We start from the raw sequence: 142,282 nt of genomic DNA, 5'->3' as shown, positions 1-142,282 counted from the left end.
AACTGCCACATGTGTACACACATACAATTAGGCGTTTTCATCTAGTAACCAAAATCAGCTCTGGATTATTATACACTTTTAGTTTTGGAAATTTACTTGTAATGATCCTAGCAAAAAATATTGGTGAGATGTAAGCTTTACAACATATTACACCAAGCAAATTAATTCAAACGAGGGTTTACAGGACCTTCACATATATAATTTCAGATTTAGAGAGGGATTCCTCCTTATCTGCTCCACTCACGTAGCTATGCAAACAAGGAGAGGGGTCCTTCTAAGTAACCAAATAAGAAATTCCCAGTTTCCAGGTAAAGCCAGCATCCTAAAAAAAAAAAAATCAGCCTAATTATTCATGAGATTAGAGGACAAGCCCATCAATTCCCCACATTTTATCTTGGCAGTGCCTAAGCATTATCAGTTTTCCTATAACACATTTACCCACCCAATATGAGCCGGCAATGTGCTCTTGCGGCCCAGAAGGCCAACCGCATCCTGGGCTGCATCAAGAGGAGCGTGGCCAGCAGGTCAAGGGAGGTGATTCTCCCCCTCTACTCTGCCCTCGTGAGACCTCACTTGGAGTACTGCGTCCAGTTCTGGAGTCCCCAACATAAGAAGGACATGGACCAGTTGGAGAGGGTCCAGAGGAGGGCCATGAAGATGATAAGAGGGCTGGAGCACCTTTCCTATGAGGACAGGCTGAAAGAGTTCAGCCTGGAGAAGAGGAGGCTCCAGGGTGACCTTATAGCGGTCTTCCAGTACCTCAAGGGGGCCTACAAGAAAGATGGGGAGAGGCTGTTCAGGAGGGCCAGTTGTGATAGGACAAGGGCTAATGGTTTTAAAATAGAGGGAGGTAGATTCAGATTGGATATTAGGAAAAAATTTTTCACCATGAGAGTTGTAGTACACTGGAACAGGTTGCCCAGAGAGGTGGTGGATGCTCCATCCCTGGAGACGTTCAAGGCCAGGTTGGACGAGGCCCTGAGCAACCTGATCTAGTTGGAGATATCCCTGTTCCTTGCAGGGGGGTTGGACTAGATGACCTTTGAAGGTCCCTTCCAGCCCTAACCATTCTATGATTCTAAGAATGGAAAACAAACAGCAAACCATAGCCTTGCTAGAAGTCTGATAATTGCCTTACATAGAATGGTTTGGGTTGGAAAGGACCTTAGAGATCAGCTAGTTCCAAGCCCCTTCCATAGGCAAGGACAACTGCCACTAGACCATGTCTACAGTTAAGCAAATTTTCCACCTGCACCAAAACCATGTTTCCTTTTCCAGCTATGATGAACTGTTAATGTTGGAAAGATTCTGACTGCATCCTTCAGGATATTATGCCACTAACAGTACCAATAACTTTAACTCCTTTGACTCCATCTGGATTTCCCCATATCAGCAAAGAGAGATTGCGGAAAAAGTTCCTGGAGCTTAAACTTTAAAACATACTTACATGGAGAAAGATCCCATAAAACCAGACAGAGACAGTCGTGTGAACCTTGAAGCTGGCCAAAAGACACAGCAGATGCTGCAGGAGAAGACCACATCCTCTACCATGGCTCATACTGGAGCCCACCCTGACAACACTGCAACTGGGCAGAGGTTACAGCCCCTTTCCCCTCTTGCTTGCCTTTTATTTGCTCACCAAGTGATTCTCACTGACAGAAGTCCTGAGTTCAATCAAAGGCAATATAGGTTTGCAAAGCAAAGAGGCATGATGACTAATTAAGCCTTTCTGCCTCTCTTAGTCATTCATTTTAATAATTATCCTTATCCCTAACACATGGAAACCATTAACAGCGTTGTTCGTTGGCTCTCGCTACGTGCTGGAACCAGAATTCGTTGCTTGCCAAGACCAGAAGAAGATGTTACTGGTTCCATTGGGTGCCAAATCAAGAGTCACTTGCAAAAATAAATTATTATAGAGAGTAAAACACTTACACAGCCACCTCTCTGGCATTACACTGCATTTGAAATCAGCAGAGAGCATATCAGGACATTCCCCTCCTATGTCTTCGGCCTCCGACGCCGAGAATTTTAAAGCTTTGGCTCTTCTTGAAGAAAATCACTTGCAGCATCTGCAGATTACAATGACCTGACAGCTCAAAAGCCTCATTCTCAGTGCTTAGGAATGTTAGAATTCAGCTTATGCCAATGATTATCCACATCAAACTCAAGTTCACCAGATGACAATAACTGGCCATCAATCCATTTTAGCGATAATATGTTTATTTTATGAGCAGGTACAACACTGTAGCTCATATATATCTCCCTGTCCACCTGAATAAACACACTGGCTTCTGTGCACTTAAATTCTTGAGTGCAACCTTGCAGTGATGTTGTGCTGGTCTACTGGGTGGGTTTTTTAAACGGAACAATCTTTTAAAGTGATTTACGTCTTAGTTACAGGATGCAGATAACGATAACGCCGTAAATATTGCAATGTGTAGAGGACAGTAAGTCAGGAAGATCCAGTCATCTATATAAACAAGACATATTTTATTACTGCCTTTGCGGAGAATTTTGTGCCCAGATGCTGAAGCATATTTCCAGGTCTGTTGTATGTGAGTTAATGGATGGAGCCGGATTCCCACAGTGAGATTTATTTAGGAAAGTATCTGCTATTTGACCTGTGTTTGGCCAATTTTTCAGAAGTACCATATCCGAGTTCAGAACTGCCGGAGTATTAATATTTCACGTCCACTGATGGTCCAAATATAACATCATGGTTCACGTCTTTACCTGGTAGGAACTATTTTATCATCCCACTGACAGCCTGGCTTCTGCACCGTGCAGCTGAGTAAATCATTTGTAACAAAGAAGTTCTTTTAAGGAGAACAGCTTTTTCCTCTTTCCTTTTTTTTTTTCCCCCCCCCGGTTTGCACATTGTATACGGAGATGTGGCAATTTTCTCTAAAGCAGGTGCTGTGGGGGATCATCCACATGCACGACTCGATGGAAAATTAATTGAAGTATCGTGTACGTTGGAAATAAGTTACATACAGCCCTTCTGCAAACAGTGTGGATAGAGATGATACTCACCCTTTGCACTGATCATTCTTGAGGTCAAGGTGCCCCAGTATCAGTTTGCACGCGGTCCGTTAAAAAAAGAGTCAAATCTGGTTTGATCGGATGCTGCAGGACACAGAGCGTTGTTCTGTTATCTTGCTTCCCAAGGATAAGCTGGAATCAAGTGGCTCCAAAACTGGAACTGGTAAATGATCAGGAAAAAAAAGAAAAAAGATGGAGACTTAGAGTTGACAAAAGAGGAATAAAGAATTTGGGTTATAAAGGAGAAAGTTGGGGTAAGAGGAAATGCAGAGTAAAGCAAAAATTAAAACAACTCAGATGGAGAAATATATTGTCAGCTATTTATCCAGTTTATTTTATGACCATGGCAAAACCAATAATTTTCTTTAACTGTGATACAAAAATAACTTGTCAGAAAACTAATAGACCTCAACATTTGCAACATACTCACCACAAAATTTTAAATATTCCCCCTCCTCCCTTAAAATTCTTTGTTCAAAAGACTTCTTTCCAACGCACTTTATTAGTTATTGGAAGCTGCAATATTCTACGGGGTTTTAGATTGAGTTTCTAAATGTCCATCTATGAAAGAAAAAAGAAATATTTAATTATAAAAATTGGATCTCCTGCAGTCCTTTATCTTAGAAAAAAGGTTGCAGAATAAAGGGTTGTTGTGGAGGAAAAAGTCTGAAACAAATTCATTTCATTTTCACTTTTCCCTATTAATCGTATTCATTCACGTATCTGGAAGTAATTACAGGCAAAGAAGAGGAATCAAGAATTTAAATAATAACTATTAACTTTTTCACTAGGTACATTAATTTTATGACAAGTCATTTGCCTATGATAATTAGTTTGGTGATACTGATGTACTTTCTTAATAAATCATGCAAAATAAATGGACTTGAAAGTTACATTATTTCAAATTCGAAATAAGGATTTATATGTAAATGGTGAAAAATGGTGACTTCTGCCAGATCAGGGGGAATAAGGACAGTATAAAACATCAACAGGGTGAGATTTCTGCAGTTCTTTGAGGGTCTCAGTCTGGTATTAATGTCCTGGAGAAAACAGTGACACGCTGGAGGGAAGGGATGCCATCCAGAGGGACCTGGACAGGCTGGAGAGGTGGGTCCATGTGAACCTCATGAAGTTCAACAAGGCCAAGTGCAAGGTCCTGCACATGGGTCAGGGCAATCCCAAGCACAAGTACAGGCTGGGTGGAGAGTGGATGGAGAGAGGCCCTGAGGAGAAAGACTTGGGTGTGCTGGTGGATGAGAAGCTCACCATGAGCCGGCACCGTGCGCTGGCAGCCCAGAAAGCCAACCGTGTCCTGGGCTGCATCCAAAGCAGCGTGGGCAGCAGGGTGAGGGAGGGGATTCTGCCCCTCTGTTATGCTCTCCTGAGACCTCACATGCAGTGCTGCCTTCAGCTCTGGATCCTCCAACATCAGAAGGACATGGAGCTGCTGGAGCGAGTCCAGAGGAGGCCGCGAAGATGATGAGAGGGCTGGAGCACCTCTGCTATGGAGACAGGGTTGTTCAGCCTAGAGAAGAAAAGGCTCCAGGGAGACCTTCTAGCAGCCTTCCAGTACTTCAAGGGGATCTACAGGAAAGCTGGAGAGGGGCTTTGGACAAGGGTATGTAGTGACAGGACAAGGTGCAATGGCTTTAATCTGAAAGAGGGGAGATTTAGATAAGATCTAAGGAAGAAATCTTTCCCTCTGAGGGTGGTGAGGCACTGGAACAGGTTGCCCAGCGAAGCTGTGGATGCCCCATCCCTGGAAGTGTTCAAGGTCAGGCTGGATGAGGCTTTGGGCACCCTGGTGTAGTGGAGGGTGTCCCTGCCCATGGCAGGGCGGTTGGAACTGGATGATCTTTGAGGTCCCTTCAAACCCGAACCATTCTGTGATTCTATGATCTTTTGGGTCCGGCATGGCAGGGCTGGGGAAGGAAACCCCCAGAATGGAAAACTACTCACATTTCAGCACTTACTCGTGGCACAATCCACGAATTCACTGTAAGTTGCTGGAAGAGGGATGCCAACTGAAGATAACAGTTGTCAGAAAATGAAAAATTTAATGCAGGTAGGAGAAAACTGGGAGAAGGAAAAAGTCATTGTGCCCTTATCTTGCAAAAACGAAAGTTTTGAAACAATTCTGGAGGTAAGAGCTGGGATTTTTTAAGGATAGAAAGTGCTTGAATCAGAATTTTATCTAACAGGAGTTGGGTGGGCTTTTTTTCTTTTTTTTCTTTCCCCCGTTTTATTTTTTCCTGGGTTATTTTCATCTTGTGTCTGCATGAGCTATTTATAAATCATATAGTTCATATGCCCTGAGGAAAGCTTATGGGTTAGAAGTCTCTTTGCTGAATTTCGCATTGCTTTTTGCATTTCATGTTTGGCCTATGTGAGATCCATGAATAAAAATAAGGAAAACGAAAACAGACATTTAAGGAAGGTGAACAATCCTATTTACTCTGTTTCATTTGCTGAAGTCCAGTTATCAGCCCATTGCATAAACAGTTACAGACACTACATCAAACCTCTGACTGCTCTGCAAGTAAAATTGAGGGTTGATTGTTACTTCTGATTCAGGTTTTATTTGGATACATTTACATACTTCAATTTACAGATGGGTAAAAGACGTGGAAATTTTTCCTTTCTCTTGCACCTGGAAACCAGTGGAGTTCAGCTGGGCTGGTGCTGTGTGTGTTCTTTGGCATACATACAATTAAATTTTACTCCCACAAATGCCCACAATAAAGAATTTTAATCTCACGTGCTCCTTTGGCACTTTTCCCTTCTGTTGATGAAAGATTACTATAGTCACTAGAGTATAATTAGCTGCTCCAGCTCAAATATAAACATTGAATGGCTGTGGTGGCCTGCTTGCAATCGATCCTCGGGGAAAGGAAGGGAAAGGAATATTAAAAATGTGCAAGAAAAAGGAAAAAAAAAAAAAAAAAAGAAGAATTAACAAATAACTCAGGAAATTCTCTATTTGGCAAATTCTCCATAGATGGCAAAGGGAACTGTATTTCTGAACTGCGTGCTCGTTTAAAATTATTCCCTTGGTCTTACTTATAAAATAATAGAGGGTTATTCCATTTAAAATGTCTCCAATTATACAGATATCAAAATGCAGGTTCCATGCTGAGCTTCTTCAAACCAGGCATCCATTAAAAAAGGTGCAACACAACTTACAAGGAGACAAGAAGTAACGTGGGCAAGGCGGTGGGTCCGGTGCGCGTTGTTGCACTCACTCCCATCGCAGGATGTCAAAACTTGAGGATTAATGTGCCATTCAGCTGCCAAATACTCCCAATTCTGCGGTCAAAACCCCACCTCAACTGAAATAAAAAGCAAAATTCTCTGTTTAAATCAGTGGGTCAGGATTTTATCCTGCACGTTTTGAAAATGTCAAAAGAGAAATGCACTTTAACATACCTCCCTCCCTTGGTTCACCCTTTTCTGGATGAATCTGAGCACTGGAATCTTGCTTTAAAATTCAGAAGCCACTTTTTGCATCCACGGATGGAAATAAATTCTCTTTGAAAACGGAGGAGCAAATGCAGCAAACGCTTTGCACAACTGGAAAATCCTGTCTGGAGAAACAAGCCTGGGCTGGCCCAGAGATGAAAGCAGCGGAGAAGGGCAACAGCATAGATGCTCCTCCATCTTTCAGATGGCAAAATAGGATTAAAAAATATAATTTTCATCTCTGAAGTGGTATCTGGCTCTTGGTAGAGATGCCCAAGTATTGCTGTCTGACCGTGCTGGCACATCCACGTGTTCAGTGCCACGCAAAGCCACTGGCTTGGAACAAGGAATGATAAGAATCACATGAGTGCGGCGTTTAATCCAGCCTAATAAACCGAGTCACAAATCCTTACTGTAGTTTTACCATTTCTGGCTCTGGACAAAATCATTCAGAGATGGTTCAGGTATCTGCAAACAGCTGGTTTGCTCCATTTAGCTGTACCAAATGTCCCCACAACAAATCTAGTAGATAAAAAGAAGCACATCATGTAAAATAAAATTAGACTGTAACAGCAGCCACCTTCACCTGAACAATTTTTCTTTAAAACTTCCCCCAATCCACGAGAGAAACTGGTGTAGCAAAATGTTTTCCTAAGCCTTGGAAGAGAGGCCACTCCTTTTACAAGATGAAAAACCCTTTCTTTCAACAAACACCCAAGAAGCGGGTGGTCAAGACACTCAGCCGCAGGACAGCGTGACCTGCATCAAGCACGCGACCTCATCCATTTGGAGACACGATGCGAAATCCAGAATGGAAAAGAACTTTGTGCAGCACTATCAGGTGCCCTCCCAACTCCTCTTTAATAGTGAAACACCAGTAAATTCTTCCTCAAACCTTTTTCTTTTTTGCTTCTTTGCCAGATGGATGGATATCTCTGACAGACGGAAATGTCGGCATGGTTCCAAATGTGAATTGCAGCGGGGAAGATCCTGCCATGGGGGAGAAGTCGAAGGGGAAAGATTTGCTTTTACCAGCCCTTATTAAAACAGAAGAAAGTTAAATTCAATAGGGAAGGTCAAAGCGAGCCATGGGAGACAATGCATTAGGGAAAGGGAGCATTAGGCACGGTGGGTGATTTCATAGCTTCCCTTTTTATGGAGTGCAGCAGCCTGGGATGGAAAACATCTCACCAAGAAATGCAGAATGAGGCATATGGGAAAAGAATAGGCACAGAGGCAAAGATTTTGCAACAGTGGACTTTCCGAAGGGAAAAAGGAATGGGATTCGGAATACCTCCTTGAAACCATTCACCTGAGTAGCATCAGACTTCACAGAACTCATTTATAAAATTAGTAAATCAAGTCGCAGCTAGAAGCAGCATGACTTGGTCTAACAAGGGAAAATGAGGTGGAGTAAACTCAGATGATGGAAATTCTGAATTAGAGGGAAACGCGTGGAAAAGAGCACTGGATTTAGGAGCAAAGAAAAGTTAATTCTTATTCTTCCTGCAACAGCAAATGAGACAGAGAATCGAACTACATTCATTCTCAGCAAAGAGAGCATTAAAGCGAACTCTAAAAAAAAAAACAAGATAAAAAGCTTGGACATTTTTGTTCTCCCGTTGGCAGCCGTGCCCTTTGTAGCATCTTCCTTTCCTGTTGCTGTACCGGCCGCAGAGAAAAGGAATTGAAAATTGCTCCAGCACAAGCATGCATCACAAGGACGAGTGCCAGCCAGGGAGGAAACACCAGGCACCCAAACGAAAGGCCAGGGAGAGCTCTAATTTGCAGAAGACATTACTGAAGGTGCACGAGGAAACATGGAAATCAACATATTGATTCGTCAGCCAGGGCATCAGTTTTTGCAGATGAGAGCACAGGAGCCAAAGTAGCACAAAGAAGGATAAAACAAGAAGCACGAGCGAAGAACACGGTGTCCTGGCAAGTCTACAAGTCGTGCGTCTTTGCTCGAGTCTCAACAGGGTTTGTAAAGTCATGTCTGGCGTAGGAAACCCAAATTGAGGTGGGTAAGTTTGGCTTTTTTTAAATAAAAGCCTTAGTGCTGAGTTTAGGCGAGACAATTATGGGCTTTTCAGTAAGGAGAAGCTTGGAACTGTATCATTTTTGAAAACAATAGATCATGTTAAGGTTATTAATATAAATCAAATACAAGTCAAAATGCACCTGGGCAGACCTGTATATTGTGTAACCAAGTGCTGAGTAAGAAATATATCATTTTGGTTTCAAAACAGTCAGATTCAACATCAACATGGACAGAAAGAGAACATGCTACACTGTCGTCAATCCATTTAATAACAGAAGCACCTCAAAGTGCTTTTATTTCACTAAAATAAAAAATTTGGCTGGTGGGGGTAAGGGAGTTAATGTACTTTAGGGTTTGGGGTTTTTAAAAAGGATTTATAATAAGTTCTTAAAAAGATTGAAGAGAAATAAGTTTAGGGCTCTCTCTACATGGGGGGAGTTAGGTTTCTCAGGACAGGATCCAAAATTGGCATTTCTCTAAGACACCATGAGCCAACATCAGCAGTTGGCTTCATCTGTTCTGCCCGTCATAAACCCCAGATAGCAGATGGAGGGTCTTATGGCCCTCAGAAGACACAGGTTGGATTACTTTAATCTACGCCGTCCAAGTCTCTGAATACTTTGAAATAAGAGATCATATACGGATTGTGTTCAAGTGCAGCACTCCCATAAGCCCATTGCATCTAGAGAGGACATCTCCTCCATAAGCCTCATTCCTAAGTCTCCCAGGAGATGTAAAGTCTGCATGGATACCCTTGGAGATGTCTAAGTCAAGGCTGTCATGGCTTGCATTCATGCAAGACTGAACCCTGGTGCATATTATATTATCCTCTGCTTCTCCGTAAAAAAAAAACAACTACTTGGTTTGGCCCTGAAAAGAGTCCCAGTATGAATTAGTATGTAGGCACTGGGGAGGAAAAGGGGAGAAGAACCACAGACTAAACCAGAAAGCAAACCAACCATTGAGCAGGCAACTTTCCCCCAGCCAGCTAGGAGGTATGCGATGAGGCAGAAATTTTAAATCCCACCACGCAAGGGTGGCACAGGCACCCTCTTGGGAACCAAACAGCCCCAAAACCCCTCCTGAATTTCAGTCAGAGCCTATGTGGTTTATATTTTCTGAAGGCAACATCACGTTGGTGTACACTTATCTATGCCTCGCTGTTGGAGCGTGCACCTGGGATGTTGAGCACTGTTTTCAGTGCTTCCTATGCCAGGACACGCTTGAACCACCTCCCACGTCCCAAACGAAGCCTCATGTCAGGGAGGATGGAGGTTATTTCACTTGGGGAATCGTGCTCCCAAACCCCAGCTAGGACTAAGTACTCCAGGAATTCAGAATTTAGTGAGTGGAAGAGCCAGCAGGATCTGAATGAAGTTCAAATTCAGATTTTGGTCTCATCCAACATAAAGCCACACATCAGCTGGATTGAAAATTGCGGTGTTGTCTATTCCTAGAAGCATCTTAATGCCATAGTCAACACAATTCCAGATTTTTAACAATCGCCACGTCCCCAACAGTTCTGCTTCTACGCCCGCCTACGTAGGACGGCTTTGGTTTCAACAGGTCCGAGCACATTGCTTACACCTCACCCCAAAACGTGACAAAAGACAACGACGACGACAGATTCTCAGCCAACCAGACCGACTTGGCTAAGCCAGAAAATAATCCAGCTGGGAAAAGAAGTCTCTCAATTCTTCGACGTATGTAAGGTCCTGTAGGCGGTATTTTCTCCTACTCGGATGCGTTGCTTTCGTTTTAAAGAATCACAATTAATGCTTTCTGTCAGCCTGAAAGGAATGAGTCTGAGGGCACCTACTGTCAGCACATAAATATCAGTGACTGCTCTCAAACGCGGCTCACTCCGGGCTAATTCACTATTCTCCCAGCAGTTCTGTATTTACTTTTCCGTTGCTGCTGGTTTTTACTGCAGACAATATCCTATTGCCTGGATGCTGGACGCTATTTAATTGACATTGAGAAGGTGGCACGTCGGGGGAATAAATTTAAAAAAAAAAAAAAAATCCCTTTTTGAGAGCTGGGCAATAAAGACTTTATGGAAGAATAGTGAAAAGTGAATTATTTTTTAGTGCTGGTGAAAGATGCCAACCCAACAGGCCTGAAAAACTGAACTCCTCAATTATCCACGGTTGGGAGAGTCTACAGTCTGGAAAACAAAGAGAGGCTGAGAGAGGCTGTTTATTCAGCCGTTGAAGAGGTGGTTAAAGGGAGACCTTGCGGTCTTCAGTCACCCAGTGGGAGTTGTTAGAGAAGAGAGAACCCAAGCTCTTCTCCCAGGTGTGCAGTGAGAGGAGATGAGGCAACGGACCCAAGTTACAGTACAAAAAATCATAGAATCATGGAATGGTTTGGGTTGGAAGGGACCTCAAAGATCATCCAGTTCCAACCCCCCTGCCATGGGCAGGAACACCCCCCACTACACCAGGGTGCTCAAAGCAATCAGTTAAAAATGCTCAAAAAAATGCTCAAAAAAAATTACTCAAAAAAAAAAAAGCTCAAAAATGCCAGTTAAAAGTAATGAGAAAAAAATTCATCATGAAGATGGTCAAACATTGAAACATGTACTAGAGTGATTGTGGACTCTCCTTAGGAGATATTTAAAAATCAGCAACTTGATCTACTTGGAACCATCTTTAAACGTGGGAGTGAACAAGATGACTTCCAGAGGTCCTTTCCAATCTAAATTATTTTATAATCCCATGATTTTGCGTCATCTACCCAGCAATGGGATTGGGCCAACACAAGAGGACTCAAAAGTAGATGAAAGACACGATTTTCAGGCAGTTTTGAACAAGAACATTTCAGCAGCGGAAGCACAAGCCTTTCCCCACCCAAGGTAACACCACGTCGAGGTGCAGATGTGGCAGAACTTGTGACTCTCTGGTCCAGCCAACACAAGTAACACTTTCCCACCCCACCAGGCTCCTCACACAGCTGAAATAAGACGTTGTCAGGGCTGGAGCTGCTGCTCTCAAGCAACTTAAAAGGCAGCTTACAAGAAAACACCCTGGGAAAAATTTATCAGGATGGTTAATTGGTTACGCAGTGCCATGGTAACGTGTCTACAGCGCTTCTGGTGCTGACCTCATGCCTAGATCCCTGTAAAGCTCTGCTCTTAGTCCCATTAAAAAAAAACAAACAAACACAAAAAAAGTGTTTGCCACCTGAGGCAAATGGCTAAAATTAGACAAAATAGAAATGTTTTTCCCCTGGAGATTCGGCTTCTGTAGGATTCAGAAGCTTTTCTTCACGCGCAAGTAATAACGCAAAATTAAGCGTAATTTCACCCCTGCAGTTGTCACATTTCCTGGCCAAAGGACTCATAATAATTTATTTTTTATTATTTAATGCAGACCACCTGAATTTACAGAGTTCCCAGGCAGGCTAAAATGAGGTGATAGGCCATCATTATTGCTGTTGATTACAGCCCCTTCCACCGCCCAACGCAGCTGGGGTCCCAATTAGTTCGGTCTTGCTTATGTTCCCCCAGAGAAAGGTCTGACTGAGTGAAACTGCAAATAAATGACTTTCATTAACAGTGATTTCTCATCCTACGTGTTAAGGACAACCTTTTCTGAAAAATAAGCAGTCAAGATCCAAAACCACCTCTGGGTGTTGACACAGGCAGCTTCGGCGTTACTGTTTACCTAAACGCTGTTGTTATGTGACAAAGGAGGATGGTGAGGCACTGGACCAGGTTGCCCAGAGGAGTTGTGGCTGCCCCATCCCTGGAAGTGTTCAAGGCCAGGTTGGATGAGGCTTTGAGCAACCTGGTGTAGTGGAGGGTTTCCCTGCCCATGGCAGGTGGGTTGGAACTAGACGATCTTTGAGGTTCCTTCCAACTCAAACCATTCTGTGATTCTATGAAATTCTTACCACTGGCATTTTCTGTGTCCATCTGTGCACGGATGTCGAGGTGGGACCTGTCAACATTCAACAATTCAAAGAGAAATCCAACTTTCCCAAGTCGTGAAACCTTCACTTTTCTTTCCTCATAAAAGCAGCCACTTTTATTCCCTCCTACTAGCACAAAAGCTCATGATTTCTCCTACCTCCATTGGTGTAAGGATGCAGGAAAACAGGATGCCTCTTTTTTGCTCTGTGTTCTGTTCTAGTAGTCAATCCTCAAAGTCTTCCCTTTTTCTTCTGCCTTGAGTGGTTTTATGGGAAGAACTCCGCATGATACACTTCTGTTTTGAGAAGTTTATACTCAGTCATAAAAATTCCAGGCAGGATTTTGTTCCCATTTCTTTTTTATTAAATTTTATGTAAGTGCCTCAACAGTTACAACGCAAAGAGAAAAGAAAGCAAAAATGTCACCAAGTACAGATCTTCAAAAAAGCAGGAGAGTATCAGGCACTATGAAATCTTCTGTTGGTCAGTTATCACTTCGGTTCTGCTCCAACCTACCTCATTTACTCCAATTTCGTGCCTCAATCATGAAGAAGGTGGCATTTTCTTCCTCTGAGCCTTTTCTTCCCTTCTTTGCTTTGTCCAAAAATTTGACCCATTGGTTCTCTTGACTTGGCCAGAATTTTGCTGCCAGCTGAGCAGAACTCCAGATGAGGAAGCTTCTCCGGTATCCTCGATGGTCCTTCCAACAACCTTCCATCACTCCCTCTTCCCCTGGAGTGACAGGTCACCCACTCCTTGTTTGCCTCGTCTGCGTAGCGAGTCGTTTAGAAGCCGGTCCTGTCTTGACGTCTTACAAGCCTTGATTCAAGTCTGGCGTCTTCATTTTGGAAAATGGCACTTTTGGAAAACTTTTTCACATCTGAAGTTATGCTAATTAAAAATGCCCTGTGTATGCCTGGCTGTAAGGACAGAGACCTGGACGACTGGTTTATTCCGCTTCCCTTTCCCTGTTTCTCCTGAACTTCCCTGTGACATGGATGTGAAGATAAAAGCCTTAACGAGGCACACACCTTGCATCGTTTATATTGCAAATCGGGATGCTTTGGAAAAATCCAATTAATAATAACGGCCTGTTTATGAGTTTATTAATAAACTGACGAAAAGTGTGTGTAATGAGACATTTAGGTCCACGGCACTTTCTTGGATTAATAATCCAAATGCCTGAATTAAGATTTATACAGCAAAACCTTAAGGGGCCTGTTACTGTCATTTTTGTTAAATAATTTCCTTCAAAGCCGTACAAATAAATATGGTTTTTGCATACCGAGCCCTAATAGCTCCTAAGAAACCATTACACTCATCTGTGAAATAATATGCATGTTTAAATGCATCTAAATACATTTTTAATGTATTTGTGCTATTCCAAGGGAGACTATAATGTCTCTTGTGCCAGCAATAACAGTTTATTATGTTGGTTTTCATATACACGAGCTTTTTTTTTCCTCCTTCCTAGTACAGAAGCACTAAGAAATTAAGCCATAAAATCTACACTCGAGCAAAATTATAGATTTCACCCAATCCCACAAAATACAGGAAATGAAGACTATAAAGCTACCAGGTTTTTTGTCCCTGGCTCGGCTCGTTTTGCTTGTAATTAAAGCAAGGTTCACTCAAGGAGGTCACAGATTAGAAAATCTGTTATTAACTCTGATTAGGACAATTAGGATCCAAGCCACAAGCCCCTGCCTCGATGCAATTCTGGGCTCCCCAGTACAAGAGAGACATGGACATACTGGGGAGAGCCCAACAAAGGACCACAAAGAGGATGATGAGACTGGAGCATCTCTCCTACAAGGAGAGGCTGAGTGAGCTGGGGCGGTTCAGCCTGGAGAAGAGAAGGTTTGGGGGGATCTTAGAGATGTAGACAATACCTGAAGGGAGGGTGCAAAGAGGATGGAGCCAGGCTCTTCTCAGCGGTGCCCGGTGACAAGACCGGAGGCAACGGACACAAACTGGAACACATTAGGTCATGAGGGTGACCCAGCACTGGCACAGATTGCTCAGGGATGTTGTGGAGTCTCCATCCTTGGAGATATTCAAAAGCCTTCTGGATATGGTCCTGGGCAACTGGGTCTTGGTGGCCCCACCTGAGCTGAGGGTTGGACCAGATGACCTCCAGAGATCTCTAGCAACCTCAACCCTTCTGTGCTTCCGTGATCCTGGCAGGTGACGTGGGAATGCAGTTTTAAACAGCATTACCTCAGAGCTTCCAGTTATGGAAAGTGGGTGGTAAGGGGTAAAACAGGAATAGATGGATGCTTATTTCAGCAACAATATTTTAACCATCCAAAGTTCTGCTATTTCTATTCCTGGGCAACCTGGTCCAGTGCCTCACCACCCTCACTGTAAAAAATTTCTTCCTTAGATCTCATCTAAATCTGCCCTCTTTCAGTTTAAAGCCATTGCCCCGTGTCCTGTCACAACACACCCTTGCAGAAAACCCCTCTCCAGCTTTCTTGCGGGCCCCCTTTAGAAGATTAGAAGATCACTGTGGTTTCCAAGTCAGGGGCTTGAGAATTGAACCTTGACAGAACTGTGTTACTGTCATCAGGAACAGATTTTTACACATTTGCACATTTGTTAATAATATATACTTTCTGGTGCATTAAAGAAAACCCACATCTCCATTCCTCTCCGCAGCTGTAATTTAGCTAATGCTGACATTATTATTCCCCATCAATAATTCACGTCGGCTTGATTATAGCTAAATTCTTTGCGCCAATTTTACTGCCGCTCCTTGCTCGTTCCCTCCTGCAGTCAGAGCGTGGTGGTTGGGTTTCTGACATGGACTGAAAGCACTAATTTGCAGAAACTTGCTCATTCTGAAAGACTACACTCCTGCGTGCTAAGGAGACTTTGCTAATCATTGCTACTCAATCCCAGAACAATTAAGGAACCTCGAGGAAGCCGCCAAACACATGGGATATGAAGTGAATGACTGTGACCATGTCTCACGCCTTTCATTTATTGTTTAGGGTTGTCTGTAAGTAAAAATTATCGGTAATCTCTTCTATTAATGATCCTAGCCCCGGTTCTGTACGCCCAGAGCATCCTCACAAAGTTCCGTGCCTTTATGAAGGAAAGCTTCCGAAGTGTTTAACAGATGTCCTCAGCTCCCACTGCCCTGGTGGGACCGAACAAACGTAATTAAACTGAATATTCCATATCTCGCCCCAAGCCCCTCAGATGCTCCCCTGTGATGGTTGCTGAATCTTCTTTCACCAGACCCAGACAAAATCCTTCTGAGAAAAGCTGTGTTCACTTAGAAAGGATAAAATCAGATGCACTGTACATGAAGCCAATTCAAGGCTGCCGTTAAGTGGTTTCCAAGTTGTTGTGTTGAACATCAACATAAACACAAATCCGTTTCCCCTTCAGATATACTGTCTTCTTCTGCCTATCTTCATCTTTCAGTCAAGATGTCCTCATCTCTGGTGAATTCCAGGGAAATAACAACATCGAGAAATCATTTGTGTCTGGAGGAGTCTTGGTCCTACTGCGATGGAAGCAAATTACATATGTTTTAAATACAGGTATCATTCAGCTGAAGAGCAAAGCCAGGCAATTAATCACAATTCCCTTGTATTCCCATTTTTGATGTCACCTGTACCTAAACACCACACTTAAGCACAGAGAAAGGAAATTCCCAATGAATACCTCCTTACGGCTCAACAGAATAACGAGCAATAAAACAAACAGGTATTTTCCTCCCCCAGCAGAAGTTTATGTCAGCGAGAGCCAAATTATGGTCTGGTCCTTGATTTTGAAGAAGAATTTCTCCCCTCATGCTGATGTAACACCATTGAGGGCAACTGTGTGCGTAAGTGCAAGGGTAAGGTAAGAAGCAAATCAAGATATTGTCTTTTTCAATGTGAAAGCTGAGCGGAAAAAAAAAAAAGACTTTTTGTTTTTAAAATGTATTAAAATGAACTACACAACTGCTCAGCATACCTGATTTATCTTTTAGCTACAACATGTACATTTGTTTAATACTTCTACACCTTTATTTTCAAAAAATAAATAATGACCCAAGAGACTTGACCTGTATTTAAGTCAGTGTCTTGTTTTCCTCTTTGGTGTTTAAGTCTGGTTTTATTTTCCAGGACTACTAGGAGAAAAAAGAGCCAAAGAAATCAGAGGATGAAACGAATACCACGGGGACAAGGGCTGAACACCGTTAGTAGGTGTCTCTGATTAGAAAAACCCAACAAAGAAGAACGAACCATTAGGAAGGATGAAAAAGACTGAAAAATAACCTCAAACATATAAAAAATAAAGATATAAAAAATCTGGCAAAGACGACCTTGTACCGGTTATGTAGCTGTGAAACGTTCCATAGCATCGTGAAGGTACAAGACGCAAGACACTACTCACCCTGTGATACTGGTTGTCCCATAAACACCATTAATAGGTTGATTAGTTTGGATAGATAGCATCCTAATTAAGAAAATGTGAACGTATTACATAAATAGGGAAGTGCTAGGAACAGCTTTTGGCACAAAACATCCAGCGTTGTAAGAAGTTAATGGAGCACCCCGAGGTCCCCACAGAGGGACCGGGCAGAGTTCCCACCACGCACTCCTGCTCCACGGCTGCGATAGGAAGCAGAGTTGTGGGGTACTAATCCATTCCCCTACTCAGCCCACAGTGCTCCACCACTGATAATCTGGGGTTTTTTTAACTTCTTGCCCACTCCCTACCTTGACCGTTGCCACTTTCGAATCAATGCAAAGAGTCAGATCCCCGTTGTCGTATCCAAATAAGCAAGAAGCACACAGCAACCCAGGGGACACGTTGATGTCGTTTAGGTATGGTTCCCCTCCCCACCATCACCTTCCTCCCTCGTTCTCACCGCTGTTTCAGATCAGAAGAAACTCATTTATTCAGAATTTATTCAGAGACCTGACAACGGGTAGTAACCAGGACGGGTAGTAGCCAAGCGGGTACTCACCACCGCGAGCGGTTATTTCAGATCTGTAGTGTCTGACATCCTTTATCTGCCCCCCTGACAATCCAAACTCCAACGGCTATGCCAAACACCTCGTTAAAACTTTTTAAACTGTCAGGGGAGATAAACAATCTTCACATCACAAAATAGCTTCTTGCCTGCTCTCTTATCAGCCAATACCACCTACTCCTTCAGAAAGCGTGCTCCTGATGGGAAGGCATTTGCAGAAGACCAGGAGCTCCCAGACTTGCCTTGAGTAACACTCTGCCTCTCTTTTTTTTTTTTGCGAATTTACATTTTCTTTCCAAGAGCCTTCGCCCAAACGGATGGTTGTCAAGTTAAAGCCAGCCAGCCACCATCGGGGGCCTTCGCAAATCTCTGCCTTTCACTGCCTACAGCCCCTCCTTTCTACAGGAAAATCGCTTTGTGCTTCCAGGTATTTCTTCTAATCCTTACCTACACACCTCTGCTTTTGTTTCCTGCGCTTCTGTTTTTTTGCTGGGCCTATTTCCTTTTTTTTTTTTTTTTCCTTTGGGTAAGGCTTCTCTTCTAAAAAAAAAAACAAAACAACCCTTATCCTATTATAGCTCAAATCTTCCTTCTCCCAAAGCTTGTTTTAGGAGGAAGAAAATGCATCTCTCTTCCTCTAACTGCAAACTGTGATGCTCATCATTTTATAACTCCCGATTCGAACCGTCTTTGGAAAATAACTGCTTGGCTGTCCATCAAAATATCATCTCAGTCTGGAAGCCGCAGCAGAAAATGCTCTTGCTGGTAGGAGGAATATTTCAAGCCCAGTCACACAAGTAACAAGAACAAATGTATATAAATAAATCATTCAAGGTTTTCTTCCATTGCTGATAGTAGTGAGTGTTAACAGACAGAGAAAGGAATATATTTTAGCTACTGGAAATAAAAACAGATGGGTAAGAAGTCAACGTTTTCAGATCCGTAGCTTTCCGAGGCGAGCTCAGGCAGCTGCTCCGGGTCACAATTTTCCAGAACAACTGACAATTTTGAGCATCTAAGGAATGGTATTTCGGACACCGCGTTCGGACTCGTTGAGCCTCGTGCATGCCACACGCTCAACGACCTCAGCATACTAGAAAAAAATGGATTCAGAATTTTAGGAGCTAAAGTTAAAGCCTGTACTTGGAAAAAAAAAAAAAGTAGTTGTTAAACCTCTGCATCCCTTTTCTCTTTCTCCAGGATTCAATATTTCGACCCTTTATATTTTCATTGTAGCTACAGAATTTAAGTGCCACCAATAAGCATCTCCATTCCCACCAAGACTAGCACTATGCTCTTTGAAGCCAGCACGTTATCGGAGCAGCATCGACCACCAAAACACATTGCCCAAAGTAAAGAGAGAAAAACCGAAGGAGTCCATTCCCCATCGTGAATGGGGATCCATTCCAGAGGTGAATCAAAAGGAAAGGCTGCAAGGAAAGCTGGCAAATACCGGTGTGGAAATCAAACATGACAAATTCGGTAACGTGGAACCACACAGAGAAGTCCAGGGGAGTACGGGAATTGGGAGTGAAGATCGTGACGGTAAAGAAAAGTTTAAAGCTTTTAGCTGTTACAAACTGGACTAAGAAAACAGAAATTTGGGCTATTCTCAGAGATCTACACAACTTTGAAGAGTTGCTGGAAGAACAGTAGATACAGCAGAGTGGCGGGGTCATCTAACAAAGCTGGATGTAGCTCTAAAACGTAACGGAGGACTCGGTCCTATAATACCAGCTGCGTGACCTGACAGCCTGTGATCTCAAAGAACTTTTCATCACGAGTGAGTTTGACATCCAGCTGGATAATGTCCAAAATCCCACTGCAGCAGCAGCGGAACATCCATAGTCATAGATTCATAGATTCATCGATTTCTAGGTTGGAAAAGACCTTAGAGATCATCGAGTCCAACCGTCCCTAATCCCCATTAAACCATATCCCTAAGTAGATCATCCACCCTGTTCTTAAACACATCCAGGGATAGGGACTCGACCACCTCCCTGGGCAGCCTCTTCCGAGGTCAAATGAGACGAGAAAGGGAGTCACCTTGTTCCTCTTTCAGACACCACTTTCCTTCTCTGTTTCTCTTCTTTCCTTTTTTTCCTCTTTAAAAAGCTCTTCACTTAGATACTCATGTTTCCCTAAAGAAACTTCTTCCATTCCCTTCTTTCCTTTTATGAAACAGTAAAACTTTCGGAAAAGTTCTAAAGCACTTTAAAGCCTATAACCTTATAAAGTTATAACGTTCTCCTGTCCCTCAGCTGTACTGTAAAATAAGTCCACTGCACAAGCTCATTTCATTTTTAATAATTCTATAGTTATTGCCCCATAACTTTCCTGGTCATGAACTCCAGGCATAAAATTGAAAAGAACGAGAAATCTGAAGACTCGTTAATAAAATGCTCTCATGCAATTTCTTCACCCTCCCTAATTTAGGGTCAGATTCACCCCCCGCCTTGGATGGATGTGAACAGACCCAGTCAGCAACTGGCACTGAGGGCATCGTGGCTGGATTTGACCTTGGAAAACTCAAGGTGAGACATCCTTGCAGGAAAATGTCCTCTCTACTGTTACTTTTAAGAGGACGCAAGATTGCGGATGCATCACACGCGCAAACAGGCCAACTCTTGAAAAGGTATCAAAGAGTCAAATCAGGCTGGGAATGCTGGAGAAAGAAGATATTGTCATTTTCAGGAAAAAAAAAAAAAAAAAAGAGCACTTTTGGTAGCTTTAAATGCAGAGGGAAGTGCGTACGGCCCAGCGCAGGGATTCAAACGGTCGTGCAGAAGGGCAGTTTTCTCCAAACCATGGAGTGCAAACAGCAGCAAGAACTACTGTGGGGTTTTCAAGGCCTGATTGGTTTATATCCCAGAACAGTGACATCCCAGGAGGATGCAAAGCCACTGGCAAAGTGTCCTGAGTGAGACTCAGGCGCTGCCTGGGTGAGGGGACATGGACCAGCCCCTCTCTGCTTGCCCACGCTTGGGTATGATCCATGGTGGGGCATCCACAGCACAACATACCTGCATCTGCCCTCCTGTTTCACCCTATTTTCCTTTCACCAAAAGGCCAATGGGATACTGGCGTGTATCAAGAATAGTGTGACCAGCAGGAGCAGGGAAGTGATCCTGCCCCTGTACTCGGCACTGGTGAGGCTGCACCTGGAATATTGTGCCCAGTTTTGGGCCCCTCGCTTTAAGAGAGATATTGAGCTCCTGGAGCGAGTCCAGAGAAGGGCGACTAAACTGGTCAAGGGGCTGGAAAATAAAACTTATGCGGAGCGGCTGAGGGAGTTGGGGCTGTTTAGCCTGGAGAAGAGGAGGCTGAGGGGAGACCTGATTACAGCCTACAAATACTTGAGAAGGGATGGTGGGGAGGTGGGGGAAGGGCTCTTTCCATTAGTGTTGGGTGATAGAACAAGAGGAAATGGGCATAAGCTTAGTCAGGGGAGATTCAGGTTGGATGTTAGGAAGTATTTCTTCTCTGAAAGGGTTGTCAGCCACTGGAATAGGCTGCCCAGGGAGGTGGTTGAGTCCCCATCCCTGGATGTGTTTAAGAATAGGGTGGATGATCTACTTAGCGATATGGTTTAATGGGGATTAGGGACGGTTGGACTCGATGATCTCTAAGGTCTTTTCCAACCTAGAAATCTATGAATCTATGAATCTATTCCACCCCATTCCATTCCATTCCATTCCATTCCATTCCATTCCATTCCATTCCATTCCATTCCATTCCATTCCATTCCATTCTTTTCTATCCTATCCTATCCTATCCTATCCTATCCTATCCTATCCTATCCTATCCCATCCAACTCTACTCTACTCTATTCTCCTCTCCTCTCCTCCACTCTTCACTCCTTAATAAAATGAGGCTCCAGAATAGATGATCTGTAACATCCAAGACTTACTTTTGAAATTCCATCAGCAGCAGTCTAGACTAAAGCAGAAAGGTTTAAGTCCTCTACTAAATTTCGAATTTGGGTTTTAAAAAACTGCCTGTGAAAAACATCTCTGAAAGGTTTTCAGGGAGTTAACTGAAAAAAAATGCTTTTGCACACCCATAAAAATGTCATTTTTAAAATTGTATTTTACATCACAGTGTTGCAAAAATTGCACTCACACTTCACAGAATGTCAGGGGCTGGAAGGGACCTCAAAGGATCATGTAGTGCAATCCCCCTGCTGGAGCAGGACCACCTAGATCAGATCACACAAGAACACGTCCAGGCGGGTTTGGAACATCTCCAGAGAAGGAGACTCCACACCCTCTCTGGGCAGCCTGTTCCAGTGCTCTCTTACCCTTACTGGGAAGAAGTTCTTTCTCATGTTTAAGCGGAACCTCCTGTGTTCCAGCTTAGATCCATTTCCCCTTGTCCTATCATTGGGTGCCCCTGAGAAGAGCCTGGCTCCATCCTCATGGCAGTCACCCTTTCCATATTTATAAACATTCATGAGGTCCCCCCTCGGTCTCCTCTTCTCCAAGCTAAAGAGACCCAGCTCCCTCAGCCTTTCCGCAGAAGGGAGATGCTCCACTCCCTTCATCATCTTTGTGGATTATCGATTAACCGACTATAGTTTATAAAAACTCCATAGGATTTTCCCACACAAATAAATGTTTCACATTATTCTGGGCTGGGAACAAAGAGTTTCTACTGACATGAGCATAACTGTGAGCCCTGACTGAACAAACACCAGGCTCGTGCCAAAGATAATTTATTGTATTAATTACACCTCGCTTGAAACCCATCGAATGAGAGATATTGGAAAAAGCTATTTTCCCTGGAAATGTAAAACATTGACATTATTGATTAATTTTAAGTGTGGTGATAAAAATTCTTCTGTCCTCAGAAACCTGCTCTGCTTCCTTCTCTTTTTTCCCTTTATCTTCTTCACCTTCTGATTTTAATCTTTTCACTTGAATTCCATTCTTCTATTACGAGTGAAAAAAATTTAAAGTGGCATTTGGTTTGTCCGTTCTGACTCAACTCTTGGAAACTCAGAATCGGTTTCTTTAATGGCCCCTGTGAAGGCAGAGAGGTTTGGGTGTGCTCATGCACTGGGAAATTTCCTAAAATAGATGTGCCAGAATAATTGTTTGAATAATTGTTCCCTAAGAGTTATTTTGGTATACCCCTGCGCGAACTCTCCCAACCTGAAATCATTAATTTTTCCCCATCTGGAGGCGGACTGAGCTAAATATGAAAAAAAAATAATCATTACACTCTGGAATAAATTTCCACAGCAGGGAGCTCCATTGGAATAACTTTTTGGGAATAATTAGGCCATCACCGGTCTGCTGGCAGGCTTCCAAGCGCAGACGAGCCTTTATAAGGTGTGATTTCATTTATTTGCCAAGCACCACGGCAATCAGGGACGAAACGTGACCGCAGGCTGGTGGTACCCAAAGAGGTTGTTAGATTTGACCAGATCATAGAATCATGGAATGGTTTGGGTTGGAAGGGACCTCAAAGACCATCCAGTTCCAACCCCCCTGCCATGGGCAGGGACACTCTCCACTACATCAGGTTGCCCAAAGTCCCATCCAACCTGGCCTTGAACACTTCCAGGGATGAGGTAGCCACAGCTGCTCTGGGCAACCTGTTCCAGTGCCTCCCCACCCTCATTGTAAAAAATTTCTTCCTTAGACCTAATCGAAATCCCCCCTCTTTTAGTCTAAAGCCATTGCCCCTTGTCCTAACCTAGATATCCAGACCTGCAAAAGTCCCCACAAAAGCGACAGCCCCCGTTAGAAGCTAATTCGAGGTGTTTTCATTTGGTTCTTGCCCTTGTGCGTCACCCACACATGCTTAATTTTTGGCAGTGGCTGCAGAAGGAGCTGGAGGGGACTCTGAGGAGCCCAGCGCCAGGGACAGCAGCACAGCTGGAGAAGCAGCGTGCCCATCCGCGTCACCCCACTATCTGGGCCTCCCAACTACAGTCTGGGAGGTGTTTTCTAAAACGATTGAAGATGAAAACTGTCACCGGTGGGTTTAAGGGTAAAAGCCAAACACCGCTGCTTTTGGATTCCCACCACGGTAAGGCCTTTATTAACCACTTCAGAGCATCTTCCATGTATTTCTCCACTTAAATAAAAAACAGTGCAGCTATACAACATCACATAAGCTCAGAAGGGGAAAGGAAAGCCACCTGACGCTCACCTTCTACAACACCGTCAAGGTGGGTCTGGCTGAAGGCCAACAAAGTGGCCACCCTTCTCTCTACACAACAATTCAATTACCAGGAAAGACAGTTATGGGTCACGGCGGTGACGTGAGACTGGGTAAGAGACGCGAGGAAGCAAGAAGGAACCATCAGACTAGTTCTTGCTAAGCTGGATACTCTCGTCACTTAGCAGAAGCTACCAGAGTTTCTGGATTGAAATATGTGGGATGGGGGACCATAAAAGTGCCGGAGATGTGGAATCCTTTATGAAAATGGAATGACGTTACATTATCTCTTGAATTGCTGATCCCTGGATTTGTGGATGCAAATCTGGGGAGCTTTCCTGCCCGCTGTCTCCTCTGGAAACCTTTGAGAAGGGGTCGTCATTGACAGGGGGAGGCAAGTGCTTATTTTTTTACTGCAAATTTCCCCCTGAGACGAATGTCAGTATAACCATTCGGAGACTAAAATCTGTCTTGAGACAGGAATCAATACTTCTGGTTTGAGCCTCATTCACGGAGAATGAATACGTGCTAAAATCGTCCGTAACGGATGGGGTGTTGGCAGCTTATCATCTGGCAGCAAAACATTTCAGCAATATTTATCTCACACCCCATACAAAGATACGTACGAAACCGTTGTTCATTATATAGGTATGAGAAGATATTTTATTTTTTCTTTTTAAATTTACAAAACAGACGAAGAAAACCTGAGGATTTGAGAGAAGCTATTTGCTGAGCTGCACGCGCCCTCAGAAATTTGTTTTACATCATTTTACACTGCAGTAAACATTATTCCATCTGCAGGACACAGCAGGGGTTGGATTGAACTTGTCCTTCAGCCCTCAGGCTGCGACTTTCCTGAGCGCGTTTTGGGGTGCCTGGGAATCGCGCCTTGTTCTGCCTCATGCTAATGCAATTCCTTGGAATTCCAAGTTCAAATTCAGCTGCATGAGCAGATATTAACGGCATAAAAAATCTTTAAACCACAGTATATCCGTGTCACTCTTCAATACGTTAGATGAAAGCCATGGGGCTCCAGCTGAAGTTGGGAGCAGGAACCGCCGATGGGGTCAAGGTGGAGAGAAACTTTTCAGCCCCACGGGTACAACGTGTTGACCAAAAGCTCAATGAGCCCATCAAATCCCAGTAAAGGCATCGCCTCCCTGTACTTCAGAGTTGCTGCAGCCCAGAGGTGTGACACACGACATGTGTGTTTGCTTTCCCAACAGCTTATTTTCCACTAATATTCATGAATCGCAGAAACAATTCTTTGGTGTCCAGGTCGCCGCAAGAAGGTGCGCAGCAATTCTGGCTAAGCTGGGCTTGCCAAATGCCCTTTTAAACTCTTTTCAGTACTCCTGCCTTCTCAGAGGCATCCAGACCTGCGAGACAGATCGGTGGGATCTCGCCGTCTAACGCAGGGAATATTGCCTCAGTGCCAATGGGGGTTCTCGACCTCAAGCAACCACCCGCTGCAGTCACCCAAGCAAATGCACATCGCTGCTTAATCCCAAACTGATTGAGCTTCCATTTTTCTAACAGCCTTGTCTATACCACAAGAATGGATGGAGAGCAGCCCTGAGGAAAAGGACTTGGGAGTGCTGGTGGATGAGAAGCTCAACATGAGCCGGCACCGTGCGCTGGCAGCCCAGAGAGCCAACCGTGTCCTGGGCTGCATCCAAAGCAGCGTGGGCAGCAGGTCGAGAGAGGAGATTCTGCCCCTCTGCTCTGCTCTCCTGAGACCCCACCTGGAATACTGTGTTCAGCTCTGGGGTCCCCAGCATAAGAAGGACCATCAGAAGATGTTGATCTGAAAGATACCGATTCTGCAGCTCCCTGCTAACTAAAAAACCAACCTAAAAATAACTCCTGCAGAAGCACAGATGTGTCGCAGGGGCTTCTTCCAGCTAGAAGTGCCAATGAAACCATCAAAATCTGCCTAAATCCCAGCCATCCATCCTGTTCCAAATTCACAATGCAAGTCAGCGAGCGGTGGCATGAGCGAGCTCTGGTTCTGAGTGTTAATTGTTACATTTTATTAGTATTATAGTTGGGATTCAATGTGCAAATAACGGCGTGTTTTTGTAAGGAACTGGGCGACAGCTTTCCCACCTCGTACTCGAGAACACGTACCGCAGGGTGACGCTAAAGCGGGATTACGCCTTCATTTCTGGAGCTGGATTTATACGGCATGATCCAGAACAGGATTGTGAAATTATAGAATGGGACCTTAAAATCATCCAGCTCCAACCCCCCTGCCATGGGCAGGGACACCCTCCACTCCACCAGGTTGCCCAAAGCCTCATCCAACCTGGCCTGGAACACTGCCAGGGATGGGGCATAGTCAATCCACAGGTCAGCAAAAACTCAGACAATCACAATTCTGTAAAACACTGGAAAAGAGGAGAGTTTTAACACATTTACCTTCAGATCTCGCTGCCGTTTAGTGCCTGGAACTTCTCTACAGACCACCCCGCACGCTCAGCTCCTGCTCTGTTTTTCCCACCGCTCCAGCTGCCTGCGGACGCTCCGCGGGCAGGAGAAACTCATTTCCCTTCCCAGGGCCCTTTGAGATTCCCAAGGTTGGTCCCAGGAGCTTCCCAGGCCGGTGTTGGGAGAGGGGGGATCGCTGCGAGCCCTGCCTGCATCTCTCGAAAGCCGGAGGCGAGCGCTCCCTGCGCTATCTGCGCTGCTTGCGCCGCTCGCACTCCCTGCGCTCCCTGCGCTATCTGCGCTGCTTGCGCCGCTCGCACTCACTGCGCTCCCTGCGCTATCTGCGCTGCTTGCGCCGCTCGCACTCACTGCGCTCCCTGCGCTATCTGCGCTGCTTGCGCTACTTGCGCCGCTCGCACTCACTGCGCCGCCTGCGCTCCTTGCGCTGTCTGCGCAGCCGCCCACATTGGTTGAGCTGCAGCGACCTCTAGAGGCTGCGGCGCAAACTGCCGCCGGCGCCGCCGGGCCGGGAGCGTTTATCCAGCGTTCCGTTCCCAGCTCCTCCAAGGATCGCTCGCCCACCACTCTGGTGGAATACCGATCTTTTTAGGATCGAAATACCATCTCCCTGCCTGCAGGTTAAAGGAGAGCTTCCATCAGAACCCTGACTTTGACAGAAAGGTGATGAAAGCGTTAGTGGAAATGTGTCAAAACCTGAGTCCAAACTTTGGAAACTTCTTGGGTTTTAATACAAAGCTTTCTAGTTCTGATACAGAATATATTCTCTTGGGAAGATAAAGGTATTTTCTTCCCCCAAGGCTCTTTAGGTACCTTAAGAAATGGTGGTTACTCATTAAAAAAAGTGGTAAGAGCCATCATCAAGAAATAAACAAACAGATAAGTAGTACAGGCAATATAATTCCAGCACGTTTAACAGCGTAGCAACGTTTCACAGGAGCTACAAGAGGCGGCACGGCTTGTAAAGCCACTTCTGTGCTGGATTTATTGCACCTGAACATGCAATCGTGTGACGAGTAAATCCTGGCGTTCTCATCCCAAAAACGAGACTGCAGCGTACAGCCACACAGGAGAAGTCACTCACGCCCCCGTTCGTCAACTCGTTGATGGATAATGACCCAACCCAACTCTGGAATCAGACCAGAAGTATAAATTGTTTTTCAATTTCAAGTGTAAATGGTCAAGCCTGGCAGTGTTCCAGGCCAGGCTGGATGAGGCTTTGGGCAACCTGGTGTGGTGGAGGGTGTCCCTGCCCATGGCAGGGGGGTTGGAACTGGATGGTCTTTGAGGTCCCTTCCAACCCAAAACATTCTGTGATTCTATGATTCTAAATCCATTATTCTCTTTTCTTCTGCCCAATTATAAACTGAAAGAAGCTGCTTCACAAAAATGACAATTCATCCTGGTTCCCAGCCCACACTCATCCCAGGAAATCCTGCAGCAAGATCACCTGTCTCTCTGCTCTCCCTCTTGCCAGCAGCGTTTTGTGGACCAAAGAGAGACTCCAGAGGCAACGGAAAAGTTCTCCCATCATGGGCCACGGTGCAGTATGATGTGTTAATAGTCAAGAAGAAGCAGACGTTCATCTAACCTCGGAACTACTCCGACCTGCCAGGCATTTTTAAGTCTCTAGGGAAGTTAAGCAAACGTGTTTGGCTTTTTGATTATTTCTGAGTTTTCTGATGGAACTGTGCAAGACCCGACTCACTTCACAGACACCTTTGCCACAGGCCATCCCGACGTCCTCACTGCCCTGCGCAGCAGAGGGAAACGAGCCCGATTTCTGGCACCCTCTGCATTCTGCGCCGAAGACACTTGCCGTACGGTTTCGCTTCGACCTCGAAGCGGAGCTCTGGAAAGTCGTGTTGGCTACTTACTTTTAGCAGCCTTCTTTCTCCGAGGAAACATGCAATTGTACTTCACCTCGGCTAAAAAACCCACAGCTGCTCCGTGGTTCAGACGGATTTCCTGAGGCAGTGCTCCAGGCAAAGACAGTACTTGTTGATATACACCTTTTCCCAGTCTATCCAGTATCTGGGCAAGGGAACACTGAAATACGAGCAGAGACACTTTATCCACAACACAACGAGTTTTCAATTGCTTGGAATATAATCATTTATTTATCTTTACAGTGATGACGGAAGAATGTACGGGTGTTTTCACCCATAGGTATAAAAATCTGTTTATATACAGAGTCACAATAATCTTTAATTGGGAAATCATTCTGTTCTCCTGACCCATCCTTACCAAAAACCACAGGAAAAACAAATATTTAGTACAGGCAATATAATTCCAGTAGGTTTGCAACCTGGCATCAAAAGCTCAGCTTTAGATTAAGGATAACGTTCGATACTTAAAAAATGACTTTGAGTCATAGGACACAAAATAAAGTTGCTTTTCAAATAAGATATATACATCAAAAATAGGAGTCTAAAAAAGGCATTGGTTTTAATGCTATTAGAAAGCTATATAAATGTGCATGGGTCCATTTCTTCTTATAACGAAAGACCGAAGGAGAAAAGTGCCTCTGTCTTTTAGGAAGTTCCTCCTGGGACAAGTCAGTTTAAAGTACCTGCAAAAGAGAAAGAAACAACCCCTTTTGGCAAAGCAAAGGCTGATGGTTGCATCAATCAGAACGACTTTGTTGGAGCAGTTACAGCTGTGCTGCAGTTCCATATGAAGAGCACGTCATAAATAGCTCAAAAATGTTAGTACAACGTCAGTAGCTACTCATAGAATGGTTAGGGCTGGAAGGGACCTTCAAAGGTCATCTAGTCCGACCCCCCTGCAAGGAACAGGGCTATCTCCAACTAGATCAGGTTGCTCAGGGCCTCGTCCAACCTGGCCTTGAACGTCTCCAGGGATGGAGCATCCACCACCTCTCTGGGCAACCTGTTCCAGCGTTCTACAACTCTCATGGTAAAAAATTTTTTCCTAATATCCAACCTGAATCTACCTCCCTCTATTTTAAAACCATTACCCCTTGTCCTATCACAACAGGCCCTCCTGAACAGCCTCTCCCCATCTTTCCTGTAGGCCCCCTTGAGGTACTGGAAGACCGCTATAAGGTCACCCCGGAGCCTCCTCTTCTCCAGGCTGAACAGCCCCAACTCTTTCAGCCTGTAAAGTTGTTAAGAGTTACTTTTTCATTAAGCACAACCTGCAGAGGTAAACATGCATTTAACATCCAGCCTCTTCCACCACACACCCTCCTGGCACATCCCTCAAGCTTCTGCCATGCTTCATTATGGCCTTAAATCACATTCTGACTTCTTTTTTTTTTTTCTAAATACAGCATAATGTGGACATAAAAAGTTGCTTAATATAGAAATATCATGCTGGAACGTTAGTCTGTATAAAGGGGGAAAAAAATGCATCTTTCAAGCTATTTTACATTAACTAATCCACTTACTCAAAAATCTTGTTCAAGTCTATAATTGAAGTCATTAGGGGGAAAAAAAAGGCAGTTTTATAGAACACAGCCAACACACGTACATTTACATGTACACTGGCTACGTACACGTAAATAAGTAGTAAATTCACAAGTTGATGGAATTCCAACTGATTTCTGTGGAGAGCCACAGCCCCAGTGAAAAAAATTAACAGATTCATGACCCCCTTTAAAAAAAATAAATACGCTAAATTAAAAAATTCAGATTGACAATTTGATTCAAAAATAGCGAAAAGTTCGAAATTTCACGTCTTAAACCAAGGTTCTTTCTTGACTTCCTTTAAAGTTAACCATAATTAGACTTTTATAGGAGAATTGCTCAGGGATTAAGAGTTTAACAGTAAATAGCTGTAACTTCAAGTAATTAAAAGATGCCAGTAGCATGGAAAACATCAGAATTACTGGTGAACAACACTGGCAAATAGCTCTTGTCTGCAACTGAAAGATCAAATTTCCCTTTATGTTGCACTGACACTGTAAGTAATAAAAATGACTTGTGCATTAGAAACGTGAGTATTCAGGGGCTGGTGGGTATATTGTAAATATATTCAGTTTCTCATTGTAAGAATTTACTCCCACCTAAGCGCTAACCTAATGTGCAGTCCAGATGCTGAGCGCAGAAGTAACATCTGGCTGCTGGGTGCACCGGGCTTATATTCTTCATACACGGGGGAGCCAAAATGCCATGGAATCACCTCTCTGTGCTATGGGTTGAATACCAGTTGGAATGTTCAGCAGCCTTGCTGAACCAGGTCACAGCCTGGAAACTTCCATCCTAGGCCTACAAGTTAATCTGAACGCAGTATTTATAGTTGTACAAAAGTTAACTCCTTTGTATCTGTCAAATAGGAGATATATATGTATTCTTTCCCCTTGTGGGTAGTAGCTCCAGAACAACAACAACAAAAAGAAATTAACTCCTTTAAAATTACACAACCATCTCCAGATAGAATTCCTAGTCGTTACAACTTCTGCTAACTCCGTATGAAAAGGTCAGGTCTCAAAGCTGGGCACTTTCATAAATGAGCACTATGAGCTCAATGGAAATATGAGAACTAATCACCCTTCTCCTGCAGATGATGAAACAAAAGGATTTTTTTACAAAAGTGTCTGGCAAATCAACAGATTAGTACTGTACACAGGTACGAGATGCAAGAAGATGCCTTGGGGGAAAAAAAAAAAAAAAATAAATCTGCAGAGGTACTATCCATGTAAAAAATAAATAGAGAAGTTTCAGGAACTGATTATGCAATTCTACTAAATTAAATTTTGAAGAAGAGAAAAAGGCCAGTTACTCTGATTGCTTCACACCGAGCATTAAGTGCTAGAAAACACATCTGCAATGGTTTCTAGAGATGGAGTCTTTGCCATGAAGCATGAAACCCATTGTTTTTTCCTCCCTGGTGATCTGTGTAGCATTAAATGTCAGGATGGTCACGTCTATCACCCCGGGGTTCTGCTGATACAGTGCACGTGGGGCAAGCAGGACCACTTGTGTGGGTTACACTACCGGCCACCGAGTGATCGCCAGCAGCTGAGCCAGGTAAATCCCAGACTTTGTCCCCAGGAGATCTGACTCACCTGATTTCTTTTTATGCTTCATCTCCATTATCCATTTCCACATCTATATCTTTTGTTGTATCAGCCGCTCGTGACAAAATATCTGCCATTAGTGCTTCCTCCAGTTTTTTACGCACTTGCTGCACCCGCTCTTCTTGTTTTCTGAAGGGAGAGAAGGGAAGAAGGGGCAGAAACGTTCATCTTTCAAGCATACTGGTAGGCTGGGAGCATACTACTTGCATAAGCAATGACTCGGGACTGGTTTCTCAACTCTTATTTTAGCTTAGAAAAGAATACAATAGAATAGTTCCAGTCGGAAGGGACCGACAACGATGATCTAGTCCAACTGCCTGACCCATCCAGGGCTTACTAAAAGTTAAGGAATCACAGAACCATAGAATGGTTAGGGCTGGAAGGGACCTTCGAAGGTCATCTAGTCCAACCCCCCTGCAAGGAACAGGGATATCTCCAACTAGATCAGGTTGCTCAGGGCCTCGTCCAACCTGGCCTTGAACGTCTCCAGGGATGGAGCATCCACCACCTCTCTGGGCAACCTCTTCCAGTGTTCTACAACTCTCAGGGTAAAAAATTTTTTCCTAATATCCAATCTGAATCTACCTCCCTCTATTTTAAAACCATTACCCCTTGTCCTATCACAACAGGCCCTCCTGAACAGCCTCTCCCCATCTTTCTGGTAGGCCCCCTTGAGGTACTGGAAGACCGCTATAAGGTCACCCCGGAGCCTCCTCTTCTCCAGGCTGAACAGCCCCAACTCTTTCAGCCTGTCCTCATAGGAAAGGTGCTCCAGCCCTCTTATCATCTTCGTGGCCCTCCTCTGGACCCTCTCCAACTGGTCCATGTCCTTCTTATGTTGGGGGCTCCAGAACTGGACACAATACTCCAGGTGAGGTCTCACGAGGGCAGAGTAGAGGTGGAGAAAATGGGAATGTTAGTAAGGGCATTGTCCCAATGCCTTTGAAACACTGAGAGGCTTGTGGCTTGGGTTGTAACTCCTGTGCAGGCACACAGGCAGTGCCTGGCACTAAAACCGAGAGCGCTCGGAGCTGGAAACCTCTCCGGTTTAGCGCACGCCGTTTACTTTCCCTCATACGGAGACAGAAGGATTGAATGTGACAGGAGATTGTCCACTCTCAGATTAGATCCTTAAAAAGACCAACGAGAAAGTGAATGGAGCAGTATCCCACTGGACTATCTTCGTCAGACTGTTTTGTTTTTTTTTTTTAGCAGAGGAATTTTTGGGTAGATCACTGAAAATCCTAGCAGGAGATTCCCATCGTGAGGATTGTAAAGGAGATCCGAGGCAACCTCCCACTTTCCCAGCATAAAGGAGCACCTCTACAGGATGGTGGGACGCTGAGTAGGTTTCTCAGTGCTCAAAGAACCAACTTCAAGGCCCACACAGTCGCATGTCCAGCAGAAGAACCCCAAGGAGCTTCACTGTTCCCATTTATTTATTTCATTGCTCCTACCAATCGATTCAGTCTTAACAACGAGTCAGTGATGCCTTTAAGACGGCAGCAACTCCTGCTGAAACAAAGGTTTCTTTCCCTGGGGGAAGTTAATTCAAAAATACTGCCCCAGATATCAACACACGTTTAAGATATTTTGATTCCATTGTTTAATTTGGAAGGTAAAATTTAGCTTTCAAACAACACCAGAAAAAAAGTCCTCTTTTGAAGTTTTCCCAAGAGAATACACATTTTGCATCAGACCCAGAGTTGGGTTTTGTTTTTTTTTTTTTTAACATGAAAATCCACTTGTTCTATTGAGCTATGTTTTCCAAAAGAGAAAAACCTTTAAACAAAACATACACTTAAAAATGGCCAGAACCCATCAGAAGCAGGCACAGGAAAACATTCCTTAGTGCTGCAAACTCCCCGTGGCTACTTCGGATGGTGGGACAGATACAAAGAACATCAAATCTTAGGAGAGCAGGAGTGATACCCAACATGCTCCACAGAAGCCAGAAGCCTCTGAGGAGCACCAGCCTCAAAAGCTATTCTGGTCTACGGCTGCAACCACTACCAGCACTCTCTGAGTACTTCAGAGGAGGCTGACTGCTTACACAGACAGCAAAAGGAAGGAAAAAAAAAAAAAAGAACAAGCTAGCAGTTCAGTAAAGAACCTGTTTTCTATCTTCCAGCTGTTTTCTATCCTTGTTTTTTATCTCCAATATACAGCTTACAGTCTCAGAGCTGTTAACTTTCAATGCCTGGAGAGTAATGTTTCAAAGCCCGGGGCAGAGAACGGAACGAAAACAAAGATGCTTTATCTTTTGCAGAACCTGTGTGTCAAAGGAGAAAGAAAAAGCTCGAGTAGCAAATTCAGTGTTTGTTAATTGAATTAAAATGGTCCCAAGAGCACACACATAAGCTGAAATAAGAGTTTTTTTTAAAAAAATCAGTAATAAAAATGTTGTCGCCGTCTCACTGTTGGAATACACCGTGAACTGGCCAAAGATTATGGAAAATAAATAGTTGAAGAATATTTTATTTTTCCTCTTTTCGGCTTCAGAATTTTGACTTTAAGACAGGAGGATCTTTCCACCATCCACAGCCTACGAATTCCATCACAACAGGCTTCAGACCACAGCCAATAGCCATTCACACCAGCAGATGCCTTCCCTAAAGTCCTGGTGCTTCCTTACTCGGCTCTAAGCTAGGCTATAATGATAAAAATGAACATTTAATAACAGCATTTTTCAAAAAGCATCTGAATGACCAAATCAGAGAGAAGAAAGCTGCTGGAATATCTTTATAGACCTTCTGTTGGCACAGAAAGAAAATCCCAATTAACTAAAGCACAGTAAGGACACTTCCCTACTCCTACCAAGGAAGCGTCAAGAATGAAATGTAAATGTTCCTTGAACATGGTCGCTGGGTGTTTTAAGTGTATCCCCTAAAAAAGTCCTGAAATATCACATATCCAGTGGAGATATGGGAAATCCTCAATCCTCCCTCTGTGAAAAAAAGTGACAGGGCATTTAGAGAGCCCTGCCCACACTCAGCACCCTGAATGAAGCCAGGAACAACTGAGCTTTCCCCAGTTATCTCCTTTCCATATTTTCAGCCAGCTAGCTGATCTCCCAGGGAGCAATAACCAAAAAATAATTCACAGCACTCCCAAACCTGAAGAGTCTGGTCTTCTAGCAGAGTTGTCCAGTATTAAAAACACAGCAACATAGCTCTTTTCAGCCTTCCTCCCAGCAAGACCCAATCCTCATCCTTTAGCTCAAGCACAAATTAAAGACAAGTTACTCCTAACACAGAAGTCCAGAGGGCCCTAATTCCAACTCTGACCTTATTTTCCGTGGAAAACTGCTTTCTACAGCAGGATTGTGCAGAGCACTGCATTCAGACGATTTCCTCAGTGCTTTTAATGATTTTCTTTGCCCTCACTACTCGCACTCTTCTCAGCCCATACAACCAGGTGATGTGTGCATGCTTTAAAAGCCATGTGTGATTCCACACTGCTGCATGCAATCAAACCACGGCACTGCGCCAACCACCCTTCTGATTTCTCCATCTATTTTTCCATATTGTTAAATCTACTGTGGCTCCATTTTCCCTATGTGCTGGCACTGCAATATCTCTGTCATCAAACAAAAAAAATTGCACACAGCTCTAGGAACAGCATTTAGCTGCTGCAGAAACACAAAGGTATTTTTACATTTAGGATGAGTGTCAGGTTAGATGGGAAAAAATCCACAGAACCAACTTGCTCATGTCTGAACACCAGTTTCACCTCCCTATATGTCAGGAGGAAGGTACTGGCCTTTGCCCCTGCTCTTCCAGCACAATCAAATATAGTATTTTTTGGAGACACTCTAATGGAGGACCATCACCATAAGTGCTTATAGTAACATTTACTCTGTTTCTATGAAAAACATACTCTAGAGCTTTTCAGCAGCAGGGATTCCAGGTGTCTTCCACTAAGCAGATCTGAGATGCGCTGCTGAAAGGAGAATTAATTACTAGTACGTTGACTATATTTGCTGTATCACGCTAAATTCAAGTTAAGGGGCGCCTGCTAATTCCCCCGCACACATAAACCTCTCCAACCCATCATTTCTATCTCTTTCCCATCTCCTCCTCCCCTCTCAGCAGAAATTGGCCACTGCTGAGACAGCATACTGCAAATGGTAATTACAGAAATTCCCAGGTGCTGTGCTTCCCTGACACGCTCAGTAGTAAACTCACCTTTAGATCTGGGGTCAGAAAGTTTGTCTCGTAGCCAAGACTGATAGGGATTATTTAGGGTTTTGCCTCCCTACAACACATGTCACTTTACCTTACAAGTTTCTTATTGCTGAGGAGAGCTCAGACTGTGGAAACATTCTCCATCTCTCATTTTCTTCCTTTGGCACATCATGGCTCTTGTGGCTTTGGTCTGTCATACTGAAAGTGAGATTTGTGTAGGGTGTTGAGGAATGCTGTGAGGCACTAAGCTACAGCTGGCTAATTTGGATCAAGGTTCATATATTTTAAGATTCAGACATCCCTAAACCCACGCCAAACAAACCTAGGGAGCGTTGAACTTGAATTACTTTCTGTTCCTGTCCCATGGTAAATACAGCTCAGTTTTTGGACAGATTAACAGGTACTTTTTCTCACCCACTACTGTGACACAGCCAGACATATCACATTAATTGTTATGCTTAGGTAGATTTGACAGGTTGTGGCTACCCACAAGAAAACGCAGAAGCAGAAATCATGCTATTTGAAAAGGGTAATTGTCAAGATAACCAAGAAAGCTCAGGAACGAAACCTACTGGGTGATGCTAAGTGCTCAGCAAAGAACCTAGACTGAGCAAGAGAAAGGGCTGTTCAAACTGAAAGGTGGCATTGTCAGAAACGACTTACATGCTTCAGGAAAAGAAATCCCCTGAAAACTATAAGCTTTAGAATAATCCCACTAAAGAGCCATCGGAAAAGAACGATAGACCGGTCTATGAAGCAGAACAGAGCTGCGAGTCAAAAATGGATTTGATCATGTATTGCAAAACTTCATCCACCCAACTAGAAGAAACAATCCACCTGTTTGTTATTTTCAGAAGTTCATCCCCACAGGGAGAATCTGGTTCAAGCATTTATCTAGCAGAGACACACAGGTTGTCAGAAATGGAGGCAACTCAACAGTGCAGCCAAAAAGTGGAACTAGATGCTGGTCAGGAAAGAAGCTACAAACAGGCTGCAAAGCAGCAGTCTCAAGGATAAGCACGGTTGTTGCTTAACCAGGCACTTATAGGAGGTTATTTAATGTTCTGCCATAAAATGGGAAACGTTTAATGCTTTCTGTGCTGAACCAAACCAGGAAATTTTGCATTTTACTCTGACGATGAAAGAGATTTATCACCATTACACGATCAGGAATACTTCAAGTCAAACAGGAGCCAAGCTGACAGCTACTTTATGAGATGTAATCAACTGCTAGGATCTCCCTGAAGAGAATATATGCTGGCACCTGACCACATAGCCCCAATGGCAAACTTTTCCTTACCAGGAAGTAAGTTCAGGAAGCAATTGTACTGCTCTCCTTAGTGATAACAGGTGCCGTATTCTGATACTGCTCCTTCATGCAATGTGTTTTCTGGATGGTCTTAAAACGAAAGCAGCTTCACACTAACAATATGAAAAGGTAACTTCTAGGAATATTTAATCCTTTTGTAGTGAGCTGCCTACGAAGGCATGAACCAGAAGAGACCTCGAACTGGCAGAATAGAGTGGCTCCAGTTGAGAATCCGTATCCTTCCCGAGTTGCCAGTACTGCCTGACATCAAATTCAGAACCTGCTTTGTAAAAACAACTGAATGACTGATAAGGCAAAAAAGGAATTTTGTTCCCAATAAACATTGTCAAACACGCTAAGAAAGTATCTCATCCTGCCCCCTAACTTTCTGTACCAAAGCAAGAAGAGTTTACCTTCTGAAAGCATTTCAAGTTGATGTTTAAGACAAAAAAAGCCAAGTAAATCCCTAAGTAAAGGACTGGGAATCAGATTATTTTATACCTTTACATTAGCTCTGCGGAAGCTTCAGCTAACCATCTAGGGCTTAGAAAAGAACGTGATGGTAGTGGACCCCGATGCCAAGTGAATTCCACTAAGTGGTAAGATTCAAGTTTGGCCCTCAGATTCCCTGTGCAACCCAGAACTTAAAAAAAATGATACTAAAGGCAGTGTTCATCCCACGTTGATTCATGCTAAGCAATACCAAAAAAAAAATTGGATGGATTGTGTCCCCTGTCCTGCCGCACTCGGGCGATCAGACAACAGCAAATCTCTCTCTTCGCTCAGTCCTAACCTTAAAATTTAGTGCCAAAGCCCTGGCTTTTAGTAGCCAAAAAAGTATAGGTCTTTCTTTGAAAAGAAAATTAACAGCGCAGCTATAAAAAAAAAAAAAAAAATCTTTGTCCACATGTGAGATCTATCTGTGTTCTTCATATCAGATCCCAATCTCCCACTTTAAGAAAGTGTATTAGCCACAAAGCCATATGCCGTAGGAGAATATTTTCTCCCTTTGTTGAAATTACAACTGAGATCAACAAATTAACTTGACCAAACCAGAAATGGGAAGGAAGAAAGCCAGTATTGACCATGACTACAGCTTAATGTTTAGGGTGTTCTCCTGGGAAAGAAAATGTGGATTATGACTCATACCTTAGTGAATATTTTATATTATGATTCTGACCACAAAGAGAAAAGTCAGGTTTTGAGCTTTTCAAGTCACTGAATTAATCAACAGGTACAAGAAACACGTTCACACTCCTCTTCCCTTATCTCCAGGACTGCACTGGGCCAGGCAGGAATTTACTTGAATTGAACTTGCTCTTCATTTTTCCAAAGGCTTTCTAAAACTTACCTAATGTCATCATCTGTGACTATGAAAGCTTTGCAGAGGGGTTGGGATGTGTTAAGCCAGACGGCTGGGTTCTTCTCCACAGCTGCAGAGAGCTGCCCCGTGATCGGCGCGGAACTGGTGTGCAAAGCACTGGCAACAGCTGATAACAGGGTATCGTCGTTGTTACCCGGGCCAACTCCTAAGCCAAAGAGAAACCAACAGTTACCATTCACGTTTCATACGTGACTTCCAGTGGCAGAGCTCTCCTCAGCCTGTAAGGTCATGTACACTCATCATTGCCACTGGATTCAGGATTGGATAATCTGAACAGTTCAATGGGAGTTCTTAAAAATGGCTTTGGCACAGCACAGCTCTCACTGAAGCCTAAGTTGGCATTTCAAAAGGCATCTCGTTTCTAAAATTGATTTATTATTTTTTTTTTGCTAAACAGCAGCAATTACAATATCATCAAGTTTTTCAGCAAGTTGATCACATCATAAACAGTCACATATTGAAATAGTTTCTTTGCAGCTTCATGGTATTAATCCACAGAAGCACAGTCTTTGCTTCAGTGCTACAAGGTACTGAATTAATTCTGGAAAAGAAACACTGGAGATTTTTTGCAACACTCGAATTCCCACGAAAATCTCCCGAGCAGTGCAACAAAGCTACAAATTCTGAACAGTGACTTGAAGATATTTCAGATCAACTTTCACCAAGAAGAGCGTGGTTCTGAAGTGGGGGTTATATTAACGACATAAACGAGCTAAAAATAAACCTTGTTTTGGAGACGGAGGCATTTTGTCAGCAAGAACATGCACCATCTGAAGTCTACTTAATCTGACCGTAAACTGAAAACTTGTTAAGAGCATCAAAAGCTCCGTCCTTTTTAAACACCAATAACTTGGTGGAGCTGGAGCAACCGCAGGAAGTGAACACGATACCTTGGAGACCCTTCGGTAGCTCCATGGATTTTATGATCTGTTCGCTGACGTCCGACGCGCTGAGGCCTTGTAGCCTCTTCTCCCAGAAGAGCTGAAAAAGAGAAAACGAGATTGCTCAGTAGAAATCATTTTAAAAAGCCTAAAGCAGCTCATGGAAACAAACAGCATTCATGACCGAAACAGCATCAGAACAATAAAAGGCAGACAGTGCCTAACAGCTCACAAAACAATCATGGAATCACAGAATGGGTTGGGTTGGAAGGGACCTCAAAGATCATCCAGTTCCAACCCCCCTGCCATGGGCAGGGTCACCCTCCACTCCACCAGGTTGCCCAAAGCCTCATCCAGCCTGGCCTTGAACACTTCCAGGGATGGGGCAGCCACAGCTTCTTTGGGAAACCTGTTCCAGTGCCTCACCACCCTCTGAGTGAAAAATTTCTTCCTTAGATCCAATCTAAATCTCCCCTCTTTCAGTTTAAATCCATTGCCCCTCGTCTTATCACCACATGCCCTTGTAAAAAGTCCCTCTCCAGCTTTTCTGTAGGCCCCCTTGAAGTTCTGGAACCTAACAGCCACGTAAGGTCCCAAAAGGTCATACCCACAGCAGGGCGGTTGGAACTAGACGATCTTTGAGGTCCCTTCCAACCCAAACCATTCTATGGTTCTATGATCCTATCTGCTGGTGGAATTCTAGTCCTCACGAACACGCTTGTATGGAATTCTGTGGCGTGCATTGAGACCCTGGAGCTGAGCTCTGGACGTCGCAGCAGCACAGTTGACCGACACTAACGCCAACCAGCAGCTATGTTGGTCATCCCTGGCAGTGTTCAAGGCCAGGTTGGATGAGGCTTTGGGCAACCTGGTGTAGTGGAGGGTGTCCCTGCCCATGGCAGGGGGGTTGGAACTAGATGATCTTTCAGGTCCCTTCCAACCCAAACCATTCCATGATTCTATGTCACTTCAAACCCGTGCTGACTTGATGACGTGGTCCTTTCTGACGCTGTATAGATCTCTTGACTCATCTGGAAACAGAATCAAACCTTTCCACTTTTAGGAAGACACATGAACTAAATTCACATTCATTTTACTTTCCTGCTGCTGCTTCATTTATTAGCTGGGAACATGTTTCCACTTCTCACGGAAATGAGTTTCTTGACCAAAGAGGTTTTTGTTTAATGATACAGATTTCCTTACTGACTCCTGTCTTACTGGTCCAAAGATTCATCCTGAACTCGTGAGACCCCACCTAGAATACTCTGTTCAGCTCTGGAGTCCCCAGCACAAGAAGGACATGGAGCTGCTGGAGCGGGGCCAGAGGAGGCCACGAAGATGATCCGAGGGCTGGAGCACCTCTGCTATGGAGACAGGCTGAGAGAGTTGGGGCTGTTCAGCCTGGAGAAGAGAAGGCTCCGGGGTGATCTTATAGCAGCTTTCCAGTACCTAAAGGGGCTACAGGAAAGCTGGAGAGGGGCTTTTGACAAGGGCGTGTAGTGACAGGACACGAGGCAATGGATTTAAACTGGAAGAGGGGAGATTTCGATTGGATATAAGGGAGAAATTTTTTACATTGATTGAGGGTGGTGAGGCACTGGAACAGGTTGCCCAGAGAAGCTGTGGCTGCCCCATCCCTGGAAGTGTTCCAGGCCAGGTTGGACGAGGCTTTGGGCAACCTGGTGTAGTGGAGGGTGTCCCTGCCCGTGGCAGGGGGGTTGGAACTGGCTGATCTTTAAGGTCCCTTCCAACCCAAACCATTCCGTGATTCTATGATTAGAATCATATGATTCTATGGTTCTAATTTCTGGGCTGCAGATTGGCCACACCTATTCTTTAAAACAAGCCTTTTCTATTTAGCAAGATAGTGATAAAAGCTAGTTAAAAAGTTGATTTCCATTCCACAGGGAGCTGCATTTAACCAATAATCTTAACAAAGAGGGAAGCAAGAACGTAGCTATGCAATTTCATGTGGAAATAGTTTGATCTTTCCGCAGACCCTGTGGGAGGGGAAAAAAAAAAAAAAAGAAAATCTCTTTCTTTTCATGCCTCCAAAACCTGAGACAAAAAAACTAGACAAGCAGTTATTCTCATTCCTAGGAAATTCTTTGTTGCAGGTGGGTACCCAAAGCTTCAGCATAAGACAGGGCTTTCGAATGTCACGTTCTGTTCTAAAAGTGGAAGTGAAACAACTAGAGCATCCTCTTTCATCTTCTGGGCAACCTACTTTGCTAGTCACACTGCATCATAACTGAAAATAAACATTTTTTCAGTTCCAGAGGTAACAACGGCAAAGAAAACAGCAACAAAGAACATCTACCTTCGCATTGAGAGCATCCTACCGATTGAAAATAAAACATGCAGTTATGCTAAGAAAAATGCAACACTCTCCACAACATGTCTTCATAAATCAGTAGGTTGAATGATAGTTATGTTGCCTGGGAGATTACTATGTCATTTTATAGATACCTACTTCTTTAAGGGCTCTTCTTTGGACAAGAGGACACATCTGTCACCACGTTTAGATCTAAGAAGCTCAGAAAACCCACAGAGGATCACCTAAGCTCTTCCAATTTTTGCAAACTCTGACTACCTTTGACATGTTCCTGACACTCCCATGACTGACAGCTTTTTGAAAATACTCGTTACCATCTGTGTCTCATTTTACTAGAGCCACTTAAACTTCAAATGCTTCCAGTAAACTGAGCCCTCGCTCTTAACTAGTCTTTGTTTTCAACATTTCGACCCAGGTTTGAGCTATGTTGCTAGTTAAGTATCAGGGCACCTCTTTTATCTCGTTAAATGTTAAATATTTAGTACCTCCTGTCATTCATTCCTGCTGTTTACTGCTGTTGCCAAGCCCTCACCCCGAGAAAGCACTCTAGATGCCTTGTCGGAGCCCTCACGGCTCTGTGGATGAAGTGGCAGTGCCTTAAAGCTGTCTAGAACGTGAAAGAAATCCTTCATTAAAGAGGCAAAATCCATTTCATTGGCTTTTAGAGACAAACAAAAGGCTCCCAAACTCCAAATCCAAACTACGCTTTTATACGCTACAGGTAAATACAAGAACAGCCTCTGTTTATTCGGGATAAAATTAATTGGTCTATGGCAGCAAGTACATCACCAAATACCATCAAATATTACTGGATTTTTCATTTTTCAGTTCCCTACTCAAATCAACCCAGCACACATCACAGAGGGAACACAAAATCAGGAGAATGGTTTGGTTATGGAGGGTGTATAGGAATGCAGATACCTATGTGGGAGAGGAGAAGGACAACTAACACACAGGAAAGCTTGGAAGGTTTGGAAAGTGTAGTGAGATATTGATGGAGTGGAGCTTCCAACACCAGTACTCACTCAGCTCTCTAAGCCCTGACTTTGAACGCAGGAAAAAATCTATACAACTATCAACACCTCAGCTGACTTTGGGGTCAAAGTCAGGTAGAAAAAGCACTTGGTACTTAGACACATCTTCAAACAAGACTGAAGTGAAGGGTATTCCCAGCACAAAGCTTCCAGCACCATTATACACAATTGTTTGCAAACTACAATGACTGTGCTCCAAATTTTCATCTCCCCAGTTCTCTTTTGACACTGTACAAGTTACTCTTACTACTTTTTTCGCTCTTCATGAGAAATGAATCATATTCGTACAGTTTCATTATGAAGTTTGTTCTCTAACCCTTTATGGAATCATAGAATCATATAAGGGTTTGGGTTGGAAGTTACAGGGGGTGAAGCCCCTCTACTGCTACCAAAACCCCTTCGCATAAAGCCAGCACACTGACGTATCGACTCGTATTGGCCCTGAATCCAAAATTCCAATTATTTAGAAACATAGAACGGTTTGGGTTGGAAGGGACCTGAAAGATCATCCCATTCCAACCCCCCTGCCATGGGCAGGGACACCCTCCACTACACCAGGTTGCCCAAAGCCTCATCCAACCTGGCCTTGAAAACTTCCAGGGATAATGGGATTATGGGTACTTACGAGTCCACTCTGAACTGCTGTATCTTTTCCTGGGCCTTACAGAAGATGCTGAGCTGGACCAGACCTGGACAAGTATCTCCCTATCAGCTTTACCAGAAATAGCTATGAGGGACAGAGAGAAAGGGAAGGAAGCTGCTAATACAAATTCAGAAAAAGTTTTTCTGTTACTCCACTTACATGATAGAGATGCAACCATTCCACAGTGACAGAAGGACACATTCAAGTAACTGAAAAAGTCTTGGTGTAACCTCTGAGGTCACAGCCCTAAAAATAGCTTACATTATTTAACCTGCAACTCTCTCAGCATTACTGAGAGAGGGAATAGAAAAAGAGAAAAATAAAGCTCAGGTTCACAGGCTTTGTGCCCTGCTAAGCAGAGAAATAGGCACCTAAATTAGGAGCAATTCCAAAAAATCCCATCTAGTTTAACAGTTAGGCATGAGCACCTGTAGACCATGGTGTAGGCAGACTGTCCCTTTGGCATTCATCTCCTGCCCAACGCCATCTGGACTTCCTAAACCGAGGGACAGCCCCTCTGGCAGCACAAGAGTCGGCGGATACAGCCACTTAAATCCAAGAAATTATTAAATCCAGCAACAGAGGCCACCTTCTGCGTAAAAACCTGACATCATCTCGCAATTAGAGGTCTCCTTGTAAAACGAAGCCAGATATCCAGACTCCGGGCTTTTCTCAGCTTGAGTACCCTGGAGAGTAGCGTAATCCCTGAAGCACAAGGCAGGCTGATGCAGTCCAATCCTTCCTCCTGCTGGGAATGCACCAGGACGGCCAGAAAAACAAGATTCGTGCCTCCAGGAAAGAAGCATTAGCAAACATGAGTCCCTCTTACTCAGTAATGAGAATCTTGATGGGATCAGGACAGGAAGGAACAAGAGAAGAGTCGGATTTCAAGATTCATGGTTGTTACAATGTGATGTTTCATTACTGATGCAAAAAATGAATAATCATTCTGAGGTTTCATCAGGCAGTTATGGGTATTTATCCTGTTGGAGGATGAAAAATGGCTCTATTTCACTTTTGCTTGAGGTAGTGGTTAGGGAAAACACACGGAAAAGAGCCTAAACCCCAGGTCCTTCATTTACTGATGTCTGAACATTCTAGATTCAGAAAGGCCCAGCAGCCAAATGCTCCATTTCCTACAAAATTAACCAATATGCATTATGCCAAAAGTGACCTCTTACGCAATAATCTCCAGCCAAGCAAGAAATGTATCCCTTATCACTCAAACTTACTATCCTAAGGGCAATCCTGTTGTGTTTTTTTTTTTTTTTCCCAGCGACAGAGGAGGCAGCACAGGAATGCAATGCCAATGTCCCCAGGGTGGAGCAGAATTTTCACTTCCTTGCTGTTCCGAAACTCCAGAGTCGTACCGCAGCTGTGCTGCTGAAGTGCTTTGTCTGGAGAATTATAAAATATTGCTTCCTCCATAATTGTTTTCTTGTCCAAGAAAAGCTATTTGTGACTAATGCTGAACTCTAATCTAACCTGTAATCTGGGTAAAAACTGAGTCTCCTAAGCAACTATTATTTCTCATTCAGACAACAAAGAAATGATAGATTAGCCTCTCTATCGCAAGAACCACCAAACACAAACATATTAGGAGCTGCTCCTTTTCCTCAGATAAATAAAAGTCTCTTTGTAGTTGTTCAAGCAATGGAAGCCTACAGGAAATTTTTGCTGGAAAGGAATCCATTCCCACTCTATTATTTTTAAAAGAAAAGCATATACGTTCTTGACCTTCAAACGTTCTTGGAAGGTGACTGATTTATACAAATCGATCAACCAAGAAACTCAAATTTCATCTGCCATGTTCCATTTACAGAGATAAAATTCTGTAGATAAACAGAGCAAATACTGCAGATGTCAACAGGATGATGTACTTGACTGGACACACAGAAGGAAGGACGATGATCCTGCTGCTGGTGAGTTCAGAGATTTGCTCTCCCAGGTGGTTTCTTCTATTCAGACAGCTACAGATATCTGCTCTTAACTTGGAACAGTAGCCAGAAAAAGCTACCATCTAATTCCAAAAAAATGAAGGACCCAGCAAGTTTAACAGCACAGCCACAACTCCAGGTAGCAGCTTTGGCATCCTCTCAGCTCTCTGCAACCACATCCGACCTCCATGCTGCTTGCAGATGCATCGTAACCTGGGATGGAAGCTGATTACACATCAGTAGTTCTCACACAAAATACAGCCAACGTATCTGCACTGAGCTGCTGACACAGACAACCCACAATTTTATTTTGTTTTAAAATCTGTTTTAAAGGCTAAGTGAGATCAGAACACACAGAGTCACGCTTCGGGAAACTGCTCAACTGACTGACATTGCAGGCAGTTAAATGAGGAAATAGGGTTAAACAGAGGTCTTTTCAAATTTTCTTCCATGGAAGAATTCAAAAAGAAAGAGGAAAAAAATGAAAAACTCTTTCTTCTTTTCATATCCAGCTGCTGAGCTGCTTGGCCCTGCTGCATCCATAATTGTCAATTAAAATTTCAGTGTTCCTTTAGTTGCCTGGGAGAGGGAGATGAAACTTAACCACCTGATTGGTTCCTTCCATCCCTCTTTTTGATAATTCTAATAGATATTAACCACGAAGCTTAAGTTTTCCAACCCTATGTAATTTGAGATTCCAGTCCTTTAAGCTGATTCACAAAAATAAAATCACATCTGTTTGACAAAATATGAAGGGCTAAGAGCTAAACATCTCTTTCTTGTTAAGAACTGTTCACAAGGAGACATATATAAAATGATATCCTGCAATTTTTCTTATAAATTAGGCTTTTTAGACTGTGGATATCTAATGCCAAAAAATACCTATGGTCAGATTTAGTTTGTTATGCACAATCCTGTTTAATAATCCATTACAACCCAATCCACTACAAATATATATGACATTAAGTATGAAAGAGACTTTTGAATCAATTTTCAAGAGTACTTCTGTCCTACAGACAGATGATGTTATAAGTAAATGTATGAGGTTTATCCAGAGCCGTTTATAAAAAGTAAATACCCTCGGATTATTCCGAAAGCGGTTTTTAAAGGTGGTTGAGTGAACCAAGAAGCTCTAAGAGCACAGCTGCTCCACACAGGACACAGACTTGGACTCACCAAGTGAGGGTAGGTCCAAAGGGCAGTGATCCATGAAAAAGAAGTTTGATTTGCAGCACCATTCCGTTCGATCCGGTTAGGGGAGCTCGACAGGCGAGTAACTCAAGTTTAAGGGATTACATAAAAGATTTACTGCCTAGGATAGTTTCTAATAGTTACAGGATTTCCTCTGCTTCACATTCCCTCTTCTCACCGAGGAATACTCAAATTCAGATGCACAAGGGGACCATTACGTGCCCTGAAGTACTGCTACATCTAGTGGCCTTTTGCTAAATAGGAAGAAGGGAGGAAAAAAAAGTGATTTTAAGACAGTACTCAACATCACTTACGAGGAAGATGACAGACACAGTTGCATTTTGTGATTCATCATCAATTCCAGCTTCAATTTCAGCAATGCTAATCTGCCTTTATAAAATCCAAACCATTACTCTTAAATTCATCAAGAATGTATCATACCTTATTAAAACTTACTAAGTCTAACAGTGGAGAGGAGGCTAAAACAAGGGAGTTTGGGAGGTGTTTCTTTTCTCTTCTGTTCTTTTTTCTTTTCTCTTTTCTTTTCTTTCCTTGCATGGCCCACTAGCAATCTTTCAGGATTCCTTTTCTTACAGTGGTTTATTAGCAGACTCTGCGAGGGAAAAAACCCCAAACCCACAGAAACAGTAAGAAAACCTATCTTCATTAAACTTACGGAGAGTCAAAACATTTTGAGCATGTTAATGCTTCAAAAAGAGAAGTTAAAGCACTTGGAAGAAAACTGCAATTGAGGCCATTAGATTTGCTATGTAGGAACTTACAGACACTCCTATATTTGATTAGATATGAGGAATTTGAGAAATCACGAATTGACTGGTACCGGCATTTGAACAAAAGCCACTTAGAGACAGAAGATTGATAGTTAAGAGGAAATAAGTCCAATGAGTACCAGAAGACCCTTCGGAGCGTCCCTGCATGCCCACACAGCTCAAGTTCTGACACTACCTACTTGCAGGATTCTCCAGAGCATTTCCATTTTTTCCTTGGGTAAAGTTCCCCACTCTGATCATCGGTAACCTATAAAATCTTGAAGAATGGCTTGGAAAGCTTTAAGATGCTGTCTTGCAGAGCTGTTGCTTGGAAAAGGCTTAAGACAACTTCCTGACACTTCTTGTGTGCAACCAACAACCACGCTGCATACACAGAACTGACGATCTGTTACTCCAGTTAAGAGTTTTACTTTTACAAAGATCACAGATGAGCTGTTGTTACTTTATCTCTCCAGGGTTTACTGCTTCAAGAAGAGCTGCTGCCAAATATCTTCACTGCCAACACCAACAAGCACGTCTTCTTGCTCTCAGGTCATGAAAAAACCCTACTGACTGCCAAAGGAACTAGAGTACTCATTGATTTTGATCTCTACGTAAGGAGGCAGGCCAAAGAGAATTTTCAGGGAATTCTGGTTAGACTGTCTTTTGAAAAGGGAGATACAACAGATAGAAGTGGATAAAGCCTTCAGAGATGGATATCGAGAACTGCAGAAGCAAGAATCTCTTAAGGGATTTGGGCCAAGGATTGAAGGAACGGGGAGGAATGACACTGGAAGCAGTAACTAAATCAGCTTTGTATACAAACAGGTGATATAGTCAGCGTTCCAGCATTCACCTGAACATCCAACACTGACATATTCACAGTCTGTGTACAGGAAAAGTTTGCACCTCTGAGTAGGAGAGAAGGAGAAGACAGTGACACACGTGGGAAATATTTATGTAAAGAAAATACAGGATTTATCTGGAGGGAAAGAGAATTCAAATACATTTGCAAGGCTGTGTTTGTCCAACAATTGTACCTCAAGTCACAGGTGCTCCACATGGTGCAGGCTCTGTTCAGAATAAAGTTTTCCAGCTACTTCAGTCCTCGCCCTGGCTCCTCTACTTCATCTCAACAGACCACATCAAGAAAAGAATCGTTGCTTTTTGAAAACCAAGCAAAGATTGTATCTGTCAATACTTATGCTCCAGCTAGTGAGTTAAACGTTGGAATGAAGTGATGTGATGCTATGTTCAAACAGGATGTGCATGTGTGTGCATTTTTGTATGGACACATGAAGAGTGCACACATGATCAACAACTGGAGTTCTTCCATACTTTTGGCTCCTAACACCAAAGAACTATTGATAATGGTAGGACAGAAATCTGTGTGCAAAGAAACCAAACCACTGAAAATTTTTTATGAAAGCTGTCGATTTGCTTAAGAGTCTCCAGAAACTGACAGCATCCTCCCTACATTAAGTTGCTTTGTCTCAGATTTTTTAATGAAAGCTTTACTGAAAACTCACTCAAATTTTACAGAAAAACAACCGTAGCAATCTATTCTCTCCCCTCCCCAAGTCTCCCACCTATGTCAATCATCACTACTCAGAACCGTGACAAACCAGAAGACAGCTCAAGGCAGCGTTGTAGCTTGGAGGAAAGCAAGAGGAAGATACACCAAGGTTTGCTTTGCTACTAGACATACAAGATTAAATATTCCACATTCAGTGCAAACAGAGCTAGCACTTCTTCCAAATGAAGCATGCCAATACAGCATAACAACAGTCTTCAAGGTGCCCTCTTCCAAAGATGCTCTGTTGCAAGTAAGGAGCAAGGAATTTGATTGAAAAAGAATGCTGACACAGTGATCAGCGGATGATGATTTCTTGGAATAGTTTGCCTTTAGAACCTGTCTTAAGGAGGCAAAGATGTAACTTGGGTAGGTTTGAATAGTGTTTAACAATAGGGTGGATGATCTACTTAGGGATATGGTTTAATGGGGATTAGGGACGGTTGGACTCGATGATCTCTACGGTCTTTTCCAACCTAGAAATCTATGAATCTATGAAAAGAGCCTATTCTGCAAATCTTTACTGCATAGTCATTCTCAAAAGACAAGGGATGCATTCCCGAAGATTTCAGTCACTATGTATGTGAAGAAAAGATTCTGGAAGAAAGAAATCGGGGAGGAAAGGGTTTGGAATCCATCAAGACATGAATTGCCAGACATCCATTTCTCTTGCCACAAAGGTGCCATAACTTTCGTACGCTTTTGTGGTTATTACTGGTTCAGCAGACACGACCAAAAGGAAATTCCTGACACACAAAGTGTAGCAGTTCAAAAGGGAAAAAAAACCCGGAGGATGTGAAGAGAACCAACAGACGCATGCAATTATGCATCTTTTAGATCGGAACGTGATAGACTTACATGGCCCCTGCTGAACTTCACGGGACCAACAGTGAGGTTAGCTGAGGCCTTCAAATCTTGCTAAAAGACATCTCAACAAGAGGATCCGATACGGCTCGATATTTCTTCCTTTTCTTTCTCACCTGAATTTAGAGGATGCAGAGTCTAAATTCCTCATGTTACTTCTTACAAGAACAGCATTCAAGGTGTTTGAAAGTGCAACATTAGGGACAGCTTGAGTTTCAAAGGAAACTTGAGTTTCAGTTTGATGGTAGTAACGGCTGTGACTCAAAACATACAAGTCAGACTTAAAAACCACACCTCAATCCAAAATACACCACATTATCTAGTCGAGCATTTGTTCATCAACTGGATTTCTGTTTCTTCTCAGCTCCCTCCTCCCCGTAAAACACAAAACCGAAAAAGTATTGTGTGAACAGGCGATCTGTCACTGATGTCAAGAGAAGGAGCTACAAGAGAACTTGAGTTTATGTTACTGTGGTTTGTGTTTACAGGAGTGGTAGAGTGAAAAAGAGGGATTTAAAATATGATTTTTTCTTGATTTTGCACAAAGTTCTTCTGTGTAGAAGAGAGGTATTACTTCTTGATGAGAATCCTGTATTTTATAGAAACTTCTGTTAAGAAGCTGCACATGAAAATGTTTTTTTTTTCATCTTTGATGTCCAATTGTGATTGTACATTTATCTGAATTTCAAGAGGAAGGTGGTAATCAAATATGAATGAATTTTGGCATTAAGATACAATTAATCTCCATACAAACTGTTATTTCTGTTTGGTTTTTTTTGTAATTGTATATATTACACACATTTCTATAAGTAACCTTCAGGATGGGAATTCTCATCTGGAATTGAAGCACAGCTGAAAATAAGCCCATTTTCAGCTGGTTTCAACCTTCTGAGCAGTAACAATGGAAAGAGATGAATCCTCACCTGTCGCGGCTGCTCCGTCACTCGCTGTGGATCAGATCTCACTTTGTTACTAGGATGGTTGGTAACTTTGGTGACCGGTTGTTTGAAAATCGATGCGGTTTGCCTGATGGGTAAAGTTGTGTTTAAGTCTGGTTTTCCCTGTTGAAAAAAAAGAAAAAAGTGAATTAACACAAATGATACAGAAAAATTACAATAATTCATGTTGGATTTACCGTCTTCTACTGATGTGCAAAAGGATGATTTTTTTGGAGTAAAGATTTCCCTTAAACACTGTACTTAACTAACCTTCGAAGTCATCCATTTTAGTAACACATTTTCACCTTCTTGGGAAGACTCAAACTGCTTGAAAGTCCACCTTTTCTCTTGTTAAAATATCTAATTAATTGTGCGAGTGATTTACGTGCTGCAAAGAGACAGCTTCACCATCAGATGCCAAAATGAAACCTCCAAATCTTCATGAAAATATATTTGTAACAGTTTCTATAGAGTTCCAAGTCTTAAAGAAAAGCAACTTCCTACGTAACTTTGGTCACAAACTTCCTAAGCAATTCCTACATTGAACGATTCTTAATTAAGTGCAGTTATTTATTCTGATAGCATTTGATACTGTCCCACACAACATCCTTGTCTCTAAACTGGAAAGACATGGATTTGACAGATGGACCACTCGGTGGATAAGGAATTGGCTGGATGGTCGCTCTCAAAGAGTTGTGGTCATTGGCTCAATGTCCAAGCAGAGGCCAGTGACGAGTGGTGTTCCTCAGGGGTCAGTACTGGGACCAGTGCTATTTAACATCTTTGTTGGAGACATGGACAGCGGGATCGAGTGCACCCTCAGCACGTTTGCAGATGACACCAAGCTGTGTGGTGTTGTGGACACGCTGGAGGGAAGGGATGCCATCCAGAGGGACCTGGACAGGCTGGAGAGGTGGGCCTGTGAGAACCTCATGAAGTTCAACAAGGCCAAGTGCAAGGTCCTGCACGTGGGTCGGGGCAAACCCAAGCACAAGTACAGGCTGCGTGGAGAATGGATGGAGAGCAGCCCTAAGGAAAAGGACTTGGGAGTGCTGGTGGATGAGAAGCTCACCATGAGCCGGCACCGTGCGCTGGCAGCCCAGAAAGCCAACCGTGTCCTGGGCTGCATCCAAAGCAGCGTGGGCAGCAGGGTGAGGGAGGGGATTCTGCCCCTCTGCTCTGCTCTGCTCTCCTGAGACCCCCCTGCAGTGCTGCCTTCAGCTCTGGGGTCCCCAGCACAAGAAGGACATGGAGCTGCTGGAGCGAGTCCAGAGGAGGCCACGAAGATGATCCGAGGGCTGGAGCACCTCTGCTATGGAGACAGGCTGGGAGAGTTGGGACTGTTCAGCCTGGAGAAGAGAAGGCTCCGGGAAGACTTTCCAGCAGCCTCCCAGTACCTGAAGGGGCAACAAGAAAGCTGGAGAGGGGCTTTGGACAAGGGTGTGTAGTGAGAGGACAAGGGGCAATGGCTTTAAACTGAAAGAGGGGAGATTTCAATTAGATATGAGAAAGAAATTCTTCCCTCTGAGGGTGGTGAGGCACTGGAACAGGTTTCCCAAAGAAGTTGTGGCTGCCCCATCCCTGGGAATGTTCAAGGCCAGGTTGGATGAGGCTTTGAGCAACATGATCTATCGGCAGGTGTGCCTGGCCATGACAGAGGGGTGGGAACTGGAAGATCTTGAAGGTTGCTTCCAACCCAAACCATTCGATGATTCTGGAATGAAATTAAAACTGTATCAACTTCAATAAAGTCTTTTGACAAAGCTGGTTTTCATCGGGTTTGTAAACTGATGATTCCCAAGCATCAGATATAATTTTACCAATAATAAATATCTTGTCATGCATCAAACCCTTAGGCCATTGGAGACACCTAACGCCTGAACCTTTCTCTGTAGCAACACCCTCAGAAGCATTTGGAGTGAGGAATAAACTCCAAGACTGATGAAGAAAGAGAAAGACAGATCATCACCTGCACACCATTCCAGCTTTTCTAAATCTGTCTCCCTATCCAAAAGCAGACTGCCAGTTTCAAGTGCTGTGCCAAAACAACAGCACCTTACAGCTTTTTCTTTGTAATCCCATTTCCTCCAAGTCCCAAACACATAATTCTACACTTTTCTGCTCTTGCATTTTGTCTGATCTTTTTCTTAACAACTAAATAATTCCTTTTTTTTTTTTGCCCCCCCAAGGATACAAGGGTGTGACTGAGAAGACATGTCATCATATTCATACAAGAGAGACACTGAAAATAAATATCCCATGATACATATTTTCCCAATAAACGTGCACTGAAAAGCAAGTGCACTATTTTGCAGGACAGTCTTAAGCACTTCAAAACATTTAATGCCATACCTAGTTTCTGGCAAAGAAAAATGGTTAAGTTTTTGGTTTTTAAAAGTTTACTGCTATTCATTCAACAGGAAGAGAAGTTAGTTATTATTTCAGATCTCAGAAGTTTTGTAATTGGCTGTGAGATCACAGCTTGGAAGTTACACAATGAACACTGATATTAGACTCTGTGCAAGGCTCATGTTAAAACAGTTTTTCATTAAGATTCACTTAAAACTCCTCATTTTTTAACAAATAGCAATCTCTTGGGCTTCGAAATGGGGATTAAATCTCAGTCTTCGAATCCTCCACATTTAGATTATACAATTTGTACTACATGGCTTCATAAAAGAGACTATGTTAAGAACTGGAGAACATATGCTGCTTTAAAAATCGTTCGTTTCTGAGCTGGAACTCTGGAATTCCAGATGACGAAAGCTACAACACTGACTACAGGTATCCTGCCATGATCTGCATAAAAATGAAATTAAAAATACGGCTAGAGGCTTAACACTTCTTAAGCAACAAGCTTTCTCTTCCCTGCATCCGTCTCAGATTAAATTCTTATTTAAAAAGGACGTAGCCTTCTTTTAGAGCTTTGCTAGAGCGATTCAACAGGGTAGCTCCTCCATCGTCAAGAGTGTCCTGTGTTTTTCCTGTATTTTAGCAAACCTCTGTTATTGCAAGCTGGATGGTTGATGAGAAAGGGAGTGTGAAGCTATTCTTCCTACACATGTACAGTGCACAATCTATAAACTACCTATAGAGAATATCATCTCTGCACTCCACAAAAAGTAATTTTCATTATGAAGACCGTTCTACAGGCAAGTCACTTAATCCCAAAATACATCCTTAGACACTGCAAGGGTTATTATGTTGGCTGCTCCTACCCAAATATTCATCTCATAGAATCATAGAATGGTTAGGGCTGGAAAGGAACCTTCAAAGGTCATCTAGTCCAACACCCCTGCAAGGAACAGGGATATCTCCAACTAGATCAGGTTGCTCAGGGCCTCGTCCAACCTGGCCTTGAACGTCTCCAGGGATGAAGCATCCACCACCTCTCTGGGCAACCTGTTCCAGTGTTCTACAACTCTCAGGGTAAAAAATTTTTTCCTAATATCCAACCTGAATCTACCTCCCTCTATTTTAAAACCATTACCCCTTGTCCTATCACAACTGGCCCTCCTGAACAGCCTCTCCCCATCTTTCTTGTAGGCTCCCTTGAGGTACTGGAAGACTGCTATAAGGTCACCCCGGAGCCTCCTCTTCTCCAGGCTGAACAGCCCCAACTCTTTCAGCCTGTCCTCATAGGAAAGGTGCTCCAGCCCTCTTATCATCTTCGTGGCCCTCCTCTGGACCCTCTCCAACTGGTCCATGTCCTTCTTATGTTGGGGGCTCCAGAACTGGACGCAGTACTCCAGGTGAGGTCTCACGAGGGCAGAGTAGAGGGGGAGAATCACCTCCCTCGACCTGCTGGCCACGCTCCTCTTGATGCAGCCCAGGACGCGGTTGGCCTTCTGGGCCGCAAGAGCACATTGCCGGCTCATATTGAGCTTCTCGTCCACCAGTACTCCCAAGTCCTTCTCCTCAGGGCTGCTCTCGATCCATTCTCCGCCCAGTCTGTATTTGTGCCTGGGATTGCCACGACCCAGATGTAGGACCTTGCACTTGGCCTGGTTGAACTTCATGAGGTTGGTACGGGCCCACCTCTCCAGCCTGTCAAGGTCCCTCTGGAGTATCTGTTGGGTAGGGGAGCCTCTTTCTATAGCCTCTCCAAGATGACATGGTGCTACCAGATCCTTCCTGGTAGAAAAAATAGGGAATTCCTCCATGTAATTCTAAGGAATGTGACTGATAGGAAGGAGCAGCAGAATTACGCTTCACATTTATCATCCAAGCATCTCAATATAACCTAAATGAAGGGATGGCTTTAAAATTTCAGGCCTCACATTTTCATGAAGATGGCAAAGAAGGTGATTCATCAAGAGTACTATGCTATTAGCTATTAGTACTAGCTATTAGTATTATTAGTACTTAACTACTCAACAGTATGACTCAATTCATACACTCACTGGTAAGTTAGTGCTGCAGCATTTGGGGAATCCTTGCTTAATACTGATTTGCTCACCCTCTCGTAAGAGGCAAAACAGTTTTCTAGACCAACAGAAGAAATATGTTAGAACATAACAGGTGAATTCTGAGAGGATTCCAGAAATCTGTTCTTTTCAGTGGAAGCAATCCTCATCACAGGTCTCTATTCCTACCACTCTTAAATATACCTCGTTATGTTATAGGTCCCCTTTCTCCACCGTTCCCAGGTAGCAGTTAACTCAATCAAAATACAATAAGGCTAAACCTGCAAACTTCAATGGAAGTTTTCAGCAGAAATTCAGGCATTTATGATTTCTGGTTTATAAACTTACAGTCAGAAACTAACCAGTCTCCATGTCCTGCAACATTACTGCTTTCAAATGGGAAAAGCAGAGTTGATCTTCGGAGACCTCCACCTTCAGCTCCATCCCTAACGTGCTGTGGATTCTTCTCTAACTGGGACCAGGGTTTCCATGGCCAGAGGAAACAACAGAGCACACGTACTTCTGCCTGATTACACTTAATAGTTGTAACCAGCCAGAGAAATTATCAGCACTGAGTCCTGAGATCTTTTTGTACAAAGCAAAACTGAGAACCTAAGCTTAGAAATATCTCCAGACATCAGTCTTCTCCTAATGTTTCACCCAGGTAGTCCCAAGTCCACTAGAAAAACACTTTCAAACACTTTGGTCATTGCTTTTAACATGTGTTTTGCATGGTGGATACTGGTTACGGGCTCTGTTTCTTTTTCCCCACTGGTGGTGGCAACAGCAAGCCTAATGTTTGACTTTTTCATATATATATTTTCATATATAAGAGCACAGAATCACCAACCAGAGCTAGACAGTAATCACATGGACTTCAATTTGCACAAAGTATTTTGACAATGAACTTTCCTCACACTACATGACTTAATTCACACCAGAACCCTGATAGACTTTGCCTATCCTCCAAGCTTCACGCTCCCTGATCTTGTGACATCAAGTTCAAAATAGTATTTGAAGCTCTGAAGTCCATGTCCCCAGGGCATTCTGTGTAGCAGCATCAGTATTAGTGGTAAAATCACTAATAAAACTGACAAACCCAATATTACAGAGCCATCTGCCATATGGGAGATAAATCTGGTTTAGCAAACACTTCTCGAACAAAGGTCTTAGTTTCAAGTTCATGAACAATATTTACAGGTTCCTTTCGGTCTGTGATGTGACTTAAAGAGAGGTTAAAAAAATAAATCCACTAAGCTTAGAAAAATGAAAAGGGAGATTCTCTGAGGCAGTGTGAAAGCGTAAGAAAATTCAGCTTCATTAATGATATGGCCCCCAGAATTAAAGCAAAAGCCTGATGAGTTATAAACTATGCAGGAAATACAGGTTGATGGGCTGGACGACCCATACACTTTTTATCAAGGATGGAAAGTAGTCATTAGGATAAACTGATCAATTCCTAAGTACTGCCATTAAAACCTTACCACTTTCTGAATTTATTCCCTTTCTAATCACGGTCACATCCGGGCTTCCTGATCTCATTCTAAATAAAGAGTCTCTCATTTGTGGCACTGAGTTGTGACCGACAGAAATAAACACTTTAGTACAGAAATTGGCTCAGCTCATCCATCCCCAGCCCTGCAGATCTTCAGATGCACAGGAAAAAAAAAAAAATATCACGTGTTCACAGGAGGCGACTGATATTCAGAGAAACTTTTTCACAACCCATCGTAAGCCATACGTTAGATTTCGACATGAGGAAGGAAAAGCTTCAAGTACATCCTAATGGAAAGAAGTAACGGAGATCCTCACAACCAACACCTCTCCTGAAGCATAAAAGGCTCTTTTGATACTATCTACGCATCTCAAATGGTCAGACACAGATTATTTCAGTTCAGATGGTGACTAAGCTCACAAAATTCGGTTTTAGGCACATCTGCAGAATTCCAGCCTTCGGAAACACAGGCTGTGGGCTTTTCCATTGCTCCACTACCATTACAAAACCAAATCTCTTCCTACTCCGGGAACTCTAGCAACGCATCGGCTAGCAGAAATATGAATGTTCCCCACTCATTTTTACTCACTAGGAGTATTTTATGCTCCAACAACGGTTTCCATCCACTGTCTTTCCAAAGACGTGTATTTCCAGAAGCACCAATGTGCCCCAGATACAAAAACATTTTAAGAATTCCGCAGGCCTTTCAAATTCTTCCACCTAATAAGTTGCTAATAACCAGACAGCGTGTTTAATCAGTCGTCCCTATTACGTTTTCTTTTCAAAATAAAGAATTGATAAGCATATTTTTTATAACCACAGCAGTATGCTGTATCTACTGGATTCGCACTCAACTGCATTCCTTATTTCATTGTCTCCTCAAAAGCACTTCAAATAAATTAAGTAACTTAGTTTGCAAGTGAAATGTAAAAATGGTTACGCAGCAAACAATGGCAGGATTAGTATAGGTTGAAGCAAAACTCCTGTGGCTCTATCATAAATAAATGTATCCAATATATGCCTTTATTGCCAGTACTGTAAGGTCAGTAAGAATACAAAATGCTAAGATTGGAGAGAAGTATTTTATGAGAAGAATATTTCCTGCCATTTACACTGTTGTACATTAACATCACAAAAAGAAGAGCACTCCTTAGAAAATATTATCCTTGGTTCCATTTTAAGGTAGGTGGGATTGGGATGTCAACCTTGACACGGAGCTCTAGTCTGCTAATGATGAGAATCTCAGAAATTCCATCCCTGGCAGTGTTCAAGGCCAGGTTGGATGAGGCTTTGGGCAACCTGGTGTAGTGGAGGGTGTCCCAGCCCATGGCAGGGGGGTTGGAACTGGATGATCTTTGAGGTCCCTTCCAACCCAAACCAGTCCATGATTCTATAAATTAGAAGTATGGCAAGACAGCATTTCGACCCACCTGCTGCCTAGACACGTCCAAGAAAGAAGACTCAAGTATATTTTGATATTCCTTCTTGAAACATAAGGGCAGCCAAAGAATTTAGAAACATTTGTGGTAAATTGTTTGTACCAAAACAAACAACCCATAAAATATGAGTAAGTTTATACCCAAACTTGCCTACACAAGTCTGTCTTTTACGGCCCTTTCAGCAGTACAGCTGCAAGGAGGACTAGAAGACGATCACAACCAACCTCTTCCAGTGTCTGTGGAAGAAAATATAAACCTGATGAATAAGTTGAGATCTCATTTTTAACTATCACAGGAATACTGCAGAAATTCTTCAAAGCTCATGAGTTATAGATTCAGCCACTTAGTGCTTTTTTAGGTGAATAACATTGATTATTTCTTTTTTTTTCCCCCTAATCTTGTATTTAACACAGCTACTGTGAGCAACATTCAAATAATCTAAGATCACAGTACTACAAAGTGAGCACAGACTCATCTAGAGTCTCATCTAAATTTTGTAACATCTGCTCGTGCAAAAAGCCTAACCAAAACCTTTCCTTGTGCTACCCCCAAACATTCTATTATTTGAAAGCCTCATGTCTGTAGGAAGAAAATATTAAATAATTTGAACACACGCTTCAAATAAAAAGAAATCAGCATGAAATGTGTGGTTTACACGTTACGAATGGCAGATGATAAACGTCAGTGCACAGACACAGCTAAACTTCTTGGGTGCTCTCATACACTACTGTAAATTATGAAATCCTGAAGAATAAAACACTTCAAAAAGAAAACATTGCAGGTTGTTTCAGAAATCCTTTCAAACCGTTGAATGAGGCTTCTAAAGTTTGTCCAGGAATATCTGAGAGTCACCTACGTTTGTCACGTCCCTACATGCTATATCAGTTATTCCACTTCTGTATGCTTCAGCCTTTTGGTTTTGATCCACCATACACATTTTCTTCAGTATTCAGAAGGACACACTGTTGTTCAGGAAGAACTGGACAATAAGAGAAGAATCTGATCAATTGAGAAAGGCCCAATCTTAGACAGAAAACACCTGGACTTGTTAAGCTGTACGCAGACATCCAAATTGATCAAGAGAAATGCATTTGCCTCAGAAAACAAGCTTCCTGGCATATACTGCACCCATTAAAAATGTGAAATATTTCATCTCAGAACAGGAAGATGAACATAGCAATTTGAAGCCCTGCACAGGGCAATCTCTTGGTGGCAACAGTCCTAACTTTTCCCAGTTAGGAGAGTATCATTCAGGCAGGTGACGAGCACTGAGGTTCTTAGTCCCATGTCAACTCCTGAATTACTCAAACTTTTAATTCATACTTAACCTCACCTTGATATTTTCTTGGTAGTAGCAGAGTAGTCCTTCTACTTATAAATTTACATCTCTACCACTACTGAAAATCAAACACACATGTACATCTTAGAAGCAGACTGCTTTAAGCAGAAAAGAAATTGCTAAATGAACTACAGGAAAGGAAATTCTTAGGATATCCTTAAACACAGTATTTACTAACAAACCTTATTTTGATTGAGAGAATCATTCCTTAGTCTCTGTTTGTTCTTCTGCAATTTACTGGGCATCATCTTTCCCGTTCTGAAGTCAAAACTGCTGAGATCAACAGTGTTTCCCAGGTATCTTGCCAACTGAGGCTTGCTTCTGAACTTCTTACCACTTGGACTAAAAAGAAGAAAACACTTTAGTATGTTTTGTTGTACAAGAGGAGACAACCTTGACTTCTTACAACAGGTTTTATACCTTGTTAAATCTCGAAAAAGTTTCCATTGTCTTTATTCCACGTGGCACGTTCACTGATGGGTTGATTAGCGATGGCATACCTGCCCAACCTCTACATATCCGCTCCCATCTTTTGCACTGCATTGAATGTATAGGTCAGGCTGTTGGATACACTCCACCTTGGGAAGCTGGATTAGCAGCACAGCTAAACCAAACTCCAGCAGAAGAACTGGCCAAGCGTGGGGACCCTCTCTGCACCAGCGTGAAGGCCGTATACAAGGTTTAAATTGATTGCTAAGGCCAACCACGACTCAACAGCAACCCTTCTCGGCTGTCGAAACAGAACGAGGATTCGAGGTGACATGAAATTGAAAATCGAAATTGACTTGAGGTGACATGACATCTCGTAGCTACTGAGTCACTAAGACTGGTGAGCAAAGCCAGGTAAGTAACGGAGCAACAAGCAAGCAAGCAGCAAGCAAGATGATGCAGAACATGAAACAGGTCGGAAGCTGCAACGGTGTCTCTAGATCCCACCACAATAAATCAAAGCAGCTGTAGGGAAGTTATTTACATCATCGAGAGGCTACCGAGTCGTTTAACCGTAAGGGACAACGGTGCTGCCCTCAGACTTCAAAACTCAGCAGGAAATCAAGAACTGCTACATAAAGCTCAGACTACACCACCAGGCTGTGATAGTCTCTCAGCATAGATAACCACAAAAATGGCTAAATACCCATCACGTGAAGCCAACAGTCCCTTGGTTGAATTTGAATTTCTATACAAGGAAACAAGCCAAGAGTCAAAACCCTCCCAACTACTGAAAGCCAAAAGGTTCGCTGAACTCCCAGAGTTTTTCACGCAACTTCCCTTCTGCAGAAAATACTGGAGATTTTTCTTTTCTTCTCTTTTCCAAAGCAGTTTTGGGTTTTGTTGGTTTGGGTTTTTTTTAAGCTTGTTTTTTTTTTTTTAACTTAAAACCACCTTGAGGCAAGAACTTACTCACAGAGGAATATGTATTGAATTCTGGGAAAAACAGCTCATTACGCCAAACATTTTTCAAAGCCATTTAAATGAATCCAGAACTAGGGAAAGACATAATTAACAAGAGGTAAAGGGTGGGAGAAAAGGACTTAAAACAGATCACAATCTGAAGCTAACCCCCTCGAGGATGGGTGTGGGAGAGAAAGAAAAACCCCCACCACACATAGGTACACGCCTGCCCCACCACAAAACTCTCTCCTACTTCTCGTAAACCAAGAACTGAAGCTATGGTAGAAGCCAACACCAGTTTTATTTTAGATAGTGGAGATTAACACCCTGGTTTGTTAAGAGTAAGAAAAATTCTTCACTGAAGGTCGGAGACAGAGTAAATCTTTCGTGGGCCAAGTAGGTTTGCTATTAAAATAATCTGACCCATTGTCTTTCATTCCCACTCAGGCACCTGTAAGAAAAATTCAGGATAAAACCTTGTCAAAAATTGCTGGCTGCCTGTCCCTGCTTCCTAACGGAGCGGAAGGGCTGAATTTACTGAACAGAGCCTCCTGCTAGGAATTCCTTTCCCAGCTTTCCTAATGAACATAAAACACTGAATGAAAAAGAGAAAACAATTACTATAAGCAAATCCTGAAGTTGGTGTTAAATTAAATTAAAATTTAATTTAAATTAAAACCTGTATACACTCAGTCATTTTAGCCCATAGCTAAGTAACTACTCAAAAGATATAAAAACGTGACATCCTGCACCTCCCTCTGTTACATCCTAATTTTGGTGCCAAAGGCTGAAACAAGCTGTTTTTCATTTTTCCCATATCATCACCTTCTATCATTCCAGAAGAAGCTAAGAGCCTGCCATCAAGTCACAACTCTCTTCACTAGCTTTGCTCTTCAGGTTCCTTGGAGAGAAATGCTTCACATCCCAAATTCCAGCAGTGAGCAGCTATCAGCTTAGCTTCACTAAAAACTCCTCCTGGAGGACTCTGAAAACAGATTTCATATTATAAATGCACCCGACATTCTTAAATTCCAGTATTTACACGTCTAACATTTTGGGGTCTTGCTTTTTTACTTGGTTTGGTCAGTAATCCAAAAGCAAATCAAAGCATACGATTCAATATTCCATATTAGCAACTGCATGGATCATCAGTAGGGGGGTATTAATTTAATTTAAATTTAATAATTAAAAATTTCAACCCACAGCACAAAGTCTATCATTTAAATGATGATAGAAATAATTTAAATGATGGCGAAACTCTTAGCAGGGAGAGACTACAATCCATTAGGAAAATATTTCATTTCACCTTCATTTTGGTGTTAACAAGAACTGCATTTTTGTGCTGAGATTAAAAACCAAAAATGAAAAATATACAAATTAAGAAATAATCCAAGACACAAAAAGAAGCAACTGAAAATAAGCTTTTTTTTTTTGTTTTTTTAACTAAAAAGTGTTTGACATTCTGCCCCACAGCTTTTGCTTCCATGTTTTCCCACGCTGGTGCGAAGGATGAGACTTGCTCTGTCCATCCTTGACCTGCCATGACAACAGCGAGCAAAAAAGGCAGGCACAGAGGAATCTGTCCACCTTACCTCTGCTTGTCACTTCAGTCAAGTACTTACTCTGGACTTTTTTTTTTAGATTTCACTCATTGCACCACCCATTCTCCTCATCCCACTCCTTCTCCAGATGTGTTGTGTCACTCAGTGACCACAGCACCTCCCTGTCTCCACAGATGTCACTCCTTTGCAGCCCGCTGTATTCCTATTTTTGTCATGTTGCTGTCAATGCAGCTTCTCCTTCCAACTGGTGAACCAACCACCCGCCCTCTCTGACAAAAAAAAAGTAGACATTGGGTTTTTTTTTTAGTCCTTAAGCACATAGTCTTGAACTCCTTATTATTTTCATCCTAAACCATCCTCTTATCTTGGAAGCCATGCAATTTCTCCCGATTATTTTCTGATCCTTACTCGTTCTGGTGATGCCCCAGGTATGAGACTCGCTCATGATGCACACACCACTCGTTCATCCAAGTTAACAGGCTTGGATGGTTCCAAGAACATCGTCCATGCCACTCCACTAGTAGCTCAAATAAAATCTTAGTTTATTACAACCTACTATTGTCTCTCCTTCACCCCATACCATAACCATCTTACAAAACCTGTAGTATTTTCCATTCTCCAGCTTCCATGAAATCAAATGACACACAATCGACAGCGCAGTTCCTTGACGTCCAACAGACTGAGCGGCATTCCTTCTGCTTACTTCACAAAATTATTTTGGCACGAACTCTTAAAATCTAGTGAATTCTGCAGTGAAACTACATTTCATTTGAATCCATATTTCACAAACGCCCCTACCCTTAATTGTTCTTCATTTCAATGTCTTGACAAGTTCATAGGATATCAAAATACTGGAGAAAAATCCATGCCCTGTAAGCCTTCTGCAATTTTTTCTAATGCCATCCAGACCCATCGTTTCCTATGTCACATCCTCCCCCTGCAACACGCAAGTTGGGACGATTTGAATAAACTCAAAACTTTATTTCCACCCCACCTGAATTAGTTTTCACATATATTGATTTTTTTCACTTCCACCCCTGTACTTGTTTCCATTTTCCACTCTGGCTGTCAAACCACTAAAGCAATGCCTTAATTTTTGAGTCGTTCCCAGATTACCTTCAATCTCTGACCTGCTCCTGCTGCAAAGCTTTCTCGTACCTGCAGAGAAGGCTCCATGAGGTAAAAGTCAAATAAAAGGCCTATTTGCAGAGGCTTTATTTGAACATCTATTAAATAATTAGGATGCACTGATGGAACGGAGTGAGGTTATAGGACCTATTTAAAGCAGTATGTGTATATAGAAGTCTGGTACTCACACATCTCGGTTGAAACTAAGAAACAGCATGTTCTTTTTTTAATTTTTTTTTTCCCCCTCCCCTAAAGGTGTTAAAACCAAGTTTAAGTTCAAATGTAGTTTTGAGTAGAACAGAAAAGCGGAAGGGGAGGTGTAAAGCTTTCTTCTCTCTGAGAAGGCACTCTGGATGATACTCTGGAGATATTTCAGAAGTCCAACTGAAAGGGACCTTGAAGAACGCTCAGACTTCGAAGTCGCACTTGCTGCAGGAGATTTTCAAAATGCATTGCTCCGAGCTCACATCCTATAAATTTTCAACTGCTCCAAGAGTCAGAAGCATGGACCACTATGTTATTTTAAGGAAACATTACACAGATATGGGAGAAGCCAGTAACATTTGCCCTCACCCACATGTTCTGGGCATCCATCAATATTACAGTGACTTCTTTCACACCACAAGACCCAAGTGAAAGTGTTCTTTCAGGGTGCCACCAGACAGCCGAGCCTCTGGTCGAAATAAATTACAGCGTGACCCAACATCGAGACAATTAAGAACTGCAAAAGAAATGTGGGATTAAATGGGAATATCTCCAAATCCAATTTCAACAACAGATTGCTGTAGGGCTGTTATTTTTACTAGCATTAACTAAAAGTTACAAATATTTAGTCTTACCTGAAGAAAGTTAACTTTCTAGAGCTTTGAAACAAACGTGTTGACTTCGATTAGAAGTTTCTGGGTTGTGGGGTTGTTTTTTTTTTTTCCAAATACAAATATTACATTTAGTTCTACCATAGCTGACACTATCAGCACTTTATCCTGCCAAATTAAACGCCGTACAACGTTTTTCAACACGACCAATTACCAAAACCCAGCGCACCTCAAAAGAAGCGATGCAAAAAAAACCATCTAAAAACTATTATTTTGGAGACGTTATCAGGGCTTGAATCACTTTATGCAAGATTCAACGAAGAACACAACCCTTCACCTCCAGCTATGCCCTCGTGCAATTTCACATTCTCTATAAATTCGAGTTCTTAGGGGGCTGAAGGTGACTGCGTTACAAAACGAGCCTGCAAGGAACTTTATCAAAAAAACCCAATTTTATCAGACAGCAAAAACCTATTTTCCAAGCGGCTCTAGCATCACAGTTTTGCAGCAGTGGCGAAAATGATAAGAAACTGGCTATTAAAATGGTAATTCATTCTCTTAATTTAGTGTTTACATCCTCTACTACGGCACCGCAGGGTCAGTCTGAAGAAACCAAGTCATGCCATCCGTCCCAAGGTGGGCAACGGTTGCACAGTTTCTGTTTTCTCATCTGGCAGGCTGACCTACACGCCAACGAAGGGGAACAAACCCACTAGACACTCTTGAAAAAGGCAATTCAGATTACAGACGTCTTCATCTGGCTACCCAACAGAGGGAGAGCAAAGCCAAGTATTGCTACCAGTCGCTCCCCTCCATAGGTTGGGAATGAAGCCCAGGAAAGTAAAGAAATTGGAAATATATCCGAGCGTTTCATGGTGTAATGGTAAATAAGACCTCGGAAATCCCACCATAAAATTAGTTGTTTGATCTGATGTTCAAGGGAAGCAAATATTGAACAGCTGCTGACTAAAGCCTCCTGGGTAGCTGATCTCCGAAGGAACGCCACAGATCTGTTTCACCAGGATATTGAAACTGCTCCACAACTGTTGGAGAGATCTTTCCTCAAAGATTTGTTTGCCAATACTCAAACATACACTCCAAGACATTCAAAGATCCAGCAAAGACGCCACTACATGAATGGCATAACATAACACATTCCCATTCCTTCAGCAGCACTTGGCAACAAAAATGTGGGGTTTTTTTACACAATAGTACATCCAGTTTACACCACCACACTAAATCACCAACAGCAATCAACACAACAACCACCCTGAATTGTTATTTAACCTTCTATTTAATGGAAATATTTTGCATTCATTTCTCAGAATCTATTTCTGTTCCCTAAACAACCTGACGAGCTCCTTTGCTGGGACGGAGGACTGGTTCATTGTGCCCTCGTAAAACGAAGCCAGAGTTCCCACTACGACTTTGTGATAATCATTATTATCATTCAGAACAGGGATGAATTCACCCTACAAAGAAACCAAATTTCTTTTCCATGCCCTACTAGCCAGCACGGTTCAACCAGCACTCCCCATGCTGCCTCAAACTTAAGTAGGGGAGATTGTTACCATGAACTTTCAGAGATCCACGCAAGATTGAGCCATGGAAACACAAAATAACACCCGTTCCTTTTTTTTTTTTTCCTTTTTTTACATTCTCTTCTTTTTTACATTCTCCTTCCAATAGGCAAAGCAAAAGGCTGCCAAAATATTCAAACTAAAAGCTAAAGATGATCAGAGAAAGTCTAGATGAGAAAACTTGGGCTACCTTGTTTGCTAGGATCATTGGCCTTGTGCTGGTTTTCATTTACATTGAGAAAAGCAGCACAGATGGCAGCAGGGAAGGCAGAAAGATGCTGACTTTCAGAAGAGATGAGAAGAACAAGATGTCAAGTGAAAATGGTCCTGAATGAAGGTTGGCCCCTGAAGTGGGTGCACTGGAGAAAAAAAAGATCTAATAGGAGCAGCACCAAGAAATGAATGAGCAGCAAGAGGAAACAAAGAGGAAACAAAGAGGAAACAAAGAGGAAACAAAGAGGAAACAAAGAGGAAACAAAGAGGAAACAAAGAGGAAACAAAGAGGAAACAAAGAGGAAACAAAGAGGAAACAAAGAGGAAACAAAGAGGAAACAAAGAGGAAACAAAGAGGAAACAAAGAGGAAACAAAGAAGGGGGGGAAAGCAGCAGGAAAGAAAGAAGGGGGGGGAAAGCAGCAGGAAAGAAAGAAGGGGGGGGAAAGCAGCAGGAAAGAAAGAAGGGGGGGGGAAAGCAGCAGGAAAGAAAGAAGGGGGGGAAAAGCAGCAGGAAAGAAGGGGAGGGGAGGGGAGGGGAAGGACAAAAAAAAAAAAAGGATCAAAAAAAAAAAAAAGAAAAGGACCAAAAGAAAAAAAAAGGACCAAACCAGAACGAAACTATTCCTACTGTCCCTGGCAACTCCCCAGCATTCCTGGTGCCGTCAAACCACCAAACCAACTTCAAAGGGGCTGTCTGTTTGCCCCACGGGGGCACCTATCCTGGAAAAGCTTTTGTAGCTCAGCTCCACAGTCTACCAGAACCCACCGAAAGCCGTGTCAGCTCCTCGGTGTTTTTAATTCCCACTAGGAAAAAAAAAAAAAAGGCAAGTAGTTCTCCCTTGCTTTTTCCCACGAAGAAAATCAGGATATTAACTCACTGCATCTATAAAAGAAGGAATTTCATGCCAGAGTTTAAGAAACATTTTTCCACAAGTAAACGCTCTGGGGGGTTATACACCCTGAAGGGATTTCAGGGACAAAAAGGAGGAGTAAAGCAAGGAGGAGGTGAGTTACCCATGTTCAAAGTTCCCACTTTACTCAGTTTTGCAGGATTTTGGAAGCACGACTGAGTCGTTTTGACAAGACAGCAGCACCCCCTACCTCACGGCACGCTGAATAAACCATCCTTTAAAAAAAAAAAATCAATTTACTACAGGATTAGGCCTTATGCAAATAGGTTACTACTAGGAGAGTCACTGGAAAAATGCTCTTTGTGTACGTAGAGTTTCTTGGATAATTTTGATTACAATGACAGTTACGACGAGTTGGAATTCTGGTTCATCCAAGCGCAGCAGCTTGATTTAAAAGGAAAATCGGATGTAAATCAGCCTTAAATGTCATATCCTATCCGTGGAAAAAGAGAAGGAATACTCTCAGGTTATCGCTCGGCAGGTACGGGGAGGACATCATAAAGGACTCTGTAGCAAGAACAGAGAAATCTTTCAGAAAGGGGACTTCTTATTCTGGAGGATCAGCAAAATTTACCTTTGGCTCACTGTAAATTGAACGTTGGCTTTACAATCCGGGCAAGACAGTCACTACAAGAATTCCCACCTTCTTTAAACTAGAAAAAAAATCACGTCTATTCCTGGAATTTGCTCCATATCTCTGACCAATTGAAAAGAATTTTTTTCTCAGCACCATCGGAATCCTCTTCTCGACTCTGATTATCACTGCAAATATTCCTTGCTCTTGAGCCAGAACATCTGTACTCACTACAGGCACCGTGCTCCCAACCTGTTCCACGGAAAACCTTCCGGGAAGTTACTCGATGTACGGATTAAAGCCTACACCAAGTATTTACTCTGAGAATGCCGTGCTAGTTTTGCATTTTGTCCTACATTCGGTATCACGATTCCCTACATCGAAGAAGTTTATCTTACTAAATATAGTTCATCCTCTCCTCCCTCAAACCTGGCTCTCCAGAAGAATTAATTTTTTTTTTTTTTTCTCCGTTACTTTTTACGGGGATTCTACAAAGCCAAGACAGGCCTCCGGCGTCACCTGTGCAAACCTACTATCCTCAAATCAAGACACACATGAAATTCATTTCTTCTGACTGTTGGTGTAAACTCCCAGTTGCTTAATTTCAAGTGAATTATCCTGAAGATGTAGAAACTTCGAACGTAACGTCCATTTTTGTCATTGTCCTACAGTTGCCGAAAGAAGCGATGTATCGCTCTTTGAGTGGTCATGCCAAACCCTGACTATGCAGGATTTTAGGGAATGTTAAGTCTTTATAAGGCATATAAAACAAAACCCACTTTGGATTCAACTGCAGATTTTAACAACGTAGCGCTTATTAACATTCTTAGTTATTTTTACTTTTTTTTAACAGAGCTAGAGTGACATAACTCTCTTGAACGCGCTCTACTTACTGGATCAAAACAGATTTTCAGTTGGTTTAAATATAGCAGTGCTGAAATCTGCCTCATAGCTGCAACAGAACGAAAAGGGGAGGGGGGGGAACAAAAAAACAAAAAGAAAAAAAAGATAAATTTCCTACGCCAGTCCTGCCTGCAGCCATAAACCCATTTTTCATTTGTTTCACTTTGGTTGTGCAGATGCAGTCGTGTTACTGAACTGAAGTTATTTCTCCAGACAGAAACGACTACTTATTTTTCCAAACCTGTAATCTGTACTGGAACCAACAAACTCTAAGCTACGAGTTGCCTGGTAAGTTTTTAGTTTCAATTTTGCGGTCGGTTGCCAGAAGATCTGCATCACTGCTAACCACGCTGGAAGGCGTCCTAAAATTTGAAACATTTATTCCTACCGCTTTCCCACATGAAAAAAAAGACAGAATTCGAGAGGCAGTGATGAGCAGATTAAGAGTCTTGCATCTTCAACAGAAATTGTGGTAAAAGGGTTCCTTAGCAGGCTTTTAGGCCACAAAATCTGGAGGATGAAGGCTCAGATCATTACGCAGAAAGGGCTAACCTCAAAAAACTCTGTTTTGATCTAGCATGGGATTTGTGAAGTACTTCCACCACACCCTTCTTTTAAGAGCTTTTTTATGATAATCACAAAGGTCAGAAGACTCAGGGATATCTGTGAAGAGGATAAAGGAATAAAAAAGGCAAAAAATCATCCTACCAGAAACTACTGGAAGTGTTTTCCTTCACCTGAGCAACTGGTTCACATCTCCCTAAAGCGTGACACGTTAAAATACCACAAAGCAGTCGCGAAACGAGCAAGGTACAAAATGCAAATGAGGTAGATTGCGACACGTATTCATCTTGCAAGAGCTGTTCTTAATTACTATTATTATTTAGACCATCACAGTAACCGAAGCTTTGTCCAATCCCTTTTGGGTTTTTTTTTCTAGCCTTAAGAGATCATAAAAACAGAAACCTCAGGTTTTCAGTCAGCTAACTAAGGTGCCTTAATGAACTTAATGAGGTTGCACATCATTCTTTTGCAAAGCAAAAGCAAAAACCTGGAAACAGGAGAACTTTTCTGCATTTTTCCCATGTTTCTATAGTTTAATTAAGGATCTGTAATACGCAGAACCCCGACACCCCTACATTCTGATGGGATAAACGTGGCTAAACTCAAGTGGTTTTGAGCAAGTAGCTGAAGTTACTTGGTCTTTCTACGTTGAAGATATTCCAACATAGTCAGCAGCGACTGTCTGGCTTGAGAAAAGTCTGGCACTGAATTCTGGCAAGAACAACCCCACGCAGAAATTTCAGTTTAGCAATCTGCAGAAAACCAGGACCCGTCCAGAAAAGGAGGACCCAGATGGCAGAGCCGAGCGCGACGGTTCAGACAGGCTTCGCGAGGCAGCGCTGCAGAAAGGCAAAGGCGGACGCGGAGGGACAGACAGCGACGCCAGATGCTTCCCAATCATCTGCCGCAAGACCAGCGCAAGGCTGGGAGCACAAGTCAGACAAAAACAGAACTCGCCTCAAAAAAAGTTTTCAAGCGGATTCATTCAAAAAAGCTCACGAAAAACGAAACAAACAAAAAAAAAAATCAACATCCCTCCTCCACATCCTTTGTTAAGATGTTTCGTTTTCTTCAGGAGCAGCGTGCGATGGGTCAAACGATGCCACGTTCAACCCTGATAGAAAGTGACTTTTCCATTAGTTGGTAGCCAAGAGGGAGCGAGTATGACTTCTCACTCCTCCAGGCGGGGAGCAGAACCACTGAGTCCATTCATTGCAACACAAGGAGACTGCTAGGCCTGCTCAGAAACAGCCATGTTAGGGAGAGGTTTCAGGTGTGGCTCATCAGATGCATCTAGAGCTATAAATAGAGGTGCTGTGGGTAAGAGGTTAGCCGTTGCAGAAGACTTCCTCTGCTGTGCAGCAGGCTGGACTTACAGAAGCATGGCCTAAGAGCAACGCTTCAGAATTTGATTTCTGCCTCGAGAAAAGAACTATCGTTTCGGTTTCCGAAAGCAAGCGGGAGGGTGAAACACTATTAGGTTGCTGTTGCTTCTCTTGGTTTTACTACAACCTGGGCAGTACTGACGAGAGCACTTAGCACTGGCAAGACTTCTCCAGGTTTCACACGCTTTTAGCTTTGGTAAAATTCCAACTGTCGTTACTAACGGTGAGCTTGCTAATTAATTCAGTGTGGTGTCCGTGCCCACCACCAATGACCTGTCTATTTTGGTAGGACGTCTTGTGTGTACGGATTATGGCAACTCTGGCTTAGTTTAAACGGGGGGGGCGGGGGGGGGGGGGGGCGTGTTCTCTTCTGATCCCGCTCTACTGCAAAGCCAGGCTCAGGCGGGCTGGCAAGGGGCAGCTGTGGCACCACCGGCACTCCTCCCCCAGGGGAAAACTGGGCTGAGGGGCTCCTTACAAGCCCCACCACGCCGCTGTCAGTCGCCCGGTGGTGGCAGGGAACCACGGAGCAGCGTTCCATCGCCCCAGCGAGGGGCACGGCTGTCTGCCGCGGGGCTCCTGCACACGCGGCCAGAAGGAGCTCCGGTGAAACGGAGCGGGTAGACCTGGCCTCCCGCCCGCCCCGCGGCCGCCTCTCCCCGAAGAGCCCCCCACCCCACCGGGGGTAGACCTGAACTCCCGCCCGCCCCGCGGCCGCCTCTCCCCGAGGAGCCCCCATGCCACCGGGGGTAGACCTGAACTCCCGCCCGCCTCTCCCTAAAAATCCCCCACACCACCGGGGGTAGACCTGGCCTCCCGCCCGCCCCGCGGCCGCCTCTCCCCGAGGAGCCCCCATGCCACCGGGGGTAGACCTGAACTCCCGCCCGCCTCTCCCTAAAAATCCCCCACGCCACCGGGGGTAGACCTGGCCTCCCGCCCGCCCCGCGGCCGCCTCTCCCCGAGGAGCCCCCATGCCACCAGGGGTAGACCTGAACCCCCGCCCGCCTCTCCCTAAAAATCCCCCACGCCACCAGGGGTAGACCTGGCCTCCCGCCCGCCCCGCGGCCGCCTCTCCCCGAGGTTCCCCCCACGCCGCCGGCGGAAGCCGCTGTCCCGCGCCCACGGCCCCCGCCGCGCCCGGGGCTGGGCTGCCTCGGGGCGCTGGCCGGGGAGAGCCGCCCGTCCGCCCCCTCCTCTCCCGGCACCGGCGCTCTCAGCGCGGCCCTGAGGGCCGCCCCCCGCTCCGCGACGGCCGCCTGACAGGCGGGCGGCGGCGGCCCGTGACAGGCGGGCGGCGGGAGCGGAGCGGCGCGGCGCTCCCCGCGGCCCCTGACAGGCGGGCGGCGGGAGGGGAGCGGGACCGGCGCCGACCCTCCCCGCCGCCCCCGACGGAGGGGAGCTCGGGGAGCAGGTGGCGGCGCCGGGGCGGCGGCAGCGGCGGCGGGGGGGGAGAGGGGGGTACGGAGGAGCGCTGGCGCTGGTCCCTGCGCGGGCCGGCCCCGTCCCGCCGGGGCGGCGGGCTGTCACGGGCGGGCGGCCCCGCCGGCACGTACCTGAAGTAGTAGACATCGCTCTTGCCGGCGCTGAGGCCCGACTTGCGGATCACCTCTTCCTTCTTCCAGCCCGGGGGCAGCGCGGGGCAGTCCATCCTGCCCTGCTTCTCCATGCACCGGGCGCAGGGCCCGAGGCGGCGGCGGCGGAGGAGGAGGAGGAGGAGGAGGAAGAGGAGGAGGAACGAACGGGGAAGGGGCTCGCCCGATGCCCGGCCCCCGACGCTCGCAACAAGAGCTTTATTGTTCCCGGGCACGGCCGGGGCCGGGACCCCCTGGCGATGGCGGCCGCGGCGCGCTGCTCGGCGCCAGGAGCGCGGGCTGCGCGCGCAGCCGGCGGAGCGCTCGCCCGGCGCCCGCTTCCGCGGCCAAGCCCCGGAATCGGTGTCAGCGGCCTAAAGGGGCCAGCGCGGCCGGCCCCGCCGATCGCAGAGAGCGCCGGAGGCGGGACAGAGCGGCGGCGGCGGGGACCGGCGGTAGAACGGGCTGCCATCGGCATCGTCCTGCGAGAGGGGCCCGCACCGGGAGGGCTCGGGCTCTCCGGCGGCGGAGGCTGGAGGAACCGGAGAGCGGAACCGCGCCGGCAGGTGGAAACCGACCGTCGCGTCCCGCTTGGCCCCGAGCTGGAGGGGGAGCGGTGCGCGGCGGCCGTCGGGGCTGCTTTGGGGACGGGCTGCGGTTCGGAGCCCATCGGGACGGGGACGCCGACAAACCTGCTCTGCCATAAACCCGAGTTCGCCCCTTTTTCTCCTCCAAAGTGTCCATGAACAACACACTTCCCGGGAATCCCCCACGTTCAGTTTATTCGTGTCCTCTACGCTCCGACCACCACGACAGCCCTCTCCGGGACCTGCCGAGCTCGGGCCGGTTTCTCGCAGCACGAACAACCCGTCGGCCACAACCGGAGGGCTCCGTCCGTCCCCCCCCCCCTCGCCCTCGGGGCTCCGCAGGCGGCCGGCGAGGCCCCGGCGCGGCGTTAGGACCGGCGGCCGCCTCCTCCGCGGGGGCGGGCGCGGCGCGAAGGGAGCGGCGGGAGCGCGGCCGTCCCCGCCGGCGGCGGGTGCAGGGAGCGGCCGGGAGGCGGCGGATGAGTCAGCCCGCAGGCGGTATGGAGCCCTTCCCGCCGCCCACGGAGGACGATGAGGAGGAAGAGGACTGGCTTCGCCCGCAGCCCGGCGGCGGGAGCGCTCCGCCCGCCCCGTGTGAGCGCGGGCGGCGGTGGGGCGGGAGCGATGGCGGGAGGGGAGCGGCGGCGGAACCCGCGTCCCGCGGGGCCGGCTCCGCGGCGGGAGCGCTCCGCTGTTCCGCCCCGGGGAGGGGCTCCGGGCTCCGGGCACACGGCGGAGCTTGTCGGCCCGCACGGAAAGGCCGGACGTGCGGGGGGAGCGCCCAGCGCGCCCCGTGTTCCCGGTGTCCCGGGAAAACAGGCGAGCTCCGTGTGGGAGCCGGGGGGGCGAGGGGGGGAGCCTCTCCTCGCCACCTTTTTAGTTTTTAATGGTTTCCATGATCCTGCTTTGCTTCTCCACCTATCAGAGACCTCAGTAGACATTAAAAGCAGCCCCACCAACAGCGTACAGCAATAAACCAGTTTTGTTAGGGCTCCATCAACCAATTGGGGTCATTTTCAGCTTTTTGGTTTTGAATTTTCCTTTTTTTTTTTAACTTGGTGAGCTTCTTTTCCTAGCGGGGTTTGCTGTTTGTTGGCTGGGGATTTGCCATCTTCCTCGGCTGCCCCTGGGAAAGGCAGGTAGTTGATAGAGCTGTTTTAGCGGAGTTAAAGACAGGTCGTTTTCCCAAAATATATTAAAAAGGAGTTTCGGTGTTCCACTGTGGAAGGATGTTGCGTCAGTAAAGCGATGTTCGAAAATGGTTCAGTGAAAAACAACCACCACTGACCCTCCAAGAACAGGAGTGTTTGGTAAAAAGCTGAGCTGCGGTGGATGACTTACACTCCTAAGTAATCCTAGAATTAATGCAGCGCTAGAATTCGTACACAACTTGTAAATTTTATCTTCTCCTTGTAATATCTTGTTTATTAGGCTGGATTGATTTTGAAAAGGCGGTGACGTCACACGCGAGGCGGCTCGTAATTTCTAATCTGTTGGTCTCCGTTCCTCGCAGCGGGTCCCAGCACGTCGCTGTCGGCGCGAAGCGCAGCGTGCAGGGTGATCGTGCACGTTGACTTGGACTGCTTCTACGCACAAGTAGAAATGATCCGTAATCCTGAATTAAGAGACAAGCCTTTAGGTACGAGTTAATTTGCTGTTCATTTGGGGATTACGTGTATTCAGGCAGAAGAAACTAAGGACATGAATAAATTGAGGACACGCTGGTGTGGTGAGATACAGGATGCTGTAAGCGCATCCGGAGTGAGTCGGGTGCAGCGTAGACTCCGTGTAGCTGTGCGACTACAAGAGTAATAAATCCTCTGGAGCGCAAGTCCAGGCACTTGCCGACGTGTCTGAGCCATTCTGGGGATTGAAGCTTGGTTGTAACCTACGTGGGCACGGAGAGGGCAGAGTTCCACAGATGAGCCTGAGCCTTTTGACACAGTCACGCTCAAAGCGTGCGTTATTCCAGCCAGAAGTTAAGGATGAACGTGAGGTAATTGGTAGCATCTACGATCAGTTGAGAAAGTCCATCATAAAATGACTGTTGCATCAAGAGCGCTTTGACAGGTGAGGTTGCCCTAAAAGGCCCCAAACTAAGAGCGATATTCCAATGGGAAAAAATACCTGTAAGGTTTTAAAATGTTCTTGCTGGTCCTTCCCTCAGTCTTGTAAAATAAGACTGTTGTCTTGGGTCGTTGGCTTTGTTCTACGATGTTGCGTTCGGACCAAAGCATTTCCTTCGCAGTGGCATGAAAGTTCTGTGAAGTACCAAGAAACCTAAACTTTAAAAAAAAAAATTTAACCTTTATTTTTTAGGTGTGCAACAGAAATCCATCGTGGTTACCTGTAACTACGAAGCCAGAAAACTTGGAGTAAAGAAACTGATGTCTGTCAAGGATGCTAAAGAGAAGTGTCCTCAGCTGATACTGGTAAACGGAGAAGATCTAACCCCGTACAGGGAAACGTCCTACAAGGTTACAGGTATGAAAAATCAACAGGTTTTCAGAAGGGGACACCTTAAACTCTGTGGATGTGCACACGTGTGCAAAAGCATATGTCGTTTTCCTGCTCCAAAAGTTGTTATTGGAATGAGCCTCATACCGTGGCGATACTACTTCCAGTTGTACAATGTCAGTCATAGAATCACAGAACGGTTTGGGTGGGAAAGGACCTCAGAGACCACCCAGTTCCAACCCCCCTGCCATGGGCAGGGACACCCTCCACTACACCAGGTTGCCCAAAGCCTCATCCAACCTGGCCTTGAACACCTCCAGGGATGGGGCAGCCACAGCTTCTCTGGGCAACCTGGTCCGGTGCCTCACCACCCTCAGAGGGAAGAATTTCTTCCTTAGATCTAATCGAAATCTCCCCTCTTTCAGTGAATCTCCCCTCTTAAAAGTGAAAGCTCACCTAACCGGGAAACAGTTTTCCTTAGGAGAAAGTACTGCCGAGGTTAAGAACTGTAATTTCAAAAAGGAATGAGGCAAGAAAGAAGAGATTTGGGAAGAAGAAAAGCAGGTGACAGAGGTGGTTGTGGGATGAGGAAATATTCCTCCTTGTCACCTTTGCTAAAATCAGTGCTGCCTTATTTTATCTGGAAGAGAACACAGCTGAATCCATGGGAAATCAGCTGTGGATTGATGCAGACATGACAACTTCGCATTATTAGTTGTGCGCGTATTATCCTTGGGTATCTTTTCCTCCTAGAGTTGTTGGGGGAATTTTGTCCGCTGGTGGAAAGACTTGGGTTTGATGAAAATTTTGTGGATATCACTGAGATTGTGGAGAAAAGACTGAACCAGCTGCAGCAAAGTGGATGTTCCAGAGTCTGCGTGTCTGGCCACGTGTACAACGACCAAGGTGAGTTAAACGTTCCTCATTTTGAAAAATACGTTAAATATTTGTGAAGTTCAGTACAAAGTGTCCGTCTGCTGTTCATATTGTCCAGAGAGGAACAGTTGGAAACTTGTGCTGGTCGGTACCGGGTTTCTGTATTTGAGAGTACACGTGTGGCAAATGTTAATCTGTGTTCCAACTGGATTGTAAAAAAATAAATCTTTGGGGTAGATAAGCACGTACAATGATTTGGGAGAAGAGATCCCAGATCAGATTTGGGACAACCTGCTCTAGGGGAAGGTGGGATGGAACTAGCTGATCCTGAAGGTCCCTTCCAACCCAAACCATTCAATGATGGAATGCCAGGTTGGATGAGGCTTTGGGCAACCTGGTGTAGTGGAGGATTTCTCTGCCCATGGCAGGGGGGTTGGAACTAGATGATCTTTGAGGTCCCTTCCAACCCAAACCATTCTATGATTCTATGATTCTATGATTTTCAGTGTCCTTTTTTTTTTTCTCTAAAGTACTTTTACTGTAGAGTTTTGGATTCAGCTTGAATGTTGTTGGCAAAATTGAATGAGTTTTTTAACAAATAAACTCCAAAACCCAGTAAATTTTTGCTGTAGCCAGTAGGTCAGGAACAGACTTAGTAAGTAGGGAACTGAGCTGCTTTGAGTGCATCGCCAAACGTGAATGCAACAGCTATTTCGTGACGCTCGTTTCAGGCACAAGGAAGCAAAGCAGTTGGTTTTTTTCCTGGACTTTGAGCTCATGCGATGGCTTTAAATATGGTTTGATGAGGTAAAAAGGACTTTTCAGGCATTTCTCCTCGTTTGGCATTTGGAAGTGAGTAATAAAGCCTTAGCTGCAAGGCAGCCCTCGAAATTCAAGATCTGTAAATCTCGACTTTGGTTACATCGGTACACGAATCTGTGATATTTAATGCGCTTTTTTTTGACATCTCTTCATATATTGTATTTTATATTTAAAATATTCTCTAAATATTATGCTTCCTGGACAGCATGCCCCTGGCTTTGGACAGTGGCAGTCCCCCTTTTCCCAGGGTTTTTGGGAGATAGGAGTGAAGTTCAACTTGGATACAGAAGCCACGGCAATACCACTTGATCCGTGAGGCCGTACTTTCTTGTCCTGCTTTAATGCAACGTAAAAAATACCCAAATCTAGAGGATAAGCGAATTAGGTGACTGTTTACGTACCAAACATGGCTCTCTCTTTCTTTGCAGCCATCAATTTGCACGATACGACGCACGTAAGACTAGTTGTTGGATCTCAGGTTGCCCAAGAGTTCAGGGAGGCCATCCACTTGAGACTGGACCTCACGGGCTGTGCAGGAGTGGCCTGGAACAAATTATTGTCTAAATTAGTATCTGGGACCTTTAAACCAAATCAGCAAACAGTTCTTCTGCCTGAAAGCTGTCAAGATCTAATGCGCAGCCTTGGTCACATCCAAAAAGTGCCCGGTAAGTGTGGTGCTGTGAGCGTAGATGGAGAGCGTATCGACAAGAAAAACCACTGCAAAAATCAGAGCTGAAATAATTTTCCAGGCCAGGTCTCGCAAGCAGGGCCGTGTGGGCGTGTGTTCAGGGTGTTTTCTTTTTTTTTTTTCCTTGAGTTTTGTTTAGCAGAAGGAATGAGAAGACTTTGGTTTTTCTTAATATTTGGTCGAGACGTAAATGTGTTGCAGCACTTCACGAGGTACCTTCAAAAATACTAACAGCTCCGTTGATTTTCGTCGAAGCCCGAACGTTGTGGGTGATGCTGGGTTTTAAGCACAAACTTTTTTAAAGTGTGGATTTTTAATACGCTTTTTCTTTAGGCATTGGCTACAAAACTGCCAAACGTCTGGAAACGTTGGGTGTGAGGAACGTGTGTGATCTCCAAGCGCTCCCGCCTGCCGCGTTGGAGAAGGAACTGGGCGTTTCTGTAGCTCAGCGTATCCAAAAACTCAGCTACGGAGAGGATGGCTCCCCCGTGACTCCATCAGGCCCTCCTCAGGTACCAGTCTTGTTCTGAAAAACTTCACAAAGAGCCAAAAAATTGCTTTTAGTTTTATACAGCTGTGCTGGAGTAACCAAAATGATGTGGTTTTGTATGTAGAGCACAACTCTAATGTATACTTCTCCTGAAATTCAGTTGGGCTCTGAGTGTCAGAGATACCTTGGAGTTAATTCTACACACTTAGTTGTGATACCTTTTTTCCTCTTCAGAACTTCGAAGTGAATATAACATTGAAAGGACTAATGTGTTTTTTCAGTCCTTTAGTGATGAAGATTCCTTTAAAAAGTGTTCGTCAGAAGTAGAAGTGAAAGAGAAAATTGAAGAACTGCTTCCTAACCTATTGGACAGGTGACTGTCTTCTTGGATTTGGTGTTGAGGAACATGGGTTAGGGATGCTGACAGTGCAGGGTGAACGGTTGGACTCGATGATCTTGAGGGTCTCTTCCAACCAGATGATTCTATGATTCAGTAGTAATAAAACTGAATTTGTCATCTGAAGGGACTTGGAGCACGTTAGGTTTGTCTCTCACTCTACATTCCTCCTCCCAGCACAATGCATTTTTAGGGACAGCACTTGCCTCTCCAGCTTCCCCTTTGGTCTTTCTTTTCCTCAGTTCATGGATTGTCCTGCTGTGTTGGGCCCTTTTCCTCTTGGCCCCGTCTTTTGTCTTGCTGCCAGCCCTTCCAAGATCTTCTCCTGTTCCATTTGCTGGTTCTTCTCTGTTGCTGGGTTGTACATCCCAGGATTTAGTGCATCTTCACTAACCTCTGTGAAGGACCCTAGAGTTTTTTTTCCCCCTCTTTCCATAAGTGACTTTTTCTACTTTCACACCCTTGGTTGTCACCATGTGTGCTTGTCTCCTGTTCCACAGGCACTTTTTCTGTCAGTCTGAAAGAACATTTTCATTTCTTCCTCCTTCCCTTGCCCTGTGAAGCCAGGCAGTATCCAAACCCAAGACACCTGACAAAAACACCTGCGTAGCAGGAGCACGTATTTTCTCCTATAATAATAATAAAATAATAAAGTAATAAAGTAATAAAATAATAAAACAATAAAAAGGAGCAGCACTGAACTGTTTCCTCTTCTGCCATGTTTCAACTTCTTTGTGTCCCCCATTAGTTCTTTATTTTTTTCTCTAAATAAATTTTCATGTTCTCTGCATGCCACTCCAAGCCTTAAAATAATCTACAATTCTTACAACGTTTCCTGTCCACACATCTGTGTAAGTCTCACAATAAATACATCCATTTTGGTTCCATTAATGTTGTGGGCAATCAGTCTTTCATCTGCATCTCGGACATTGCTCAGTCATCGTGAAATTTGAAGTGAGGCTGTTTTGTCTTATCTTGAGAATTATTTAATTGAGAATTGTTTTTTTTTTTTTTCAGGGAAAATACCCTCTGCCCACTCTCTGCCTTTTGGAGGGGGAAAGAAACAACTACAATCGTTGTTTCTTACCCTTCATCCAAAAGCCAGCTAACCTTTGGCTGCTAAAGTGGGGATGTTTCCTTGAAAAGCAAAAAGGAAAGCTAAAAGCTGAGGATTACACAGGGTCTAACTCCAAAGTCTGTCCTGTTTGCAACATATTAAATATTGAAACGTGGCAGTATTGCAGACTGACCCACTTAATTTTCACATTTCCTTCAGCTGAAGAATCTTGGGGACAGTATTCATGTTGTATTGAACTTCTAACTTTTGGGTAGTTAATGGAACCAGCAAGGACCCAAAGTTCTCCGTATAATCAGTGGAATAAAGCCAGATGTTGAGAGAGATCAACAATGCTTAATTGGACTTTGTAACCTAGATGGTGTGATAGTTCCCATAGACCTTCTGAAAAACACTCCGAGTAATACTGCTTTGTGATCATTACTGCTCCACAGAATACACAAAGATGGACGCCAACCACACACGGTGAGATTGAGCATCCGCCAGTTCTCCTCAACCGACAGATGGTTCCATCGGGAGAGTCGTCAGTGTCCTATTCCACCTCATCTCATCCAGAAATTTGGAAAAGGTAAGCTTAGAATTTTTGGAAGGATACACTTTGTGCTGCTACCATTTATCTTCCCTGGAAATTGTACTTGGTGGAAAGAATTTTGAAATGTTAGCTGGCCGGTGCTACGGTCAGAAGATGCACCTTGGAACAAACCTGGAAATGAAACAGTATTTTGAGAAGAGCTAAGGGCTCTAGTGAGGTGCTTTAGACTGTCAGGCTGGCATGTGCTAATTAGATTAAGGAAAAACTGAGATAGTCTGTTTTTTCCATAAAATTCCCTTACTTAATTTCATTATCATATTCCCTACGCTTCATATTTGGAAACATTTCCATTCCTTGTAATGGATCTGTCTTGATGAGATGTGCTAAAAATGTATCAAATTCCACTGTAGGAGTAAATTCTATTTTACTACCGTGTTTTAACCCAGTCTGGCTGGATTCCTGGCAGTAAATTTCTTGGTGAGGTGGGAAAGGGTGACCGGGGGCTGCTTACCGGCTTAAACAATCTGCTTTTTTCTGTTAAGGATTTGACTTATGTTCTCAGTTTTATTATGTAATGAAATGTCTTTTGGATGTCCCTCTGAAAATTAATAACGTAAAGGCTCTCCTCCTTCTCCGACTTCAGCCTTCCAACCAGCGATTGCAATTCGTTTGACGATTCATTCAGACTGGGGTGAGGAAATAAATCCGACTCAGATCAGCACACAGAATCCCTGATCCCTGACTTCAATTCCTAAATTACTTCTCCGAGTCCTGGAGAAGCTATTGGAAGTGTCTGTAGCTTCTCACTTCAAAATTGCTACAGGTGTTCTACACTGGAGGAGACAAGCAATTGCTGTCAGCTCATCAAGTCATGCCAAGCCCAAGAAACCATGTTGTTGTTTTCAGAGTTGGGGTAATTTTACATACCTGGCTCTGTCAGGGCCCTTTAGGTAGAATTCCCAACACAAGAAGGACATGGAGCTGCTGGAGCGGGTCCAGAGGAGGCCACGAAAATGATCTGAGGGCTGGAGCACCTCTGCTATGCAGACAGGCTGAGAGAGCTGGGGCTGTTCAGCCTGGAGAAGAGAAGGCTCCGGGGAGACCTTCCAGCAGCCTGCCAGTACCTAAAGGGGCTACAGGAAAGCTGGAGAGGGGCTTTGGACAAGGATGTGTAGTGATAGGACAAGGGGCAATGGATTTAAACTGGAAGAGGGGAGATTTCGATTAGATCTAAGGAAGAAATTTTTCACTCTGAGGGTGGTGAGGCACTGGCACAGGTTGCCCAGAGAAGCTGTAGATGCCCCATCCCTGGCAGTGTTCAAGGCCAGGTTGGATGAGGCTTTGGGCAACCTGGTGTAGTGCAGGGTGTCCCTGCCCATGGCAGGGGGGTTGGAATTAGATGATCTCTGAGGCCCCTTCCAACCCAAACCATTCTATGATTCTAATATAAAGTAATTTTCACGAGTGTGAAATGAAGCATTTTTACTGGAGAGGGGAAGAAAAGAAAAAAAAAAAGGTCTGTTATTCAGCTCAGGACACATCTGACCAGGCAGAATGAACATCTGAACAACTATATTGACAGATTATTTCGAAAGCTTTAACAGCATTTGCCTTTGTACTACCAAATCAATCTTCTTCAGTCAGTCACTCTTGATTCTATACATTGCTTTTTTCCAACCTTTTTTCTTGTAGAAAGCAGCAACGTGATGTCCCCATTGGTTGATATACTCATGAAACTCTTTCGAAAGATGATAGATGTGGATCTACCATTTCACCTCACCCTTTTGAGCGTCTGCTTCTCCAACCTCAAAGATCTTCCTAGCAGCAAGAAGGGATCGATTGGTTTCTATCTAAAGCAGGTGTCACCACCATCAAGCTCTGGTAAACGTGTCCGGGTAAGCTGAAAGATACCCAAAACTGTCTGCAAATAAAAAAGTTCTGTTTTCAGCACATAATACAAAAACTTGAGTCACTTCAAAATTATGTTGTGTAATGAATTTACTGTTTTCTGGCTTGAAATTTTACGTATTGATAAACTTGGCTGCTTCTCAACTGCTCAGGAATATGAAGACTAACGTCACTTTGTATATTCTAAAGCTCCACAGAGTTTTAAAGTGATAAAATTTAACTTCAAGATATTTGCTACTTCAAAATAAGCAAAGGAGTTCTACATGTGTCCACTTTTTAAGGTCTATGTTTGAAAATAAGATTAAAACTGATCCTAAGGAAAAAAAAAAATACTTTGAAGAACTTGCTGTTAGGAAAACAGTGCTTGGTAACAAGTAGATTACACAGAACATACTTATGCAGGTAAAACTACTTTTTTTTTTTTTTGCCACAGGAAGTAGAAGATGTCTCACAAGGTGAGGGAAGTGCTTCTTGGAACGACAACTGCAACAGAACTGGAACTGCAAAAACGAGGAAACTTTCAGAGGAAAAGAAAAGCAATATAAAAAAAGCAGGAACTCCTGACTTCCCATTTCATTTGTCTCGTAGTGATATTGACCAGGAAGTCTTCAGGGAACTTCCAGAAGATATTCAAAAAGAAATTATTTCGGAAAAAACAGAAGCAATCCCTCCTGAGAATGTTTCAGGTCAGCCATCAGCATGTTTTGTGACAGAGGTATGCAGCACTTCCCCAAATTCTAGGGGACTAAAGAGTACACTGCACCCTGCAGGGGGCACGTCACATCTCACACCAGCTCACGAATCTGCAACTGGTCTGGCGCACAGCTCCGGGGCCAGTTGTTCTTCCCGGTGTCCCAGAAGTGCACTGACAACAAAAAACCAACCTGCTGACTCTCTGAACTTCAGAGGGAGAGGTCTGTCAGCTCTGGAAGCTGGAGCCAGCCATACTGTTCTGCGTGTCCCTGTCCTGGATAAAGATAAGCAGCCCTTGGAAACACCTTCTGAGGAGGAAACCTGTAGTAGGCAAGCAGGAATTGTATTTCCTCCTAATGTTGACACCAAGACTTTTTATGAACTACCTGCAGATGTGCAAGAAGAACTGCTAGCTGAATGGAAGAATCAGGAACCTGTGTCCAGAACTTCTATGGATAAAGCCCCTGAAAAGCCTAAAACCAACAAAAGAAAAAGGAATATGTGTTTATCGCAGTCTAACAGTTTGCTAAGATATTTTAAACCACAGTGAAACACTTTTCGTTATAGTGACACTATGAGAATCAGCACTTCAAGGCACTTTAGTTGTGCAAAGTTTGCTGTAAATTGTAAAGATGTGAATGTTAAATGTATATTTTGACAACTTTTGACATAAAACCTGCTGCTGATCCTGCTCAAGTAGTAATTAGTCTGTCTTATATTTCTTTCTTCCAAATTGACATTTATCTGATGAATCTTTAGGATGCAAATGTATTTTAGTGTCTCTGTTAATACCGTAACACGCTGACTGGAGGGAAAGAATTTTCCTCGAGTTACACTAGGCATGCAGTTAATTGCTTTTAACAACTTGGGAGGGCACTGAGCGGAGAAGATAAACCTGCTGGCGCCTGTGCTAAGGCACATGGAAAATAAGGAGGTGATTGGTGACAGCCAACATGGCTTCACTAAGGGCAAATCCTGCCTGACTAATTTGGTGGCCTTCTATGATGAGGTCACAGCATTGATGGATAGGGGAAGAGCAACTGACATTGTCTACCTGGACTTATCCAAAGCATTTGACACTCCTTATCTCTAAACTGGAGAGATGTGGTTTTGATGGATGGACCACTTGGTGGATAAGGAATTGGCTGGATGGTCGCACTCAAAGAGTTGTGGTCAACGGTTCAATGTCCAAGTGACGAGTGGTGTTCCTCAGGGGTCGGTACTGAGACCAGTGCTATTTAACATCTTTGTTGGTGACATGGACAGTGGGATCGAGTGCACCCTCAGCAAGTTTGCAGATGACACCAAGCTGGGTGGTGTTGTGGACACGCTGGAGGGAAGGGATGCCATCCAGAGGGATCTGGACAGGCTGGAGAGGTGGGCCTGTGAGAACCTCATGAAGTTCAACAAGGCCAAGTGCAAGGTCCTGCACATGGGTCGGGGCAATCCCAAGCTCAAGGACAGGCTGGGCGGAGAATGGATTGAGAGCAGCCCTGAGGAGAAGGATTTGGGGGTGCTGGTGGATGAGAAGTTCAACATGAGCCGGCACCATGCACTGGCAGCCCAGAAAGGCAACCGTATCCTGGGCTGTATCAAAAGCAGTGTGGCCAGCAGGTCGAGGGAGGTGATTCTGCCCCTCTCCCACCTGGAATACTGTGTTCAGCTCTGGAGTCCCCAACATAAGAAGGACATGGAGCTACTGGAGCGAGTCCAGAGGAGGCCACGAAGATGATCCAAGGGCTGGAGCACCTCTGCTATGGGGACAGGCTGAGAGAGTTGGGGCTGTTCAGCCTGGAGAAGAGAAGCCTCCAGGGAGACCTTCCAGCAGCCTTCCAGTACTTAAAGGGGGCCTACAGAAAAGCTGGAGAGAGACTTTTTCCAAGGGCATGTAGTGACAGGACAAGGGGCAATGGATTTAAACTGAAAAAGAGGAGATTTAGATTAGATCTAAGGAAGAAATTTTTCACTCTGAGGGTGGTGAGGTACTGGCACAGGTTGCCCAGAGAAGTTGTGGCTGCCCCATCCCTGGAAGTGTTCAAGGCCAGGTTGGATGAGGCTTTGGGCAACCTGGTGTAGTGGAGGGTGTTCCTGCCTATGGCAGGGGGGTTGGAACTGGATGATCTTTGAGGTCCCTTCCAACCCAAACCATTCTGTGATTCTATGATAAAAGCAATTTTCAGCCTAGTCTCTCATTTACACCGCTATTTCAGTGATCTGTAGTCATAATTGCTATTCATATGTCTGTCACCATTTCCTGCAGTTAGGGGGTAATGGGAAACCTTACTTCCAAATGAATCACATCACCAGCTTGTTCCTGGGAATTAGGTTGCATATAAAAATTATTTAGGTTTCAGAAAACGACAACCAACTCTGTGTATAAAGAGCAGCTTTTAATGAGAGACTATATCCAAGTTCAGCAGGCTTGTCTTCAAATCCTTCGTTCCAAAACAGTGAAATCGTTGCTAATTACATTTGCACACTCATAGTTAATTAATAAACACATTTAAAGTCTCTGGTACACAAGATGTTTGCTTGTTTGTGTCAAAAGTACATAATTGAGGTAAGAATTTATCAAAGTGTGTTTAAAGCTATGGCAAAATACTTGACTAGTGGATTTTAACATTGCTATGATTTATATCAGGAGATTCTCGTGTTTGCATACATATATATATATTTTTTTTCTGCATATAAAGTGCAAAAATATTACAAAACATCACCTGATTACATTGAAGGCGACCTCCAGAACTTTGCTGGCACTTCCAGGTATATTCTTGCATCATTCCCAAGAACAGCGCAAACCCACATTCACCATATCGACAATTAAATTTAAATTTACACATTTCCACATAAACCACAATTAAAATAAACTTCATCACCTACTTTAAAAATGAATCCAGAGTGACTCCAGGGTTTCTTATCTCTCACTTACGTTTAATTCTGATCTTTCAAGCCTTTCAGTCCAGCTCTTGTTTCAGTGAGTAAGTTTATGAGGGTAGTAGGTAATGCTGTCTCCACTACGGAAGAGGGAAGCATTCCTCCTAGTTCTGGCTGGACAAATACAACTAGCTTAGAATGCTCTGGATTCCTGGGATGAAAGGAGCAAAATCCTTCAGTTAACACTTGTTCCTCTTGCTGTGAAGCTTACTGAGATGTACAAATGTTTACAATTTATAGTCCCTGTATTACTAATAGAAGAAAATGGAGGACACAGAAAAGTTTCAGTCGTTTCCGAGGATAGTCTGAGTCACAAAACTGAGCTGCACAAAACTCCGAAGTTTCCCCAGAATAAAATTATCTCCATAAAAGAAATTTAAAAAAAAAAAAACCAGCTGTGTGGTTCAGTAAATTTTAAGCTTTGTTTAGAGAAGACAAGGGAGTAATCACAGATGCCAAGATAATTAAATACTTACTCAGGCAAAGGTGAACACACGTATCCGCAGGGATTGTTGTAGCCTCGGACACAAGAGGGAGTCGGAGGGCAGTCAGAGTATTCCACGCTGACAGCTGTAAGCCACCATCCACAAAAAGCAAAATCAAATGAATGATGTTTATATATGTCAGTCCTATGACTTTAAAATACCTTTTAAAAACCAACTAACGACCATAAGATGTCGCAAAAGGGTCACTGATGTGCTCAGCAATCCAATTGCGCGTGCAAAACACCCGCAGGACATGAAATATTTGGGCAAGGGACGCAATACATGGCAAAGTTTCTATAGGTGTTTGGGCAGGTATGCTGAAAAATACGATCTTTCAGACGTGATTCCACATATCTGAGCGTTGAGCTGTGGCTTAGTTTGGCCAAAGAAGTCAATTTGTCAGCACAGTCATTAATTAGGAAAGGTAATTGCAGAGAAGATGAGGAAACTGCACAGGTGGGAGGGGTTGTTTTGTTTAGTTACCCATCACTTTAGCATAATAGAAGTATTGTAAGAAAATAAAAAAAAAGATGTCAGTAAAAAAAAAAAAAGAAAAGATAAGCTTGGAAAAAAAAAAGATAAATCAGTAAAGTTCAAGATGAAAAATGTTGTTTTCTGCCATGTACTAAGATCCACACAAAGGAAAAGGATTAGCAGACAAATGAAGTGGCAGCGAGGTATTTTCCTGGTTGGCCATATAGAATCTCAGAATCATGGACTGGTTTGGGCTGGAAGGGACCTCAAAGATCATTCAGTTCCAACCCCCCTGCCATTGGCAGGGACACCCTCCACTACACCAGGTTGCCCAAAGCCTCATCCAACCTGGCCTTGAACACTTCCAGGGATGGGGCATCTACAACTTCTCTGGTCCAGTGCCTCACCACCCTCAGAGTGAAAAATTTCTTCCTTAGATCTAATCTAAATCTCCCCTCTTCCAGTTTAAATCCATTGCCCCTTGTCTTGTCACTACACGCCCTTGTAAAAAGTCTCTCTCCAGCTTTCCTGTAGCCCCCTTCAGGTACTGGAAGGCTGCAATAAGACCACCCCGGAGCCTTCTCTTCTCCAGGCTGAACAGCCCCAACTCTCTCAGCCTGTCTTCAGAGCAGAGGTGCTCCAGCCCTCGGATCATCTCCATGGCCTCCTCTGGACCCACTCCAGCAGCTCCATGTCCTTTTTGTGCTGGGGACTCCAGAGCTGAACACAGCACTGCAGGGGAGTGAACACTGCACTACAGTCTTAGGAGAGCAGAGCAGAGAGGCAGAATCCCCTCCCTTGCCCTGCTGCCCACGCTGCTCTGGATGCAGCCCAGGACACTGTTGGCTTTCTGGGCTGCCAGCGCACGGTGCCGGCTCATGTTGAGCTTCTCATCCACCAGCACCCCCAAGTCCTTCTCCTCAGGGCTGCTCTCCATCCACTCTCCACCCAGCCTGTACTTGTGCTTGGGAATGCCCCGACCCATGTGCAGGACCTTGAATTTGGCCTTGTTGAACTTCATGAGGTTCTCACAGGCCCACCTCTCCAGCCTGTCAAGGTCCCTCTGGATGGCATCCCTTCCCTCCAGTGTGTCCACAACACCACACAGCTTGGTGTCATCTGCAAACGTGCTGAGGGTGCACTCAATCCCACTGTCCATGTCTCCAACAAAGATGTTAAATAGCTCTGGTCCCAGTACCGACCCCTGAGGAACACCACTCGTCACTTGGACATTGAACCGTTGACCACAACTCTGAGTGCGACCATCCAGCCAATTCCTTATCCACTGAGTGATCCATCCATCAAAACCATGCCTCTCCAGTTTAAAGACAAGGATGTCGTGTTGGACAGTGTCAAATGCTTTGGATAAGTGCAGGTAGACAATGTCAGTTGCTCTTCCCCTACCCATCAATGCTGTAACCTCATCATAGAAGGCCACCAAATTAGTCACCAAATATAGTTGTAAAATTCATCATTTTGCATTTTGTATAAGTTCTCAGAGGCAAATTCAAAAAGAATCAAATATGGGGTAAATGAGCAGCTCACTCTGAGACGAGCAAGTCAGGAAGCCATCTACAGAGAAGTGTTATTAAATAAACACTGAATTTCTAGAGTGAAATAATAAATTCTAGCTTCCTCCTCCTCCATTTTTTTCAATTTTGCAAAGGGAGGCATAATAGGAAAAACAAACAAAGGCTACAGTGTTCTCTTTGAAGATCAGTGTTGATAATTCTTTCACCTCAGGATTGCCAGAACGCAGCCAAAACACAAAAACACGCAGTGGTTACGTGCAACTTACAGTTAGTTGTAAGGATACCACCAGGATATGGTTTGACATGCAGCAGGTCGACAAAATCTCTTGATGAAATCAGTCCCATCCCATAACTGTGCGTTACACTGTGGTATATACCGGTGTCCTACGAGGAAGTAAAAGGGATTTTTTGAATTATTTCCTATTTGTTAGCATAAAACAACAGGTCTCATACCCAGTTAGTGCTGAACTAATGGGAGAGCCATGAAAGGGATCTCCCAGTAACACAGGGTGGGGATTCACTGCCACTCCCAGTGGCCTAATTTGAGGCAGGAGTATAGTTTCTGTGTGGAAAAAACTCCTAACAGGCACATTTACCACCCAGAATGCCTATCTGCACCAAAATACACATGCCTGACCGCACGTGGCGTTCCAGGACAAAGATGTATCATCTGTTAAACTGACTCAGTTCCAAAAAAAAAGCACAGACACGGTTGGATGTACCACTGCATCCTAACATCCGACCCGCTCAAGTGGATCCAAGCAGAGGAAAGTGCACAATTCATACCAATTTCACATCAGCAGCAGGTTTAGAAGTTTTTACTGAGCCAGAACATACTTTGTCCCAGTAGAGGTCTTTTTAGTCACCTTAATTCATGCAGAAAGAGTTAAAAATCAAATCTTTGTATTAAATTATCTTATTACCTGGTCGATCCTTTCTAACAGCTTGTAAGATTGTAATGCTTTGTCCCATTTGTTTCGATATTCAGGAAGATACATAAAAGGAATAATTTTGCTAGGGACTTCCTTAATGATCCCTTCTCCACGGTATCTAGATTGTGTTAAAAAAAAAAAAAAAGAGATATTGAATTCACATTTAGGAACTGGAAAAATAAGTTCTAGAATAATAAGCATCTAGCAGTTGGGGACGTCAGGCTATAATGAGGTAAAGCACATGAATGTGATTGCATCGATGGGTTGATTAAAATTTCATAGTAATAAAAATGATTATTCTGTAACTGATTTTTGAGAGCATTACATTCTTGACACCATACATTTTAAATGAATTATTTGTGAGCTGTTAGATAGGAACCCAGTAACTTAAATATATATGATTAATCTATTAATTTTTTTTTTCTGTATAGAAACTTTCCATCCATTTTGACCCCGATGGCAAACCTTCTCGCTATTTATGAACCAGCACATCCTGGCATTTCTCCAACTTTTGTTCATAATCTTCCGAGGAGTTCAAGTGAAAGTTCACAGAGGAGAAGAGGGGCCTCTCACAAGGAAATAGGAAACTCCTGTGATGCTGGGAACTGCTCATTAATACTGGTAATTCTCACACCTAGTTCCGGGAGAAACCATGAATCACCACGGCAGGCGCTCACAGCCCACAGTTAAACGCAAAGGACCAGTTAAAACCAGCATCATTAATATTTGGATAAACCTTCTATTTCCATAACTCCCAGGAATTTATGTTTACCAATCTCCTAAGCAGCTCTCGCCTGCATCCTGCAACATCTTCTCTCCTAAACTCAGTGGGAGTTGTTAAGTAGGAGGACTTCTTCTAGGCAAGGCTTCTGAAAGACACAGTTGCTAGAATAAAAGAAAGGGCACACGTGTGAAAAACCTCCATTTCCCGTTTTTACAGTGGATTATTGGGAACACTGGAAAAAGAGGAAGTTAGTCTGGTGAAGCCCGCTTGGATCACCAAATCTACTCTCACTGTCTCAGACAAACTGAAATACATACCTCCTTGTCTTGCTTGAGGTGACATAATTCCAAAGGAAATCCTGTTCAGCCTTAAACGATCACCTCAATGCTTCCCTGAACTCTGCTGAAAACATTTCACCTGACTGAAGCAAGAATCTCTGTTGCTTTTCACCACCAGATCCCATACTGGTTTCTTTTAGCAAGGAAAGCAAACTGTTCATACTTTTGCCAATTCAAAAAAGAAACTGGGGGCTGAGGCAGCTGGGACTGGTCAGTCTGGAGAACAGGAGGCTCAAGGGGGACCTTCTCACTCTCTACAATTACCTGAAAGGAAGTCGTAGGGAGATGGGGGGTCGGTCTCTTCTCCCACATTAGGAATGACAGGACGAGAGGGAATGGCCTCAAGTTATGCCAGGGGAAATTTAGGTCAGAGATCAGGAAAAATTTCTCTCCAGAGAGGGTTGTGAAGTATTGGAACAGGCTGCCCAGGGAGGTGGTGGAGTCCCCATCCCTGGAGGTGTTTAAAAAACATGTGGATTTGGTGTTGAGGAACATGGTTTAGGGACCCTGACAGTGCAGGGGGAATGGTTGGACTCGATGATCTTGAAGGTCTCTTCCAACCAGACGATTCTATGATATGCAGTAAATAAATATTTCATGTCAAACTGAAAATGGGAACAGCTATACTTTTGCTCCTCGAAACAGCTAGTATCTTCTTATGAAGATAACAGTACTTTTAACATATCCTGATGAAATATTACAGCTATTTTCCATTATAACACTGTAGAGCAATTCTTCTGTAATACTAGTGATACAACACTGTCTGCTGTAATCAATATCTTCTTTGCTCCAACCTGCAGAAATAATTAGAAAACCTAGCGAGACTTTTGGATTTAGAAGACCACTAATCACAAACATCTCATCATATGGAGAGCAAATGCTCTCTACTGCCTTATCTGTCTAGATTGGCATTTAATATCATTTAATAGCCATTAGGTGTTAAAAAGGAAAAAAAAAAAAGAGAGAGAGAGGAGCTAAGGAGATGTTGCGAGTGTCCTCTTCTCCTCTGCTTTTGCACACTTCTCCTCAGTGAGATAATTTTTTTTTTTCCTTTCCCTGGTTTAATGAGCTGAATCAGCTTGGTAAACAAGCAGCTGAGTGCCACAGCCACCATAAATGGGAAACAGGATTGCAGAGCCAGAAGAGGGGAGGAGGAAGGTGAAGAGTAGAGCCAAGTCTATCAGTGATAGCAAGCTGTGAGATCAGCTCAGTCTGCCTCACTTAACTCAACCCTTTGGGCCAAATCTAGCTGCTCAACAGCCCAGAATTCATGGCTTAAGAGAAGGAGGGACAGATGACATTGGTGCTCCAGAGATCACACGACATTCCCAGTACAGTGAATTCAGTTTCAGGTGCCAGAAAGAAAAAGGTACAAAGGACAGATAAGGTGGAGTGAGAGCGTAAGCATGCCTGCACATGTGAGCATCAGCCACGTCACGAGTACGAAGGGGTGAAAAGCGAAGCGCAGCTGGTAAGATGTAATCTCTTGAGTAGAATGTTGCACCAGGAAGAGTTCCTCACCTCAGGCCAAAACTCTTACTCCATAGCTACTCACCCCATACTAGTAAGTGTTATATAGTATTTAATTTTCATTGCACATTTGAAAATTGCTCAGGAAATTCATCTCTTGTATTCCAGCCCTATTGCTGACCCAGTGTAACTAGAGCACAAAAATCTTCTCTACAGCTCACAAAACTAAACTTCACGCTGTCACGACGGGCAGAACATGGGTTAACTTTTTTTCCATTTCAATCCTGGGTGGCACTGTTCAAAAAAGAGGTTGTTATTCATCACAATGACAAAGAAAATGTAAGTACTTACATATTTCCTGCATACTCTTTGGAAGGCTTTGAAGAAACTGTAACATTTTTCTCAAAGTAGAAAAAGGAAAAATAAAAACTTAGCAGTTGATAAACAGTTTTCAGCTCACTTTTAAAGGAAAACAGTTTTAAACACTTTTTGCAACAAGATGCATTTAATAAAAATAACTCCATCAACAATATAAACTAGTATTTTCTTACTGAAACTTTTATCACTCTCCATCCTGAAGTATCTTGACTGTACGATAAAATTTTTTCTGAAACTTCATCTGTGATTTTCTTATAGTCCATTTATCTGTAAAGATTTAAAAACAATTTGCTGGTATATGATAAAAGCATTCCTTAAAGAGCAAAAACACACAGGGCTCATTCCTGTACTCTTTCCACGGGCTTTAGTATACGTTCACTGAGTATTTCTATCAAATGAACTTCTTATTAATCATATTCAGTTCTGGAAAAAGACAGTTTTTATGTAAACAAAATTCTATAATTGATTTCCACTCTGGGGTACTGAGAAGTAGCAATTGGTGTAGACTTTGAGAATGAATTACAACATCTAGCAAGACACACTGTTCCCTCCATACTAAACCCATCATTACTCAACATTAAAATTTCCTCTCCTTCTCCATTTTCTCCCCTGAGATCCTGCTTCTGCCATGATTTGCTCAAGCCATTAGACTAGTAGCCAACTTGTGTAGTTGAGCCGCGGGTGGCTCGCAAACAATCCAAGAGAGATTTTTCTTACATCAGAGCTTTATGCAACGACCATTATAGGCTTTACTATTGTAGAAACTCTTTGGCAAGCGAGAGGCCTGGTCTAGCAAACAGCACAACATCAAGGTTGCAAAAGCCACCCTTGACAAACATCCTCCACCCAGCCCTCCCCAAGGCTGGCATCTCCTGCGTGCTGGACCTCCCGACCTCCTCACCCTGACACACACAGTATCTCTCAGGTAACTCCTTCTCGTAGAATCATGGACTGGTTTGGGTTGGAAGGGACCTCAAAGAGCATCCAGTTCCAACCCCCCTGCCATGGGCAGGGACACCCTCCACTCCACCAGGTTGCCCAAAGCCTCATCAAACCTGGCCTGGAACACTGGCAGGGATGGGGCAGCCGCAGCTTCTCTGGAAAACCTGCTCCAGTGCCTCACCACCCTCATAAAAACACCGACTGTGGTTCTCAGGCCAACAGCACTGAGCATTTCAGGTCCAGCCTCTCGCACGAAGTTAACTCCACAGCTCAGCCTTTACGGGGCTGTCCCATCTAACGGACTGAAGAGACTTTCCCAGAGCTACCTCAGTGCCATCCTGCGGAATTCAGCACCTCTGAAGAAGGGGTGACCGACCGCCGGGAGCCCATCAGCGCCCACCGCCCCTGCACCCAGCTCGGGGAGCGCTGAAAGCCCCTCGGAGCCGAAGGGACCCTCATCCTCAGTGGAGGCGGCCCTGAGGGATGGCGGACACCCAGCCGGCAGCCCCCTTCTTCGCTCTCCCATGGAGACGGCGGCAGACGGGCTGCCCGACCCTCAGAGGCTCGGGGAAGGAGAAAATGGAAGGGACAGCGAAGATCCGCACTCACCTCAGCGGCACGGGCACGGTGAGGAGCGGACAAACCCGCACTCCGCCCCGCCTTCCTTCCCGCCTTCCGTCCCGCCGCGGGGCATGCCGGGAGATGTAGTCCCAGGCAGAGCGACTACAGCTCCCTCAGGGCAGCGCGGCCTCCGCTGCGCCTGCGCGCCGCCATTTCGCGCAGGGGTGCGCGCCCTTCAAAAGCGCTGCCGGAGCGGTCGTTGTGAGGTGGGGATATTCGGGCTGAGGCGGGCTGAGGCGGGCTGAGGCGGGCTGAGGCGGGCTGAGGCGGGCTGAGGCGGGCTGAGGCGGGCTGAGGCGGGCTGAGGCGGGCTGAGGCGGGCTGAGGCGGGCTGAGGCGGGCTGAGGCGGGCTGAGGCGGGCTGAGGCGGGCTGAGGCGGGCTGAGGCGGGCTGAGGCGGGCTGAGGCGGGCTGAGGCGGGCTGAGGCTCTCATGGCGTTGCAGAGAGGCTGTGCTGCTTTAGGCGCTTTCTTTTCTCCGTGGTGGCTGCTTCTTGTGAGGGAAAGAGGGTTGGGGGTGCTCGGCATCTCTCCCCGGGGTGTTGTGTGAGGTTTGGGGTCCCAGGAGGTCTCTGGGCTGGTCCCTAGCCTGGCTTCTTGTTTTTTTGGGGAAAACCACTTTGGCCTTGGAAAAGCTGGTCTCTATTGTGCCTTTTTCATTTCAAATCTTCATGCTGCTGTTGCACAATGATGCTTGTATGTATGCTATATTTGACATAACAAATATAACAATGGGATGTTATCTTAACAGGTTTTTCAAATGATATTTTACCTGCAGGGATGAAATAAGCTGTTTGGTTTCTTTTGGTGACTTTGATCATCCTGATTACAGCGTTTGGAACAAGGCTGCGCTTCCAGCTCTTCAGTTTACGGTTTGTGGGGTTACACACACACTACTGCCTTAGTAGGCAGCTTGGGTTAGGTTGGCTAAATTGTGTAGATAAGACAGTTCTAAGTGCTCCCGTGTGGCTTGTAAAATTCTTTTGCTGCGTGTGCCCATTCTGGTTCCATAACGATACCAGCAAGGGTAATGGCTTCCTACCCTTTGTAGTTTTTCATTTTACCTAAGCTTCTTTTACTTCTGTTTTTGTCCATTAACACTACTTTTGTGCTGGTTCTGAAATAGAAAGTTACTGATACTTCTGTGTATCTTTGAGTTGTATGTTTGGTGACAAATGTTGACAATTCTTACATAAAATCCTATTCTTGCAAAAGCAGGGTACTGAGGTTCTTCTAGAACTAGTGAGGAGCTGGCTTTTCTTGCCTTTTTTTTCCCATTATTAAAGTTTCAACATACAAGGAGTTTTCCCCGTTATTTTTTTTTTCAGAGCCTGTTATTTTCTACTTTATCTTCTGCTTTTCTAGAGGTGACATATATATGACAAACTTATTGAAAAGCAGCAAGTTAAATGGCTACATAGTGGTTTCTTAGGAATTAAAATTCCATGACAAAAGTAAAAAATCCTAGCTACGTTACAGTTTGAGAAGACATTTAAGTGCAGGTGATCACTTGTGGTTTTGTTTCTTTTTCCATTTAGAGTGATCAAAAAGATGACTGAAGATTCTAACAGAAACGTGGATAAAAACCATGACAAGCTCAATAGAAAGTGATGTCTGCTCTCCTGATTCAACAGTATCTTCTCTTTTAAGAAGCTATAGCATTGACAGGGATAATCCATGCTCAAACAGTTTGATTCACTACAAGGACAAGCTTTACAGCTCGGCATCTGAGGCTTTAGAGGCTTATATTGAAGATTTTGATTTAAGTCTCACATCGTCAGAGATAAGCACTGGAAAAATCTGCATCTATCAAAGCACTCCCAAACAAGTGAAGTTTTCAAAGCATCATGCCAAAGAAAAACATGGTATGTCTCTGTGAACGTGCCTTTTTAATAAGTTTTGATGTTTGCTATTCGTTTTGCTTTTTTCATTGCCAATGGGGTTGTAACTCCTTGTCTCGTACCAGGAGTGTTTTGTAAAAGGAATATTCCCTGCACAACTTCTTACAAGTCTTTATGGTGTAGTAAATGATACTTGGTCATGGACTAGCAATGTTTGTCATCACAAAATGTCAGATATTGGAAGGGACCTCAAAGGATCATCTAGTCCAATCCACCTGCTGGAGCAGGACCACCTAGATCAGATCACACAAGAACGTGTCCAAGCGGGTTTGGAACATCTCCAGAGAAGGAGACTCCACAACCTCTCTGGGCAGCCTGTTCCAGTGCTCTCTTACCCTTACTGGGAAGAAGTTCTTCTCATGTTTAAGCAGAACCTCCTATGTTTCAGCTTATATCCATTCCCCCTTGTCCTATCATTGAGTGCCCCTGAGAAGAGCCTGGCTCCATCCTCATGGCAGTCACCCTTTCCATATTTATAAACATTAATGAGGTCCCCCCTCGGTCTCCTCCAAGCTAAAGAGACCCAGCTGCCTCAGCCTTTCCTCAGAAGGGAGATGCTCCACTCCCTTAATCATCTTTGTGGCCCTGCACTGGACTCTCTCCAGCAGTTCCTTGTCCTTCTTGAACTGAGGGGCCCAGAACTGGACACTATTCCAGATGTGGCCTCACCAGGGCAGAGTAGAGGGGGAGGAGAACCTCTCTCGACCTACTAACCACACTCCTTCTAATACACCCCAGGATGCCACTGGCCTTCTTGGCCACAAGGGCACATGGCTGGCTCATGGTCATCCTGCTGTCCACCAGGACCCCCAGGTCCCTTTCCTCTGTGCTATTCCCCAACAGTTCAGTCCCCAACTTGTACTGCTTTTTTGTAAAAGCTTGGTGGCTCAGTGAGAATTCATGACTGTGCTCATAGAAATGATGTTAAATTCCAGATTATGGAGTAGAAAGTGTATTTTTCTCTCTGAGTATATGCTAAAGACAGTGTAAATCACTTGCATAAGCCCGAGGCTTGGAAAAAAATCTTGGTTTCCAGAGTAAGTAACATCAGAATCTATTTGAAAGATTTTTTTAAACACTGCTTTGGCTTAGAACAAAATTTGCCTCTTATCCATTGATTTTTATGGAATGTACTTTTGGGTCTGAAGTCTAACCCAGCTGGGTATATGGGTTTGAATTGGCTTTTGTTGTTATTAGCTTGAATAAATAAGTGTTTAATTGATTACATGAGCTTTTATGAGAAGATCTAGAGTTGATAATGTGCTTGAACTAGTTTATATTGGAAATGTTTTATCCATTGCAACTAAAATAACGAAGTCCCAAGTACAGGCAAACTTTGTACCTGAAAAAGGATGCATGCCTGGGTGGCATATTGTATTATTCAGGGCTTTTTCTTTTTTCTCCACTGTAGCCTATAACCTTCCTCTAGCTTCACACCTTTTGGGTTTTTTCTCTTGCCAAGACAGCTATTTTTCAGCTGTGTTTTGCTTTTGTTTTGTATTTTTCTAATGCAAACCACCTTCTACTTACGTTTAACTGATTTCCCAAACAAAAATAAGCATTCTAATCATCACTAAACCAGAGAAACTGTTCTATGAAAGCTGTTATCTCATATTTTACTCCAAATTTCTCCATTGCTCTTCTCTGCAGAGGTGTCATTAGCTCTGTTCACGTATTGGCTAGTCTGCATGCATGTTTTCTATGTTCTAATAGTCTGCAATATACAGATTTCACTTACTGATATGACAGTGAAAGTGAGCAAAACCTGGTTTTGTGAATCAAAGTGCTTCACAGTTTCTGTTAAAAATTAAAAAAAGGCATTTAATGCTCGAATTCTTCCCTGAAAAACTGCCAAGTCAAGTCTTAGACAGTTTGTAGAGTCACAAAATGGGTCTAGAGGCCCACTATGTGGCTACTTGCCTGGCAAGCTGTTGCTTTTAGCCATCCTACAACCGCTCCTACGAGAACTGTAGTTCAGTACCTTCTGGTAAATAATACATTTCAGCTTTAAATTATTATTCCATGTTAGATCTTAAAAATGTCTCATTCTGGTATGCTTGGTGTTCAGTGATTCATGGAAAATATCTTTGTTTTGCAGCATTGGCTGGGTTTAATCAGCACCCAGGACTGGATTCTCTTGCTTCACCCTGCAGCAGGCAGATTGAGGGTGACCCAGACTCGGTTAGTCTCACGACGGATGATCTGTTAACGTTTCCAGCAGATGGATCATTGCCCTTTGTCCAGTGTACTCCTCCGAAATCGTGGCTTCAAAGTAGGGAGTGGAACAGGCAGTCACTTCAAACATCCTTTGGCCCTTCCGAGACCTCATCGTTCAGTACTCAAAGTGGTCCCAGTCTCCAGGAGAAAGGGAAAGCTGTTGCTCACCAGAATCCCCCCAAAGATTTCAGCAGAAAGAAGCACCGTGTGTATACACCTGATAAGTGTGATTCTGTCCCCTCTGAGGGAAGACCTCTGTCTTTTGAAGAGAACTCGAACACTTTGAAGAATTATCCAAGGTGGCTTACCAGTCAGAAGTCTGACTTAAGTGTATCAGGGATAAGCAGTATTCCCAATTTGCACTACCCGGTCTGGCTGAAAAGTTACAACCTTTTTTCTGATTCAACTAAAGAAAGTGCTTGTCAAAATTGTAACGTACAAGGCAAAGCTTCCTCTTTGCAAACCGTTGAGATCCTGGAAAAAGGACACTCTGTAGATAAAGACAGTTCTAATTTTTTGGAACAAGATGGCTGCCTGCCTCTGAGAAATGAGAATAAAGTAGAAAGTTGCAACGATGCCGGTCCACTTGCATGCTTCCAATTTGATAACTCATTTTCGAAACACACCAAAAAGCTGTTCAGAGGTAACTAGATTTCATGTAATTTGTGGGGTTTTTTTCCATTTTTGGGGTGTGTATATAAAGACATGCACATGTTGCTTGTATTTTTAAACCAACACTCTTAAGCTATGTGAGTCTGCACTGTACAGTAGGCTTATTCACTTCCATCTTTGACAGATGACTCAAAGCACTTAGTAGTAGTTGACCAACTTAAACAGCTTTTATACTGTAAGCTTTCATAAATCAATATTTAAGCATTCCTTTCACAGCAAACTATTTATTACAGGGGCATACTTAGTACCTCCCTGCAAGATAATGACAGTAATTCCATAAATATTTTAGTAGAATTGCAAGTGTTAAATTAAATTACACGGAGTGTAACCTTGGGGGAGAGAGAGAGCTAAACATAGTGTAAAGGAACCTGTCAAACTGGTCAGAAATACCATGTATCCTGCACTTTTTCTCTACTTTACTCTGTCAGCAGGAGATAGTTGTAACCAGTATACTCCAGTGCCTTCAGTTTACGTCAGGAGTTTCCTTGGGAATCTCATGTAGCTACTCTTTGCAGGAGCAGGGAGGTCCTCCTGTGGTGAAGCACCATCTTGGCATGAGGAAATAGCAATAAGATTTGCTTTGATAAGAGAGATTAATGCTTCAAAGTGTTAATTACTTTCACTTCTGTCCAAGTTGATAGTTTAAAAGAGAAATTATTTTGTTATGCAAAGCCTAAAGATTGATCCCTCCCTTTTTTTGAGGTTTTATATATATAGAAATGAAGTTAAACCATTGGTTTTGTGCATTCAAAGTGACAAAATGTCTGCAAATACCTAATGTGTGTGCATGATGAACTTTAAATGTAGTGTTATATATATTTTCACACAAAAAACTTTACCAATGTAAATGTAAAACATTACTTGTTTTTCCAAGAAATGTGGAAATCATACCCTTGAAGAGGGTTGGATGCCTTGTGTCTTTTTATTTTTTTTTTCTAGAAGACCAGTTTGAGCTACTTGCCATGAAGGCTGACAGAGATCTGGAGAGTTTAACTGAAGATGAACCAAATAATCTGGACAACGAGGACAGTCCTTCTACAACAGAGATACTAGGAGCAGAAAGATCATGGGAAAAAGCTCCAAGTGCTCTGTAAGTAAAAATATTTTGGACTAATTTGTGAAAGCATAGGTAATTAATATCTTAATAGATAGGAAGAATAGAATTCTTTAATAATAGATAATAATAGGATTCTTAATAGATCAGAAGTAATGTTGGTGTGGCAGGTACATGAAGATTTACTACTAGGCTTCTTGCGTCGTGCTAAATGTTTGATGTTTCAAGGTCAGGAGATGGGTGCACTGCTTTCCCTTTCTCACTGACTTGCAAAAAGTGCCATCAATACTGCTCACCGTTGCCTTTTAACAATATTTTTTGTATCACAGTTGATATACAAAATTATGACTTTCAAGAGAAATTATTTAACGGAACTTAATTAACAGATTTAACAGTTTATGGGGAAAACAAGGTAATGTTGGGAAGTGCCTTTTTTTTAAAAAAAAAAGTGGGGCCTTGGGAAGGTTTGGAGCAGTCTTGGAAGTGAAATTTCAGTTGTTGAGGAACTGAAAGGTTGTTTCCTAGGATCAAAGAATACTAAAAATAAATAGAATTATAAGAAATAAAAAAATAAATAATAATAAATGATATACTAAATTATAATTAATAATAAATAAAATGGTAATAGATAATAAAAATAAATAATTATAAGAATAAATAGAATTTATTAAAAAAAAATACTAGAATTTCCTACAGTTTCCTGCTGTTTTTAAGAAGCAGCCAGGTGTGTGTGGGCCAGGGTGTTGCCAGTTTCCCTTTTCCTTAGAAGATTTGGAATTATTGGTTAATTCTAGAAATATTTTTCAGGTGAGTAAAAGTCTCAAACTGCAGCATTGTAGATTATAGAAACAATACTATTTATGCTCCTGTTAAGAATGGGCTAGTAATCTAGTCTCCTGCTAGCCACCAGAACACCCATGTGGGAGAACATCCCTGGAAATCAGGTTTCATTAATATCTGTGTCTATGAGACTAGTAGCTCATGCCCTTTGGCCACTGAATGCAATATATCTGATTGCATCACAAGGACTACATCTTAAACCAATTATTTTTGTTGATAAACCCGTTGTTCTAACATCTCCATTGCATCTTTAATGGTTTAGCAAACCACCAGTGCCTGCGTACTGGGAGGACCTGGAGAAGGCTCTGCCGTTCCCCAAGGCAGACATCATACACAAGTTCTTGGAAGACTGTTTAAACGTCAAAAATAAGGTCAGTAAAACTGAGTATTTTTGAGTGCCCGAAATAGTTTAATAATATTTTGACTTTTACACTACTATATTTTATTTAAATAATAATTTTCCTGCCTCAAGTAAAGGAATAACTTTTGTTTTGTGATTGATGTATTAAATACTTCTCATTTTCTTGCCTGGCTGATGTGCTCTGGGGTATGAGGCAAGTTCAAGAGGTAAGTTAAGTGTTACGTAATATATTTCTTATTCATGGATTGAGTTTACTTTATGATTATTCATTATTTTATTCCTCTTCCGACATATTAATCGCAGTCTTAATATCGTTCAGTCTTTCATTTTGATGAGCTGAACCCTTTTTCCTTTTCTCAGGGAGGGAAATGAGCACTGAGCCCATTAGTCTAGTTGTTAATTTATGTACTGGTGTGTTTCCTTTCCTTTCTGCCCTACTCTCCTTGGATCTAAACTGCTCCAAGATTCTCTTTTCCTGTCCTGTAGGAAACAGAGCATTACCCTTGAAGTTTTTCCACTGTGGTATATACTTCTGTGTCCCTAAGGGGTTAATTGACACAGAACCTAACGATGTGCATGAGTAATTCAAATTATTCCATCCAAATGTTGCTCCACTGGCTTTCATCCTTCATGTTTCCCATTCTTTTGGTTCTGCTAGATGATTGGGCATTTCCAAACATCAGTATCTCTATTATCCACCACAATTTTGTCACCTCAGGTTAATTTGCTTTTTTGATTACAGAATGAGGAGATACCATATAGATCATAGAATGGTTTGGGTTGGAAGGGACCTCAAAGATCATCCAGTTCCAACCCCCCTGCCATGGGCAGGGACACCCTCCACTACACCAGGTTGCCCAAAGCCCCATCCAACCTGGCCTGGAACACTTCCAGGGATGGGGCAGCCACAACTTCTCTGGGCAACCTGTCCAGTGCCTCACCACCCTCTGAGTGAAAAATTTCTTCCTTATATCTAATCTAAATCTCCTCTTTTTCAGTTTAAAGCCATTGCCCCTTGTCCTGTCACTTAAATTAAGCTGAACCAGTGTAGCATCATACCTGTACAATTCATACATAGACCGTAGAAGGAGACACTCATAGAAATGAGCCTTTATATTGTCGGAAACTTCAAAAGTTTGTTGTTTTATGTGCACTGCAGTATCAACAGATTCTTTGGGTTTTGGTTTAGGAAGACACTTCCTGTGGAAGTCACCATCACAGGCCCCTTGAAGCTTTGAAGCTCATGTTGTTTAAACTTCAAGCAGTTCAGGGAAGTTTAAGCCAGAATGAAAGTGCTGAGCAAGAGGAAGAGTTTGAAAAAGTGAGTAGTCAGTTTCCTCATGTTGTGTCTTGTCAAAATCGATGTTAAGAAAAATCACTAATCCTTTATAGACTCAGTTTCCAGTTGTCTTAGAGCACTGCCAGCAGATTCAATCCAGTTTGCACCAGGAGCATCCTAGAATGGTTTGGGTTGGGAGGGACCTCAAAGATCACCTAGTTCCAACCCCCCTGCCATGGGCAGGGACACCCTCCACTACACCAGGTTGCCCAAAGCCTCATCCAACCTGGCCTTGAACACTTCCAGGGATGGGGCAGCCACAGCTTCTCTGGGCAACCTGTTCCAGTGCCTCACCACCCTCAGAGGGAAGAATTTCTTCCTTGGATCTCATCTAAATCTCCCCTCTTCCAGTTTAAATCCGTTGCCCCTTGTCTTTTCACTACATACCCTTGTATATACCCTCTTCAGGAGAGGTGGTGCAGTCTCTGTCCTTGGAGGTTTCCAAGATGTGACTGGATAAAGCCCTGAGCAACCTGTTGTAACCTTGTAGCTGCCTCTGCTTTGAGCAGGAGCCCACCTCTTGAGGTCCCTCCCAACCTGAATTACTCCATGATTCTAGAAAGTTGTTGGCAATACTTTTCCAAAATAAAAATTCCATGTTTCTGTCATATTCAGCTACTTTTCCTTCCCTCATTTAACAAGTTCTTTTTGGTTTTAAGCTTTCCGAAAAAGCAGCGACTGAATTAAAACTGTGCGACAGTGAGATAATCCCTCTTACCAATTCCATTCAGAAGTAAGTGGCCACTGATTTTTTTTGACTTTTCATTGTTCAGAAAGTGCAGAAAAGGAACAATAAATTAGCTGAGAGTGTTGTCACGTAATCTGAAAACTTTCTTTGCTACTTAATTAAGAACACGGCAGTTCATGGAGCAGAGAAATATCTAGGGAATAGTTGCAAACAAACACTTGTATTTCAGCTATATCAACAGAATTATTGCTCCACACAGATGGACTTGAAAATAATCAGACTTGCAGAAGTTTGGGTACGGGACAAAATATTTTTTTTACTTTTTTTGCTACAGTGGAGAAAATAATTGCCAGACAACATGTTTCATTCATGAAATCAGCAGAACCCTACCGAACAGTTATAAGTGACCATGGAAATAATAAGTTTGAGAAAAGGCAGGATTTTATTAGGTAGAACACTTTCAACAAAACTTGGTGTTGCAGGATAGTTTTTATACTGTAATGTGAAATTAAAATATTTTAAAATTTTTAATTAAATATTAAAATGTGGAAAAAAAAATATAGCAATGTAAAAAATTACAGTGACTTTTCCTATTGATACACCATTTTATGACATAATGCTTTGCAGTGTTTAACATCCTGTGTTAAATAACTATTAATAATTTAAAAGAAACTCTGTGTTCGTGTGAGCACCTGTATTTGGAGCTGAAGTTGTAAATACCTCTTCTCAAAAAGTATTTTTTTTTAAAAAAGGTGTGTTTTCTCTCTAAGTCAGTGGAACAGTTAGACGTAGAGCTGTAAACTGTATGTAATCCCATTCAAACTGTGCAGCTGTTTGTAAGAAATCAACCTAATTTGGGGTAAAATATAAATAGTGATATATGCACTGTTTTTATTTTTTGTATATATTATATGCACTGTCTTTGTTTTTCCTGATCTAGGGCTTTACACCACTTGTCACGTCTCAAAAGCCTTGTTGAAGACACCAGTGACCACCAAGAGCAGACTGATGAGCGTGAAGATAAGAAAAAAAAAATAATCTGTGAAGCTGATATCGAAGAATATTTAAATATTGTGTAATTGAAATAATTTGGCAACCTGACCACTGGTGAAAATGTTTTTGAAAGTTGAAGCAGTGTTCTCAAAAATGTTGTATTCAGTATTTCTGTACATTCTTTTCATTAATTACTTCAAAGCTTAATTGAGTATTCGTGCTTTCAGTAGGATCGAACAATATGTGACAGGAAATATCACTTTTTAAAGACTATTTAATTAAAACGTGAACATTTCCAAGGAATAATCTGTGTGTGTGTGTAAAAATTTTTTAAAAACTAAGCTATTTGGCCGATTGTAGTCATCACTTCATGACACAGCCTGTTAGAAGCAAGGGGAGCTCAGTATCACGTGTAAAATTAAGCAGTGAGGTTTAGCAATAATATAATTTCACAAATAGCCAGAGAAGTAATAGAATTTTTTTTTTCTTTTTTTTTTGCAGCATAATTGAATAGAATTAGCTCATGAAAGCCACCGATACGCACTGGAACTTGTGGAAGGGAGAGAGGAGTAGGACTTACCCCATGTGGCAACAGCAAATTGAGAGACAAAAAAGCTGTAAGTAGTAATTTGAGTTGTGACTTGAAATATATGGACAGAATATTTGGAAAGCACCCTTTTGTACCTCTTCTGAGGCTTATATCATGTAGCCTCAGACACTTTTACGCTGTCAGTAAACAAGATATCTATGGCAACGTGCCCTTCTAGTCAACTGGTTCCTTGAATCTGGGTATTGAGGTGCACATGAGCATGTACTGATTGTGAGAAATGAAATAGAAACCAGAAAAAAAGGAGAAGGAAGATTAGCTACGTATTTCTCCCATCTTCCTGGTAAGAATTAGTAAGTAGATAATAATAAATTACTTCATTTTATGACCGTTATGGGCACATAGGTGAGTCATAAGTCATAGGGAATAACACGATTTCAGACAGATTTCGTTGGTCTTTCTCAAATGCTGCAAGCGAGATGGGAAATCAGAGTACAGCAAATGAAATGACTCCGCCCTTTCTTGTGGAAGCATTGCGTTGCTGCGACGTGAACGTAGAGACCACCCAATGCTCTGGGTACAACTGTTGTCTCTGAGACAGTAGCTGTTTGCCAGAGGTTAGAATCATGGAATGGTTTGGGTTGGAAGGGACCTTCAAGACCATCCAGTTCCAGCCCCCCTGCTATGGGCAGGGACACCCTCCACTACACCAGGTTGCCCAAAGCCCCATCCAACCTGGCCTGGAACACTGCCAGGGATGGGGCAGCCACAGCTTCTCTGGGCAACCTGGTCCAGTGCCTCACCACCCTCTGAGTGAAAAATTTCTTCCTTAGATCCAATCTAAATCTCCCCTCTTCCAGTTTAAAGCCATTGCCCCGTGTCCTGTCACTACACACCCTTGGAAAAAGTCCCTCTCCAAAAAATGTAAAATCAATTGCTAAACAAAAGTCATTGCCATATCCAAGATGTCAGTGATGTTCTTGTCCTTGAGGCTAGATCAGAAAAAAGGAATTTTCTTGAACTCCAGTCTTCCACAGCGACAGTGGGTAAAATACAGACAGAGGCTGGGAGTTGGAGGAAATAGTAAAATAAAACAGCAGGACTGGACAGAAGGAAATTCACCCTTTCTCAGCACATTCCAAGAACTGTTTGCTAAGGATGTGCACAAGTATTTGTGATCTTGTGTATTTGCATGTGCAGGAAATGTTTTATGAGGAGGGCACTTCCTCAATTACGGTGTATATATGTTGGTGAGACGGAGCTGAGGGAAGTAAAGGGTTTGATGAAGACAAGGATTGTGCTCTTGAAGAAGATCCAGTCTGTGGTAAGACACTGGCTTGGCATGGTGGGAGGAAAATAGATGGTTTTTTTTGTCTCAGGGATTTTTTTTTGATTCATTCTTTTCTTACGTAACCCTGACACTGCCAGAGCAGTTGGATTTGTTTTCTCAGAGATGCTTGTGGATTCTCACATATCTAAGTATCTAGGATTTGGGAAATCCTTGAAAATCATGATGGGAATTTTCTTTCTTGTTGATTGTAAATGCTGTGATCTACCATGGTTTTTAATTTTTGTATCCTTACTCAAAATATTTGGTCGACTTCACAGTTGGTAGGTCTCTCCCTGTGCAGAGAATTGTTGTTCAAAGGGAAATGAGAAAAACTTTTCATTCATTTTCAGTTTCAATGGCAGAGCTTTCACAGCTCTTCCAGAACAAAAAAGGACGGACTGCTGAGGAGAGATGGGCTGTATTTCATAAAAAAACTCAGTGCTTCTTTCATTTTAGAATTACCAACTTAGGAAGGAAGGCTTTAAACTGGAATTAATGGGGTCTAACGACAAAAGGATCTACATGTTATCCGTGGAAAGGTGACCAGAGGCACAGTAACCATGGATATAAGGTTTTTATAAAAAGGATCGAAGCAATCTGGAAACAGGATAGAGAATCTGCTGAACGTTTAAGGTGTCTATACTGGTGCAGGCTGTATGGAAACTAAATGGACGAATGTACAAGGTTCTGCATGAATTTGTGATTTAGGCAACGTAACTGTTTACTTGGGGGGATGTTTTGTTTGGTAACAAATTGATACAGAAGCAAGTGGAGGTGGCACCTGAGGAAAAGGGGAGGGAAGATACATTTCTCTATGAATGTTTCCCTTTGTATTGAAGTCTAGAACATAGTGGGAGATAATATGTTAAAAGTATCTTTATGATCATAAAAGGAGAAAAAAGCCTGAGTGCTATGTCAAGGACCTACCATTAAGACCACCAAACCAAGAAGATAACATGGAAAGAGCATTTTTGGAAACAACTGCCAGAATAATTTACTTTCATTTCATTCTATGAAATGAAATCTATGAAATAATTTACTTTGAGGACATCCTAGCTCACCAAATTGTTCTTGAGGGGAAAAAAAATTGAATACAGTGCATCCAGGATATTTTTAAACTAGGATGGTGATCCAGAAGGTGAAGGTTAACACAAGAATTTTCTTACAGGGGTTTCAAGATTTTTAGAATGGGTAAGAGGAAGAATAGAAAAAAGCAACTACAAGCAATTCAAAGATCTGTTTTGCAAAATCCTATGAAAACAGTCTAGGAGAAAGGTGCTCAGGAGTTTGGCAGTTCATAAAAATATATATATTTCACATAGTTGCAGGGTATCCTGATATGGAACAGTGAAAATAACTGGAATTTGTCTTGTAGTCCTCAATGGGGTTCAAGAAGGAAGCGTAACGGAAATAGCAAGAATTGTCCCATGAACAGTAAGCTTTTGGAGAAACAGCTGAAGCTCTTCTCAAGTTCTCAGTGATGTTTAGAACCCAGCACGGTCCCATAATGGGCTAGAAATGTCACTTTTAGCAAAAAGTCAGCTAAATGATACCAAAGAATTCTAGGGCAATAAGCTCAGTTTCCTAGAAATTCAGGAGTGTGTAGTTAAATGTGGAATATATCCAGGAAATGAAGAGAGAGGGGAAAAAAGAGAGAGGTCGTTACAAACACTGTGTATTACACAAATCCAGTTTCCTTTTTATGGCTGGATGGCAACATTTAACACTTGTGTGCCTCAAAGCAGGGAATCTTAGTCTGTATTAAATTATTTTAGGGTCATGGTTTAGTGGGGGACTTGCCAGTGGTGGGTTACCAGTTGGACTCGATCTTCGAGGTCTCTTCCAACCTAGATGATGCTGTGGTTTTTAGGGAAGAGTTCTGTTTAGGACTGAGAAGTGCTTTTTGGTTTATCCTGCAAGCAGTAAACTTAGGAGGTCAGGGAGTGTCAGCAGGTTCAGAAACAACTTAGACAAAGTCAGGGAGTTATAGAATCACAGAATCCCAGAATGGTTTGGGTTGGAAGGGACTTCAAAGATCATCTAGTTCCAACCCCCTGCCATGGGCAGGGACACCCTGCACTACACCAGGTTGCCCAAAGCCCCATCCAACCTGGTCTTCAACACTTCCAGGGATGGGGCAGCCACAACTTCTCTGGGCAACCTGTCCCAGTGCCTCACCACCCTCAGAGTGAAAAAGTTCTTCCTTATATCCAATCTAAATCTCCCCTCTTTCAGTTTAAATCCATTTCCCCTTATCCTATCACTACACACCCTTGTAAAAAGTCCCTCTCCAGCTTTCCTGTAGAGCCCCTTTAAGTAGTTTAAGGAGTTTGTTGTGAAGTGTAAAGGGAAGAGGCTCTTTCCTTTAGCATCTGGCATCCAACAGTTGTGTGTGCTTGTGAAGTGTGAAAGGTGTAACCTGGAAGTAGTAGCCAGGCTGTATACTGGGCTGGATGTACTGTTGGGCTCACCTAGGTGTAGTTAAGTCCAACCCAGGAGGGTAAAATGGAACAGTTCTGTTGCAGCAAGAGTGATTTGGGCTTGTGAAAATCTTTCAAACAATAATAACATGTAAGTAGGGAAATGGATTGCCAAAGAAGTTCTGGAACCTCAACCGTTTTTGTGGTTGGAAAAGTCGATTACACAACCAGCCAAAACTGTAGTTTAAGTATCTCAGGTCCTTAGCAGAGGTAAAGGAGGTGGGTGATCTCTGCTTTTTTGCCTCCCCGAAGTGTTTGATGGTCCAGACTCTGTCTCGTTGTCATGTTGTGTCTTAGTGTTCATGTGAGGTGTGAAGAACGTGGAAATGGTGGGACCTTTCTGTTGTAGTTCAGTGAAGAAGAGTGTTTCGTGTTGCATCACGTTTCTGCACAATGGTCCTAAACACCATGAGTCACTTCCCAGGACTCTGTAACATAACTGAGCACATACTGGAATTAATGTTCTTTTGTCTCAATGGTTTTCTTGTCTTTTGTGGACTCATCTCTTCTCAGCTTTCCTAAATGGATAACCAGGCATTTGAAATGCATGGAGAGAGCAGAAGTCCTTCAAAAGGAAAAGAGTGGCCAAAGAAAGAGGTACCAGTCATATGAAACCATAATTAGCAGAGTCTGTTTGAAGATTAAAATCTTATTTTGTAATATCACCTAATCCTACACTATTAAGAAGGTCCTGAGGAAAATAAAAGTTCTGGAGGGCTACAGTTGCGTAGCTCCACGTGCACTAGCTGGGATCTGAACTGTGGGATGTAATTCCCTGGCCCAACTTGAGTTATCAGCTAAATTCTTTCTCCTGTAACTACTGGACAAAGTCATTATCTTTGGCTTTTTTAGCTTTAAAAAGGGAGCAATTTAAACTGGAGAAAAGATTGGTGCTGAATAGAGTACGGTGATATTTTGAGCACTTTGCTGCTGCCAAGAGAGATGTATTTGTAAAGAACTTTTGTCAAACACGTTCGTGAACAAGGTAATTTTGTTAAAATCAGCAAGTAATCTTCAATTTTTTTATTTCTGATTGGCCAGCTTAAGGAATCAACGTTCACAGCTCACTTTCAGGTGCTCACCATCTGAAAAATCAGCCCTTGGAAGACAGATCAAGCTGTGCACCCGGAATCAGTCGAGAGTGTTAAAATTTGGGCCAGAGAACACAGTCTCTATTCATCTGAAGCTGCAGCTTCAGCCTGAATGTCCACAAAGGAACCTTCCAGTAAAGAAATGATGCCCAGAGCAGTGAGCACAGAAATTTCCCCATTAGAAACAGCAGGGAAAAAATCCTAAAACATTTGTAAGACCTCAGGATGAGGAAGATGTGCTTTTACTTGATGAAATGCCGAAAGGACAGCAACAATCTGATAAATAAGGTTTCCCTGTCCTGAGCCCAGGAATTTGGTTCTACTTCTGTTTCTGAAAGCCATACTGGTTTGATCACGAAAGAACTATCACCAACTTTGTCCTGTGCGTTAGATCTAACAAAACTTTTTTGTTTGTTTAGGCTTTTTCTTCGTTTCAGGAACGAAAGGGCAGCTGGTCCCTCATGAAAATCTTTCTAGTTTGTCTGTTGGCGTGTGTTATCACCACGGCAATAGGAGTGCTGGTCCTGTCCTTGGTCTATGTGAACAGCACTCCCTTTATGAGAGAGATGGATGTTAAAAATGATGGCACATCTTCCCCAAAAGCAGATGAAAAAAGTGTGGATATCCGATTCCAATTCCTGAATCATCTGGGGAAATCAAAGGTAAAGTTTTCAGCTTGGGCAATAACATTCTAGCCTCATATAGAGAAGTTTAATGAATTAGTTTCACCTAAGTCTAAGTTTTTTTTCTCAACTTCACCTAAGTTTTTTAAGCATTAGGTGCTCAGTCTAAACCTGTTATCCAGGCTTCTTTTAAAACCCGTGGGGACAGACACAAACTTCCTGACAGCATTTCACTCCAGTTCACCACAGATGTTGGAGGTGCTATGGATCTCTGGAGCGCTTCTTGGAGAGCTAAATAATTGCTCCAACAAATTGGGCTTGCGAGACAAAGCAGCCATTTTAGGTGTGAATGTGAAATTGGTGTGAAATTTTGAGAAACAAAAGTAGAAAGATGAAATCTTAATGTAAGCTGAGCAGCACACTAAACTTCTCGTTCTTAGGACTGGATTCACACAAAATCTTATGTTGGAATTAAAAATGAACTCCGTGATCTTGTTTCGGCGAACTAAAATGAATTCATTGACAATGTAATGAAGCCCTAGGAATTATGTAGGTTTTGTTTAGGTGTGTTTTGATACTTACACAAATGTATCCTTTGAGCAAACTCTAAAGACATACTCCATCTTCCAAATATATCTTTAGCCAAAAAAAATAATTCCTGCTGAATTTTTGCTTTTCAGAAAAAAAAAAAAGGATAGATTAAATAGTAATGGCACTTGAATGTGACAACAGCCATGCTGGTACTCTGTCGTGATTTAACTATGTAATTCATTTTCAAACAAAAGATGTTTTTAAGAATGCAAACAAAAGTGTTGAAGAGGAGAGCCACCATTTTATATGCCATCCCTGATGGAAGAAGTGATTCTTCCAAGTACAAAACGTTCTAGAGGCAAATATTGGGGAAGAAATAGGCTCAGGTGCAAATAGTTTGCAAATGTAGAAATTCAGAAAAATGTCTCATTCAATAGATGTTTAGAATCTAAAAGTTTACACATATATGTAACTCATTTCCCAAATCCAAGTCCAGAATGATGTAAAAAGAGGAGGAGCAGATAATTTGGGTCTCGATATCGCTCTTTATCTCTTGTTTGCAGAAAAAATATTACATCACGACATAAGAAAGTGTATAAATGATTGGGAAAAGTGACTAAAACACATAGAGAATCCTCACTGAGAAAAGGAATCCCTTCAGTAGTGCCCAGCCCAAGAATATTCTGAAATATTTCTGGAATGTTTGTTCCACAATAAAATTTTCCACTCTCCCTAACTTGACAGGTATATAACTACCCAGGTGGTGAAATTCAGTGGGCGAGATTCAGGAACGATGTAACTGAATATCAAAGTGATGAAGAAATGGAATTTGGAAAAAGCATCAACAACCATCGCTCCAAAATGACTTTTGGAACCTTACGGATCAAGAGCAAAGGGCTTCGAGCTCCCCACTGGCATTTTAATGCCAACGAACATGGCTACCTGCTACAGGTATTATCTGATTGTGTCAGCTTTCCCGTTTGGTTTCGCAGTTTGAAGCATCATGTGTAGAAAATAAACGTTATATACAAATGTTCACGGGTAATAGAAACAGAATTACCATTCATTGATGGATGACATGAGTTTTCCTGCTGGAAATAGCATTTTCAGATGGAGATACTTGAAATAGACTGTTTAGCCAAGCACAAGTACAGGCTGGGCGGAGAGTGGATTGAGAGCAGCCCTGAGGAGAAGGACTTGGGGTGTTGGTGGATGAGAAGCTCACCATGAGCCGGCACCGTGCGCTGGCAGCCCAGAAAGCCAACCGTGTCCTGGGCTGCACCCAAAGCAGCGTGGGCAGCAGGGCGAGGGAAGTGATTCTGCCCCTCTGCTCTGCTCTCCTGAGACCCCCCCTGGAATACTGCATTCAGCTCTGGAGTCCCCAGCACAAGAAGGACATGGAGCTGCTGGAGCGGGGCCAGAGGAGGGCCAGAAAGATGATCCGAAGGCTGGAGCACCTCTGCTATGGAGACAGGCTGAGAGAGTTGGGGCTGTTCAGCCTGGAGAAGAGAAGCCTCCGGGGTGATCTTGTGGCAGCTTTCCAGTACCTAAAGGGGGCCTACAGGAAAGCTGGAGAGGGACTTTTTCGAAGGGTGTGTAGTGATAGGACAAGGGGCAATGGATTTAAACTGAAAAAGGGGAGATTTCGATTGGATATAAGGAAGAAATTCTTCCCTCTGAGGGTGGTGAGGTACTGGAACAGGTTGCCCAGAGAAGCTGTGGCTGCCCCATCCCTGGAAGTGTTCAAGGCCAGGTTGGATGAGGCTTTGAGCAACCTGGTGTAGTGGAGGGTGGTTGGAACTAGATGATCTGCATGGCAGGGGGGTTGGAACTAGATGTTCTTTGAGGTCCCTTCCAACCCAAACCAGTCCATGATTCTATAAAAACTGAGGTCAGAGGACTTTGAATACCTGAAAGTTACAGAATTTTATGGACTTCTCCAAGTGCTTGCAATGATTGAAGTAATTACATTATAGAACCATCGTAGAATCACAGAGTTGAAGGACTCTCAAGAATCTTAAGAAAGCCTCTGGCTTCATCCCCTGTTTTGATGCAGGATAAGAATACCTAAATATTTGATATCTGATATCAGATATTAGATACCTAAACATCTGATAATATAATATCTGATGGTTTTGTTCAGTTTTTAAACATCTTCAACAAAGGAGCTATTACAAAATCAAAAAATAGTTGTCTCCTATGTTTCATCACACCAACCCTTATAAAATTTGTGCTGGTATTCAGACCATGTTTTTGTTTATTGCAAAAAAAAAAAAAAAATAATCCTAATTTCTCCTTGTTTGTTTTCATTGGCTGTGGAGACCCTCAGGTCGTCTTTCTTTCTCACAACTTTTTCTACATAGAAGACTTTTGTTCCCGTAAAGTCTTCTCTTTCCCAGACTTTTCTTTCCTACTCCTCCTTTCCCCTCTGCCCCAAATAAATCTTCTTTGAAAAGGTTTGTCCTGTCTCACCTGAGCATCAAATTTCAAATCTCTCACTGTGAAGAATTCCAGGTAGCATGTTGATTTGAAGACAACATGATCTTTCTTTGGAAGCATTGGTACTGAGATACATCTCAATCATTAATTTATTAGCTGTTCACTTATTAAGAAATGGTTTAATGTGTATTTGTCATGTGTTCCTTAAACTCTCTAAAATTTTGTCACTTAAAATGTTGTTCTGGATGTAAGTTCAAACGAGAAAACTTTCATTACAGTCATGAAATTCTGATTCTGTTGCAGGGTACTGCCTGGATTGGAGTGATTGGTGCAGATGACAGCGTGGTTACCACGTACAATGTCACAGCTGGCCAAGTGATCTTCTTCCCTAGAAACACAGTGCATTGGATAAAGAATGTAGGAGCAGAAGACTGCCTGTTCTTGCTGTTCTTCACAACACACGAAGAACTCCAGACCTTGGATGTGGATGATGCATTTTTCTCTACCCCAGAGGACATAGCAGCCAGAGCATTAAAGGTCTGTGTGATGGGACAGCCAACCTCCATCTAGTCTTCTGCACATCAACATGGCAGTCCAGGTTCTCTCTGTTTCTTGGAGAGGAACCTCCCTGCCTGTCCTATTCTTCTCAGTCCCATCAGTGTGGAAGGATGTACTCATCCTTGGTGTAACTGTGCCACCCTGTGTGTTTTTATACACAAGGAGCAATAAGTGATGATGCTCTCTCCAAGAAACTTGTTCTCCTCCACTCTTCACATGTATCCCCAGTTCATGGAGGATCCTCCATATTTCCAAGGGTGGAAGGGAAAATAACATAGTGAAGCCTAAAGCTGATTTCCCAATAGCCTCTTGCTGGATTCTGTGGTGTGAGAAGATCTCACAGGAAACTATGGATGAGTCTGTCTCCTTGTTAAAACGGGCCTTATTTGAAGTTCACAGTTTCATATGAGCAAGAACACGGCCACAGAGTTTCTGCTGAGTCTGGGGAATTTGCAGAATTGCCATAAAACTTCCCACCCTGAAACAGTTTGATGGGAGATGGCTGGAGTTTCCCTTCTGCTCCAAAATCTCTGTGGGAACTGAGAAGGAAGGGCAGAGCAAAGGAGCAAAATATTGACAGGGCGAAGCAATTAAAGAGATGAGGGATGTCCACAAGGCAGAATTTGTCTGCCACCAGGTGCTAAGATGGGATATTCCATAATATAAAAGCAAATATTTAATTCCTCAGTTTGCTGAATCAGTCAACTTACTGTGTGTCTCGCAGCCACAAGGTGGAGTTAACTTCATCAGGACGTTCAAGAAACAAGTAGAAGATCAAGCAGTTAACCTCCCACCAAACTTAAACGAGCTGGTGCAAAATGCCACCTACGTGCAGTCTCCGGACAACCTGGTGTGGCAGTACTTCTACAATCTGAAAGGTATGCATCAAAGAACTTGGTTTGTCTTTCTGGAGGGTGGGGAGGAGGGGATCTATAATCTAAACTTTTCATTCCAAAATTAGAATCATAGAATCACAGAACGGTTCGAGTTGGAAGGGACCTCAAAGATCATCCAGTTCCAACCCCCCTGCCATGGGCAGGGACACCCTCCACTACACCAGGTTGCCCAAAGCCTCATCCAACCTGGCCTTGAACACTGCCAGGGATGGGGCAGCCACAGCTGCTCTGGGCAAGCTGGCCCAGTGCCTCACCACCCTCTCAGTGAAGAATTTCTTCCTTAGATCCAATCTAAATCTCCTCTCTTCCAGTTTAAATCCATTGCCCCTTGTCCTGTCACTACACACCCTTGTCCAAAGTCCCTCTCCAGCTTTCCTGTAGGCCCCCAGTGTTAAACCTTGTTGGAAGCGCTCATGAGCTGCCTTTGTTTTAGGGTCAGCAGAATATCCTTTTCCAGGAGGAATCTTCCAGTGGGCTCGCTACCGCAGAAACGGCACCGGCCTAAATGAAACAGAAAAAATTTTCAGTGAGTCGTTGAACAAGGTACGTGCTTTCAGTTGGATACTGTAGCTATTTAAACATTTAATTTAAACATTTTTTAACATTTTATTTAAACATTGGGGCTGTTCAGCCCGGAGAAGAGAAGGCTCTGGGTGATCTTATCGCAGCCTTCCAGTACTTAAAGGGGGCCTACAGGAAAGCTGGAGAGGGGCTTTGGACAAGGATGTGTAGTGATAGGACAAGGGGCAATGGATTTAAACTGGAAGAGGGGAGATTTAGATTGGATATAAGGAAGAAATTTTTCCCTCTGAGGGTGGTGAGGCACTGGAACAGGTTGCCCAGAGAAGCTGTGGCTGCCCCATCCCTGGAAGTGTTCCAGGCCAGGTTGGATGAGGCTTTGGGCAACCTGGTGTAGTGGAGGGTGTCCCTGCCCATAGCAGGGGGGTTGGAACTAGATGATCTTTCAGGTCCCTTCCAGCCCCAACCATTCCATGATTCTATGATTTAGGCACAATATGCAATTTGTGCACATTCCTCGCTGCTTTGTCATGTATCCCAGGGATAGAAAGGACTTGGATGTTTTTCTGAACATTTCTGTTGTGCTTTTCAGCATGAAAACACTCTTACTTTAGCAACTCTCAGGATATTCAGCAACGGACTGGGGCAGCCTCATTTCCACTTCAACGCTAACGAGATGGGTTACGTCATTAGCGGCTGCGGACAGGTAATTGATTTATTTACCCAATTTATCCGTGAGGGATAAGTCAGTGGAGTTTTGGCTGCAAAACAACTACAGACCTCCTAACTGATTCCCAGCCCTGATTAATAATACTATAATTAGTAGTATTACCAAACTTTCCGTGCCCACGCTTTCCTGCTCCATACAAAATTTTGATCTCCGTTAATTTGTGGAAGCTCGTCTGGTCCAAGGGGAATTCCACAAAGGGCGAAATTTGGGCATCTCAAGTCGCTCAGCAAAACCACACGTGCTTATGACAGGAATCCCCGCTCTCCTGAGCGCTGGGAGTACAAAATGAACAGGCAATACTTTTGATTTAGCACCTCTGAGGAACAAATAAATAGGAAAAAATTTAGTGAGTATTAAGATTTAGAGCACAGGTTTGCGGTGCGAAGATAATCGAGATGGAACGATGAGACTCCATCACGTGAGGACTTACTATGTCCTTACTCAGGAGTTTACATAGGACCCCCTGTACCTTTTTGGAGTCTCAGTGAATGTCTTGGTGTCGAATATTGCTGCTTTACTTGCACCAGGTCGGAGTTATTCTCTCTGGAGTCACTGCCAACTTCAACATTGGCATTGGAGACGTCATCTTTTTCCCCGTCGGAACCCAACATTATATCAAGAGTGTGTGCGATGAGGATTTGCTTTTGCTTCTTGCCTACAGTACAGGAAACCAGGTGAGAATTCCGGTGGGCGAGGGGAGTAAAGGGCTTCGTAAGCCTTGAGTAAATCTAATCCTGGGAGCCAGAGCAAGGGTGTCTTTAAGCTTACACAGAGCCAGTCGTCTTGACAGCCCAGTGTAAGACTTGTCACTGGTTATATATTTTCCTATTAATTCATTTTTATCTTGGATTTGAGGTGCACTTGCATATTGCCCGTTATTAATATCCTAAAAAGGATCAGGTAGCTGGGATGATTCTTTTTAAAATCCTGTCTTTTTCTTCACAGCTGGAAACTCTTCGTATGAATGACTACTTCCGTGGAACAGCAGACCACATCCTTGCTCAGCTATTCCTCAAGAAACAGGCTGAGTTTAGGAAGTTCCCAAAGGCTGCCAAAAAATAAGGCAAATAATCTCTTTGACCAGCTGACGGCTGCACGAATTTTTTTGACGCTCGCAGCGTTTCTAGCAGGACTTTTTGGTAACTTTCTCGCTATTTATCCAGAGGAGATATTGAGAAAAGAAGAATTTGGAGTTACGAATTATGGAAAGTTCTTTCCATTTTTGTATTTTTATCCTGTGTTATTTATAGTGCAATGTAATTTGCTTGTATATTAAAGTCATTTCGACCTTTCCAATTCCCTTTGGCTCTGCAGAACGTCCCTTATCCCACTGTGTCTCTTCTCTCCCGCTACAGCTCGGTCTGTCCCAAAACCAGGAATTATTAGAAACTCCGCATCTAACAGCGATGGCAGGAAGGAGCTCGTCACACATTCAGGTCGTATTTACTCTCCTTTGCCACCAAACTGCTCTCTGATTTTTAAAAGAAACAGTTTTGGCTGCATTCTTAGCGTGAACGGAGAATCCGTAGCAGAGAAGCGCTGGGTTAAAAAGAAGTAAAGATTCTTTCCCAGCCTGACATCTTGTGACCCTCAGGTTCTTGTTCCTCCTTGTGGAAATATTTAATTATAGCCAACGGGATGGCTGCAACAGGGAGGTGAGGAGATCTTGCCCTGTTTCCCAGGAGTCAGGGCATATATTTTTTTTTTTGGCTCAGGAAGTGTTTAGTTCATGGGGTTTCAATCAAATCAGGATCAAAGTGGTTTATGGATTTATCTAGACAAGGATTCAGTGAAATGTGCAGTTGGGATTCAATTTCATTTCTCATCAAGGCTCTTGCTAATCCCCTGGCTACTCTTTAATCCAGCTGAAGGTCACCTTCTTCTTCAGCTTCATCACTTTGGGGCAAACATCCCATCACCTTGGGCTGTTCCACTTGCAGGTTCTACCCCGCTTCCCTCCTTACCCCACCGCCTGGGGTTGTCCTGGCTGTTTGCAGAGCAGAGGGAATGCCTGTCCAGGTCCTTGCCCAAACCTCTCCCCAAATACCAAGCCCAGCTGAGCTGGCACGGCTGCCTCTTTGGGATTTTGATACAACATAGCTCAGGACACCACGACCTGCCTCATCCCCTGTCCCACCAGACCTCACAGGACTGGTATTTCTTCTGGACCGTGTCCTCACTGGTCACCACCTGGTCTGGCCTTGACCTGAATCTCACAGTCAGTGCCAAGACTGGATTAGCCCTCTAAATCAATGGATTAATTCTATTAATTAGAAAAGAAATATCTAAAAGCCTGGAATTTCTGATTTGTACGTTGCAAGCTGATCTTTGGGAGCCCCTAGACGCCGGGAGGCTACGGAAGGGCCGCGATCAGCACGTCCTGCGTGCCGGTCTGCGTGAAACCCGTACTCCGCGAGCAGGGCTAGCGTGCTCCGGAGAACTTCTTGGAAAGGACTGGGAAGGGAAACGTGTCGCTGTCGTTTCTCACGCCGGGATGGAACGATCATTGCCTCGCACGGCCAAATCCATCAGGTTAACAGCCTGGGAAATGCCTTTTCCGACAGCGATTACTGCCCCGGCAGCTGTTGCAGCCGGGCCCTGGTGCTTCAAAAGCACATTTCTTTTTATTTTATTTTTTTTTATTAACTAGCCAGCATGTTTTCAGACTTTCTTTTTTTCTTTTTTTCATTAAGTTTTGGTCTACTGCTTGCAGACTGATCTTCCAGGAGATTGAAGTGCTTTTTGCTTAGCTGTGTGAATGCAGGCGACCTGACCGAGGAGGGCCACGGAGATGATCCGAGGGCTGGAGCACCTCTAATATGGAGACAGGCTGAGAGAGTTGGGGCTGATCAGCCTGGAGAAGAGAAGGCTCCGGGGAGACCTTCCAGTACCCAAACGGGGCCTACAGGAAAGCTGGAGAGGGGCTTTGGACAAGAGCATGTAGTGAGTAGACAGGGGGTAATGGCTTTAAACTGGAGGAGGAGAGATTTCAATGGGATCTAAGGAAGAAATTCTTCCCTCTGAGGGTGGTGAGGCACTGGCACAGGTTGCCCAGAGAAGCTGTGGCTGCCCCATCCCTGGAAGTGTTCAACACCAGGTTGGATGGGGCTTTGGGCAACCTGGTGTAGTGGAGGGTGTCCCTGCCCATGGCAGGGGGGTTGGAACTGGATGATCTTTGAGGTCCCTTCCAACCCAAACCATTCTGTGATTCCCATGATAGTAAGTGCAATAAAAACCCAAAATAGATTGGATTAGCTTGCCATCCTCCTTCCTGGTCCTGGGTGGAACAGGAGTCGGGGTGATAGGGAGCAGCTTCTCCCTGGGCATGGGAGAACATCTGATGACTCTGCTCTATCAACCTCTGCCATAGAGTTGGTTTTCCAACTCAACTCCAAATTTTCCCTCTGCTGGAGATTAAACTGTCACAACCGCAGATCACCGAGTGAAATTTGGACTGATCGGTGGTTTTTGTGATCAGCTCTGCTGCTCCCCAGCTCTATCTGCCTGGTCCCTCCAAAGAAGATGGTCTTTGCTCTCAAACTAGAGATGTTGGCTGTTGGGAGGTCTCCTAACAGCCCAGGCTGGAAATCAGGGCTGGTTTATTTTAAGAACATCTGGCTGGTGGGATGGAGCTACACCCATCCTAGATGGAGGCAGGACAACCGAACAGATGTTCTCTCAGTGTCCTTTCCACCTATAGAATCATGGAATGGTTAGGGTTGGAAGGGACCTCAAAGATCATCTAGTTCCAACCCCCCTGCCATGGGTTCTTCACCGCGATCGTCCTTGTTTGAGACGCCCTCGTCGACGTTTCCGTGTGTTTTAATTGACTGGGGAGAGTAAATGGCAGCTTTTAAATAATTAAGGTGCTGCTAATCCTCCAGAAATGTCAGCAAGTCCCCAAGAGACACCACATGCCATCCTCTTTCTTGGGAAGTGGCTAATTAAAGGGAAAGTTATTTATTTTCCGGGAAAAGAAATAACCCTGCGAGGCCGGCAGCTCCAGCCCGCTTGCCGTGGGGAGAGAAGGGCTGCCCCTCGCCGAGACGCGGTCTCTGGATTCGAGGGGTTAAAAACCAGTCGGATACTGGATACAAATCCATCGCCCGCTCCGCGGTGACGTGACCGACTGGCAGCGGAGTTGGCAGGTGAAAGCCAAAGCTGGAGATGGACACGCCAAAGTCTCAGAAGGTGCTGGCCACCTGCCGGTGAGTGCAGAGGGAGGAGGGGGGGGGATTGCAGCCAGCTCTGCCGGAGTTTTCTTTGGGAGACTCTGAAATAATTAAGGATGCGTCAACTAAGTTCGTTAGCGCGGGTGAGATGCCTGCAGGCTGTCGGGGTGGAGCCCCCAGGTTCCTATGGCATAGGGGAACCATCTTGGTGGGATGTAGATCTCCTGTATCATAGAATCATGGAATGGGTTGAGTTGGAAGGGACCTCAAAGATCTTCCACTTCCAACCCCCCGGCCATGGGCAGGGACACCCTCCACTACACCAGGTTGCTCCAAGCCTCATCCAACCTGGCCTTGAACACTTCCAGGGATGGGGCACCTACAACTTCTCTGGGCAACCTGCTTCATCCCTCACCAATAAAAACCAAGCAGTTGGAGAAAAACACCTTCTATTTGAGGTTCAGTATTTCGTGGACAGAAGCAAAAGGAAATTGAGGACTGATTTTTCTGGGAGAAGCAGATTCCATCTTTCCCTCAAAGAGAAATCTGGATTATGCCAGATGAGCCGATCAGGAAAAAAAACAAACCACTTTTCTGAAGACTGGAATATGGTCAAGTAAAGAGTAGCCGGAGCCTTGGACATCTGGAGCATCTTCCCTCCCCTGGTGCATTCCGGACCAGTGGCTTTGAGTTCTCCTTGCAGCTCTCACTGGGAGCTCACGCAAGAAGTTGGTCTCCAGTTCCATCGATCCCAGCTCCCTCGTCAGCCTGTTCCTTGGGATATCCTCAATCTTTTCCTCTGCCTAAACGGGTGCTTATTTTAGGATGCGCCGGCATCGGTGACATCCCTTTGCTAAAGAAAATGCAAACGTTATTTTTGTCCAAGTTCTCCTTATTTTGGGGAGAGCCGCTATAACGGGAACCCGGATCTGCTCCATCTGCTCAATCTATTGACTGGTTTTTTTTTTTTTTTCCTGGCGTTTCAAACTGTCTGGAAGCTCCATGCTGCAGGAGGGAGGACCTACTGGACAAAAATATATCCTGGAGAAGAGAGGAAAAACACCCAGTTAAGGAGAGGGGCAGGAAAACCACCATTGTGCCCCTTGTGCTTCCGTCTCTCCTGTTTTAACAGGGAAAAAAAGGCAAATTTAGGGAATATCTTTGGGGCAAATCTGATGTTTGTAACCATGAGACGCGTTGGGCGCGGGAGTGAGCGGGGTGAAGGCGAACTTGGCTTTGCTCCCTGACCCCAAATCTGCTTTATTCCACCCAGAAACGGGGAACCGCAAATGGATGAACCCGAGGAAGAAAGGAGATGCTTTGGGTTTGGCTTTTTTTTTCTTTTTTTTCCCCTTCCCTGCCTGTTTCCTGCAAGGTTTAAAATCCTTCTGGCAGCAAATCCCAGCAGGATTTGCTCTGTCTTCCTAACAGGAGATGGGAAAGTGCTACAGCTTGTTTAACTCTTTCATCCCCTACGCAGAATTTCCCCATTTAACGACTCGAAACGAAAAACCGGCGGCGGCGTTGAAACGCGTCTCCCGAGACGCCTCCGACCGGCTTCGCCTTCCGTGTTAAATGTATTGTTTTTCTGTTAAATTTGTTATTCCAGGAGATAGAGTGGATGTTTGTGGGGCATAGGGATGTGTTGGGTGGGCTGTGCGGGGTCTTCGTTGGGCTCAAGGTGGAACGTTGCGTTCCTCATTCAACCCAGCGTCTCGTATTCCGCAGTTGCTTCCAGCCGTCGACACGCTGGAAGGGAGGGATGCCATCCAGAGGGACCTCGACAGGCTGGAGAGGTGGGCCTGTGTCAACCTCATGAAGTTCAACCAGGCCAAGTGCAAGGTCCTACATCTGGGTCGTGGCAATCCCAGGCACAAATACAGACTGGGTGGTGAATGGATCGTGAGCAGCCCTGAGGAGAAGGACTTGGGAGTGCTGGTGGACGAGAAGCTCAATATGAGCCGGCAATGTGCTCTTGCGGCCCAGAAGGCCAACCGCGTCCTGGGCTGCATCAAGAGGAGCGCGGCCAGCAGGTCAAGGGAGGTGATTCTCCCCCTCTACTCTGCCCTCGTGAGACCTCACCTGGAGTATTGCGTCCAGTTCTGGAGCCCCCAACATAAGAAGGACATGGACCAGTTGGAGAGGGTCCAGAGGAGGGCCACGAAGACGATAAGAGGGTTGGAGCACCTTTCCTATGAGGACAGGCTGAAAGAGTTGAGGCTGTTCAGCCTGGAGAAGAGGAGGCTCCGGGGTGACCTTATAGCGGTCTTCCAGTACCTCAAGGGAGCCTACAAGAAAGATGGGGAGAGGCTGTTCAGGAGGGCCTGTTGTGATAGGACAAGGGGTAATGGTTTTAAAATAGAGGGAGGTAGATTCAGGTTGGATATTAGGAAAAAATTTTTTACCCTGAGAGTTGTAGAACACTGGAAGAGGTTGCCCAGAGAGGTGGTGGATGCTCCATCCCTGGAGACGTTCAAGGCCAGGTTGGACAAGGCCCTGAGCAACCTGATCTAGTTGGAGATATCCCTGTTCCTTGCAGGGGGGTTGGACTAGATGACCTTTGAAGGTCCCTTCCAGCCCTAACCATTCTATGATTCTATGAAAACCCCGTGAAATAGTTTCGGTTTGAAATAATGTCTTTCTTCCCAACTAATGGATGTTACTCCAAATCACCATTTATCCATGGATTTCAAAACTTGTTTTCTCCATCACCCCCCCCCGCCACCAGCAGCACTGGGTGCCAAGGGTGCCGGCATCCCCCGCGGCATCTTCGCCTCATCCCTCCTCTTCTTGGAGGGGGTTTACTAATACTGGAGGAACGGGATTTATTTAAATCTGCCTTTTTCTGCCAAAGATATTGGAATGGGAATTGGGGAAACTGGCCATCTTTTTTTTTTTTTTTAATTCATCTCAAAACTCAAGAGAATTGGATTGGACTGTCCAAGTGGGCAATGGTTCCTCAGCATCATGGGAAGGCAGCGCGCCGACCTCGCCACTTTTAACCCAAACCTGGAAAGTTTGTGTTTCCCCTCAAAAGAAGGAAGTTTTTCTAGGAAGAAGGAGAAAGCAAACCTCAGCTTCTCGCTTCCGAACAGAGGCAGTGAGTCGGTCACCTCCAATTACCCACACAATTCCCTTTCCCCAGGGGAAGCCAGGGAAATTTACTTAGGAAACCATTCATTTTGAGGCAGAAGTTCTTGGTTAGTGATGAAAAGGGATAAGGCTTATTCCTTTGGAGTAATTAAATTGGTTTGAGGAGCACAACTCGGTTTAGTTGGAATTCAAGCTAAGAAATTCCGTGTAAATGTATGAGCTGATTGCAAAAAACGCCAGTGTTGGGTTGATGCTTCCACTATATTTTTTTTTTTTTTTTTTCCAATAGCAAAAGTCTAGAAGCAGCAGATTTTAATTCACGAGCCCAGTGTTCCCAGTGGTTCCCATTTCCCATATGGCTCTGTGGATGCAGTGGCTCTGCTTGCCGGGGCTGGATGGTGCATAAGTGGAGTTTGTCGTGTCCGTGATGTGAATACGTGCGGCCTCGCTCTCGTTTTCCAAGTGTTTTGACAAGGGCGTGTAGTGACAGGACATGGGGCAATGGATTTAAACTGGAAGAGGGGAGATTTCGATTGGATCTAAGGAAGAATTTCTTCCCTCTGAGGGTGGTGAGGCACTGGAACAGGTTGCCCAGAGAAGCTGTGGCTGCCCCATCCCTGGAAGTGTTCAAGGCCAGGTTGGATGGGGCTTTGGGCAACCTGGTGTAGTGGAGGGTGTCCCTGCCCATGGCAGGGGGGTTGGAACTGGATGATCTTTGAGATCTCTTCCAACCCAAACCATTCTAAGATTCCATGACTATGATTCCATTCTATGATTCCAGCTCCCCTGGGCTGTTGGGAGCCCAAGGCATGGGATGTCTTCCATCCATGCATGGTTACGTTGAAAACATAGGATGTCTTCTCAGTTCAGCCTAAAGGCGTGTTCACTCTTGGCTGCAGCAGCAGTGAGGTTATCCCGCCCGGAAACACAGCCGCTGCTTCTGCAAAAACAGGCGGACAATTAGTTGCTAAGGCAACGTTTTTCCCAAAGCTGGGATTTTCCGTGCCCTTTTTTAGCCCTGCTCCATCAGCGAGGATGTTTTACAAACCGGGCTTGACCTGTAAAGAACTCGTCTTTGCTCACCGGGATGAGGGACCACGTGTCACCAGGGCCGGTGTGTCCGAGGAGGACCTTCTGCTCCCGGGGGTTGGTGGAGGTCAAGGGGACACCCCAGACCCCCTCTTGGTGCTGTGTCCTGTGGGTCGGGTGCCTCCGGAAGAAGTCGGCAGCCATTCCTGAGCCCATTACCAACGGCTGCTGGAATCCAAGACACTAAATAGAGTTTTTCCCATCCGGGGAAATTTACGGATAACGGTCAGATCTGTAAAATTACTGTCTGAGCTAATACCGGCAGACATACGTTGCATGTTCAGAAAGATAAATGGTAGATAAATACTAATTTATCTAACACGATCGCTCCTACTGGGCTTTTTTCCCTACTTTCCTCTGTTTAATAAACTCTCCAGCACTTTTCAGACAGAAATGCGGGAAAAGTAATAAAGGGATCCGGTCGGGGTCATCTATTCTGCTCTGGAGGCACGGAGTTTGTACTAGAGTAGGAGGGAGGAATTACTCATACTGTACATGGATATTTATCGTTCTAGATAACGAAAGCCCATTTAGATTGTAGCTAAATCCCAATGAACTGGTCTTTGTTCTGTCCGCCCCAGTAAAGTGCTCTTCCATAGAATGGTTTGGGTTGGAAGGGACCTCAAAGCTCATCCAGTTCCAACCCCCCTGCCACAGGCAGGGACACCCTCCACTAGACCAGGTTGCTCAAAGCCTCATCCAGCTCCAAAGATAAGGAATATTTATGAAACCTTGCACAGCCTCTTTGCGTCGTTGCCTCCAGGTTGGCGCAAGAGCTTCCGCGTTCGCGAGTCTCGGAAGGGAACGGCGCGAGCTGTCGTGGTTTTAGAATAAAAGGACTGAGGGTCTAGACAAGAACAGAGGGAGCACCCACCAACCATGGTCCTGGGCAAAACAGACTTGGCTTTCTTAAAACAAAATCAATTTATTAACAGTTGCTTAAAAAAGGATAAAGGGAAACGAAACCAGTTATTGAGAGGACAAAGAGAAAACAAGGCTAGATCTTAAAAAAAAAAAACAAAAACCTCCTCCCCACCCCCCCTTTTCCTTTTGTTCCTGGTTCTACCTTCCCCCCAGTGGGGCAGGGAGACAGGGACTGGGGGAGTGCAGGTCAGTTCATCCATGTTGTTCCTGCCGCTCCTTTCTTAAAGGAGGAGGAGTCCTTACACCATTTTCCCTTGCTCCAGTGGATCCCCTACTCACGAGGAAAACTCCACAAACTTCTCCAGTGTGAGTCCTACCCGCAGGATGCAATCCTTCCCCATCGGATTGCTCCAGTGTGGGCTTTACCACAGTCTCGGATTCTCAGGGAGTTGTGGCCACTTGCTTCGGCGTGGGTTGTCCCATGGACTCTAGATGCTCCTCTGCCTCGTCGTGCATCCCAAGCTCCATTATTAACAGTTACTCATCGTGCATCCCGTGCTCCACGACTCTCTTAGGCTCAGGCATCTCTTCCGCGACGTGGGTTTCTCCACGGACCGCGAGTGGGTCTCTGCTCTGCCGAGTCCATCCTGGCTGCAGCGGGTCCACCTGCCGTCTCGCCACCGGCTGCAGGGGAAACTCAGCTCCGGCACCTTCTCCTGCTCCATCTTCACTGACCTGGTGTCGGTGTGGCTGTTTCTCTCAGATCTCAGTCCTCTCCGGGTGAACTCGGCCCAGCGGGCACCCCAGCAGTAGGGTGCCCCCCGAGTTCCCCAAGCGGCTTCATCGCCGCCATCTTGAGCACGTGGTGCCGGCCTGGCGCGGGCAGCCGCCAGGCCGGGGCTGGGGAGGGAGGGCAGCGCCCTCCTCCCTTCTCCTCGCTCCTGGGCAAAAAGCACCTTTTCTGTTCCTTTGTCCCAACTTAAATAGGGCAATTCGCAGAGGCGCCGATTGGCTCAACCCCGAGGGGGATGGGAATCCAATCTGGTGGCACAGGGAGCAAATCCCCTCTCGTGCCACCAGAACCCCCTCCCCCACATGGAGCTATCACACGAGCGAGGAGCGTGGCACGGGGTAAGGTAGCTGATCTAAAGGAGTGGCCTCACGCTTCACGGCGGAGCTTCTTTCCATTATCGAGGCTGGTTCGTAGCCTCCCAGCGTGCTTTCCCCGAGGAACCGCCTGAGGAAGTAGGTGGAATTCATGGAATCGATATTTCTTGCTTGATGCTCGCCCGGGGACCTGTTATTTCACAGCGTAGATAGAACCTCTGCCAGTAGTCAGGCACTGGGATGTGCCAGCCAGGGCGGACCTGTGGGACTGGGAGAGTCGGTGACTGGGGGCCTGGATTTAGTGGGGAGGAGCTGGAGAGCCCAGCGCTGCCCGGGAGCCGTGGGGAGCAGGTGGGCATGTACAGGGTGCACCTCCCGGGCACCCCACTGTGCCAGGGTGCACTCAGGCCTCCTGTGTTGGGTGGATGCTCCCGCTTTGAAGAAGACTTGGGCTCTTTGCCACGTCTTCACACACGGTTTTCCCTCCAGCCTTAACCAGAATTTCTTCTGATTCATTTCGAAGCAAGTAACTATAAATTAAAAAAAAATCGATTTATTGTGAATGAGTGGAGTGGATGTTGAGTAGTTGTCCGGCAACAGAGTTCCATTCACCATATGTGCCGGCATTTCGCCAGCCCGGGGGGTCCTGTACCGCCCTGGTGGTCTTGTACCATCCTGGTGGTCCTGAGTCCCCAACCAGAACCCTCCAGCTCTGCCCTCCGCTATGGCGATCAGAGAGTCATGCCAGGACGATGCCAACACTTTATCTGATAGACCTCAGCGCCATACTTTTGACAAATTGCTCCTATTTTTCCGTTGCCCATTTGCCTTGAGGACGCTCGCCGGAGCTCAGCGTTTCAGTGCTGCTCAGCACTTCTCCTCTGCAAAAGGCTTTGTTTAATTTAATTTAATTTAATTTAATTTAATTTTAATTTTTTTAGGATTGGAAGGGACCTCAGAGATCATCCAGTTCCAACCCCCCTGCCATGGGCAGGGACACCCTCCACTACACCAGGTTGCCCAAAGCCTCATCCAACCTGGCCTTCAACACTTCCAGGGATGGGGCAGCCACAGCTTCTCTGGGCAAACTGGTCCAGTGCCTCACCACCCTCAGAGTGAAGTTCTTCCTTGTTGCGTCTTTGATAGGTCTAAAATGGATAGAATATGTTGGAAACATCCAATACTTCTCCGGAAATGGCAAAGCGGAGCTTTACGGGGTTACGCTGCTGGATTTTCGTGGGAACGCGGAAGAGCCGATCGCAAGGGAAAGGCCAGGAAGACAGAGGCAGGGCGAAACCAGTTCTGTTCCATGAGAGTTAAATCCCTTCTTGTCACATGTGTAACATTTAAAACTCAGCCAGACGGTTCATCGGAGGCTGCAGACTGCGCCGATGAACAAACAGCCTCCTGCCTCTCTAGGGAAGATGGTTAGTGGTAGGCGTCGGTGGTGGAACTGGAAAACTTGGTTTGAAGCAACCACCTTTTTTCTCGACGACGTTATGAGGAGTGTTCCCTGTTCTACAGCTTGTGATTTAACGAGCTTCCACGTTCTTTCAGGCACAAAGGCGAATCCCTGTTTGCATCCCCAGTCTGTTCTCCGCAGCGTACTCCGGGTAGCGTTTCACAACGGAGCTGGAAGAGCTTGGCCCCATTTAGAGCAATCCTTCCTTTCTTACTTCAGTGGGTGCCCTAAAATGTGTCAAAGATAATAATCCCTGCAAATACAAGAAAGTTTTGATACTACCGACGTATTTCTGGACGATTAGAATGTGTGGAATCATAGAATCATAGAATAGAATGGTTAGGGCTGGAAGGGACCTTCAAAGGTCATCTAGTCCAACCCCCCTGCAAGGAACAGGGATATCTCCAACTAGATCAGGTTGCTCAGGGCCTTGTCCAACCTGGCCTTGAACGTCTCCAGGGATGGAGCATCCACCACCTCTCTGGGCAACCTGTTCCAGTGTTCTACCACTCTCATAGTAAAAAATTTTTTCCTAATATCCAACCTGAACCTACCTCCCTCTATTTTAAAACCATTACCCCTTGTCCTATCATAACTGGCCCTCCTGAACAGCCTCTCCCCATCTTTCCTGTAGGCCCCCTTGAGGTACTGGAAGAATATTATTTAGGCTACTCCGTGGGTAAGACACCCACGTCGCATCCCAGCCTGGCACAGTGCGGGTGCAGATTAGCCTCCCATCAAATTTGCAGAACTATTCTCTTCCCAGAAGTTCTCTACTATTTTGAAGTTACCAGTGAACCATTCTATGATTCTAAATATTTTTCTTTTTTCAGCTACGGAATCGGAATTTTCCCTACTTTAATATCCACTCCAGAGCACCAGGGCAGGGCTGCCCAAGAAGTTCCCTGCCCATGGCAGGGGGGTTGGAACTAGATGATCTTGGAGGTCCCTTCCAACCCAAACCATTCTATGATTCTATGATTCTATATTTACTAAAAGGATTGCATCATACAAGGAGGTAAGACGGCACGACTGGGTGAGCAACGTGAGTCATTCTCAGGAATTTTTAGTAATTAAGGGTGGTTTTCCATAACCCTTTTTAACTTGCTGAAGGAACCACACGGAGCGGTTGGGTTCCCGTCTGCTTTGAGGCTCAGGTGACAAAACACGAGCTGAGATATATCGCGCCCTTGACTGGGTGAATCCAATCTGTTCAGCTCCATGTTTTCTTGCGGGAACAGATTGCTTCATTTCTTTCTGCTTCCTTCCACTAGACTGGTTTTTCTCAGTTATCCTTCCTGGTCCCATAGAAATAGTCCATGGACTCCCAAGAGGTTCAGCAATTAAAAACCAGCGCTCTCAGCTGCGCTGAAGATGTAGGAATCTCAGGTTCTCATGACCTGGGGGCTTAGGATTTGCCTCAGCTCACAAGACATCAAAAGATGGACTTCAACGAGGATGCAAAGGTCTTAATCAGTGACGTGGACTTTCTCCCCTTCCCGTTTTATGGAGAGTCACCTGGACTGGGCTGAGACACCCAGAATAGTCCTTTCCGGCATCTCCACTTTGCAAGAGAGGTTGAAAAATTGAAATGGGTTTGGGTCAGCAGTGGAAAGGTCTTTGATAAGGATAAGGGAGATGACTTCCACCCAGTTCTACGTTTTTCTGTAAATTTACATTTGTCTGGGGCTCCCAACATCTGGGTCCGCCTTACAGCGGCGAACTGGTTTTAGCAAAACCAAACGACCAACCAAGCTTCACCAGGTCTCTTCCTCAGCTTTGCCTAAAGGTTTAGAAGAGCGTTTGGTGCAACACAATAATTCAGTTAACCACCAAAAATCACTTGCAGCCATCGAGGTGAGAAGCTGGCAGAGCCGTCAATACCCGTGCCATGGCTGCGCCATCCCTGGCAGTGTTCCAGGCCAGGTTGGATGAGGCTTTGGGCAACCTGGTGTAGTGGAGGGTGTCCCCCCCCAACCAGGGGGGTTGGAACTGGATGATCTTTGAGGTCCTTTCTAACCCAACCCATTCCGTGATTCTATGGCTGTACAGGGAAGGTCCCCTATGGGGCGATGCCAGCGGTGCTGCGTACAGCCAGGGACGAGTGCCCGTGTCCCAGTGCTCACCCAGGGACGCTTCCAACCCTGGTTAGCCCCAAACCCACCTCATTGCTGCCCGTTTTGATCCATAGATCATGTTCTCTAACAGAAGTGCTGACCACCCCTGCAGCGAGTTTACCTCTTCTGATCATACTCTGGCTTTTCTTAACTCTTTGTCATGGACCTTTTCCATAACCTATGGAAAAGACATGGTCCTGACTGTCTGGCTGACTGCCAGCACACTCCTGTGTGCTGACTCCGGGAAATAACAGGTTTAAAAAATACTTCTAGCAGCAGAGAGCATGGAAATTAGATTTTCCAAATCCTCTGTGAATGCCGAGAGAAATTCCATAGGAGTTCCCCACCGGTTGTCTTTAGAAAAAGTGAACAGACCCCAAATCCCAAGAGTTCAGCTTGACTGAGCTGCCAGGAGCAGTAGGATCCGGGCTGTTAATCACAACGGGAAAGTATCTCGTGATAAGCCTCACCGAGGCACCTAATCGCCTCCGTGGGACTTGCAGTGTGTCCCAGTCCTCGGTGTCTCTCAGCTGCCGGCGTCCGGAGAGCTTGGAGCTGCGTCTTTGTGATGGTTTTTTGCAGCTTGCTGGGTTGAGAGGTCCGGGTGGAAGGAATAGGAAGCATGACCCCAACCCTGGTGTGGTGTGACCTACAACCCCACCTGCAGCAAGGGCTGCTGCACAGGAGAAGATAGAATCATAGCTTTAAACTGAAAGAAGGGAGATTTTGATTAGATCTAAGGAAGAAATTCTTCATCCAGAGGGTGGTGAGGCACTGGACCAGGTTGTCCAGAGAAATTGTGGCTGCCCCATCCCTGGAAGTGTTCAAGGCCAGGTTGGATGAGGCTTTGAGCAACCTGGTGTGGTGGCAGGTGTCCCTGCCCATGGCAGGGGGGTTTGGAACTAGATGGTTTTGAAGATCCCTTCCAACCCAAACCAGTCTGATTCCATGACTGCCACGTGCCCATGCAACTTAAACTGCCCTGAATTAGATCCTCAAAGCAAAAGAGAAACAAAAATAAGGTTTTACTGGTACAAACTGGTGTGTGCCAAGCTGTGAAGACATCAGAGACAAGAAGAGGACTGTAGATCTCTAGCTCTCGATATGAGAACACCATTCCAGCTGCAACAGCGGTGGGACCTTGGATAGCCAGGAAAATGCAGAATGAGAAACGCAACCATCTCAGAGGCTGGGGAACGATGTGGAAAAGCCCGATTTCCTCCCATTCCACGTCCTTTGCATACCAGTGTATATGGTGGGAGGGAAATAACTGAATAACCAAGGGAGAATCTTGAGCAAGCCGTGATTATACCTAGAACATGGTCATGGTGGTGATCATCCATGCTTAGGGCCCACCAGCAGTCCCCACCCGGCATTCACGGCACATCTCCACCACTTGCAGGAGCACCGAGCTATTATTCGAGCTCATTTGGATGCCCAGGCCAGCGGCCCCCCTGACCTGCAGCATCTCCACACACGAGCAGCTCTACAGAAGCCACCTGAGAGCCAACCCAGGTCAATGCCAAGCAGGAGCTAACAAGGCTTGATGAGGCTGATTTGAATTTGCGCCACTGATTGCCTCTGCGGTGAACCTTTATTTCATCGTGTACGTTCCCATTTAAATGTGAAGAGCCACTTCTCGTCAAAGCTGTGGAGCACTTAGGCCAAATTTGTTCCTTCTGGGCCAAATCATAGAATCATAGAATGGTTTGGGTTGGAAGGGACCTCAAAGATCGTCTAGTTCCAACCCCCCTGCCATGGGCAGGGACACCCTCCACTACACCAGGTTGCCCAAATCACTGGTTCCTTCTCCAAACTAGGTATGAAGCGCTTGCGAAGCACCTACGGCACGCGTGTTCCCACCTACTTCTGTGGTCCCTCCTGCTCCAATACTGGGGACTGACTCAGTTCGTCAAGCTCAGCTGTGGTTTAGATCCCATCAAGTTTCGTGTCTCACCCCCACGTGCTGCTTCAGCAGAGCGGTCACCCCTCCTGTCCCCACCATCCAAGGACATACCCCAGCCAATGCCGTCCTGCCCGCCGAGGGCCATCACCATCATGCACCCCTTGGCTCCAACACCCTGCTTGGCTCAAGCTTTAATTTTATTCTTCCCAGGCAGAGTTTCTAAAGAGAAAAGTGCAGGGTGGGCAGCGAGAGGTGCCTACCAGGAGCAACCAGGTGCCCAGCGGCGCTGGCTCGGCGCTGCCAGGGGCTCCCCGGACTTCCCAGCCAGCAGCCACCCACCTCCGACCACACGCAGGGTTTAATTAGCCAGAACGCAACGCAGACGCTTTTCTCAGCGGGTTGTAATTTTATGGAAATCTCGTTGGATTAATTTTTGAGCAGGGATAAAGCACTCCTCGTTCTCGGCACTCCGCGCTGTTTTCCGGCAAATCAGGCTCGCTCAGGGCACGAAGGAGCACTCTGCTTCCAGGTTTTACGGATCAATTTCATTCGCAGCTTTTTAGCACTCGCTACGCTGCGTGTTATCAGAAAGATTTTATTTTTTTTTTAAATGTGATTCCTAGCTAAGATGTCTTGCGTTTCATATTCTGGATGGAGGATCATAGAATCGGTAAGGTTGGAAAGGACCTCTAAGATCATCAAGTCCAACCGTCAACCCAACACCACCATGTCCACTAAACCATGTCCTCAAGTGCTACTTCTACACGTTTTTTGAACACTTCCAGGCATGGTGACTCCACCACTTCCCTGGGTAACCTGTTCCAATGTTTGACCACTCTTTCAGTAAAGAATTTTTTCCTAATATCTAATCTAAACCTCCCCTGGTGCAACCTGAGGCCATTTCCTTTCATGTCCTATCATGTATGTATGAGTCTACGTAAAAACTTCAAGGAGTTGAAGGCTTGTGTGAACCTGCGTCGGTGGGTTTGGTGGTGGTGACAGTTGGGTCAGGTTCTAGAGGATGTGGTGCCACATCCCTAAATTATTCCTGCCCTCTGCCTCTGCGACTGACTCATGAAGTCGTCCTCGTTGAATCACTCTCGTGGACGTGCAAGATGGGCAGAGGAGATCTTCACAGCCACCTTGTCTGGTAGTTCAGGGCGTAAACCTGCTCTACTCGGCCATCAGTACCTCTTCATCCTGGTAAATAGATATTGTTTGAACTGGAGCATACGATTTTGAGCTACTGGTTCAGAAGATGGGAGTTTTCCACCTATATTTCTGCTGTTCCACTGGCTCGCCGCACAAAGCTGAGTGTCTTCCTTCAGCTTGTTTTTCTGAGGCTACAAAAGTGATTCCACGTAATTTTAAAGCCAACTGGCCGCTAGCTCAGTTGAGCTTGCTCCAAAGAGACGCGCTTTAGGCCTCCACGAATTATTTTTCTGTTGTGTTTTGTTCTGGTTTTGTAACGTTTCTGTAGATAACATGAAAATGTCCAGAGGAAACTTAGGGAAAAGGAACCCACGCAGACAGGACGTGATAAGCTGTTAGAAATTGGCTGAAATGAAGTTAAGATAATGAGACAGCTCTGCTCGAATCCGAGCGGTTTTTCCAACCACAACAGCCCCAGGTACTAAAAAGGAACATTATTACATTTCCAGCTGACCAGCACTTACTAACTGCTGCTTCTGCAGCAAGCAGGAGTCACGGGAGGCCAAGTCAAAACCAAGGAACCGAAGAAGTTCACCGCTTTCTTCACCACGAATAAATAAATGCAGATGCACAGAGTTGTTTAGGGGCTGATACATCATGGCTGCAGCACCAAAGCGATCCCGGTTTGTTCCTGAGTGGTTGGGCACATCAAATCATAGAATCATAGAATCATAGAATGGGTAGGGCTGGAAGGGACCTTCAAAGGTCATCTAGTCCAACCCCCCTGCAAGGAACAGGGATATCTCCAACTAGATCAGGTTGCTCAGGGCCTCGTCCAACCTGGCCTTGAACGTCTCCAGGGATGGAGCATCCACCACCTCTCTGGGCAACCTGTTCCAGTGTTCTACAACTCTCATGGCAAAAAATTTTTTCCTAATATCCAATCTGAATCTACCTCCCTCTATTTTAAAACCATTACCCCTTGTCCTATCACAACAGGCCCTCCTGAACAGCCTCTCCCCATCTTTCTGGTAGGCCCCCTTGAGGTACTGGAAGACCGCTATAAGGTCACCCCGGAGCCTCCTCTTCTCCAGGCTGAACAGCCCCAACTCTTTCAGCCTGTCCTCATAGGAAAGGTTCTCCAGCCCTCTTATCATCTTTGTGGCCCTTCTCTGGACCCTCTCCAACTGGTCCATGTCCTTCTTATGTTGGGGGCTAATATTTAAAGCCTTGAAACGCAGGGAATTAGGAAAGATGGGTGCATTTCGAAGTTAAATAACGGATCCGATTTTTTGGTGCGAATCATTTGTAATTGCAGATTGATGTTTTGACTGGGCAGAAATGATGCAGGTCATTATCTGCTGGCCTCGGCAACGTTCTTTTTTTCAGGAAAACAACATTTTCTGGGCCTGAAAAAAAATCCGGGCCAACCTTCTAGGTGAAAAATGTATTTTAATCCAAAAACTTAGTTGCAATAAATAACTAAATAATCAGGGCTTTTCTTTTTAACATCGTTTTGGGCAGAAGAGGATATTGGTTTCTGACCAACCTTGCTCATTCCTCTTACTCTTAACTGCCTAGACCCTGGCTATCAAATCACGGTGCAGAAAATACAAGTATAACCTGCTGAAGTATTATGGTTTAGGGAAAAGACGTAACGGATGAAATACCCTATCGGCATAAATTGATCGAGTTTCTTTGAGCTCAGTAGAGTTATACTGAGAAGCACCAAGAGGTGAGCTCCGTCTCTATGCATGAGTGCAGACAGAGAATGGAATGGAATGGAATGGAATGGAATGGAATGGAATGGAATGGAATGGAATGGAATGGAATGGAATAGAAAGGAAAGGAATGTGTGTGTGCAGCCCAGAAAGCCAACCGTATCCTGGGCTGCATCCAAAGCAGCGTGGGCAGCAGGTTGAGGGAGGGGATTCTGCCCCTCTGCTCTGCTCTCATGAGAACCCCCTGCAGTGCTGCCTTCAGCTCTGGGGTCCTCAACACAAGAAGGACATGGAGCTGCTGGAGCGGGTCCAGAGGAGGCCACGAAGATGATCCGAGGGCTGGAGCACCTCTGCTATGAAGCCAGGCTGAGAGAGTTGGGGCTGTTCAGCCTGGAGAGGAGAAGGCTCCGGGGAGACCTTCCAGCAGCCTTCCAGTACCTAAAGGGGCTACAAGAAAGCTGGAGAGGGGCTTTGGACAAGGGTGTGTAGTGATAAAACAAAGGGCAATGGATTTAAACTGAAAGAAGGGAGATTTCGATTAGATATTAGGAAGAACTTCTTCACTCTGAGGGTGGTGAGGCACTGGACCAGGTTGCACAGGGAAGTTGTGGCTGCCCCATCCCTGGCAGTGTTCAAGGCCAGGTTGGATGAGGCTTTGGGCAACCTGGTGTAGTGGAGGGTGTCCCTGCCCATGGCAGGGGGGCTGGAACTAGATGGTCTTGAAGGTTGCTTCCAACTCAAACCATTCTATGATTCTATGAATCCTGGCAATTCAGGCAGTACTTTGGTCAAGGACAGAATGAGGAAGAATATCAAATATATTAGGAATACTTTGTCATTACTCGGTTCGGACATCCCCGGGTCTGATTGCTTTCATTAAATATCACTAATTGCCACCGACAACCCTTTGAAGGGCTGCTGGGCACTCTTGTGTGAGTTCAAGATCCCCAAAATAGGTGACATTTTTGGCACGTCGCATGCCCCAGCGACAGAAACCCTACCTGATCTGTGACTTCTTACACCACCGTAAGCGAGCAGCGTGCCCTGGTCCTTACAACCCTTCGCTGCAAGAAAAGCAAGCAAAAAAAACCAGACTGAGTGCATTGGCATGAGGCAAATATACATTAATTTAATTAACGAGATGAAAAGCGACGCTATTAATACTTTGTGAAACCCACAACTGAGTCACAAGAACACAGCTTACTCAAAGGCATACACCAGCTTTGCTAACCGTAGTTAAAATGATTTATTTCTTTTTTTCCTCCAGTAGAGCAGGCCTTAAAGAAAAATTTGACTAAGAAATCACTTTCTGGGATAATTAAAGGAAAAACAGGGGGGAGAAAAAGAGCTGACTGCAACTTCTTCCTTATTGCTGGAGAAGAGTGAAGCTATGCCGAGCCGGGCAGCCGCTGCCAGCTGGTATTTGTTCCGGGCTGTGGGCACAGGGAGAACAGGTGAGATAACATATTTGCTTTCATTGTGGTGCAATATCGTGGCTAATGCAAATATGCCCGTCACAGGGAACATAAATACCACATCCTGCTACTACTCCCAAAGCAGATCCAGCCCTCTTTTTTCTTTTAAAAAAAAAAAAAAAAAAGACTATCAGGAAATGCCATCCCTTTGTTATTAACTTTGGGTGGTTTTTCTCTACTAACTCTGCGACGGATTTGTTTAGTCACTGCTGCTTCACGTGAAATTTCTCTGTCTGGGAAGAACAGGATCCAGGGACATTTCCTGTTCTCGTGAACACCGCCGAATTTTAATTGTTAGAGGAATAAGCAGGAAAATGAGGTTACTAAGACATTCACCTTTAATTTAAGGGACCCAAAAAAAACCCCCAACTACAAATCGTTTTATTTCACATTTAGCGACCCAGAGGAGATAAAGAGTGAACTTATCTAGAAACTGCAAGGGCTTTGGAGAAACCCTTCTGCCTGAACCCGTCCATCAGAGCAAAACATTTTGCAGTTCTCTAAAAAGAGCTGGCAACCAACAGAGCTACTAATTGCCTGAATCACCGCGGACCGCGAGCCAATTTGTCGGATACTGCGTGGGTGCGAAGTTCTGAGCCGTGAGGCCTCGGAGAAATGTTTGCCAACAGTTTGATCTCCTCTGCCTACGAGCGCCGGGCATTTACCAGCAGGGAAAGGGGCGAACGGAGCAGTGATAACCTGTTTGCAAATGTCGGAAAACGCCGGCAACCGGTCCGACTGATCTGAAACGGAACGGTTGCTGTTGGCAGCTGAGCTGCATGGGAAAGTATTTTTTTTCCAAAAGGATGCGTGCGCCGCCGGTAAGAAGGCTTGTTTGTAAGCTGTGCAGCCCGAAGAACAAAATTGTTCGGAAAAACTCTTTTTCTCATGGTGGTGACAGCAGTGTTTTGAAACGTTGCCAGTAACAAACCCCGGGGAAGGGTAGAAACCGTTTCAAGAGGCCTCTCGGCGGCTGGAAGTGCTAGAAGGTGGGACTGGGCACAGGATCTGCAGCTGGATGGTCCTCCTGGGATCAGGAAAGGTTAGCTGAAGCTCTCCCAGTTTTGCAGGCATCTCTGGACACACAGAAATCAAAAGAGAAAAAATCACAGCAGAGGGTTCCTGGATGTTCGAGTAGGGTATGGAGCTCAAATTCCCGTTTTTTGCTCCTCGCCCGATGCCGTGTTCTGTCCATCAGCAGACTTTACCAGTGGCATACCTCAGCGTTCCCCATCACATCTCACCAGCGACCTCACACGCAAAAAAACGCCACTTAAAAGAATTACATCAGAAGTTCTAACTTCACAGTACACTCCGCTGAAAATTTAAGCCCGAGGATTCGACTGGAATTATTGGAACTTGCTCTGAACACGCAGCTCTGCTTCCCAAGGGCGTTGCACCGCGCTCTGACCTCGGCCCAACCAAGCACACAGGGCAACACCAGCCTTTATTTCTCTGTGCTGCTCTCACTCAGCTCTCTCCCTCCCCTGCCTGTTGCCTTCTCCTTTTTAAAGCAGATATTTTGGGGCCAAACTACGCTCGTACTACGTGCCAGTTATCAGCAGCGTGGTGCAAATATTGTTGTTATTTTCTGCATGAATACCGATGTGCAGTACTGGAGAGAGGATGCGTCGAGTGCACCCTCAGCACGTTTGCAGATGACACCAAGCTGGGTGGTGGTGTGGACACGCTGGAGGGAAGGGATGCCATCCAGAGGGACCTGGACAGGCTGGAGAGGTGGGCCTGTGAGAACCTCATGAAGTTCAACAAGGCCAAGTGCAAGGTCCTGCACATGGGTCGGGGCAATCCCAAGCACAAGTACAGGCTGGGTGGAGAATGGATTGAGAGCAGCCCTGAGGAGAAGGACTTGGGGGTGCTGGTGGATGAGAAGCTCAACATGAGCCGGCACCGTGCGCTGGCAGCCCAGAAAGCCAACAGTGTCCTGGGCTGCATCCAAAGCAGCGTGGGCAGCAGGGCAAGGGAGGGGATTCTGCCCCTCTGCTCTGCTCTCCTGAGACATCCCTGGAATACTGCCTTCAGCTCTGGAGTCCCCAACACAAGAAGGACATGGAGCTGCTGGAGCGGGGCCAGAGGAGGCCACAGAGATGATCCAAGGGCTGGAGCACCTCTGCTATGGAGACAGGCTGGGAGAGTTGGGGCTGTTCAGCCTGGAGAAGAGAAGGCTCCGGGGTGATCTTGTGGCAGCTTTCCAGTACCTAAAGGGGGCCTACAGGAAACCTGGAGAGGGAATTTTTCCAAGGGCGTGTAGTGATAGGACACAGGGTAATGGATTTAAATTGAAAGAGGGGAGATTTAGGTTGGGTATAAGGAAGACATTTTTCACTCAGAGGGTGGTGAGGCACTGGCACAGGTTGCCCAGAGAAGCTGTGGCTGCCCCATCCCTGGCAGTGTTCCAGGCCAGGTTGGATGGGGCTTTGGGCAACCTGGTGTAGTGGAGGGTGTCCCTGCCCACGGCAGGGGGGCTGGAACTGGCTGATCTTTGAGGTCCCTTCCAACCCACGCCATCCCGTGACTCTCCCCCTGCGAACACACAGGGTTTCCTGCCCGCGCTTTCCCACCAGAGGAAACAACCTCTGGCCGCGCTCCCCCTGAGGACAGTCGCCTCTCCCGGCCCCGCGGCGAACGCCCCCCCCGCTCCCCCCGCCCCGCCCGGCCGGCGCTCCCGCAGAGGGCGGGGCTCCGCGCCGCCCGCCCTCCCGCCGCCGCCGCCGCCGCCAGCCGTGAGGAGAGAGGCGCGGGCGGCGCGGCGCTGCGGGAGAGCAGGTGGGTGCCGCCCGCCGTGAGGGGCTGAGGGGAGGGGAAGGGGGGGAGCGGGGGCGGCCTTTTCCCGCCCCGCCGGCGGGCTCGGCTCTGCCGGCACCGCGGCCCGGCGCGGGGGGGGGGGGGGTGCGGCGGCGGCGGGGCTCGGCCTGGAGGGAGGGTAAAATGGAGACCGGGGGTGCTGTGGGGATCGCGCGGGGAAGGTGAGCGCGGAGCCCGGGCGGCCCGGCATGAGGCCGCTATCGCGACTGTGGGCTTCTCGTGACATCGGCGGCGGGGGGGCCGGGGTGCCTAGATGGCTGCCAAAGGCTGCGTGTTCCAGCTGCCAGGGTTGCGAGTGGAAAAGACGTGGCCGGTGGAAAGGGAAGGGCGGTCGGAAGCGCCTGGCGAACGATGAACGTAAAGGAATGGTGCGTATCGAACGGAAAGGGAATTCGTCCCGAAGCGCTTTTATTCCAAAATTCCCAGATTTAGTTAGCCTGGAACAGCGCTTCCATCAACGGGCAGGTTTTCACGGCACTCGCTCCTTAATTTGGGTGGAGGAATGAGATGAGAATGTGCTCGGGATGATATAAAAAGATCTGAAGACGCAAGCAGAACGCGCTTTCTAATGGAAAAAGAAAGCCGTGAACTTGGTATCGTTGGGCCAGTGTATATTCAATAACTTTTTTACACCTATTAGGTCAGATTAGAGTGGGGAGGCGTCTTTCCTGCACTCCGCAGGGATCATGGAAGCGGATTTGGTCCGTAAGTTCGTAGCCAAGCCCAAGTTCTGCAGAGTTTGACGGAAATGTCTTTGCGAGCGGCTGCGGCAGGACCAGAAGGGCAGGTATGCAAGGGAGCAGAGAAATAGCTTGCCTCTGCTGAACTCTTGTTATAAAAGTTAGGATCATAGAATCATGGAATGGTTTGGGTTGGAAGGGACCTCAAAGATCATCCAGTTCCACCCCCCCGCCATGGGCAGGGAAACCCTCCACTACACCAGGTTGCCCAAAGCCTCATCCAGCCTGGCCTTGAACACTGCCAGGGATGGGGCATCTACAACTTCTCTGGGCAACCTGTGCCACTGCCTCACCACCCTCTGAGTGAAAAATTTCTTCCTTGGATCCAATCTAAATCTCCCCTCTTTCAGTTTAAATCCATTGCCCCTTGTCCTGTCACTACACACCCTTGGAAAAAGTCCCTCTCCGTTTCTTTTAAAGTAGCTCAATGCTGTGGGCTGTAGGTGTGAAAAAAAAAAATTGCCAAAGGTAAAATGAATTGCATACTTGCAGGCATATGGGGGGGAAAAAAGGCCTGAGTCTTGGAATTATGCTAATTCACACCAGTGAGAGAGAGTGTGACTCCTCTTACAGTTCTTTAATCAGACTTTGACTCAAAGGAGAAACAGTTTTCCCGTGCTGAAAAACTCTCCTCAACAAATCTGGTGGGTTTTGGCTGCGTGCGAAGTCCTCAAGCTGGGGTGTGACAAGTAAATGCGCAAGAAGGCAGCGTTGGCAGTTTTGCTCCCAGTGTTGTTGGGAAGCTCTGTTCAAGCGTGGTGCGAGGGAAGTTTGAACAGCTGCAGAGAAAAGCGACAGCTCTCGTGGCGTGGTGCTTGTTTTTCCCTGCAAAGAAACAGCAAGACATTGCAGCCTGCTCCAACGTGCCAACTGGGGTGTAGCAACGCGCTCCCTTGGAGCGTGCCTGGGAGGTGCGTATCGCAGCCTGGTCGTTACTGGAATACAGGCTGTCGCTGTTTAAAGCTGACATAACAGCATCCGGAAAAATATTCTGCCCTTGAGGGCACGCCACAAAATCCTTACTTTTTTTTAAGACGTTGCTTACCTGGATATCTGCAAGCCCTGCCTGCTGAAATTCCCCGTTTGCATTCGCGAGAACTGGATAGCTTTATTTTTTTTTCCCTGGAAGAGTCTGCTCTTTTCTCACTGTTCATGCATGGCAGCCTTAATTTTCCAAGCTGATTTTCCTGTTAGCATCTCTGCATCCTGCTGCATAGGGGACTGTCAGTACACGTTGTGCCGGTTCCCACCTTTGGTTTCTGCTCTTTCTTTCCTTGAGAAACAAAAGAGCCGGGAGTAATTCCGCAAAGTTTCGGTTTTGCGTTTTGCCTCTTGGAATGTGACATCGGGAAGCAGCGTCGTCAGTAGCATAATACAGCAGAGCTGAGTTTGGCTCCAAAACCTTTGGTTCCTAAACCTTTAGGAAAAGGTTTGAGCCTGGCAGTCGGTCTTTTCCCCCCTGCCATCCCCACGTGAGGTTGTTGACCCGGGTGGTGGTACCCATGTCCCACAGCCGAGATAAAGCGTGATCCTGAGCTTGCAGCCGAGCGCTCCCTGCTCTCCGTGATATTCCCTGCGCTCCGTTCCGGTTCGTGCAGCATTAGGAAATAGCCAGACAGCATGGAAATAAGCATTGTTGTGATCTGAGCCACAGCAAGTTTATCAAGCGACGGATAATTCTCTGGGATGACTTGAGAGAGAGTAGACGGTGTAATCTTGACATTTCGTACCAGGAAAGGAGCTTCAGGATTTATGTTTCCTTTGGGATCCTGAAGAACTGGTTCATTCCCATAGGTTGGGGTGATAAAACTCGTTGCTGATCTTGCTTGTGGCAGCTCCTAATTCACTCCTCGTTCTTGCCCTCAAAACCTTTCATTTGCTTGTCTGCCCTTAAACTCCTGTGTCTGCTCCCGGTGCCACTGGCGTGGGATGGGCAGGGGTGGCGTTAACTGGGGTGGGATGGGTATGGCTGTTTTTTGAGAGACAGGAGGACAAGCCAGTGATACGAGAAATTTGGATGTGGTGTTTCTGGTGTCTACTTGCCATGTCCTCATGTGAGCAGAAGGCCACTGGTTGCTGACAGCGGCACGGTCGCGGGCACGGGCGATATCCCGGGAGGAGCGTCACAGGGAGTCGAGAAGACGGGCGTGAGAAGACCTTTCTCCTCCCTGATACAGCCTCAGCTGGAAGAGAGGAATAACTGTTCTCTCTCTGACTTAAAGGGGTTAAAACTCCTGGGATAACCGATTTGTGCCTGAGCAGTACAATAGCCTTGAATTCCTAAAACCTTTCATGGAATAATCAGATTGCTTCAGTGTTGGCAGAAGATCGTCTGCCCTAGAAAGAAGAAACGATTTACTGTTTCAAAAGCAGTGATTTAAATAAATAACAGCCATTAGCTTGTTAGAACTAATGACTTTCTGTCTCCAGGAGCCTTCTTTGCAATTGAAAGTCCTTAAAGGGCCAAAAAAATCAGATTATTTGACGAGCCGAACCGTTTTGATCACTGTTGTATGTTTTTATTTAACCAGAACGGTCCAGGGAGTGGAAATCTGCGTTCTTGTGTGGAGGGACGTGTAGCTGCTGTTGTGGCTACCAATTATTGCAGCAGTTGTTTAAAGGGACACTCAAAGTGTTAGAGCTTTCCTAGATAACAGGGAACAAACCTCATTCATTTTCAGTTATGCCAGAAAAATCTTCTGGGACCATCAGCTTTACAAGAATGATGGCCGGGATTTTTCAGAGCTGTAACCAGCGGTAAGCTCCGCTCGCCGCTTTCTGTCTGTTCCCAAACTGGTATGGCTGGGTTTCCTTATTTATTTGTTTTTTTCCTTTACTATACATGCAGCCCATTATCTGTAGGCAGCACAAAATAGAAATTCTCTTAGTCTTCATCTCGATTCAGACTTTCCATTAGATACTTTGCTAGGAAGATGCTCCAAAATACAGGTTTGGGTTGATTTGGGCATCAATTAGAGGGCTAACGATGGCCCCTGACTGATTGTGGTCAGCCCGGTGTTCCCCTACTGCTTCCGAAATATTTTTGGAAGGACGTTAGAGAGGATCCACAGTAACAAAATGGAGGTATATTGGCCAACCCTTGGGCTGACTGTGAATCAACGGAACTGGTTGGTGGAGCGATGCTGTTTCGTCACGTTGGAGGATGGCCCCGACTATCAGGACAGACTTCTGGAGCTGTGGAGTTGACTTTCCTTCCTGCACCCCGTTGCTCTTTGTTGATAACTCTTCGTTGCACGTATTGGTTCACGTACGCAGGAAGAAGGGGAGTGTTACAAAAACCATGAGGAGCTGGCAAACGTTCAGGTCTTTTGGATGTAATTATCCAGTTTGGAGCCTTCGTCAGCATGTCAGGGTTCCTAAATTTAAATAGAGAGCTGGAGAAAAACAGGGTAAGAGTCACGTGCTCGGTGGCAAAGGCTGGGTGTTGTCAAAGGAGGTTTACGAAAGATTTCGGATGAGTTTTGGATTCAAGACATGGATTTGAGAAGGTTGGGGAGAGATGAAGTATGGATAATGATACTTCTGCAGTTAAAAGGGAAGTCTAGCCCACTTCATGTCTTTCAGATAACTCTCTTAGCTCATAAATTTTCATGGAATGCATCTCTTTTTCCCTGACACACGGACAGAGAAGGAACATAGTGACTGGTGGGTTTCACTTGCCTTCAAAAGAGCAGGAGAGACGTCTCTTCTCAACGTCTCTCCTGGAACCTGGGACATGTTGGGGTGGGACATGACCCTGCGCTTGGGACAGCAGTCCGGACACCCCCTTTCTCTCCCAGTTAACCAGGGATACATCCAATCCTTGTACGACTTTTGGACTTCAAAGGGAGTTAACGTGATTTATATATATTTGATGAGATTTTTTTTTTTTTCCAGTGAGCCACTGAAACTTCCTCATTCCATATATCCATATATTTCTTCCTCCGTAAATACATTCCTGTAAATGCTGTT

General features: G+C 44.7%; 5 protein-coding genes across 8 annotated transcripts; 3 read left to right on the top strand and 2 right to left on the bottom strand.

Annotated features, from left to right (window-relative positions):
- Nucleotides 1-28,162: 28,162 nt before the first annotated feature.
- MBD2 (methyl-CpG binding domain protein 2) lies at nt 28,163-71,536 on the bottom strand. The gene is made up of 7 exons (XM_086630052.1): nt 71,409-71,536; nt 59,009-59,168; nt 50,133-50,270; nt 38,872-38,962; nt 37,949-38,126; nt 31,090-31,230; nt 28,163-28,629 (listed from the first exon to the last, which is right to left on the bottom strand). Exons 1-6 carry the CDS (start codon nt 71,519-71,521, stop codon nt 31,101-31,103), a joined length of 810 nt encoding a protein of 269 aa, XP_086486178.1. The 5' UTR covers nt 71,522-71,536; the 3' UTR covers nt 28,163-28,629; nt 31,090-31,100.
- Nucleotides 71,537-72,513: 977 nt separating this feature from the next.
- Nucleotides 72,514-82,516, top strand: POLI (DNA polymerase iota). 2 transcript variants are annotated; one of them, XM_086630051.1, is made up of 12 exons: nt 72,514-72,607; nt 73,527-73,652; nt 74,333-74,497; nt 75,224-75,376; nt 76,597-76,833; nt 77,190-77,368; nt 77,628-77,719; nt 79,253-79,386; nt 81,043-81,245; nt 81,692-81,924; nt 82,090-82,120; nt 82,244-82,516. In XM_086630051.1, exons 1-12 carry the CDS (start codon nt 72,514-72,516, stop codon nt 82,499-82,501), a joined length of 1,905 nt encoding a protein of 634 aa, XP_086486177.1. In that variant the 3' UTR covers nt 82,502-82,516. The 2 variants fall into 2 exon arrangements, with proteins under 2 accessions (XP_086486177.1, XP_009988792.2); XM_009990490.2 differs by lacking the exon at nt 72,514-72,607 and having other exon boundaries at nt 73,534-73,652; nt 81,692-82,516.
- Nucleotides 82,517-84,343: 1,827 nt separating this feature from the next.
- On the bottom strand, nt 84,344-92,810 carry STARD6 (StAR related lipid transfer domain containing 6). Its single transcript, XM_009990488.2, has 7 exons — nt 92,770-92,810; nt 91,392-91,485; nt 91,192-91,241; nt 88,300-88,426; nt 87,643-87,760; nt 85,362-85,455; nt 84,344-85,036 (listed from the first exon to the last, which is right to left on the bottom strand). The coding sequence occupies exons 2-7, from the start codon at nt 91,479-91,481 to the stop codon at nt 84,883-84,885; spliced, it is 633 nt and encodes a 210-aa protein (XP_009988790.2). The 5' UTR covers nt 91,482-91,485; nt 92,770-92,810; the 3' UTR covers nt 84,344-84,882.
- Nucleotides 92,811-92,948: 138 nt separating this feature from the next.
- On the top strand, nt 92,949-103,379 carry CZH18orf54 (chromosome Z C18orf54 homolog). Of its 2 annotated transcripts, none has more exons than XM_086629185.1 (10): nt 92,949-92,987; nt 93,559-93,652; nt 94,319-94,645; nt 96,780-97,541; nt 98,513-98,660; nt 99,727-99,835; nt 101,015-101,146; nt 101,824-101,897; nt 102,793-102,927; nt 103,347-103,379. In XM_086629185.1, the coding sequence occupies exons 3-10, from the start codon at nt 94,369-94,371 to the stop codon at nt 103,357-103,359; spliced, it is 1,650 nt and encodes a 549-aa protein (XP_086485311.1). In that variant the 5' UTR covers nt 92,949-92,987; nt 93,559-93,652; nt 94,319-94,368; the 3' UTR covers nt 103,360-103,379. The 2 variants fall into 2 exon arrangements, with proteins under 2 accessions (XP_086485311.1, XP_086485310.1); XM_086629184.1 differs by having other exon boundaries at nt 98,510-98,660.
- A 48-nt stretch (nt 103,380-103,427) lies between these two features.
- Nucleotides 103,428-115,999, top strand: DYNAP (dynactin associated protein). Of its 2 annotated transcripts, XR_015222929.1 has the most exons (11): nt 103,428-103,462; nt 107,716-107,799; nt 108,731-108,955; nt 110,192-110,398; nt 112,190-112,423; nt 113,169-113,322; nt 113,774-113,883; nt 114,452-114,565; nt 115,117-115,263; nt 115,535-115,728; nt 115,945-115,999. XR_015222929.1 is itself a non-coding variant. In XM_086629186.1 (10 exons), the coding sequence occupies exons 2-10, from the start codon at nt 107,725-107,727 to the stop codon at nt 115,649-115,651; spliced, it is 1,383 nt and encodes a 460-aa protein (XP_086485312.1). In that variant the 5' UTR covers nt 103,428-103,462; nt 107,716-107,724; the 3' UTR covers nt 115,652-115,782. The 2 variants fall into 2 exon arrangements, 1 of the variants encoding a protein (XP_086485312.1); XM_086629186.1 differs by lacking the exon at nt 115,945-115,999 and having other exon boundaries at nt 115,535-115,782.
- Nucleotides 116,000-142,282: the final 26,283 nt, after the last annotated feature.

The sequence above is a fragment of the Tauraco erythrolophus genome, chromosome Z (genome assembly GCF_009769465.1).
Source record: "Tauraco erythrolophus isolate bTauEry1 chromosome Z, bTauEry1.pri, whole genome shotgun sequence".
Taxonomy (NCBI): Eukaryota; Metazoa; Chordata; class Aves; order Musophagiformes; family Musophagidae; genus Tauraco; species Tauraco erythrolophus.
This window is presented reverse-complemented; position numbering and strand designations above follow the sequence as displayed.

Coding starts and splice junctions, on each gene's coding strand:
- DYNAP (XM_086629186.1), top strand. CDS start 107,725: ATGGATAACCAGGCATTTGAAATGCATGGAGAGAGCAGAAGTCCTTCA. Junction 112,424..113,168: donor TAGCAGCCAGAGCATTAAAG/GTCTGTGTGATG, acceptor TGTGTCTCGCAG/CCACAAGGTGGAGTTAACTT. Junction 113,323..113,773: donor GTACTTCTACAATCTGAAAG/GTATGCATCAAA, acceptor CCTTTGTTTTAG/GGTCAGCAGAATATCCTTTT.
- STARD6 (XM_009990488.2), bottom strand. CDS start 91,481: ATGGACTATAAGAAAATCACAGATGAAGTTTCAGAAAAAATTTTATCG. Junction 91,242..91,391: donor GGAGAGTGATAAAAGTTTCA/GTAAGAAAATAC, acceptor TTCTACTTTGAG/AAAAATGTTACAGTTTCTTC. Junction 85,037..85,361: donor GTGTGTTCACCTTTGCCTGA/GTAAGTATTTAA, acceptor CTTTCATCCCAG/GAATCCAGAGCATTCTAAGC.
- POLI (XM_009990490.2), top strand. CDS start 73,616: ATGATCCGTAATCCTGAATTAAGAGACAAGCCTTTAG. Junction 74,498..75,223: donor AACGTCCTACAAGGTTACAG/GTATGAAAAATC, acceptor TTTTCCTCCTAG/AGTTGTTGGGGGAATTTTGT. Junction 77,720..79,252: donor CTTCCTAACCTATTGGACAG/GTGACTGTCTTC, acceptor ACTGCTCCACAG/AATACACAAAGATGGACGCC.
- CZH18orf54 (XM_086629184.1), top strand. CDS start 94,369: ATGACAAGCTCAATAGAAAGTGATGTCTGCTCTCCTGATTCAACAGTA. Junction 98,661..99,726: donor GAAAAAGCTCCAAGTGCTCT/GTAAGTAAAAAT, acceptor TTAATGGTTTAG/CAAACCACCAGTGCCTGCGT. Junction 101,898..102,792: donor CTTACCAATTCCATTCAGAA/GTAAGTGGCCAC, acceptor TTCCTGATCTAG/GGCTTTACACCACTTGTCAC.
- MBD2 (XM_086630052.1), bottom strand. CDS start 71,521: ATGGAGAAGCAGGGCAGGATGGACTGCCCCGCGCTGCCCCCGGGCTGG. Junction 50,271..59,008: donor ATTCTCTCAATCAAAATAAG/GTTTGTTAGTAA, acceptor TTTTTTCAACAG/GGAAAACCAGACTTAAACAC. Junction 31,231..37,948: donor GTCACAGATGATGACATTAG/GTAAGTTTTAGA, acceptor CTCTCCCTTCAG/AAAACAAGAAGAGCGGGTGC.